Source organism: Falco peregrinus, chromosome 13 (genome assembly GCF_023634155.1).
Source record: "Falco peregrinus isolate bFalPer1 chromosome 13, bFalPer1.pri, whole genome shotgun sequence".
Classification (NCBI taxonomy): domain Eukaryota; kingdom Metazoa; phylum Chordata; class Aves; order Falconiformes; family Falconidae; genus Falco; species Falco peregrinus.
This window is the reverse complement of record NC_073733.1, coordinates 1244458-1379966: the sequence shown is the minus strand read 5'-3', so window position 1 is coordinate 1379966 and position 135509 is coordinate 1244458. Positions and strand designations below refer to the sequence as shown.

General features: G+C 57.0%; 8 protein-coding genes across 29 annotated transcripts in view; 3 read left to right on the top strand and 5 right to left on the bottom strand.

The window, feature by feature from the left end:
• The window catches only part of HDAC8 (histone deacetylase 8), a 38328-nt gene extending 866 nt beyond the window's left edge, over window positions 1–37462 (bottom strand). Inside the window, exons 1-10 of one of the 2 annotated variants that reach the window (XM_055817989.1) lie at window positions 37332–37462; window positions 36777–36829; window positions 35277–35407; window positions 33199–33340; window positions 30105–30217; window positions 28986–29063; window positions 28453–28561; window positions 22407–22579; window positions 20828–20922; window positions 6334–6439 (exon numbers count right to left, since the gene is read on the bottom strand). In XM_055817989.1, coding sequence (XP_055673964.1) covers window positions 6334–6439; window positions 20828–20922; window positions 22407–22579; window positions 28453–28561; window positions 28986–29063; window positions 30105–30217; window positions 33199–33340; window positions 35277–35407; window positions 36777–36829; window positions 37332–37412 — 1081 coding nt within the window. In that variant the 5' untranslated portion in view covers window positions 37413–37462. The remainder of the gene's footprint in view (window positions 1–6333; window positions 6440–20827; window positions 20923–22406; window positions 22580–28452; window positions 28562–28985; window positions 29064–30104; window positions 30218–33198; window positions 33341–35276; window positions 35408–36776; window positions 36830–37331) is intronic. The other variant, XM_055817990.1, reaches the window with a different exon arrangement.
• Window positions 37463–39065: 1603 nt separating this feature from the next.
• PHKA1 (phosphorylase kinase regulatory subunit alpha 1) lies at window positions 39066–62521 on the bottom strand. 11 transcript variants are annotated; one of them, XM_055817980.1, is made up of 33 exons: window positions 61516–62300; window positions 61180–61338; window positions 60639–60686; window positions 59923–60091; window positions 59466–59548; window positions 59186–59266; window positions 58653–58751; window positions 58392–58538; window positions 58019–58072; window positions 56398–56520; window positions 56187–56282; window positions 55361–55468; window positions 55079–55157; window positions 54519–54653; window positions 53352–53461; window positions 52538–52682; window positions 51527–51605; window positions 50957–51132; window positions 48862–49038; window positions 48413–48507; window positions 48079–48218; window positions 47776–47932; window positions 47532–47611; window positions 47253–47331; window positions 47037–47166; window positions 46561–46662; window positions 46035–46150; window positions 45704–45742; window positions 44569–44613; window positions 44151–44321; window positions 43575–43628; window positions 43232–43432; window positions 39066–42982 (listed from the first exon to the last, which is right to left on the bottom strand). In XM_055817980.1, exons 1-33 carry the CDS (start codon window positions 61591–61593, stop codon window positions 42809–42811), a joined length of 3729 nt encoding a protein of 1242 aa, XP_055673955.1. In that variant the 5' UTR covers window positions 61594–62300; the 3' UTR covers window positions 39066–42808. The 11 variants fall into 11 exon arrangements, with proteins under 11 accessions (XP_055673955.1, XP_055673958.1, XP_055673959.1 ...); XM_055817983.1 differs by having other exon boundaries at window positions 51053–51132; XM_055817984.1 differs by lacking the exon at window positions 45704–45742 and having other exon boundaries at window positions 44569–44775; window positions 61166–61338; window positions 61516–62521.
• A 4645-nt stretch (window positions 62522–67166) lies between these two features.
• BMP15 (bone morphogenetic protein 15) lies at window positions 67167–68774 on the bottom strand. Its single transcript, XM_005236775.1, has 2 exons — window positions 68456–68774; window positions 67167–67942 (listed from the first exon to the last, which is right to left on the bottom strand). Exons 1-2 carry the CDS (start codon window positions 68772–68774, stop codon window positions 67167–67169), a joined length of 1095 nt encoding a protein of 364 aa, XP_005236832.1.
• A 3289-nt stretch (window positions 68775–72063) lies between these two features.
• On the top strand, window positions 72064–84465 carry SHROOM4 (shroom family member 4). 8 transcript variants are annotated; one of them, XM_055818241.1, is made up of 11 exons: window positions 72064–72236; window positions 75632–75783; window positions 76975–77106; window positions 77645–79631; window positions 79839–79900; window positions 80313–80912; window positions 81154–81269; window positions 81423–81576; window positions 81661–81844; window positions 82458–82730; window positions 82809–84465. In XM_055818241.1, exons 1-11 carry the CDS (start codon window positions 72111–72113, stop codon window positions 83076–83078), a joined length of 4056 nt encoding a protein of 1351 aa, XP_055674216.1. In that variant the 5' UTR covers window positions 72064–72110; the 3' UTR covers window positions 83079–84465. The 8 variants fall into 8 exon arrangements, with proteins under 8 accessions (XP_055674216.1, XP_055674215.1, XP_055674214.1 ...); XM_055818240.1 differs by having other exon boundaries at window positions 77687–79631; window positions 81154–81576; XM_055818239.1 differs by having other exon boundaries at window positions 80346–80912; window positions 81154–81576.
• Window positions 84466–89250: 4785 nt separating this feature from the next.
• LOC101912681 (diacylglycerol kinase delta-like) lies at window positions 89251–110962 on the top strand. The gene is given in 31 exon segments (XM_055818272.1): window positions 89251–89392; window positions 89603–89847; window positions 99209–99319; window positions 99437–99517; window positions 99743–99847; window positions 100067–100199; window positions 100392–100498; window positions 100942–101067; window positions 101212–101314; window positions 103279–103441; window positions 103526–103634; window positions 103821–103960; window positions 104101–104182; window positions 104679–104770; window positions 105017–105116; window positions 105412–105652; window positions 105955–106053; window positions 106155–106254; window positions 106746–106853; window positions 107413–107509; window positions 107599–107706; window positions 107885–107998; window positions 108200–108334; window positions 108427–108593; window positions 108703–108820; window positions 108909–109030; window positions 109032–109095; window positions 109097–109222; window positions 109313–109418; window positions 109936–110066; window positions 110515–110962. Coding segments are annotated over 30 exon segments (3561 nt in total). The 5' UTR covers window positions 89251–89392; window positions 89603–89649; the 3' UTR covers window positions 110590–110962.
• Window positions 110963–111235: 273 nt separating this feature from the next.
• Window positions 111236–115856, bottom strand: CCNB3 (cyclin B3). 2 transcript variants are annotated; one of them, XM_027785768.2, is made up of 12 exons: window positions 115751–115856; window positions 115090–115238; window positions 114923–115006; window positions 114634–114752; window positions 114061–114142; window positions 113619–113717; window positions 113369–113461; window positions 112957–113094; window positions 112357–112512; window positions 111894–112043; window positions 111571–111701; window positions 111236–111411 (listed from the first exon to the last, which is right to left on the bottom strand). In XM_027785768.2, the coding sequence occupies exons 2-12, from the start codon at window positions 115177–115179 to the stop codon at window positions 111339–111341; spliced, it is 1215 nt and encodes a 404-aa protein (XP_027641569.1). In that variant the 5' UTR covers window positions 115180–115238; window positions 115751–115856; the 3' UTR covers window positions 111236–111338. The 2 variants fall into 2 exon arrangements, with proteins under 2 accessions (XP_027641569.1, XP_027641567.2); XM_027785766.2 differs by lacking the exon at window positions 115751–115856 and having other exon boundaries at window positions 115090–115723.
• Window positions 115857–119796: 3940 nt separating this feature from the next.
• Window positions 119797–130677, bottom strand: LOC101910580 (protein eva-1 homolog C-like). 2 transcript variants are annotated; one of them, XM_027785772.2, is made up of 8 exons: window positions 128548–130677; window positions 125288–125487; window positions 122986–123109; window positions 122617–122769; window positions 122307–122450; window positions 122082–122153; window positions 121648–121737; window positions 119797–120945 (listed from the first exon to the last, which is right to left on the bottom strand). In XM_027785772.2, exons 1-8 carry the CDS (start codon window positions 128627–128629, stop codon window positions 120560–120562), a joined length of 1251 nt encoding a protein of 416 aa, XP_027641573.1. In that variant the 5' UTR covers window positions 128630–130677; the 3' UTR covers window positions 119797–120559. The 2 variants fall into 2 exon arrangements, with proteins under 2 accessions (XP_027641573.1, XP_013154062.1); XM_013298608.3 differs by lacking the exon at window positions 121648–121737.
• A 224-nt stretch (window positions 130678–130901) lies between these two features.
• The window catches only part of CLIC2 (chloride intracellular channel 2), a 9349-nt gene continuing 4741 nt past the window's right edge, over window positions 130902–135509 (top strand). For both annotated transcript variants that reach the window (XM_005236773.4, XM_055817845.1), the window contains exon 1: window positions 130902–131095. In XM_005236773.4, the coding sequence (XP_005236830.1) occupies window positions 131039–131095 (57 nt within the window). In that variant the 5' untranslated portion in view covers window positions 130902–131038. The remainder of the gene's footprint in view (window positions 131096–135509) is intronic.

The following is a 135509-nucleotide window of genomic DNA, read 5'->3' as shown; positions in this document are numbered from 1 at the left end:
CCATAGATGCCTGCCTTGCAGCTCTGGAGAGATGCTGTTCCTCTCCTCCCTAGTGCCATGGGAACTGGTCCCAAGGACAGTACACATGTTCCTGCCAAAAGCAGACCAGGGTCTCACCTTAGGCTTGAAATAAAAAAATTTAAAAATTTAAAAAAATTAAAAAATTTAAAAAATTTTAAAAATAAAATTTTAAAGAAGAGTAGCTGCGGTTTTGTGGGACCCCAGGCAAAGCACTGGGCAGTCAACCCTCAATTCTGGAGCAGCTAAGTGTGCTAAAGAGAGCCTGCAGGCTGGGCTGGCGGTCCCTGTCCTCTTCCTGCTGCCTCCCACCCATAGTTTCCCTTTAAACACGGTGGTTCACATCCCAAGCAGATGATGATGACTTTTCCTGCATGCTGGGGGACTGGATGCTCTACACTTACATGAGCTGCAGCTGGGGCCACAGATGCTGGAGAATGAGGGGATGGAAAGCCCAGCAGGCAGCAAAGCAGCGCTGGGAGTCAACAGTTAAGAGCAGGAGCCACAGCTCTACTGGTGTCAGCCTGTTCAGCACCCAGCAGGCCCGTTCTCCCAGCACTGGCGGTGCCACACACCTCTGTGCAGCCTGGGGTAGGGGCTGCAATTCTGCCTTGCTCCATCTGTCACCGTTTCACTGCCAAGGAGGATGGACCCTTCTCGCCCCACTCGCTCCTGTTGCCTCCAGCATGGCCGCGGCAAGCCCAGTGGAAAACTCACTGCCGGGAAAACCAGTCCTGGAAAGCACTGGGCTCTTGGACCAGCTTCTGTGGTGGCTGTGGAGTGAGGAACAGGGTTTCTCTGCTCTCCCCTCTGCCACGGGTGTGAGTTTTCCTCTCAGCAGGTGGTGTGACAGAGGGAATCTCGCTACCCAGCCCCTGAGCTTCCTGCTCCATTTCAGCCACACGTGATGCTGGCTGGGAAGCCTTTGGGTGCTCACCCACAGGTCTGGATGTGCATGGGAGGTATCCTGGCCACTGCGCAGGAAAACGCAACATTGTCTGGGACTAGTAGAGCACTGAATGCAGGGCTGACCAAACTTGGGGTCTCAGACCCCTTCCCAAGCAGACAAGCAGCCCATCTGCACCACTGACCACGCTCAAGCCACCTGGTCTTCAAGTACACATCTGGCTTCTTTGACAAGTACTATCAGGAAAGACAAAGATGTCTGGGATCCACCTGTCTCCCTCCCTCCCCTAGAAATCCACAGCTACTAAAATCATTTCCTTCCACAAACATGGAAGGTTTCCTAGGCACAAAATATACGTCCTCATCAGATGCAGTGCTTGCAGCAGCTGTGACATTGCAGTTCCTTCAGGAATGTGCTCAGCTCCCAGGGGCAGTGGCTGTGAGCTGAGCTGGAAGTGTCACTCGAGGGTGTGGAGGTGCCATCCAGGCAGAATACAGCCTGCAGTGCCCTGCTCCCAATGCTCAGGGGCCCTGGTCCTTCTCCTAAGTCTGATGTTGAAGAAAGGACACTAAGGAGGGCATGAATTTCCAAGCCTTTTTGCTCCTGAGACAGTCTGTTGAGGTCTGACAGCAGAAGAGAGGGGTTCTAGTTAAGCTGCAGTTGGGAGATTGTAAGTCAAGCATCTGTAGGGAACAGGGTTTATAACTGCCTCATGCCCCACACAGCACTTCTAAATATGACAGTAAAGAAGACTTATCTTTTCTGACATGACAACAAAGGAAACAAAAATTATCATGTGTAGCAGAGAAAAGGAGTGGGGGAGCTATATGTAACAAAGTGCAGCAGTTGTGATCAGGTGTTGGACCAAACATTCCCAAAGTGTTTCAACAGACCCACACTGAAGTCACCTGTCTCCAAAGGATGGGCACAAATCAGTTCTGCAGGTTTGCACCTCCTAGGAGGCAGCGGTCCCTCGAACAGGCTGGGGTACAACTGCCTGAACGTGACCCAGGTGCAGCTGGTAGTGTGCCATGTTACAAGCCCATTTCAGCAAGCATGGCGTCTAACCACTTGCCTGTTGTTCATCTCTCAATAAGTCACTACAACACATTGTTGCTTCCATTGAGTTGAAGTACTCTCTTGGGAGTAAAGGATGGGAACATTGCTCCAGAGCAAAGCACCGTCTCAGAGAAAACACTTTCACTAGGGCTGACTCTGTGCCAGAGATATTTCTGCATTGCAGGGTTCACTCTAACTGACAAGCTCCAACCAAACTTGCACGTAGGAGGATGTGAGTTTATGGCATAAACATGCAGAACTTGGACTTCTGATGAAACAAGTGGCAATTTAAACCAAAGAGGCAGAGGGGGGCAAAATACTCTGTCAGGCTTTTAACAGGTGATGAGTGTACGCATGGCAAGTGATAGCTCCCCAAGCTGTGGTAATGGGATTATCAGCAACTGGGAAGCGTGCCTAGGAGTCAGCACTGGACTGGGGAAAAACACTGCTGGGGAACTGAAAAGCTGGTCATGGTGCAAGGGAAGAGGTAAGTATGTAAGCTCTCCTCTCCTGAGCTCAGACACTGTGGTACAAAAGGGAATGAAAACCATGCATCAGAAGCAGCTGGAACATATTCCCCTGAAAACATCTGCCTCTCATTCAGCCCTACACAGTCTCCAGGTCTTCCTGCACCCAAACATCAAACCCCAGCTCAGGCAGTCCACTAAGAGATTTCTCTCTTACTGACAAGGTTAAGCCATGGTACCATCGCTGTATCCAGGCTGAGACCTGGGCTCACACGCCCAGCTTTTTCGGTCTAGCTGTATGTAGTTAGCTGCCCTCCTCTGCAGGAAGCCTCTGTATGGGCATGTCTGAGGCTGATGACACTCACAACCACATCCAGAATTCATTTCATCTCATCAAATGAATCACAGAAGGGTTTGGGTTGGGATGGACCTTTGAAGACCATCTAGTTCAACTCTCCGGCCACCGGCAGGGACATCTCGCACTACATGAAGCTGCTCAAACCCCCCCAGCCCCCAGCCTGACCTTCAGCAGTCCCAGGGATGGAGCATCCACAGCTTCTCTGGGCAACCTGCTCCAGTCCCTCAGCCCCCTCATCGAAAAACGTTTCTTCCCTATGTCCAAGCTGAATTGCCCTCCTTCAGGTCAGAACTGTCGCCCTTGTCCTGTCGCTACAGGCCTGGTAAAAAGTCTCTCTCGGCCCTTCTTCAGATGTTGAAACGCCGCAGCAAGGTCTCCCCGTGGAGCCTTCTCCAGGCTGAGCAACCCCGGATCTCTCAGCCTCTCCTCCTAGCAGGGGGGTTCCAGCCCTCGGACCATTTCTGTGGCCACCTCTGGCCCCGCTCCAACAGGTCCGTGTCCTCCTTGCGCTGGGGACCCCAGAGCTGGGTGCAGTGCTCCCGGGGGTCTCACCAGAGCAGAGCAGAGAAGGAGAATCCCCTTCCTCGACCTGTTGGCCACACTGCTGGTGATGCACCCAAGACAAAGCTTTCTAGGCTGCAAGCACACATTGTTGGTTCACATCTGTTTTTTCATCCATTGTCTCCCTGAGTCCCTCTCCGCAGGGCTGCTCCCAACCCACTCATCCCCCAGCCTGTATTGATACTGCGGGTCACCCTGACCCAGGTGCAGGACCTTGCACTTGGCCTTGTTGAACTTCATGATGTTCACATGGGGCCAGTCCTCCAGCCTGTCTCAGTCTCTTGGGAAGGCATCCCTTCCCTGCAGCGTATCAACTGACCATTCAGCTCGGTGTTATCTGCAGACCTGCTGAGGGTGTAGTCAATCCCACTGTCTTGTCATTAATAAGGATACTGAACAATATCAGTCCCAGTGCAGACCCCTGAGAGAACACCACTCATTACTCATTTTTACTTGGACATTAAGCTACTGACTACAATTCTTCAGATGCGCCCATCCAGCCGATTCCTTATCCATCTAACACTCCATCCATCAAATCCCTGTCTCTCCAGTTTAGAGACAAGGATGTTGTGTGTGACCAGTCAAGGGCCTTACGGAAGTCCAGGTAGATGACATCAGTTGCTCTTCCCTTATACACCAATGCAGTCGCTCCAGGAGTCACCAAATGAGTCAGGCACGACTGGCCTTTTGTGAAATCATGTTAGCAGTCTCTAATCACCTCCCTGTCATCCAAATGCCTTGAGATAGCTTCCAGGAGGATCAGCTAAATGATCTTACAAGGTACAGAGGTGAGGCTGACTGGCTGGTAGTTCCCAGGGTCATCCTTTTTACCATTTTTAAAAATAGGCATGACGCTTCCCTTTCTCCAGTCACTGGGAACTTCACCTGATTGTCATGATTTTTCAAATATGATGATGATGATCATATTTTTCAAGTATAGCCTTAACACAAGAAGGGGTTCTTCAGACACACGAGCAGTAAGCAGAAGCCCAGGGAAGACACAGGCCCATTGGTAACATGGGCAGGGAAACCAATTACTAAGAATGCTGACAAGACAGAGGTTCTCAATACCTTCTCTACCTGTCTTTACCAGCATAGCTGGATCCCAGATCATAGGAACATCTACAATGCACGTGTCCACTCACCAGCAGTGTTGGGTGGTCCGTGACCTCTTGCAAAGGTTCAACCAACATAAATCTATGTTAAAAGAAGTGTCTGATGTTGTTTGCAAGGCCACTGTCCACAATATTTGAAAAGTTGTGGCGATCAGGGGATATCCCCGATTACAGGAAGAGGGCAACTGTCACACCCAACTTACAAGGAGGGCCCAAAACAGGACCCAGAAAACTAGAGGCACATTAGTCTTACTTCAATCCCTGGAAAAGTCACAGAACAAGTCCTCCTAGAAACTATGAGCAGCCTAAAATCAAATTAAGCAGGTGACTAGGAAAAGCGAGCATGGATTTATCAAAGGCAAAGCATGACAGGGTGATCTGGTCATCTTCTACAACAAAATAACATCTTTTGTTGCCATGGGGGAGAGCAGAGGATGTTGTTTACCTGGATTTCAGCAAAGCATTTGACACTTGTTTCCCACAGCCTCCTCCTGGAAAAACTGGCAAGATACAGATTGGACAGGTGGTCTGCAAAGTGGGTAGGGAGGGAACGGGCTCACAGGCAGCACGCAGAGGGTGGTGATCAGTAGTTTTTACTCAGGCTGGCAGCCTGTCACAAGTGGGGTCCCCCAGGGATCAATACTGAGCCCCACACTGTTCACCATCTTCATAAATGATCTGGAGGATGGGACTGAAAGCAACCTCACCAAGTTTGCTGCTGACACCAAACTGGCTGCTGAGGTGGACACGTCAGAAGGGAGAGCAATCTTACAAAGACCCAGACAAGCTGGAAGAGTGGGCTAACAAGAACAGTATGAAGTTTAACAAAGACAAGGGCAAGGTCCCACACCTGGGACAGAATAACCAAAGAGCCTAGTTCAGGCTACGATCTGCGTGCCTGGGGAGCAGTCTTGCTGAAAGAGGCCTGGGGTCCTGGTGGACAGCAAGCTGAACATGATCCAGCAGCATGCTGCTGCAGCAATGAAGGCAAGTTGGATCCTGGGCTACATTTGCAGGGACTTTACTAACAGAGACAGAGACGGGATCAACTCACACGGTGCTTGTCAGCCGCACCTAGAGCGCTGTGTCCAGTCCTGGTCCTCACAAATCAAAAGAGACATGGACAGACTGGAGAAAGTCCAAAGGAGGGCCATGAAGATGATCACAGGGCTGGAGAACCTGACCTATGAGGAAAGACTGATGGAGCTGGGCCTCTTCTGCCTGGAGAAGAAAAGGCTCAGGGGGACCTCATCACAGTATTCCAGTACTTGAAGGGCAGCTACAGAGAGGAGAGAGGTTCTCTCTTCACAAGGAGTCACATGGAGAGGTCAAGGGGCAATGGGTATGAGTCACACCAGGAGGGGTTTCACCTCATTATAGGAAAGAAATTTTTTACAGTGGGAACAATCAATCACTGGAATAACCTTCTCAGGGATGTGGTAGAGTCCCTACCGCTAGAGGTTTTCAAGATGCAACTTGACAGGGGGTTAGATAATCTCATCTAGGCTCCCTTTCCCACAAAAGGTTGGACCAAATGATCTTTAACATCCCTTACAACCTGGGCTGTTCTATGATTCTAACAAGGATGAGGCCTTGTGCTCCTCTGCCCAGCCAGAGGAAAGGCAATGGCCACTTTTGCTGACAGGGACCCACAGCTCTAGGCTGATGTGCTACTAACATTGAGAATCCCAAGTGAAGCAGGAAATGGATGATGTTGTACGCAATGAGCAGTCAAGTGAATGTGGTTCATCTTTCTAGTCAGCAAGAAGGACTCCAACAAGCTTTCCTGAAGTCTTCTCAAAAAAGACCTGTAAGCCTGAAGCAGGAGCTTTGGCTTGGACAACTCACCTTTGATAGTGTTAAGAATTTCTTGAATTCTCTGTGGTTCGTTGCGGTCTGGTCTGCAGCTCGGTGTGATCTCCAGCACATAATCAGGACCATACTCTGTGAAGAACTGCAGGAAAGAGGAGAGGAGAGTCAGCAGAGAGGTCTCTGGCTGGCTGAGGCTGGAGTGAGGGCTCCCCATGAGTACCTGTTTGTAAAAAGGCAAAAACCTTTCCTCCGTCTGACAGGTACATGTAGCTTAACTACATGAAAGAGGTGCTTCTGCAGTGTCTGTGCACACCTGAAGTTTACAGCTGCTGCCAATTCAAGAGCTTGGGAAGCAGAGCTCAGCGGTGCACATAACAGCAGTCAAATGTCTATCCCAATGTTTTATTTGGGAAAGCTGTTGACACTAATTTCACACATGGTTACCTGCAAACCGGATTTTTTAATGAACAAAATTCAAGTGCTGCCTATCAGATATCCTTCCTTTCATCTCCCTGCCCCACGTTGCAGAGCACTGCATTGATGTGACTGAAACACCTGGAAAGAGCAAAATTAGTGTGCTTCAACATTAATAATGTGTCTTTCCTGGCTGAGTGCTCCAGCAGTATGCAGCTGAGTCTGAATGAGAAAATCTGCAGCACATGGCCTCTACATGGTAACACAGAATCACAAATTATTGCCAGCAGTTTTGTTTCACAAGCACACAGTGCTGAGCAAAGCAGCAGGCACACCAGGGTTAAAAATTCAGCACTGAAGTTGCAACAGGTTCTTTTGCTGCCCCCCCGGAAAGCTTCACCCCATGGAGAGCTAGTCCAGACTTAAAAGATACTGTACCAAAGACAGGGAAATTCACAGCATTACAGTCTCCCAATTATTAATGATCCAAAGGGCTGGGGTTTTCTTTCAGGGTGAGATTGGAGGTGGCAGATATTGCATCCCAGCACTGACACCTCTGCACTAGCAGGGGCAACGAGGGCTTCTCCAAACAGACCTCAGCATGCTAGGACTGATGAGGAAATTAAATAGCTCCTGAATGCTGCAGGTTACAGTCCAGCATTTGAAAGCAAACCTGAAATCACACCGAGTTTACCACCCTGTGAATCACAGCGTTAAGGAGCTGCCCACTCTTTAAGCACATAAGCTATTTACACAGAATGGGCAAGGCAGCTGGGTCAGGACAGGCAACATGCTGTCTGCCCAACTTTTTTGTGGGCCAACACAATATTCCACTAAAAAGAGTGTAAAAGGCAGATTTTGACAGCTGCATTGTCTCATTTGTGCAGTGCTCAATTACTGTAGACCCAGCCAAGTGATTTAAAAAATGGGGAAGTATTTCCTTTTTAAGCAAGTCAGGGTTTTGATCTATGCTTTCAATGCTGTGAGAATGAGATCTCATTTGTCCCCCAAACCAATGTGGGGCAGCAGGAAGCAGGAAGTACATTGTGGCTGCTCTTAGCTCATTAAAAAACTACCATGACTATTCAGAGCAGAGATGGACCCAGGACCAGCCTGAATTAAGAGCCTTATCCAGTGGTATCATGCAGCATGGGAGCACATGTTTAGCTAATTAGCAGGCTAACCCTTTTTCTTCCAAGCTTCTCCATGGCCAGCCCAAGGACTGATGTCTGTTTTTCAAGGAGACTACTTTCACAGTTTTCTCAAGTAGTCTCCTTGATAGCTAAACATTTTCCTTTCTTCACCTCTGCCCAGAGACTGCTTTGGAAAGCCCCAGCTGAAATACAGACATGAGAGAACACTGACATCTTTCCTTCTTAGAAAGCCTGCAAATGGCTGGAGCAGAAGCAACCAACATGTTTTGGGAAGTCCTCACTGAGAGCTGATGCCTCCAGTCAACTTTTTTGCTCTTATGGTGTGACGAAGAGACAGCTACTCCCAGAGCACACAGGTTCTACTGGCAAAGCCCACTGAACTCCACAAACCAAGCAAGCGGCCTTATTTGCAGGAAAAAAGGGAAATGCACATAAAATCTGGACTGCAGCATCTGTGAAAGAGCACAAGGAAAACGCACACCTCTCAGTAACTCGTCTCAGCTGCACAACCTGCTGATTACACAAGTGGCACAGCGGATTTTGTACTGTGGGTCTAGCACATCCAGCCTAGGAAACAACGAGGCACAGTTAAATCCTATTGAAGGCATCATTTTGTACTTCCTTCACCAATACAGCTTCATGCAACTGTTTTTCAAAGTCTATGTTAAACGGCAAAAATACCTGGGTTTTTGCACTGATGTAGTTTGTAACAGTTGGGAAGCTTTAGGTATTAAATAACTAAAATCCTGTAGAGCTGCTCCATGCAGTGGGCCACCCAGTACGGGTTGCAGAGCACTGTCACGCAGAAGAGCTTGGGGCCAGCAAGGTTTTACACCATCCACCGGAAAGCAGGTCAGTAGGGCAAGCCTGGTAAACCTTGAACTGGCTTATCCAAGAGCTCTGATGCAGGTGCTCTGAAGCAAACAGCCCCAGCTGTTCAACACCTTCCTACCCCTCCACAGCAGGTTCCTGTGCAGGTGGCAGCAGAAAATACATGTCCAGCCAACCCAGGTCACAGACCAAGACACAAGGGCTGAGACGCAACCTGGCAGGGCACAGGGGCAGCGGCAGGAGCCCCTGCTCCCTATCTGCTGCCTTGTTCCAGTGGCAGGGTGGCTAGGGAGGTAAGGACAGGACCACATCTTGCAGCAGCTAGAAGTGCTTATTGTCTCTGAGGAAGCACTAACAAAAGAAATTACTTCAACCACTCATCAACTGACAAAAGCAACAAGCAGCACCTGGGAATCAGCTGAGTTTTGACCCACCACAGGGACCCAGAGAGGCAAATCCACCCAAACTAACCAATAACTTTGATTTTCACTTTGAGGTGGGAGGCCTAAGCCTCAGTATTTCTGAAGACAGTATAAACAAGTCATTTGTACAAGCACCTTGTATCCACGCTCTTGCTGCCTGGAGGGGATACAAAAGGCGGTTTTCAGTGCTCCAGGAAAGACTTTCTGTTTCTCTATCTCTCATAACAAGGAGGATGTTACAAGCAGGCAAGCTCATGCTTCAGCAACACAAAATGCCACGCTACTCATTCATCCGTTTATTTGTGGCAGGGGAAAATGTATCTTTTTCATCCCTGCAAAAACCCTGTCATTTTCAGCAATGAAAAAAACCAGCATTGAGAACCAAGACTCACAAAGAAAGCTAAAAATCCCCTCCTTATTCAGCAGCTCACCTGGAAACTTACAATTGCTCCCTTCTAAAACACAGGCCTGCCAAAACTGAGAGAATCACAAATGTCCAATGCACAATCCTGAAGCCCTGAGCAGGCCAAAAGGAGATGAAGTTTGAACCAGAGGGAGGCATACCTGGAACTGCAAATGTCTTCCCTCCCATCAGCAGGTGTCCCAGAGAAAGGAGCAGTGCACGACCACCAAGTGCTTTGGTGGTCTGAAAGAGGATGGGCGTAATGGTTCAGGAGATGAGAACATGGAACGACTGAAGGGAAAGAAGTGTTGGAGGAAGAAAAGAGTAGGCATAGAGGCCAGGAAAAAAAGGTGAGAAATGGAGAAAGGAAAAGGTAAAGAGGAGAAAGAAAAAAAAAAAAAGAAAGAAAAAAAAAAGGCTAAAACAATAATGTTCTTAAAGGGGAAGGATATTTTCTCCTGAATAATGCCAGATCTGACAAAAGTACTATGTCAACAGCAAAAAATTGGGCATCTTATATAACACTAACTTCCATCACTGATTTTAGTACAAACAGTTCATGGGTGGACACTGCTGCAGAGGGACCATGACCCACTGCACCATTAGCACTGGATGTTCAAAGAAATTCTATGTTGGTCCTTCCAGACATCCCAAGACTATTTAAACACCATTACAGTTTAGTCTCAGTCAGATGCTTTGTGAATCTCAAGACCACAGCTGTGCTGTTTTCAAGCCCTTCTCTACAAACTCATGAACAAAAAAGAATGACCAAAAGACCTCCATGCTTCTGAATCCTGACTTTCTTTCATAGTGACTTGATTCCAAGACCTGGAGCTGTAAAGAACAACCCCAAACCCCTCAATGGTGGAAGAGAAGCAAAGAGCTGAATGTAACTGGGTAGAATTTGGTCCATCATCACCAAAAAAACATGCCAAACCTGGCTGATGGAAAGAAATGCATTAAGAGCAGCACAACTCAGCCGCTTCACAGCAAGGTGCTTCAGCAATGCTCTGTCCCAGGCAACACTCTCTCACAAGTTTCCTTGTGAGGTGAGCAGAGCCCTGGGGTTGTACAGCAGGAAAGCTGTGCCTAGACTGCCTTCAAGCTGCTCACAGTCAGGAGCTTGCACTGGTCTCACCAAGCTGACTGGTCTGACAGCTCAATTTTCAGGTTTCATGTTAATCAGAATGGGAATTCCTATTTAAAGCAAAGCAAACACAAAATTATGAAGTACCAACCTTTGATTCTGTGCACAGGCACTACTAAGCTATTAAACCATTAGTGTTTTTTTGCCAAAAGCAGCAGAAGAAAACCTGGAAATCTGACAAAGAGACATCAGCCCTATGTGTGCACAAATACATACGTACACATATACAAAAAGCACATGCTGTTTCCCCTTCAGATTATCGCACAGCTGTGTAAATATTTCATACCCACTAGCTTCCAAACCAGTTGTCTTCCTTCATGACTTTTCTTCCTGCCAAATCTGCTTCTACCACTTCACCTTAAATATGCTGCCCCATCCCAATAGCACAATGCAGGCAGCCTGGAGCACCTCGTGGAGAGATTATAGAGGGTGAAGTATACTGATTAGCTGGACTCTAAAAAGACACAAAACCAGTCAGCTGTAGCTTCTTTGGGAGTTCCTGTTAAGAATCTCTGCAGGATTAATGCAAGATGACGTCATCTCATTCTTTATCACAGAAAAGGGGCTACCCCACAAAGTGCTAGTCTGAAACCTGCACCAGCGGCAAGGTGAGGAACTACGTTACCTTTGACTAGTTCCATCTAAAGGAAAAAATAAAGCCTTCTCTAAATGCAATGACTCATGGAATGAGAGAAGGGAACAGAAGAATTCCCAACAAAGTGAAGTGCCCCATACTGAATACATAGTAAAACACTCCTTCCTCTGCAAATCTGACATCTGTAAGGTTTAAACCAATTTGACAAGTCAAAAATCCAAGTGCAAAAATCACATAGGAACGTCCCTGTCCAGGCTCTGGAACAAGGCAATGGCAAAGCACTGCCTGGCATCTGACTGCTCTCTGTCACACTCTGATGCAAGAAAGCCTGCTAGAAAAGATAGATAGCACATTTTAAGTTCAACAAATAGCAAAGCAAGATGGGCTATGGCTCCCAAGGATGGTGTGCAAGTACTAATCCAAACAGTGTCCTCCAAAAACCATATTTGCCATCAACCATCTTTACTACCTTCTGTTCTGACAACTGTGACCAGCACAGACCGGTCTTCCAGATAGCTCTGTTGTAAAGCAGAGCCGTGAAGAGGAGCCAGAGAGCAAAAGGTCCTCAATGACTCTGGACGTCAACTCCAAAGTTGGCTTCTCCCTTCTACAGACAGCTTGCAAAGAGCTGTTTGACTTTAAACAGACTCGGTTCCCCTCGTAGAAAGCGCAGCAGTGCAAAAGCGGCAAGCTGCTTCCCAGAGTGCTCCGTGGGCCTGTCTGCATTCACATCTGTACCCAAGGCAGCTGATAGAGATGCTGCCCTGCACTGCACACCCTGCCTCCATCTATCAGCGAACCTGCCTGATAGCTGGGAGCCTTTTCCCTTAGCAAAGGCCAAGAACAGAAGCTTCATCCTAACTTTGTCCAAGCACCTCCACAAGGCAACAGTCATCTTATGGATGTGGAGCTGGATAAAGCTTGCTTTTGTTTACACAAGGCTTTCCTGGTTTACTCCATGACTTTTTAAACAGAGCCAAGTCTTGATGTGCCCCTCTCCGTGGTTCAGAGGAAGCCAGAGGACATGCCGCCATCCCCACATCCAAGCTGAAACACAGCCAGGCAGGAGTAGGGCCCCAGACAGACTGCACAACACACGGACACCCTTGAGGGAAGGCAGAGGACACCTGCATCCTGGGGATCAAATTGCTTGATGGAGCCTGCCTCTTCCACATAGTCACCCACCCATGGCATCTCAGAGTTAAGAGCCCCAAACCAAGTCTCCACCATTCTCTCCTGAACATTAAGTGGGGGGGGGGGGGGGGGGGCATGTGCTGCCATGCTCATGTGCAGCTCTTCATCATGAAGGGGCTGGCAAGCAGTGGCACAAGAAGCCAGGTTTTTATGCCCTTAAGCAGTACAGAGGTCTCAAGGAAGCCAGGCCTGAGATTTTTCTCCCCATCAGCATTGGCACAGGGAGCGACGTCGGCACACTCACAGCAGAGAGTGCTCTCTGCAGTGACTTCTCTCCAGACAAGTACCAGCAGTTACCTTATTATAGGGGCATCTCTCTCTGCTAAAGGCCTTTTCCGCATGTGCCATTGGACATGGGTACTTCTGACTGTGCTGTGTCCCAAAGGCAGGGGTCAGCAGCAGGCTTCCAAGAAGAGACTGGTATCTGTACATACCTCACAGCTTTCATCAGAAATCAGGCTTGTTTCAGTGTTCCTGAGAAGTGGGAGGTTCCCAGCCCTGGAGGAACACTCTTTCTTGAGGGAGAAGCACAACATGATCCAGTACAAGCTATCCCACGCTGGCATGAAGGCAGGGTTTGCACATTCACCCAAGGGTGAGTGGCTAGTAGATCTCAAACTCCTGCTCTTGTGCATGCCAAAGCCCATGCCATCCCTCACCAGAAGACACAGTGATATGCCGAAGAGCTGAACCGCAGGAAGCCCCAACATGGGGTGTACAAGGACTCTCCCACGAGTGTCATCAACAAACTGGGATTCCCACATCAAGAGGAATAGATTCACCAGGCATAGATTAATACACACAAAGGCTGGGATGTAACAGAGGCAGAGACTGCAGTTGCTAAAACAAGAGTTGGGAAGAAGTCACACACTGGCCCTCACATGCTCAGGCTACTCATGCCCCCTGCAAATGAGCAAGGTAGAGGATTTTCCCAGCTGGCCCCTCCTGGTCCCAAGCTCTAACCATCACATCCAACACAAAGACCGGCCTTTTCACAGCTTCACTGGTTTATCAGCCTTGGCTATTAATTTCCTGCTGACAAGTAAACAGATCCAGTTGGCAGTGTTTCCAGTTGACTGTTCTTCCTCCATTAGTGACAAGACCATTTTGACAAACTGTTTTAACAAAAGTTACCAGTTTGAGCAAAGCAGCCACCAGACTGTAGCCTCAGTTGAAAGCCCACAAAAGAGCAGGATTGGGCAGTTTGCTCTGTGTGGAGAGAAGCCAGCTTGGGGACAGCATCCAAATTAAAAAGGCATTAGCTGCAGCAAAGACAAGCCTACAAGTACGTGGGATCTGCCATGGCTTCTGATCTCATGGAAAACAGGACAATCTGTGTGAAATGTGTTCACTTGATTCGTGTCAATATAGAACAATGCTAGGACCGCATGATGAAATGTAACCTTCTGTCTTACATACCCTTGTATAACCACATGCTTAAGAAAAATGGAGTGATCAATGTGTATAGCTCCTGTATCTTGCAAAGAACACCTGGCTACATACCTAGTTCCTGTATCTTACAAAGGACATCTGGTTACACACCCTGACATGCAGGCTGAGCTGCTAACCGCATGGTGTTAGGTAAGAGAAGTTTACAGGGCGCATGCGTAAAATCTAGGGTCATCCTAAGGGTGAGCCGAGGAAGACTGCTGACTTCATCCACCGACCACCAGATACCCTCGGAGACAGAAAGAGCATGCGCCACGAAGTACACGCCTATTCCAAGGATCCATTTACATAAACCAACCCTTTCTTAGAAATAGCTATGAATATGTATTAGTTTAGGAAATACAAACCAAAAATAAATTTTGTACAGAGCGCGTCTTGATGGAGTGGAGACTCCCGGTGCACCCAACGCTGTTTGCTTGCCTCCATTTGCTTAATAAATTGCAAACTTTGATTGTAATCCTGTTTTGGGACTAAGTTATTTATACAATCGGTAAAAGGATGTCAGCTTCACTGTAGATCACCTGTGGCTGGCTGACTGCAGCAAGGTTCCTGCCTCCTGCATACGGCAGTGTCACTGTGTTGAAAGGAACTTGCATTTACCTAAGCACCCAAATTTAGACTGGATCAAGAGGGGATTTTGTAAGCTGAGCTTCAACAGAGCCTTCCACTCTCGGAAAACAATTTTTCTGCTCCTCAGGCCAGGGCAGTCTTTAGAAACCATGTCAAAGAAGGTGTTTATTGCTGCTGTTATGTTATTACAAAGCCATTCTGTCAGACACCCTCAGCTAAACATGGGACCAAGTAATCAGAAATTGTTGTATTTGTCTCTACCTCAGAGACATAACAGCAACCCCCAAAGCAACTTTCTTCTAAGAGACATACAGGCACTGACCCAAACCACCGTCAAGCAACTGAGTACAAATCAGCTGGAGAAATCACTCTCAAGTTTGCTGCACATCTGTACTGCTTTCCATTTTATTTCAAAGTACGAAAAAAGCATAAGCTATAAACCCCAAGACGCAGTTTCTAATGAGACTGAAAGCTGGCCAGAAAAGCTTTACCAAGGAAGAAAGGACGGGAAGAACAAAAGTTTTACACTGCAACAGGAGCTGCTGGAGTCTCCAGCTGGGAGGTCTAAGCCCTGAGAGTTGGTTAAAAACAGCCTAGATGGCACTAGGGATACTGGGACAAAACCAAACTGATGGAATCAACCAGAAAATCTGAGTGTTTCCTGCAACAGAAATATTTTTGAAAAGTGGAACTTCCTAGAGGAAGTGGTAGAAGCCTAACTGCTTCCATTATCTCAAATCAGATAAAGCCCTTGAATGTAAACAAAAAGGAACATTCCTGTATTTGGTGCCAGCTTACTTTGAAAGGGGAATTTTGACAGCCAAAAGTAATTATTTTTTTCCATATCCAGTTTTCATTAAAATCCTGGTAACTGTTACTAGCCCAGTATACCCCACCCCATAGGTATCTTTTAGTAATCCTCTCACACAGAAAAAACCCACCACATTTTCTCCACACTGTAAAGAGTCACGTGCTGTGTAATACACAAGCTAGGGGGCAACGGGCAGGAATACTTACCCATGACTCCTTGACTGTTGAAGAGTATCCAGAAGACAGAAAACTTAGACAATGCAGACAGACTGCTGCACATGTGTGAATTCAATCCATTACAGGGGTATAGACCTTTGCATCACCTGAAACTTCGGTGCTATGGACAGTGGACCCATCACCCTCGTTCAATGAGGGGGATGAACCTGCTCCAGGTAAGTCAGGCCGAGGTGGCAGAGCAGTAATGCCCCTGCCTCATTTATAGTAGGTAGGATTTTAATGAAGAACTGTGCGATTAAAGCCTTTTGTGTCACCACATGCAAGGTGCATATCAGGTCACAACTTGGCATACAACCAGGCATCTTCACCTTGCTCCAAACCAGAGGCTCAGCAAATTCAGCCCTGTCAAATACCAGATGGAGCGCAAGGAATTACAGAAACCAAAAGGACGTCCCCAAACATGCCACCCTGAAGAAGCAGCTACCTGCTCTCTTGCATGTACTCAGCAAGGCGCGTAAAGCACACCGTGAACAGCTAGTTGCTTGCCTTGTGCTCTTCTTTTTGCCCAGAATCTCACTTGACCAGGATAGGTTTGGAGAAGTGCTGAACACCCACAGCTGCCCCCAGGACCAGCATAAACACGTAAGTACCATAATAACGTTGAATCACAAACCAAGCCTGACACGTTACCAATGGGACAGAGACAGCAGGATACTTCTTGGCCACACCACAGAAAATTGGAAGAACACCCAGAGAAACTCTGTGTTTGTACTTTTCTTTATACTCTTCTCCCTGCATCTGCTATCAGCTACTGTGGCAGAGAGGAGACAGAGACTGACAGCTTCCTGGACAATACCGCTTACTTGACATGGTGAAGGAGGTACCATTCTCCAGACTGCATACTCCCATGCTACGTAAGACCATCGCAACATGCCAATCAAGGAAAGTCTGGTGTCCAGGCCAAGGGAGAAAGAGAAACACACACAGTGCACATAACCATGACACAACTGTTCCTTGCAGCACATAGGGAAGAAAGCTCTTGTGAGCTGGGAAGGGGAACTGGCTTATGCTACAGAAAGCTCAACTCCACTTCCTAATTCTCTTCAGCTCTGCAGAACAGCTGTTGCCTTTTGGCAATTGCTGTCTGCAACACCAGACACCCAGCTCCACACCATCTGAGTGGCCAGCAGACACTGGAACATGCCCAAGCAGACAGGCAAGAAACAACAAAAGAGCTTCACTTAACCATCAGGGCTTTGTGACAACTGCCGCCTATGCTCACCCCCACCCCCCCAAATGCAAGATGTCCCACTTCCTGCCCCAAGCCCCTTGCATTCCCTCGGAAAAGCCTGGCCTCCTGTTCACTCACTTCTGGGAGCAGTGATGGCAGTTGGTGGAGCTGGGGGTGGAGCTGAGGTTGTTCAGCAGGTACAAAGTGCTTCTTGTTCCCTCAACAGGGCTGAGCTGCTGCTGCTGCTGCTTTTAACCCTCCTGGAGTCCCTGGGAGAAGGGGCAGGGGCAGTTCAGGAACGTGACTGTGTTCAGTTTGCAGTTTCTTAGCAGGGCCACAGCTTGCCTCTGATGCCCAGCCATGAACAGCACATAAAAGACTGAACCCAAGAGCCAAGAGTAAAGACCTTTACAAACTGGCATAGACTGTCTGCCCCAGCACCTCCTCCCACAGTAGCAGCACCCTGTATTACCACCCCCACCCCCTGTGCTGGTCACTGGCTGGTGGTCCCTTTCCTTTAGCTGCCCACACCTCTCCCCTCAACACATTGCACTCAAAAAGTGCCCTGCGAGCACCACTCCAGGGCCCCAACACCAGACATGCCACAGGCTTGCTGCTGCCTGGATGTACACAGTATCTCACGCAAAACACTTTACTCCTGCAAAAGCAGGATCACACTGAGGCAAATCTCCCCAGCTGGGTGCTAAACAGAGCAACTTTCAACTCCTCCCCAGTAAATAATCTTCAGGAGGGCAGCGGCAGAAGCCAGAAGGCTGGGGCTGAGAGCACATTGCTCTGCCTGATGAGCTATGGCCCACCAGGCCATCTTGCTCACACCACACACAAGGATGCTGTGCTCCCTCAGCCTTCCTCATTTTGCAACCCCCACCAAAATGAAATCACACCTTATATAAAGATCTCAACATTGTTTATGAAAGTATTTCACACTAGTTTACTAATGCTTCATTCCATTTCCGTGTGCCCTATATCTGGTCACCAGAGAGATCAGCATCTCCCCCTCCACTGCTCTCCTTGATGAAGTCGTAGACCACAATAAAGTCCCCTCTCAGCCTTTTCTTCTTCAAGCTGAAGAAACCAAGCGATCCCAGCCACTCCTCCTAAGTCTTATGGACATTCAGAAGCCGGTTCAGCATTGCACGCTGCACTGTCTTTAGTGTTACGCTATGTGTAGCAGCCTGAGAGCAAGTGTGGGCCAATGTACCCCATGGCTGCTAGGCACAGCTTCCCAGGCTCAGCGCGAGCGGCCAACCTAACCCTTCAGCTAGCAAAGTTTGGACATCTCTGTTTCAATGCAAAGAGCCTCACTGCGTACAACAGGAAGACATAAGAGGGACCCTTACTCCTGTGCAAGTAAATACTATGTTCAGCATTATGAAATAATCCAGCTGAGGAGGAAGGAGGCAACAGGTAACTGCATCAGTTATGTTAAAGAAAACAAAGACAATCCTTCAATATTCTTGTCAAGACAGCTGGTTTCAGAAACTGCTGATCTTGGTTGTGGTTCAAGAGCTAAAACCACAGACCAACAATGATGGGAAGAAGTAAGAAAACATTAAAAACTGATAAAGGAAATCTCTTGCAAAACTGTAAGCATCAGTCTGTGTCTTTGCCTTTCAGCGTACTTGACATAAACTGCTTAATGCATTTCAGAACAGGATTATAAATGTAAATGGAAAATAACATCTGGTGCTACTGGCGAGGCTAGAAATGAAGCACTTGATCTCCTGCCAGAGGATATGAGCTAGTACCCATCTAGGAGAGACAAAAAGTTCACACCTGACCAGGGACACCCACCTTCCTGACTGTGAAGCAGCCTGCAGTGGCCACTTGCAGGCCAAAATACAAGTGTGGCAGCTGGCTTGCACCTTGGTCCAGCACAACCCCTACACGGCTGCAGGGCGTTCTGTGCTCCTGGGTAACACACTATAGCCCAAGATCACCCCTTCACCTGCAAGACAGTCCCAACCACCAGCAGGTTCTGTAGCAGATAATAATGGCATAAACCTGTTGACAGGGAACACCCGTCCAAATGCCTTTTAACTGGCAGTTCATCAATGCCTCAAAGCCAGGGTGCATACATCCTTGTTCTACTACTTAGGAGCAGAGCTGTAAGGAGAGAGTTTCAAGAGTTTTGTATGCCAACCTAAGGGCCATGCTTCGGGGTACTTTACCTCCTGCTATTCAAACACAATGTCACCACTCCTCAACCCTGGGGAATCTGAACCTCACTGCAGTTTGCTTACCCACTTCTTCCAGGTCCCAAAAGAGATGCAGATTCCCTGAAGGCAGGCCACTGCTCCCTGCTTACTGACATGAAAATCTTTTAGCTGGTGTCTGATCCAGAACCATTCAATTCATGTACCAAGGCTATTTCTTATTACCAAGGTCACTTTATCACCAAGGCTACTTTATTACCTTTGACAAAGACCGTGGCTACAGGCTTTAAAACAATCGGACAACTCGCATGCCATTGTCTCCAGCATTCTTTTTGGACCCGATGTATATTCTAGCAGAGCATTGTGGACTTCTGACTGTTCCCAATTCAGCTACAGCAAATTCCATTCACCTAAGAGCCTTCTAGCTATGACGAAGCATTCAGTAAGTGCTGCAGCTATTTTACTGATCTTCAGCAGCTGCTTTGCTGGCTACTGTCACCACCCCAGAGATGATTCTTACTAAATAAATCCTCTCCATGATGCAGGAGTCAAGATGCACCTGCTTATGGCAGGCACTTGGTTTTAGAAGCCTGCCATAAAAACCCTCCTATAGGTGCCCAAGCGGGAATAGCAGCGCTTGGTGATTGCTTCATCCCAGGCGGCCCACATCTCCCCTCCCTCCAGCTCATTTCTCTTCAAGTGCTGCACCAAAGCTCCAAAACCGAGGCTGGCCTGATCTCCAGGAACTTGTTCCTCCAGGGTAAACCCTGAGCAGCTCAGCTCATCTCATCTCTGGAAACAAAACCATAAGCACAGTTTCACTGCAAAGGGAACCCGAACAGGCGGCCACCAGCATCACCACAACTTGCTCTGCAGCCCAAGCGCTGGCCAGCCCAGGAGGGGATACCAATACCTTTGAGAAAGAATAGCCAGAGCAATCAGGACCCCACCGTGAACCTTGGGACATCCTGCAATCAACTCATTCCCACACTGCTCTTGTCCTTCAGGGCAGGAATCATTAACACAACAAATAAATCATTCAGGGCAACAACACATAACCAACCACCTTCAGCAATTAATTCTTACAGACAGCCTCGCCCTTTTCACTTCCCACATATAGGAAAAATCCAGTCTTGTTTAAAACCTGTTTCTGCAGGAAGTTGGTTAAAGGATCATATTTAAGCACAATACCTCTCAAGAAACACCTTGCATGTCTAATCACCAGGTTCTGTAATGACGGATCTCCAGTTTCAATCCACATAAATGCTTTACTTCCTCATGCATACTGGTCTGTGAGATCCTTAGACAAAGGCAAAACCATAATTCTCCTCTAGTCGCTGTAGGTTTGAACTGCTTTTCACATGCAGGTTTGTTTCTGCAGGGTCAGTAATAATGATCTGTAGTTTGAGACCTAATGTGAGCATCCTCCACCCCAATTCAGTCTAGATTGTGTCCCTCCAACCAGCTGTCCAGCCCCACTCAAGACTTTAAAAGCATCAGCACTAGACCTGAGACAACTCATAGGTGATCGCAAACAGCACCCGGCACCATGGCCCACTGCAAGACTGCTGGTCAGAAAATCTTCATAGTTGCACCTGGTACCTTCTGTAAGCTGATGAAAGCAGGGCTAAAATTTAAAGCCTTGAGAAAGGCCTGGCTCTTTCCTGGCAAAAGCAAGTGCAGATCCTAAAGAGCTCTTTGAGCAAACAGGTGACTTCCCCTCCCCATTCTCTCTCTAATTATCTGAGAGTGGAGTTTATTGGCACCTGAGATCCCTTGCAAAAAGATACGGCCAGCCTCAGGTTTGGGGAACAAGCATCCACTATGCTGCTAGGATACTGTGTTATTGTTACAGGACTGTCTCAACAAAACATTGAGCAGCAAGGATTCCATCTGGATTAAGGAGAACAACTCAGCTCTCACACAAGGAGTGGGAAGGGTTTCTCAAAGTTTTACCTCGTGATCAGGGATCTCAGAGGACAGCGTTCTCCCAAGGATGACCCCAGTCAAGTATGTCCAGCAGCGAGCTGTGTTGGCAAGGTTGTAGCCTCCTGTCACCAGCAAGAATTGTGATTTTGGAGGAGGAAAAGTGGGGAAGGGGAAGAGAGGAAGAGATTTTAGTGGAAGGAACAAATTGCAGGTGCAACACATACAGTTTACGTGAATTCAGTTTACTTCATCCACTCAAGCTGTGCCCAAAATCTGCATTTTGCACCTACTAGTTCAGGAGGTCAGGTCTGCAAGGGCAGACCTCCCAAACTGAACCCCAGTCATACTCAGCGTGGCACAGGCCAGGCTCTTCCAGCCACCATCTCAGACCCAGCATGAGCTGCCGGCCCCATGTGCTTGCCTCTCCCCAGGTAACAAGGAGAGAAGAGCAAGGGCAGCTGCAGAGATGGGGGATTCCTGCTTTTTAATGCCACCTTTGACCCACAAAGGATAATGCACATGCCCAGCCATTTGCTGGTGAGCTCTTCAGCACTGTCATGTTTGAGAGGACAAATGTGAAGCTCATTAGTACAACTTGCAACTGCTTTACAAGTTAATGAGGTTTCAGCCAGTGTGGTAATGGTCACCTCCATGGTAACAGTACACAAGCCCACAAGAAGAAACCTTAGCTGAAAGCAATCCTGCAAGAGATTCAGAATAAGATTTTTTTCCAGCAAGGATGACTAAAATAGTAAAGAGAGAAAGCCACATTTAAAAAGAGAGGGAAACCATATTTTTCACCATTCCCTCCCCTTCAGGTTGGGCTGGTTTGGAGGGTTTTTGTGGGGTCCCCCCGCCAAAGTATTGGCTCCTCCCCCAATTTCCACTTCAACAAACTGCAGTGGTGGGAGACTCCTTCGATGTTCTCATGAGTGACAAATAGCTGTTCCCCATTTTTTTAACAAGGGTTTTGGGGTTTCTTTTTTCCTGACAGGTGCCACCTCCAGCATACCCAGACATGCCACAGCAGGATTGAACACTCTTAACCTTTTCAAAACAAAGTGCATTAGGCACACTAAATTTTAGGCTTAACATGCTATACCTGATCTCCCCCGTCTCAAAAAGGACAACAGCTAGAGCCAACACAGCTCAGGGACAGAACTGTGGGCTCTCCCTGGCACACAGTGGCTCTTGTTGATCTGAAACGTTCTGTTGCAGAAAGTCTGTCTGTCCTGTGCTCTCCCTCCTGGACAAGCACCTGGTTATGCAACATGGCAGAGCTATGTCAACCTTAGCTTTCGCGGGATATCACAGCCCTGCTGCACTATGCAGGCAGCCATTCCTTTTCCCAAGCCTCTGCTTGAATCCAGATGAAATCATTCATTGCCTGATGCCCGAGGTAGGTTTGGGAACACAGTGCTCATTTTTAAAGAGAAATGCAGAAGGGCTGTTCAGCAGAGATGGGAATTAACATTAGGGTTAACACTGCCCAGCAGTCACTCTGCCAAACTCCAGTCAATGCCAAGCCCAAGGGTACACACTTGAGGAAGGGTCACAGGATGACAAATCCATTTCCTTGTGAACAGCAGGATGTGCATGCACTCACCTCCTCCCAGGATGAGAGTTGCTAGCTGCCACTGCAGGACATACTTCAGGCACTTGCTCACTCCCTCGGGTGTCATGTTGAAAGAGCACATGGGATCTCCAGCGATGGTGTCTGCCCCGAGCTGCAGCACAACTGCATCTGGGTTGAACGCAGCATACACCTCCTTCAGCACGCTGTGGAGGGGAGAGATAGCGCTGGTCACCGCTGGTAGCATGGTCTTAGTTCTTCAGATCCACTGATGCCTTTCAAGGTTTCCACATTCTCTGCTCCCACTACCCTCATACCACTTACGCTCCCCTCCTTGCTCCCACTTAGTCTTCTGCCTCTGCTACTCTCCTGCAGTAAGTTTCACTCTCAAAGTGCTCATCACAAGGCTGATGAAAGCAAAAGCATCACAGAGAACATGGGGGAGGGGGATCCAGTCCTGATCAGCTTAGTGGTAGAATCAAACCACACATTTACATTGGCCGCACTGAGCAGAAGGGCTACAAGCCAATACAGAGGCTTTTTTCCCCTGTAAAATTCATGGTGAAGAACACAGTCTGGAAAAAAAACAAAAACAAAACACAATCCCTAACTCTCAGACAACTCTCACCAGGACAGGACAGAACAAAGAGAGCAAGGCTGTCTAGGTTCTCATTCTCCTCTCTCCTGTATGGCTCCTGAAGCAGGAATACCTTTCCCCTGGCTCTAGCAGATGCTAGGGTGCAGCAGAGCCAGTGATCTGGAGATAATTAGAACTATTCTCCCTTGCAGAAGGCAATCAGGCATGTCAGACATTTGACTTTGCTCCAGGAGTTTTTTAATATTATAAACACCACAAAGAGAATAATCCTGTTCTCAGCACTGTGCTCCAAAGCCCCAAATACAGGGCAAATAATGGAGAAAAGCATGTTCCTTTCACAATAGTGTTTTTACTCTGCTCAAGTAGAAACAGATGTGATCCCTGAGATAAATGCTTTTGCCTTGGTTAAGAAAATCCAAGCACTGCCAGTTCTTATTTGATAGGCAGTTAGAAACCACTGCAGTGCCAAATGAGAGCTGCTTCCCTGTGACAAAGAGGTTGCATTTACCAGCAGTCACCCCAAGAAACTTAGCCAGTCACTGCACCCAGACAAAGAACCCCACTGAGCTTGGTGCAGTCTGCCAAGGCAGATGCCTGCAGGGCTGAGGCCATCAGCTCTACAAGCACCACAGATTTACTACTGAAACACTGGCGCACACTGGGGAAAAAATCAACACACCCCCACCTGAGACCAACCATGGGAGCCTGGGGGGAAACAGGATTTCCATTTCCCCTCGGGTATGGCAGCACTGCCTGAACACCCCAGGTACCCAGCAGGGCCAGGCAGCCAACAGCTACTCACATCACTCATGTTTTGACAGCTACCAGGCTGTTGTCCACACAGTCCCAACAAACTAAGCAAACTGAGGCAGATGGTGAAAATCAGAGTGCCAAGGAAAGAGCAGTCAAACTGGCCTAAGCTTCCTTCTTGAAGTGGACTTGCAGGCAGCCTCTCTTTGGCAGATGTCAAGGACAGGATGGATGACAGGGGCTTCTACCTCTGCCCAAGGCCTATGTTGTACCACCCTTCCCTGGAGCAAGGAGGACCAAACCAGCCTTCTTCAAACACTGTTTGGCTCCTTGACACTGTCTGCTGCCGGTGAGGGCTTTCACTGCCGGCACTCAGACCTCTCTGCAAGCACATCTAGCTCCTCTGTGAGCTGTCTCTGGGTCTCTCTTCCCCCACCTCCCTCAGACACACTTCTCTACTTTTGCTAGGCAGGCAGCTGACATTAGCCAGTTCCACCAGCTCACTTTTTCTCTAGGAGGCTTTACACTCCTCAGGGATCCATCATAAACAGGCAGATGCATATGAAATAACAGAGAGAGAGTAAAGTTTATCTATCATTAGCCAAGACTGGGAGTCCCCTGCCCCCTCACCAATCTCAATCTGCAAAAACGGCCACTTCACCAAAATGCAGTCACTCTCATGATTCCTTCTATTATGTCCCCTGTGAAACTCACTTCAGGCCAAGGTTTCCTACTGTTTCTTAGCAAGGTCTCCCAGCAAGCACTGAGAAAAGTCTTTTGGCTCATCCCTGCAGGTTTTTGCTTGGTTGCATGAGGAGTTTTAAACAAATTTTACTCACTCCCAGGGCTTTTCATTTTCAAAGCATGCTGCAGACATTACCCAAATGATAAACATCTCCTTGATGTGACAGCATTTGTCTGTAGCTGCTCGCATCTCCCTTCTTGCTGCACACTGTGCTCAGCACTTTTCCCTGGGTTAAAACCTGGGACCTTTCAAAAGAAAGCAGGGGTCTGGAATTTCAGCCCAAGTTTCAGAATTTCTTCCCAAATCATTAAAAACTCAGAACATGAAATTTCTGCAAAGTCTGTGGGACTATGGATGTATTGTTAACTTTTAGAGTCTGGAAGAACATTGCAGATTTGTTCTCTGCTGCACAATGAAAAGCAGCCAATGAAGTCCAGATGGTGGGCTAGGTCTCCCACACCCACTGCCCACCCCATACTGTATTCAACCCTTACAGCAACAGGATGTGAAAGACCAGTCCCTTCCAAGAAGATCCCAAATCCAGCTGTCAATCACATCCCTAATCTCCAGAGCTTCCCAACAACACAGTCTCTCTGAGGTCTGTACAGTTCAGTGCCTACACCCAAGGACCAGATTCACAACCAGCCTCACATATTGCAGGACTTCCAGGCCACAGGGTGATTTTCACGCCACGTACACCCAGCACCTAGAGGGAGCAGGCACACTCCCCAGAAGTCTCCATTTATACCTGCATGACATGAAAAAGTCCTGCTAGATGCTGACAGTCACACAGGAATAGCTTTTTATCACACACTCCATTTTTTGGATCTTATTTTCCCCCACCGTTGTCTGCTTTAGCCTGACAGTTCACTGGGAAGAGGCCGCTCACCTCTCTGCTGGCCTCCCCAACACTGAAACAGGGGAAAAGATACATCAGTAGACACCTTCAACCCATCATAGCTAGGAACAGGCAAAGCTGGATGCACTGTGAAAGCAATACTGCAGCCTCCCAGAAAATAGCAGTCTCTGTTTTTAGTCTTATTCTTGCAAGTGGGAAACTTTTGCTTAAAAAAAAATATCTCGGTTTTCTCATCTGGTGCTTGTCTAAGGGCTTCACAAGATGCACTAAAAGACAGAGAGCTGACCATCAGGAGGCTGAAATTGGACCTACAGAGCCATGCTGGGACCCTGCAGGTGCCCACATACCGACAGAGGTTGAAAACCCTCACTTAGAAGGATTTAAAAAAACCAATTAAAAAGCCACACAAAATATTCTTCATCTTGCAAAAAGCCTGCAGAATAGGAAAAAGCAGATCAGATCAGAGGAGGGGGAACTGGCCTCACTGCTCCCGTACTGTGCCCTGAGAACAGTCAGCCTCACTCTGCCTGTGCCACTATGGGGAGAGGCATGACAAGACACCAGCCTGTGGTCCCACCAGAAGGCAGTATCACACATGCTACATCACACCTATGGCGGCTGAGGCCAAAGGAATCGAAACAGCTGGCTGCTGGGATGCAACGCATCCACCACAGTCATCCTGTTTTCCTTTACTAAGACATTGTAAATAGAAAAACTATCTTTCTAAATAGCAGACAAGCCTTTGGTGCCACAAAGGTCCCACATGCTTTCCTTGTAAATGACCCATGTTACTAACTGGGTTTTCCACCAACGTTATGGACACATCACAACTTCCACCTGAGCAGATCTTCGTCACACAGTCCAGCCTCACCAGCTAAAGCACAGTTTTGCTAGATCCATGCCTACACACTAACACAGCTCCCCTGCATCACTTATAATGACAGGTCACACAGCATTCAGATTTTGGTGTGTATTTGTCTGGGGGTTTTGTTTGGTTTTTTTTAAAAAAACAAACATTCTGGACAATACTAGAGAACTAATCAGCTATTTGTCATCTCTTTCAGCTATAATTAATTGTGAGTTTATCAAGGAAAACACTACAGCCATTTAAAACAACTCAGATTTCTCTTTGTGTTTGGAGCAAAGATAACGCTTTTGAACGTCTCTGGACTATTTCTAAGTTTACTTTTCTGCACTTGCAATGTTTCTCACATATTGCTTTTTTTTTAAAAAAAAGTCTTCAAAAGGTTAATAATATTACCGACATCTTTTCATAACAAATTTCCTTCATTAATTTGGGCAGTTTTGGAAGGTGATCAAGGAAATCGGCTATTCCGGATGCTTACAATTAGCCAGACCCATCACAGCTTCCTCTTTTGATGGAGACACTATGTGAGCAGGTAGGCTCCCAGAGGGCTCTTAGTGGGAACATGCCTTGGGACACACCTCTGCACGAGCAGAGCATACCACAGAAACTCAGCATCCAGCTTTGGTGTTGTCTCTCTCATGGCATCTCAAACTTTTCATCCCTGGTTGCCTCTGTCTTCAAAATTTTAAAGATATCAGACTTCCCAGAAAATACATAATGTCACATTTTGGCCCCCCTTCCACACAGTAGCTATTAGTAACAACGTACTGCAGCAGTACATTTGGAACAATTGGAACCTACATTGTTCAGCTTCCAGAAACAACAGGCAATTATCCATGTGCCACACCACCTCAAAAGCAGGATAGTTTATCTACTAGAACAAAAGCAATCAAACATAAGTCCTGTAACTTACAGAGATGTAAGTTCAAAGTGCACATGCTCTGAGACTCCAAGTACAAACTTCCTACCCACCTATTTATATCGCTCTGCTACAGCAGAGCAGCCTCCACCGAGACAGGGGAGGCAGTTGCCCCCCAATGCCAAGGGAGGTGCGACTGTTTTGAAGTGTCTCCCGGGCTTTTTGCTTGGGAATGCTTGATCTGGCACCACCTCAACAAGGGGCAGAGAGCTGCCTGGGAGCAGGTCTCCTCTCACCATGAACATGGTGACACAACAGAAGAATTTGAGGAAATGCTCTGCACAGGGTGTAGCCTGTCTGCAGAAACCCAGGTCAGAGGCAGTCACACACTCCAATCTCACCATGGGTTTGGGAGGCTCAGGCAGTCATCCTCAGACATTAGCTGGACGAGACACCCACAGTCATGCACACGACTGTCTCCCAATCAGGACAGAACTTTCCGTCTTTGCCCATGAGATGTCAAAATTTCTTTGTAGATGCTTTGGTTATGTACAGCTTGGAACCTATGGTAGGTTTTGGAGTCCTTCACCTGGGAATACATGGAGTGGGCTCCTGACTGGGCCCCTAATCCCTACTCAGCCCCTAAGGCTGCCATGCCTTTTGGAAACACGTCCCCTGGCAGGAGGAGGGATGCTTTACCACCAGCAGTGACACGCACCAAGAAGCTAGCAGGAGGCATGGCCACAGCATGACTGCCCTAACAGGCTACAAGTCTGGAAAGGTTTCAGCACTCAAGTGTTCAAGCTGAGAGATGGATGTGCTACCATGTCGTGCAGCCCTGCGCTGAGGCTCCTCTCTTGAAAACAACAAGCCCAGCAGCCCAGTTTTGACATGGGCAATGGCTTGTGAGGTCCACCACCAATTGAGTGATAGTGGAGCCTGCCAGGAGGCAGCTCAATCACTGGCAGATGTTCAGCCTTGCATTTCTCCAGCATAGACAAAAGGTGCTTGGAAAACACTTTTACCTCAGCCTCAAAGCATATCTTCCACAGATGGTCAGGGCTCAGAGCATTTATTTGAAATAAAAGCATCTAGTCCTAAGTCCACAGCTAAAAAAATACTTGTCCCTTCTCAGTCTCTCCTTAAACACAGAAGGCTGGTCCATGGCAAAGAGACCCTCCAGCCACCCGTAAACGCCTCTGTATGTTCAGTTTGCCCACGGATTTTGACAAGACCCCTAAGACCTCTTTAAGATCCATGTTTGTTGCAATCAAAAACTGTAACAGGGGAAGGAGCAAGCCTTAAGGAAGGACTGTAATTAAAAGTAGTAAATAAACAAAATCTGCGCAGTCTCTGTTCTCTAAAAATCTCATCCAAGTAAACAGAGCAAGAGGGCTTACGTTTCACAGATCTGGTAATATTTCTCATCCTGAATGCCATCTTGAATAGGTACATTCACGCTGTAATAGCGACCTTTCCCCAGACCAACATCTGTCACATCACCTGTGCCTGAAAAACAGAAACACCCCATAGTTAATTACAAGGGAAAGGGAATCAGCAGCAAGAGAAATGTGTGGGATGTCTCAGATGACAGCAGAGCGCCAGGCACTCTGGCTTACTTATGGAGAAGTTCACTTATCACCACTGATAAAGGAGGGGTTGAACAGACCTGGTTCTTGTCCTCTGCCCAGTTCTGTCATGCAGCTTTCAAGGGCTGCAGGTGGCCACCCAGCAGTGGCTCTGTTCAGATCTTAGCCACAGCCAGAAAGGGGGAAAATGCAACCATGTTGTTCCTCCCGCTTTCCTCCTCCTGCGACAACAGGAGAGGCCCCAAGACACCTCTGGTGGAGAGATGGGATGGGATTTGCCTGGGCTGGGGCCTCGTCAGTGATGCGTGAAATCAATTAGCACAAACCTCACAAGTTCAACTTGCCTGGGAAAAATCCTGGTGAAAACTTGTGGAGCGAAACAGTCATGACTTTTGAAGTAAAACTAAAGGCATCTTCAACACCTATCACAAAAGGGAAAAGAAAAAACTTTTCATACATTGTTCACATAAATGACAAAGTCTAAACACACAAATGAGTCACTCAAACACAGGGCAGCAAGCAGAGCAGGAACAGAATGAACAAAGCAGAAAACCAGATATGGCTCAATTAATCCATCCTTAATCAACAGAGACCTGAATTCACCTGCAGCAAAGGTCACACAGAATTTGGCAGGTCTCATGCCAATCAGTACTGAATGGATCTCACTACCTCAGGTCAACACCCACATTAGCAGCCCTCGCCTGCACTGCTTGGCCTGCGAGGCTGGCTGAGGGACCTGAGCAGGGATGCCTTGGCCAGAGCTTGGCTCTGATTAGAACCAGAGTTATCGGGCTCTCTCATTTTTTCCCAGAGCTGCTGAGGTTCAACATGCCTTTTCTTTTCCTTAAAGTTGTATTAAAATAGTAGGGGTGAGGAGAGAAAAAGAAGTGACAGAAAACTTAAAAGAAACCAAATGTGAGGAGAAAACGGAGCAAAATGAAACACACCGTAAAATTTAGGAGAGCAGGAAATGTTAAATGGTGTTGAAATAATGTGCCTGAAGGAGAAAGCAGTTTCAGCAAGGCCAGCTCTGGCTTTAGTTTTATAGCATCAAGCCTTCTTTTAAAAGCACTGTTTACTACTAATTGCTTCCCTCTTGCACTAGTGGCATTAAACAATTAAAACCCTGTCAGCAGCTATTCTGCTGGGATGGGAAACAAGGGGCTAAGGGAAGTCTGTTGGAGAGCCACTGGCCAAGAGGATTACTGGAATGGGAACACACGGTTTGTTGTTTTAGGTACAAGACTGCTGTCTAGACCCTCGAGAGGTTTGATGAGCTGCACAGGGCAAACCCATAAAGCAGGACAAGGCAGAAACGGACTGAAGGAACCTGACTGCATGGAAAGGAGGCAAAGCCATGGCTGTTGCAGCAGGTAAAGCCCTACTGCCCTGACAGGCTTTGACTTCCCCCATTCCTCCAAGTCTGTACGGCTGTGCCATTTGCAGCCTGTGCTGGGCCTTACCATCCCCATGATGCAAATCCAAATCGATATAAAGGACACGGTCAAATTTCTGGCGTAGCCTCAGAATCCCCAAGACAGCATCATTCAGGTAACAGAAGCCAGAAGCTTCATCTCTGTGAAAACAACATCTGTGAGGATGAATATTGCCAACATAATTGCCACTGACCTCAGTGTTGTCATTTTTACTTTGCCAGTCTCCACCTCACAGGGGCACAGAGGAGGATGAAGAGCCTTGGCCAAAGGCCCAGCAGCAACCAGGAGATGGGGCAGGAGCAGCTCAAAGCATGGCTGGGAAGCACAGAGAACATGATTGCTTGTGCCTATTGCTTCTCAACCCTGGGCTTGCTGCAGCTGGTAAAGCATCAGCTGCCTCTGCTGCAGAGAGGCCCTGACCCACGGGGGCTTGGCAGGGTACCGCTGACCATTTCACTGCCGCACAAATAAAATGTTAGCTTTCTGCACCTGAGACATTTTAAAGAAGTTCAGAGCCACTTGACCCAAAACCACTCTCTGCTGTACCTCCTCTCCCCCTGCAGCCAGAGGACAGGCCCCAGGACAGTCCTGCTTGGCCATCTTCCTGCAAATGACAGACAGGGACAGGCAGGCAGCCACTCCACAGCTGCTGTCCAGGTCACAGCTCCCAGGAAGGTCCTGACAGTGAAAGGCAGGTCTCAAGGCAGTCACAGCATTCTGCCACTCTGTTCCAAAGTCTTGGGGTGTAAAGGTTAAGCCTCTACTCAAAGCACCACTCTCCCTTCCTCCCCATGAAAATGCAAAGAGGATGCCCCACATGCAAGCCCTCACAATACAACTCCTGGGCTCAGCCAGAAGAGAGCCCCAGCAGCTAAACAGAGGACAGATGTTGCATGGAAAGGTTGATCCCTGACATACATCAGGGGGCAGCTTCTGCACTGCTGGCATCAAAGGAACAAGAAAGTTTCTTAATCCCTGCTCCAGACTTGCTTCAATGTCAAGTTCCCATCACCACTTGGCACCAGCCCATATACACTCCTAGGTCAGCCCTGGACAGCAGATATAAACCAAAGCTTTATACTTTGCAACGGGAGCATCCAAACCCCTCTTCCCCAGGCTCAAACAACTCCAGGAACTAAGATGTGCCTCTTGGAAATGCTTCTTGACTTTCACCCACAGCACTTGGCTCTTTTTCCCCAATACTTCTCTGCTCAGCCAACAGCTGGAAACAGCAAGGAACAAGCACAGCGTGGCAGAACTGCACTTGTCTCGTTCCCTGCAAATGTCACAGAGCACAGATGCTTCCCAGTGATTCTGTTCACTTACAGTGATGCTGAGAACTGCGATGTTAGCAGGTATGTTGGGAACCTTCCTTAACTGTGACTACACACCATAGTCCTCCCCCCCTTCCCAGTTTGGAAGGAAGCAAAGTGAACTATGCCATCTCACAGATACTCTCTCCATGCTGTAACACACGATCTCTTTCAAACTCAAGGCCAAGCAGAGCAGGACACCAGCTCAGAGGCTGACCAGCATCAGAGCTGCAGCTCCGGGCCAGCACTTGGGACTTCCGCCCCCTCCAGATCCACGCAGCAGAGCTCAGACTGTCACTGCTGGAAGGCTGGGCAGGGCTGGGTCAGGAAAGGCACCAGGTCAGCATCTCTCCCTCTGTTCCAAAGGCATATCAGGGAACTGGGAGCTTCAAAAGCCCCAGGTGGCACTGGTTACCATTCTTACCTTTATGACCTTGGAAAGTAACTAAGCCACCAGACAGCAGGTCTTTTTTAACAAAACAATACATATTTTGCTAGGATGCAGGTCCTAGCACCAGGCACCTGCAGCTGGGTGTCAGTCTGGCTGGACCTTCACGCCAGACTGGCACCTACCACAGCTGCTGCCTACCCTGCAGCATCCCACGCCACCTCACTGGAGTGACTGGGAAAGCTCCTTTGGGATCAGTAAACATTAAACACATTTTTTAAACAAACTGTTTGCTTCCCAGAACAGTGCTAATAGCACAGCTCAGCAGCAGGAACACTGCTAAGATTTCTTCTGTTACAGGCATTTTGCAAACCATGTAATCAAAGACAAAAGAGAACAGAAGGTTTTTAAAAAGCCATCCCTCCTGTGAAGAGCAAGAGGGCTCAGCTCAGCCAGGCTAAACTCTCTCCTTTCTCAGCAAGCCATAGCTGAACCCACACTTGGCAAGTGCTGACAAGGAAAAGGGTCCTGATGAGACGTTTTCATTGCTGGCATTTGCACACCACTGTTACATCTCCAGAGTTTCTCTGCCAGGTCAGAAAAGTCACTGGAGCAAGAAGACAAACCTGTGCACTCAGGTACAAGTTGTGAGAGTTAGACATGTGATTCATGCTCATTTCTGGAGCTCCCCAGGGAAACAGAACAGCACTGCAAAGGCCAGTTAGCTGGGGGTGGGAGTGCTTTCCTGTCTGCAGTTGCAGGCAGGTCTCATGTTTTGGGAGATGGGAGACCCAAGTTAAAATAAAAAAATACATCCATGGAAATGGGAAAGCTATGGAAACAAATTATCTTGCCACTACAGAATCACAGGATTCAGGGGTGAAATTTTTACTACTTCTCTTGTTCTGGAAGATAGCTACTGACATTACAGTTCAGAGCAAAGAGCCACTCACAGAGCATGGAGAAAACCAGAGGTCAGTCCTGCACTGTTTCAAACAAAAAGTGCCACACAAAACACATTGGACAACATTTTACCATGTTGCCATTCTCTTCTAAGCTGGGAGCCACACCAATCACTTCCCGCTCCACAGCCCTTCTCTATGGACTTTGCAAAATCAATTCTCACTTGAACTCCCCAAGATAACCAAGTATCAATGGATGGCAGGACACCTATGAACATGTCTGCCCTAGACCTGCCTCATAATCCATGACAGCAGCAGGACTGAGCAGTAACCAGCCTACTCTCAGGCCCCTGCCCTACACTCTGCTTCTTTCCTATCTGCCTCCTGCCTTCCCTCACCCCTCACTCTCTCTTCCAGCTGGATTGCTGCACCCTGAGGGTTCACAGGGAAGCTGGGAGCTAGGAGGCAGGGTTCAGACACCAGGTGAGAAAACACAAGGGAAGAGATTGTTTTCTTACTTCTTTGCATGATGCCACCCTCCAGGCCAGTTAATTGCTACCTTGCACTTGCCGTCCAGCAGGCATTGGGCTGCGGTGATGGTGGCTCCTCCCACAGCTGCTGCATACTCAAAGATCCCTTCAGTAGCTGGACAGTCATAACCTGCAGGTAAGAGTTGGTGTGTCAGATAGAACAGACCTTTTCCTCTGGGGACAGCACATTCTCTTTGTCTTGAGCTATATCTCTTTGACCACTGCTATAACTTTCTGATTCAGGCACAATAAAAAAGCTGCAGCATAAAACCGTCAGAACAGGCACCAGATCTGGACTCGCACAGCAGATTCAGGGGGTGAAACTAGGACAAAAAGTTGTATTTGGTTTGTGTGGCAAACGAAGGGGGCACAGGGGTGGCTTCAGTGAGAAGACACCAGGAGCTGCCCCCATGTCAGACACACAGCTCTAAGACAGACTCGCCACTGGCCAAGGCTGAGCCCACCAGCAATGCCAGTGGCACCTCTGGGATAACACTGAAGAAAGGATAAAAAAACCTGCAGAGCAGAAGTGAGAATATATGAAACAACTCTGCAGACACCAATGTCAGTGCAGAAGGAGGGGGAAGAGGTGCTTTGAGCACTGAAGCAGTGATTCTCCAGCAGCCCATGGTGAAAACTATGGGGAGGCAGGCTGTACCCCCTCAGCCCATGGAGGTGAATGGTGGAGCAGATATCCACCTGCAGCCTGAGAAGGACCCTGTGCGAGAGCAGGGCAATAGTGTGAGGAGGAAGGAGCAGCAGAGACAATGTGTGATGAACTGACCACAACTCCCATTCGCAGCTCAAGGGGGAGGGAGGTAGAGGAGCTGGGAGTAAAGTTGAGTCTGGGAAGAAGGGTGGATGAGGGGGACTGTGATTTTAGTTTTGTTTTCAATTCTCACTATCCTACTCTGTTATTAATTGGCAATAAATTGAATTAATTCCCCTCAGTAGAGTCTCTTTTGCCCATGGTGAGTAATCTCACTGTCCTTATCTCGACCTCTGACCTTTTCCATTATTATTTCCTCCCCTACCCTATTGAGAAGGGGGGAGAGAGAGAGCATCTTGGTGGGCACCTGTAGGCCAGCCATGGTTTAACACACCACAAAAATCAATAATTAACACGTTACCTTGCCCTCAAATCATCCACAGATGGGTCTTGAACCACGTTCTGATCTGTGTGCCTGGTTCACCCAACCTACTGGTCCCTCATACCAGTCTTGCAAAACCACCCTCAATTCTCTGTCTGCTCTACAAGGAAAGCCCTGACACGGTCACTGGTCTATCTCCCCAGTAAAAACAGACATCCACAAAGGAGACGGGCCTAGGTACACTGCAGGTCTATAGCTAGAATATGATCTTCACCTATAGCAGCTTGCCTGGAGCCATTCTCCAGCAAGATGTGACCCCAGGGCTGCTCCTCTGCCTCCAGACAGATCAGCTTCAGAAACGTAAAGGACAGATCTAGGGGAGACTCATGAGATCAGTGCAGAACCTGCACCACTGCCTCAGTGCTGGGTCACTCCTCCTGTTCCCAAGAGTAAAGACAACACTCACAGCCACCTCGCCTGCTTTAACTACTGCATCACTCAGGCTGTTTTAAGTTCAGGCAGGCAAGAGCCCTCTGCTCAATATGTAAGCAAAGCCACCAGACAAAGAGCAGCCACTCTGGTCCCTGGCTGTAGCTTCAGGCCATTGCTCACACGTGCTGTCGGCCACCGCAGGCTTGCAGCAGCCCATCTCAGCTCTGTTCCAAGGGCCTTCTGTCCTGCCAAAGATCCTCAAAGCAGCAGCAGCTGGCTCCCAGTACACAAGGGACAGGCTGAGCTGCATGGAGCAACAGTTTGAGGCTGACAGTACCTTCTGCTGGCAACAGTGAAAATGCCAGCCTGACAGGTGATTGCTGGGTGTCGCAGTTCAGCAACACCCCATCAAAGAGTGTTTCCCTCCACAAAAAAAACCAGCAGCCCACCTGAGCTCACCCCCCTGTCTAACCTCAGCTCCAGCAAAAAAGCATCCTGGACCCAACGCTCAATTAATCTCTCACTGAAAACATGCATCCTTACCCAGTCCATACTCCACAGACTCCGGATGGTCATCATCCCCCTCCTCACTGACCTTCTGCAGGTGCTGCAGGTAGGCATCTGTGTGGAAGCTCGCCATCTCCTCCATGGAGGCCACTTTTGGCTTGACTATCCTAGGTAAAGAGCAGAAAGGCAGCATGTCAGGACAAGAGGCTCTAGAGTTTGCCTGGAACACCCAGATTTAACCTCCTCAGATTAGAAGCCTTCTTTCAGCAGTCACTGTTGAAAAAGCAAACAAAACCCCCTCCTCCTCTTGCACTGAACTATCACTTTGAGTGAGAAAGCTATTCACTGAGCTGGAGTAGGCCTTTCCCCCAGCTTGGCACTGTCTGCTGTGGCCTTCCCAACAAGGAACTGACTTTGTTCACAAGGTGCTGACTGCATTAACCTTTCCACTTTGCTTCAGTTTTTTTTCCCTTTTCTGCATCCCCAGCAGATCCAACATTCTGGTCACGCACAGAGGAAATAACAGAGTAAAAAAACCCAGAGTATGCTATCCAGGCCCAGCACAGTGCTGCGGCAAGACACCAAGTGCTGGGTCAAGAGCTGAGCAGCACTTCCACATGCATTCAAAGCAGAGACCATCTCCGTCCTCACCAACTCGCACACCACCTTTCCCAGGTTTGGGCACTTTGCAATCTGCCTAAATAAATCCTACAACATGCTCAAGCCCTCTCCAAACCTCAGACTCCAGGGGTACTGTCAGGCAACCCAGTACAGCTCCACTGCTACTGGAAGAATGCAGAAGCTCCCAGCTCTAGCTAGCCCAGGTGCTGAGCACTTCTCACCCCATGCCAAGGCAAACAGCAGCCATTTCCCAAGCTACCAAATTGACCAGAAAGAAAAAAAATCCTTTAAAAGAGGAAGAAGTGCCAACAGGACTTTGTGGCCCTGCTGAACTGCAGCATGGTCTTTTTTAAAGATTTTATGAGATGCTACGCAAGAAGTTGAACTAAGCCTTCCTCCCATCCCTCTTACCCCCTTCATATCCCCCAGCATCAAGGGCCTAATGGGGCAGGAGGGTTCTCACTCTTCCACCTCAAATTCATCTGGTCATCCCTCCTGACCGCTGCTGAGACCTCACAAAAAGTCTCCCAAACCAATCGCAACACAGCAAAACAACACAGTCCCTCTCAGCATCAGCACTGGCCAGTGGATTCAGAGCAGCACCAACGAGGACAGTTAGATCGGTTCTGCTCAGAGCCACAAGAGCACTGGGTGACAGCGTGCTCTAAGGAGAAAGCACAAGGCAATTTGTACTCCACTGGACCAGGAAGGGTAACCCTAAATTGCACCTGCCATAATACCACAATCTTGCCCATTTAGCAAAACAAGCAGATTTTCCTTAGGTCCTAGAAATATACACTGCGTGGGGTCCTATAATCACGCTGCCAGCAGGGACAGTTACTTGCAGCAACTCAGTTACTTCCAAACCTTAGCAGAGAAGAAAACATTCTCTTCACGGAAAACGAGAGCACTTACTTCATCTGGTCAAGTAAGGAATATGCTTCAATCAACGAATGTACCATACTGGCCTAAAAAAGATGAGTAAGAGCGTGAGAGCAGCTCTAGGGTAGCAGGCAGACAGACGTACAGCGACCGGGGCTTGAATGACTGGCGGGGAAGGCACAACCGTGGCTGCCCCCAGCACCGCGCCTGCACGTGCTGCGCAGGCCCTGCCCCACGGGGGGGGCGCGGGGCACCCCCGGCGAGGCGGGAAAAGGCGCGGCAGCGCGCGGCGGCGCGGGGCGACCGGGGAGCGCCACTTCCGCGCGGCAGCCGCGCGCTGCCGCCCTGCCCGAGGCGCGGCGAGGGGAGAACCGAGCCCCCTACACCGACCCCGCGCTCCTCCTGCCCGGGGCCGGGGTCGCCCCCACCGCTGCCCCTTCCCCCACGCTCCCCGCACCCTCCCGCTGTCCCGGGGCCGGCGGCCTCCCTGCGGCGCCCTCCGCCCTCACCGCCGCGCTCCCAACGCCCCGCTCCCCCCCGCCGGGGCCCGTTAGCCGCCCCTCGCCAGCCCCTCGGCGCGGCGCTGACCCGCTTGGGCACTTTGCAGAGGGAGTCGCAGAGGGCCACGTACTCCGGGCTGTACACATAGACCGGCGGCGCCGCCGCCATCGAGGCCGCCACGCCGGGACGCCCGGCACAGCCGCCCGCGCGGGGCACGCCGGGACGGCCGGCTCGAGCCCCGGGGCACGCCGGGAGCTGTAGTCCCGGCCCGCGCGGTGCGGCAGGCAGCGCTCGCCGTGCCGGTGCCCCCCGCCCCACGGAGCCCCGCCGCGGGACAACACGCCGTGCGCTCGCGGGAGAGCCGTTTCATGGGGAGCCTTCGGCCCGCGCAGCTCGAGGGGGCGGCTTTCCGTTAAAAACGCGGTAACCGGCGTGAAGAAAGGCTCGAGGCCAGCAGGCGCCCCCCCAGGGGGCCCCGTCGGCGCCCAGCGCTGCCCGCGGGGCCCCCGCGCTCGGCCGCAGCCGGCCCAGGACGGAGAGCAGCGTGCCCGGGGCCGGGGGGCGCCTGTAAGCACGGGCGTACGGCACCCGCAGGGCAGGCGCTGCCGCCGGGAAGCAGCTCCGAGGGACTACGCGGGAACCGCTGCACGGCCCAGCCCCGAGGCCAAACGCGCGGGGAAACATCAGCGGCAGGGGGGGAGCCGCTCCGGGGCCGCAGATGCGCGCGCGTGGGGCCGTGGCCACCCCGCACCCGCCAGGAACGGCCCCGGGGGCACGTGGCACCTGGCCAGCTCAGGGGGCAAGTTCAGCTGGTGGCCGTCACCCCCAGGGGGTGCTTCGCGGCGGCATCCCCCCGGCAGCGCGCGCTGTGCCCACCCGCCCGGAGGGGGCAGCCCCGTGGGAACCGCTGTGTGAGTGCGGCCCAGCGGACGGCCTGTTCAGCCGGGTGGCAGAGCTGCGGGAAGAACGAGGAAGGTTAAGGAGCATCAGGCGGTCAGTCTGAGAAAGACCTAGACTAGCGGAAACATGCTCCACTCTCCCTGAGGCAGCAACAGCCACCAGAAAGAAAAGATGACGACCAAGGGGATCCTGTAATCCCCTTGCCAGGCCAAAGGCAGTAGCTTAAAGGAAGGGAGCGAACAGAGGCAAGTCCATGCTTGGGGCAGCAGGCAAACTCCCTCCTTGCCCATCTTGCCTTCCCAGGTGCCTCTGTACAACAGGTATGAGTCTCTAGATGTGGAAGGCCAGTCAATGGATGATCGTCCATCTACACCAGAGGCGTTGTCAAGGTCAGAAAGGCCTACCCCTGCATCACAACCACCTCTCTAAGGAAGAAAAGGTCGGTTATAGTTGTGAGTCCCTTCTGAGGGGAACAGAGGGTCCAACGTGCCCAGCAGACCCTCATCTTAAGGAAGCCTGCTGCCTCCCTGGGGCCTGGGTTAAGGACATCACTAGGAAAATTCCTAGCCTGGTACAGCCCTTGGACTATTACCCATTACTGTTTTTCAATCTGGGTGGTGATGAAGCTGCAGCACATAGTCCAAGGGCTATCAAAAGAGGCTTCAGGGCCTTGGACAGCTGGTGAGGGAAGCTGGAGCACAGGTTAGTTTTCCCTCTGCCCCTTCAGTTGTGGGCAGCAACATTGGAAGAAACAAGACAGACCCAGTGTATTAATACATAGCTCTGTGGCTAGCATCACCACCACAACTTTGGGTTTTCCAATAATGGGATGGCCTGCCCCCCTGTGCCACTCGAGGGGAGAAGGTAGACAAGTTGGGAGTAAACCTAAGCCTGGGAAGAAGAGAGAAGGGAGAGAAGGTGTTCTTCAGATTTTGTTTTATTTCTCATTACCCTACTCCATATTTGATTTGTAGTACATTTTCCCCAAGTAAAGTCTTTCTGCCTGTAATGGTAACTGGTGAGCCACCTCCCTTGTCCTTATCTCGACCCACAAGCCTTTTGTTATATTTTCTCTCCCCTGCCCAGGTGAGGAGGGTGAGTGATAGAGTGGCTTTGGTGGGCACCTGGCATCCAGCCAGGGTCAACCCACCACAGCAATCCAGGAGACTCCTGGAATACATTGAGGACGACTTCTTAAAGCAGGTAATAGACAGCCCTGCCAGAGGGGATGCAACAGTGGATCTGATGGTCACCAGCGCAAGTGATCTCATCAGTGACTGCGTCGAGACTGGAGGCAGCCTGGGCTGCAATGATCGTGCACTGGTGGAGTCTTCACAGTCTTGAGGGATATGGGTCAGGCAAAGAGTAAAGTCAGGGCCCCGAATTTTAGGAAAGCAAACTTCCAGCTGTTCAGGGAGTTGGTCGATAGGACCCCCTGGGAAACTGCCCTCAGGTACAAGGGATCAGGACAGAGCTGGCAGATCTTTAAGGACGTTTTCCACAGAGTGCAAGAGCTCTCAGTCCCTGGGTATAAGAAATCAGGAAGAGAAGGCAAGAGACTGGCATGGATGAGTCAAGACCTGCTGGTCAAACTGAAGGGCAAGAAGGAAATGCGCAGGCAGTGGAAGCAAGGACAGGTATCCTGGGAAGAACATAGGGACACTGGCTGGTTGTGTAGGGATGAGGTCAGAAGGCCAAAGTGTCAGGTATCCTGGGAAGAACATAGGGACACTGGCTGGTTGTGTAGGGATGAGGTCAGAAGGCCAAAGTGTAGCTGGAGTTGACCTTGACAAGGGATGGGAAAACTAAGAAAGGCTTCTACAGGTATGTCATCCAGAAAAGAAAGGTTGAAGAAAGCATTCCCCCATGATGAACATGACTGGCAAACTGGTAACAGTGGATGAAAAGACAGGTGCTTAACAATATTTTTGCCTCAGTCTTCACTGGTGGCCTCCCTTCCCACACCTTTTAAGTAAACAGACTGCAGGACAGGGACTGGGGGAGCAAAGTCCCTCCCACTCTAAGAGATCAGATTTGTGACCAGCTGAGGAACCTGAATATAGCCAAGTCTATGGGACCTGATGACGTGCATTCCAGAGTCCTGAGGGAACTGGCCAATGTAGTTGCCAAGCCACTCTTCATGGTATCTGAAAAGTAACAGCAGTCAGGTGAAGACCCTGGAGATACTAAAAAGGGGAACATTGCACCCATTTTTAAAAAGGGTAGAAAGAAGAAGGTGGAAACTACTGGCCCATCAGCCTCACCTCTGTGCCAGGGAAGATCATGGAACAGATCCTCCTAGAAGCTATGCTAAGGCACATGGAGGACAGGGAGGCGATTCAGGACAGCCAGCACGGCTTCGCCAAGGACAAGTCCTGCCTGACCAACCTACTGGCCTTCTATGATAGAGTGACTACATCAGTGGACAAGGGAAGAGCTACTGATGTCACCTGTCTAGACTTCTGTAAGGCCTTTGAGACAGTACCCCACAATGCACTTCTCTCTAAATTGGAGATGGATTTGATGGATGGACTGTTCAGTGGATGAGGGATTTTGGCTGGGTGGTCACATTCAGAGGGTAGCAGTCAACAGCTGAATATCCAGGTGGAGACTGGTGACAAGCGGTGCCCCTTGGGGATCCGTACTGAGACCAGTATGTTTAATATCTTCACCAATGCCACAGATACCATGATCAAGCACACCCTCAGCAAGTCTGCAGATGACACCAAGCTGAGTGAAGCAGTTGGACATGCTTGAGGGAGGGGCTGCCATCCAGAGGGACCAGCACAATCTCAAGAAGTAGGCCCATGTGAACCTCAGTAGGTTTAAGAAGGCCAAGTGCAAGGCCCTGCATAGGGGTCGGGGCAAACCTTGGTATCAAGACAGGCTGGGGGATGAAGGGATTGAGAGCAGCCCTGCAGAGGAGAACTTGGGGATACTAGCGGATGAAAAGCTGGACATGAGCCGGCAATGTGTACTTGCAGTCTAGAAAGTCAACCATGTCCTGGGCTGCAAAGTGTGGCCAGCAGGTTGAGGGAGAGGATTCTGCCCCTCTACTCCACTCTCATGAGACCCCACCTGGAATACTGCATCCAGCTCTGGGTTCCTCAGCACAAGAAAGACATTGGCCTGTTGAAGCATGTCCAGAGGAGACCACAAAAAATAGTAAGAGGGATGGAACACCTCTCCTGCGAGGAAAGGCTGAGAGAGGTGGGGGGTTTCAGTCTGGGGAAGGCTCCAGGGAGACCTTATGGCAGCCTTTCAGTACTTAAAGAGGGCTTATAGGAAAGATATAAGATAGAAAGGGGACAAACATTTTAGGACCTGTTGTGATAGGACAAGGGGTAATGGCTTTAAACTAAAAGATTCACACTAGATACAAGGAAGAATTTTTTTTACAATAACGGTGGTAAAACACTGGCACAAATTGCCCAGTGTTTACAGATGCCCCATCCCTGGAAACATTCAAGGTCAGGTTGGACGGGGCTCTGAACAACCTGATCTAGTTGAAGATGACCATGCTCACTGCAGGGGGGTAGACTAGATGACCTTGAAAAGTCCCTTCCAACCCAAACTATTCCATGACTGTATAACCCTACTCCCACCATCACTTTGTGCTGTGTACACCTGATCCCCACCAGTCCAACCACACTATCCTATGTGGGGTTTGACCTGCAGGATAAGAGTGGAGCTGGGACTCACTTCTAAAGTCACCACCCTTCTCTTGTGCAAGGCTGTGGAAGCTGGGGCAGAGGCCAGAGCTGAGCATTAACAGCACATCTGTGATGGGACAGCTAATGCTGAGCCAGCCGCCAGCTAAATGGTGCTTCACAGGGCACATACAAACTCAGAAACCTGCAACTTAGCCATCAGCAACACTGCCAGGCACAGAGCAGATGGCATGGAGGTGCTGCCATCGGCATACCCCACCCAGCCAGAAGCCCTGTCCTTGTAGCTTAGTAGTAACAGGGATCTGTTACCACCTTGGGATGTTCCTGGCTCCCACAGCCTTCCCAGCTCTGCACGCAGGACCCCTGAGGGGGAGCATGATGGGCTGCCAGCTTCCAATCAGCACAGCAGTGGCTGGGTTGAACTGTTTTGATTTTGGGTCTGCTGAGAGAAAGGCTCAGGCAGCAACCCCTTTTCCTCTAATAAAGCCTTTCCATCACCAGCAGGAAGAGCAAGAGCTCCAGTCTACCCTAGTATTAACCCTGCAGATTTGGAATAAAAAGCAGCACAGAACAGGTTAAAAACCTCAAATCTGCTGGAGCCGGGGAGACTGTGAGCTGGCCGGGGAGCACTGCAGTGCTGAGCACACAAGCCTGGTGAGGGGGGCCCTTTCCATCTCCCTCAAACACAGGCCCCTCTGGAGCTGATGGCCCAGGAGAAACCATGCAGGCAGACACTTAGAACGCAAGCAGGCTTCAAAGCTCAGCCTTTCCTTGCCAGCCCTTGCTCCACAGTCTGCACACAGGCATAGGTCAGCTTTGCATGCATGCCTCCCGTGGAACTCCTGGAGAGAGCCATTCACCCACCAGAGGCCAGGACTGGGAGGAAAGATGGCCACACAGGCTGCCTGCAAACTAGCCTAATGCTCATCTTTAAAAGGTGTGTGAAACAACTATCCTGTGGCATCTGCAGCCTGGGGAAAGGAGGTGTGAGAGCTACTGCATGGAGCAGCCATCGGTGGGCAGGAAGTCATACACGTACATGGCCACCGACTTGGACAGGTAGGTCATGGTGCCAAACCGACCACTCGGTGCACTGTCGTACAGCAGGCTGCAGATGCCCGTCGTGGGATCCCTCTCCAGCATGTGGTCATCAGCACCCAGGGCTTTCTGGATTTTTGACAGGGAAAGAGAAAGGCAGCATTAAGAATAAGGGAAGCCCCCTCACCAGCTTCTACCCCAAGCATCCTCCATTGTACTCGCAGTGTGACACATCAGTGGTGAGCACCAGGAGGACACTGCATCTTTGCTGTGTCCCATGAACATGATGGGGGCAACAGGCAGGTCCCTCCAGGTGCGTGAATCCTGTGCAGCTGTGGGGAACACAGACAGCAGCCCTGGGTGAGGCCTAGCCCCTACCTGCTCCTCATAGAAGAGGTCGTTGGCTGTGTGCAAGATCTTTTCCACAGCTATGATACCGCCAATGGTGTGCACCTCCATGTCCACCAGCATGGTGAGAACTAAGATAGCCTCCACCAGCAGCTGCCTGTACTCTGGCTGGGGCACACGGTTGAGAACAGACTCAACATGCACAGCAAACTTCATTTCCCCTGGGGTCATCTGTGAGGAAGGAAAAACAAATGCACCTAGAAGGCCATATCATCAGCACAAGTCCTGAGCTATGCTGGACATTCACCCAGGGCAACCCAGCACCCACCACCAACCCACCTGCCCTGTTTCCCCTTCACATAAACCTTCCTACCTCTCTCGTTGTTGAAGAGGGAAGAATGAAGCCCTCTACGGAGAGGCCATGGCACTGCAGAACAAGGAGAGACTGTGATTACGGCCTGGAAAAGCACCACACTAAGACACATAGGCGCAGCCCACCAACCCACTTGAGCATTAGTGTATGCTGCTCACATGCTTCACCTCCACCCCGACTCTTTGCACAGCAGCACTCCTTTCTCATCAGTTCCACATCAGCTGGAGCCCTCCTGCACACAGCACAGGGCTCTGCTCCCTGGCTTACCATGCCAAGCACAAGCCGTGGCCAGAGCTGCTTCAGCTGAGACTCCAGCACTGCGCTTGCCTGGTGAATGCATAGAGAACCTGAGCAGACCTAGCCCTGCTCTGCAAGGGTCAGAACAGCATAAGGTAGGTCCCGCATGCCTACAAAGCAGCTCCAGGTCCTCCCCAGCTTTCCATGGCCAGCTGCAGGCCTTGTCCACAAAGCATGTATACACAACATTGGGGACCAGCCCCAGATGCCCCTCAGCAAGGCTAGTGCCTGAGCAGGTTTACATGCATGGAGAGGAGCCAGCCAGACATTTAAGCTCACCTTCTGTAGGACCTTCCAGACATTCTGGTAGAAGCCCACAGGGACACGGTTGAGGGCCCCATCCAGCCGCCGTCTCCGCTGCCACTGGCCCTGGCGGCTGTCCTTGCTGCCCTGGTCTTCCAGCATGCTTGAAAAGGAGCCCTTGCCCAGCAGCTCTGAGGGCCCATCAGACTGGGCAGACAAAACAAGGACCACAGAGATTGCTGAAAAGTTAAATATCCCACAAGAATGCAGCCCACTTCTGCCCAAGAGTTTATGCTCACCCAGCCTGGCTCCCAGGGCAAAGCTGTCACCCCCTGCCCCCAGCAAAGCCCCACCCTGCAGCCCTGGCTCCCTGTGGCTCCCCCTGGAGCACAGCTCCTTTCTGCAGCCACAAACAGGACAGACCCCATGCATACAGCCAACAAACGTAGGTTACCAGAGAGGACTTCAGGTCAGTGTCCCCAGACTGCAAACTTAGGGGCTGAAAGAGAAAGGGAGAGACAAAAACCATACCGTACCAGAGCAAGGCAACCATCACGGCAAGCAGAGCAGCAGCAGCAGCACAAACCAAGCTCAGGTCATGGGGCAGTAATCCCAGGGGCTGCAGTTTGCTGGAGACTGAGGGGTAGTTTTGACAGGTGAGCTGCAGAAAGTCATGTTAGCATCAGAGGGGAAGGACTGTGCTAGTGCATGGAGCAGCTGTGGGGCCCCAACACGTTACTGCTGCAACAACAGCCAGCTTGTGCTGGCTGGCACACAGCAGTAGGGCTGTTACTGCTCTGTTGGCATGGGCAGGTATTTTAGTCTCAGGCAGACTGGAGGGCCAGCAGCAAGGTGACTGCCCACAGATGACCCTCCTCACCCCATACACGGTCCCTCTGCAATGCCAGGTTTCACACTGCAGCAGGTTGGCCATAAACCTGCTCCACCACCCTGGTCCCTGCAGGCCACCTCTCTTTGAGAACAGGACCCCTCCTGGACAAATGCCAGGCACCAGAGAAAGTCCTTGTTATTTGTAGCTGGGCAGGAGCCTCTGCCCCGAGAGAAGAAATTGCTGGGGAGGCTACAGGCAGGATCCAGAGATCACCAGTGAACACCAGTGACAGGGCCACTGCTAATCAACAGCACTGGAAACATCGTGCCATCCTGCTCAGCAGTTTTTTGTGGGTATAATGGAATCTATTCAGCCATAGCAGCTATGGAGCACAGCTCCCAGCTGGTTGTAATGCCAAATACACCCACAGCTTAGAAAGGCCTTCCTCCCTGCCAGTCCAAACACAGCAGGCCCCACTCAAAGGGGAGCTCCCCGAAGGCTGGGGGCCAGTGCCAGCTCTGGGCCCCCCTCAGCACATTAAGCCATGCCAACCTCTTCCCAAGGAACCAGCCTCCCCCCCTGCACTGAACAGAGCAACCTTGGGCCTGCCAAGAGGAGAAGCCAGCTCTTTGCTGCAGCAGCTTGCTCAGTGGGTTTGTTTAGGAAAGCTCATTAACTCATGCATGCTCAGAAGCTGGCCTGGGATGTGACATGAGGGATGAAAGCAGAGGCTGCAGGAAGACCAGGATGGCTTCACCTTACTCCCGGTCAGAGACTGCCTACGTTTATCCAATTGCTGCAAGAAAAGGAGGAAATTAAAGTTTCTGCTGATGGAAGAGGCCCACCAGCCATACCTGGGACACTGCGTGTCCCCACCCCCATGCCTTCTCAAGCACCCCTGTGCTCCCCGTGTGCTGCGCTGCGAGAGCAAGCCCTGCTAACAGATTTACCCCAGTTCTCCCCCCAGGGCAGGACTGGAGCCCAAAGCAGCTCCTGGAAACAGATATAAACTCTCTGAAGCCCAGAAGCAAGCAAGCTTCTGCTCTCCCATCAATCCTGCCTGTGCTGCTTGCACTACCTGCCCTCACCTGTTTGATTTCACTTTTCAGCCTGACAATGCCAGCACGCTCAGGCTTGGTGGCCCCAACAGCCCCCACTTCACAGATGGAGATAGCAGTGGTGAATGACAAGTCGGCCGATCGCACTGGAGGGGAAGAGAGATCTAGAGTGGGTACCACGGCTCAAGAGCACAGACATCCCTCGTTGCTGCTCAAGCACTTGTACTCTGCACACCCTTGCCCTCTACCCCAACCAGCACCACAAATCCATAAGCACAGCACAGAACCACTTCAATTCAGGCCCAGCCAGGCCAAGCACCAAACTAAGCAAAGCCCCAGTAGCCACAGATCTCGGGCTCAAACCCTGGAAATAAACTCAGCACCACCCTGCCAAAGAGCATGGCTTCTTGCTGTACTACTGCAGTGCATAAACAGCTGTGCTGAACACACAGGGAGATGGGGACATCCCCCAAAGGCAGGAACCCCCAGAGCTGGCCATGCACCACACTAGGACCCAGCTTTGCCCAGAGAGTCACAGCCCTGCTGAAAGACTCACCGCTCCTTTCCACCGCAAACTCCTTGCCAGACAGAATGTGGTAGAGAAGGCTCTTCATGTCTGATGGGCTGAGATTCATCAGGTTCTCAGTGGCTTCTCCAGCTGGAGAGAACAGAGTTGTCGCACCCCACTTCACAGCCCTCCTAGGACATTCCTACCCTGCATCCCATCCTGTTAGCAGGGGAAGCAGCGGTATAGGAGCTCATCCTCGAAGGATGTACGCTAACACGATGTGTTGCCTACAATGGGGACTCTTCCTCATGCCAGCCCAACACATGCCTGAATAGAGATGGCAGTGAAGTGCCCCACCTGTGCTGCCTGAGAACAGTCCCAGCTGCAGACCCTGACACTTTCATGCAGGGTCTCACGCTGGCCCTGAGCTGCCCCTTTTTAACAGCACTTTTACTTCCTGGCTGACAGGGGCCCAGGCACTGCAGCACCCACACCAGCCCGAGTGCCATCCATGCCACACATACCTGAGCAGCGCAGAGAGTGCGCCAGCTCTGTTGCCATCACCTGGATGATGAGCCCGATGCGGATACGGAACATCTCAGCAAACAGTGTGGGCTGTGTGCGCATGTACATGGCCAAGTACACCATGATCTCCTGGAGGGAAAGAGGCAAATCATCCCACTGCTGCTCCCCAGGGCAGATACCCAGCAGTGGGGTCCCTGGCGGCCCCAGCCCCTCACCTGCGTGAGGATGGACACGCTGAGGTTCTTCTCACTGGCTTCATCAATAAGGCGAACAAGCTCCTCATAGGGGATTGGGCTGGGAAGGGAACAAACAGCAGAGCAGGTGAGAGGCAGCAGAGTGAGCCCTGCATCCCTCCTGGTCTGTACAGCTCAGAGAGGAGAGATGCAGGCCTCGTAAAGCCACCCAGAGCCGCTCCTGCCCTTGGACTCCAGAGCAGTGGTCTCACATCCAGCCCCAGCACAGCACATGTGCGGCAGGACAGGTGCCACACTCACGCAGAGATCGTCTTCTCACGTGGCTCTGGGGGCAGCCCCACCGTCAATTGCTTCTGGTGAGACAAGAGGTCAGTGCAGGCCTGGGGACAGAAAGTATCACAGGCATCACCAACAGCTCAGGGCTGGGGGTCTCAGCACAAAGCAGAGGGAGACAGAGCTGATGCAGCCACGGTTCGCCTGCTTAGTCTGCTGCCTCCTCCCTGACAGACCTCAGTCTGCTAGAGGTCAGGTACAGAGTCATTACCTCGTCCAGAGCTTCCACCTTCTTCTTGAGTATGCCAGAGATGTAGCGGATCAGGGCCCACTGGCGTGTGTCCCCCACGCGCACATACAACTCAGTGAGGAGCTCCTTGACGGTGGGGCCAGGCTGGCTATCAAGCCCGGTGTGCCACTCAGGCCCCCTGCAGTAAAGGAGATGCCAGGTTACAGCCAGCGATTTGTCCTGCAGCAGCTTCCTGGCAGCCCCCAGGTTTTGTGGGCTGGGACACGTGCACAGCTGCGCTGGCCCTCTGCTCAGCGAGCCAGCAGGACTTGGAGCTTATTGTACTTGAGAATAAGGAGCAGGTAGAGGATGTCCGCTTGCTCCTGCGGTGTAGGGCAGACACGCAGCTGGTCCACCAATGCCTTGCAGTTCACATTGCCATCCTCATCACGGGGCAGGTTCATCTCTGCATAGACTGCGTGGCTCTGGGGGGAGACCCACGCTCCTGGTTAGCATCCCAGCACCTTGCACCAAGTGCAGTCTGGTTATGGAACCATTTCACCCGTGGATATTCCCCGTTGACAAACACCAAGCCTTCCCCCTGCAGCCCTGCAAGGGCCCTCTGGCTCCAGCTGAAAGGATGGCACTGCTCAGCCAGCCCAGGAAGGACAGGGCTCACCTTGCCATCCGTGTCATGCTGGTGGGATGAGCTCAGCAGCTTGACCGACTGCTGGGACGCCTGGAAGATCTTGCTGGGGACATACATCCCAACATCTAGAAGAAAGCTAAGGTTGGCGCAGACACTTGTCAACCCCAACTACCACTGCTGTGCCCCAAACCACCTCACATCTGACACTCAGCTCCCCTGGCAGCCCCTGCTCACCCAGTTAAGAATGCCATGGGGAGCTACCATCCCTTATCATTCAGCAGTTTTCATGAGGACTGCAGACACCAACTCCAAGATACTCCATGGCCAGGACTAGCATGGTGGACATAACATGCCTTCACCCAGGCAAAGGCTAGGCTGCTCTGCAGTCCATGGGGTCACCAGCATTGCACAGCTGGGAAAGCTCTGAAAGCACCTCAGCCTCACCCCCGGGCTTGAGCAAAGGTGCTGGAGTTACTCACTCTGGACATGAAGGTCCTTGGCCTTGGACGCTAGGGACATGAGGTCACGGGTGGTATGGACAGCAGCCCGGAAGCGGGTCAGCCCTCCCCGCTGGGCAGTGGGAGGGAGGTTTGACTGAGGAGCCGTGTGCTGCAGCAGGTGGTCCAAGTACTGAGCAACCTCATCATACATGTCCGCTGGAAAGGGAGGCAGAAGAGGTGGGGACTGAGCTGCTTTGTACTGGGGCACCCCCAGAGCTCAGAGAGCTCCCCAGCTGTGCCTCAGCAAGGGCAAAGCTTTGCTGCCTGCACAAAGTGACAATGTGAGCTAGTGCTGGCAGCCAGCCAGCCAGCACCAGCAGCTGGGCTCACAAAGCATAGCAGCCACAGCACCCCTGCTCCTGCACTGCTCCACTGCCTGGGGTACTGGTTGCCAGCCAAGGCCAAACTGGGGCTCCCTCCAAGTCCCACCTGGACAAAAGAAGCAATGGGGCTGCAGCACATGTCTGTCCAAGCCTGCACAAGGACAGCAGGGTCTGCTCAAACCCTATGGTGAAATGCTTGTGCTCTTTCCCTCCACAGAAGAAGGGTAGGTGTGCCAGGGACTGCTTGTCCAAGCAGAGACCACTTAGGAGCACCCCAGCATAGCAAGGGCCTCATCCAAGCAGGACTCCAGCATGAGAGCAAGGCAGGATGGTTTTGCCACAGTTATTTCCAATTAGAAGCTACCAGTTATTCCTGATTAGGCGCTAGAGGAGTTACAGCTCCTGCCCTGTTCTTTGCCCAGCCTCCAGCAGCTCCCATTGCTCCCAATGCCACACCAGGAGCGCCTAAGCCACCACTCAGTAACTGCAGCATGGAGGGTGCTCAGAGGCCACACCTCTGCTCAGCCGGGAAATAACAGCACTGCCCAGCAGTGAGGGGGATGCCTTGGCAGAGAGATACCCCATGCCAAGGTAATGCAATACAACACAGAGCTGTTGATGCACTTCCAGCCAGTAGGGCAGGGCAAAGCCTTGCTGCTCTCCAGCTGGCAGACAAGCTCCATGGCAAGCTGCAGACTGCATCTGAGGTCGATTGCACAGCATGCTCTTTCTACGCCCAGTGGGGATGCCTCATGCCAGTGCCTTGAAGACTCGGCTGGAGTCACACAGACATCAGGCTTGAGAACATCATCCTGCCTGGCTTCAGCACCTGACCACAGGAAAAACTTAAAATTGAGCATCTTCTAGCAGCCGTGGAAAGGCCAGGCAGTCCCTGTCTCTCATTGCAGCTGTGGAGGAAGCAGATACCTTGGAGACGCCTAGGTGCAGCCTGCAAGCAGACCATAGGCAAAGCAAGAAGAGGGCAAGAGAAAAAAGTATTCAGTTACATGAGCGCAAACATTGGCTGCAGGAGCAGCAGAGGCAGAGCAGACTGATGGGAAGGCTGGGAAGATGGCCAACACTTGTCAGGCAGGAGGAGGATATAACCAGGCCTGCTTGCAAGGGGAGTAGCAAAACCTGCAGCCCACCATGGCCTCAGGACATCCATCACCCTGGGACAGGCCAAGGCCCTCTCGGGCTCCCTGTCTACAGCAGCAAGGCCTCAATTTAGCACCCACTGGAGCAGTTCTCCCCAGGCAGGGTCAAAAGCTACAGGAAAACAACACTTCAGTTGCTTGAGGACATGGTGGTTCTTTCCTGCCGTCTCGGGTACTGTACCACCACTTTCTGCACCATCACTCGTGCATCAAAGATTCTCAACCAAATCTCCTAAGCAGAGGCAGGTTTGCCAACCCTTCATCTCTTCCCCATGCAATAGCCTATGAAGGTCAAAGTGGCTTGTTCCAGAGTGTCCTCCATGCTGTCCACAACCATGTGCACCAGGTCAGTCCCATCTGGCTGGGAAATCCCTCTGGCTAGGGGGCTACAACAGCTGCATCAATCCACCCAGTCCCACCCCACTGGTGTCACCCAAAAAAGGTTAATTGATGGAGGGTCAGATGGGACTAGAAATATGGTGAAAACCCAAGTGTATGAAGAACACAGTGGTGGACGCTGGCAGGGAGTTTGGGTGTTATTGATGAGTTTGACATTCACCACACCACAGCAGCTATTGGCCTGTTCCCCCTTACCATCCTCGGCTACCTGCAAGCCATGCAGCCACTTCTCGGTGTCTAGCTCCTCAAAGCTGTCAATGCTGAGCTTGTAACTCTTGGCAAAGACCTTACCCTCTGGCCCAGGGTCCATAAAGCTGAGGTGCGTTCGGCATGATGTTGTCAGGAACTCCGACAACTTACCCGTCTGGGTCCTGGGCAAGAGGAGGGGAGGTCACACAGTAAGGAAGGGAGAGGCAATACCCTTGGTTTTGCCACCTGGATCCAAGGCAGGTCCTTCAGCAGGAAGGGACGCAATTGCCCAGGACCATACACATGCCCCAGTGCCTGCAACTCCTCCAGCCACAAATGGGCATGGCAGGGCTGCCCAAAAGCTATCAGAGGGATCCTGCAGCCATGGTTTAATGACGTGAAGAGATACATCCTCTTTCACATCTCCTCTGTTGGGACTGTAGCCCCAAGGCGCACTTACAGCCTAACACACCCCAGTGTATCCTCCCCAACAGCCAATGCTCAGGACCCAGTATAACCAGGCTCTCCGAGGCCACGAGCCCTCTCCCCTCCTGCACCCCAGGAAGCTGCACTCACCTTGCACCACCGAAATACCCATCCTGCAGCTTCCGCAGTGTTGCCAGTACTGTGGGGTGCACACTGCTGCCAGTTTCATCTGTTGGTTACAGACACAGGTAGTCAGGCTCACCCACTCAAACAGGCACCCAGAAGGTAACACAGGGCCAGGTGGGCATTCACACACACAAAGCACCATGGCATTGGCCAGACCCTTGCTTTGGGGTGCACAGCCAGGCTGTGGCACAAAATGCCCCATCCAAAAAAGGAAATTCAGGACTGTCCAGGTGGATTCCAGGAAAGCCAGGCCAAAGACGCCCTCCAGGCTTCAGGGATTTCACCTCTGACTGAAGCTGACAGTACCAGACAGCAGCACCCGAACAGCCCCCTGCTCTGTCCTTGGCTCTCACACAAGGCAGTGGAAGGGGGTGCCATCAGGGGCAGAAGACACCACATCTAAGGGCACACCCAAGACACTAAGGGGATTTCAAGTACACAAGGAGAGCCAAAAAGGCCTGAAAGCAGAACAGAGTCCCTTCCCTGCACCAGGCTCATGGGAAAGCTCAGAGCTGCTCCAGAGAAGCCAGTTTTTCTCTGCAGCATCACACAGCTATTTGCTCCTTCTGGCTTGCTGTTTTCCCCTCCCTGTTGTTGAGGAAAGCCTTTAGCAGGTAATTAGTGAAGAGTCAAGGAGCAGGAAGAGCCCCAAGAACACTGTAACAGGGGGATTTCTTTTTTGTCTTGCTTCCAAAAGACCTCCCAGCAAGCCTAGCTGCCTAGTGACTGAATGCCTTCGTGCCAGCAAACATCCCTTGAGCTGCAGGCACTAGTACTTGGCAGGCAGCCCTGCTAGCTGCCAGGGTGGCTGCCAACTCAGTGTGGCTGCTTTTTTACAGGATGTTACTGGCTGTTCAAGCCCCACCATATCCTCATCACCAAGATGGTCCCACATCTGCCCACCCCCTTCCTCCCACAGAGACAGCTCCCTGGGCTGCTCTAGCCAAATGCCTTGCAAGGCCAGAGGATCTATACCGAGCATAGTGCGGGAGATGGGAAAGGTGACAGTCGGACGCCCAGTCATCCTCCAGCGGCTGCAGAGGTAAGAGAGGTCCGTCCTCAGCATCTCCACAATCATCTTGTTGTCAAGAGCCAGGTAAAACTGCTGCTGGTCTATGAACTGCAAGGACAGTAGGAGACATGAGCAGCCCTTCCCACAGCCACCAGGTCCCTTTGATGCCACTCATATTCTCCCACAGGCGCTCAGCCAGGCCCACCACACAGTGCACCCAGGGGACATTGATCCTTTGCACCAACAGCTCATCCCACCTTACCTACTAGGTGCCACCACAGTCTAGCAAGGGACCCTCAACCCCTAGGGCAGCTACAGGCTGGTAACAACTATAAGGAGGTTAACGCCACAGCTCAGCAGCAGCGTCATCCAGGCCCCACACAAATGGTCTGTGCTGTGCCTATCCCAAGTGAATACAGACTTCTCACAGTGCCAGGCTTGTGACCCTGCTCGACACAGCATGTTAGACACAGGGGACAGAACAATCCCAGTCCTGCCATCAGCCTCCTCCTGGTGTCCTTGTCAGGGTAAGCAGAGATTTTCACCCAACACTGATCATCAGAAGGCTGAAACCATCTCCTTCCAGCAAGCGCAAAGCCAGGACCACCAACTCTGCTGCTTCACACCAAGGAGCTGGGGCTGCTCCAGCCTCTTAGGCTTTTCAGAGGGTGTTGGGCCACCCCTGAGAATAACTCAAGCACTCAGCCAGTGGAGAAACCTCCAGCCCAATTCCAGGTCACATGACGGCTGGGAATGAGCCTGTGCAAAGCCACCCACCTGTGGGGTAAAGGTAAAGATGTTCTTCCTGATTTTGTAGAGCTTGGAGGTCCCAAGAACACCCATGTGCCGGTAGGGCCGTCCAGTCAGGCACATCTGCTTGTTACAACCTGGGGGGGTCGGGGCACAAGGAGGAGTTTTTAGTACAAGCCTCCTCACAAAAACAGGATGCAGCAGCAGACAGAGACAGGCTTCTCTGCTACTAGCCAGCAGGAGCAGGCTAGTTTGTGGTTGGGGTACCCCAGGACCCTGCATCGAGCTGGCACAGCTCTAGGGGACAGTAATACTCTGTCCTGCAGCCCTGCTCAGGGGGCTAGGTAGACCCAGGCCATCCCCACAGACTGTTACTGGAACAGGGAGGGACATACAGCCTCTCCTGACCTCCACAACATGCTGCACCTCCAGGTCTTTGGGGATGTCAGAAGCTGGGGCAGGGCCAGGGACTCCCCAAAAGCTGACAGCATCCCCATTGCTCCTGGATTGCTCCCAGAGCCCAGGATGGTGCAGTAGCAGCATTGCCCCTTGGTCACGTCAGTGCTGGCAGCTGCTAGTCTACTCCCCGCCCTCTTTGCCCATGTCACACTTGACCTTTTAGTAGCTTAAATTAGCCAGCATGTGCAGCTTACAGTGGATCAAGTTTCTCCTTTGGCCCAGGCTGGGTCTCCAGTTCCTGCACAACAAGCTCCATACCAGAGGGGTTGCAGCATCAGGAAAGGAGCACACAGAGCAGAGCACACCCAAACGCTCCCCTCGCACTCAGCCCTGCTGACCATCCAGCAACAGCTATTCCAGGTTCTGTCAGCCAAGGGGACCCTTCTCTGGGGTCTGGCTTGCCTCCTCCATCGAGATCTGAGTACAGGAACAAAAGGTGGCTCCTGCCTACACCAGGTCCATTCCTATATGGATCAGAGCCTCTGTTTGTCCCTGGAGAAACCATACAACTGCAATGCCAAAGGTTTATCCCTTTCAGAATCACCCTGAAGAGCACTGCCTGCCCACCCCAGCTCCTCTTGGGCAGAAGTAGCCTCACTGGGCCCAGGAATGGGTGTCAGAGCCCTCATCAGCCAGGCAGACAGCAGCAGGGCAGAACATCAGTATCCATGAGCAGGAGTGCCAGGGGATGGGACAGACCCTCCTGTAACACTTTCACTGTGGAGCCCAGCTCACCCAGCCGGGCGTAGATGTGGCTAAGGATGCGAGCAGGCTGCACTCTGATGGGGTAGACGTCCGCCACGGTCTCCACGTCAATGTCTTCCTTCCTCAGGACAGCCTTGATGTCCTCTGTCTCTGCGAGGATGCACACTGGAAAGGGAGGATGACATGCTCAGTGCGGCAGGGGCACAAGCATCCCTGGCCTTTGGGGACACATACAAGGTGTCACACCAAATAGAAGCAGCTGCCTGGGGTCCCTTTGGGAACAACTTCCCATTGCAGAGGTCTGCCTTGCTCCTCCTAACACTCTTTACACCCAGCCTTCCCTGCTGAGCGGCAGGAGGGCAGGACAGTTTGCAGAGCTGCAGAGGAGGCTGTAGCAGGTGATATTTCCCTGGGGCAATGCAGGATGGGTGGAAGGACTTGCACCTCATCCTATAACCATCTTGCCACGGTTGAGATCTGGCTGCACCAGCAGCCACCCAGCAAGCAGAGCCACCCCTGCGAATTCCGCAAGGGTAGAGTCCCCAGACCTGCCAGGCCACAGGGGTTTGGGACCAGTCCCTTTCCCTCACCTTGGACCACCACATCAGGCTTGGGGACGGTTGCAAACCGGCGGTTGAGGGGATCTATTTCACCAGGAGCTAGAAACCCCTGAGGAAAAAGAGGTATGAAGAGATGAACATTTCATGGGCAGGACAGAAAAGGTGATGCCTATAGACAACCCACATTTAGGAGTCTGTGGGGGATGGAGGTCACAGCTTCCTCATGGTAGGTGTCTCAGGGTGGCAGCATTTGCTCTTTCAGAGCTCAAAGCCTGACCCCACAGCCCTCCCCAGCACCAGGGGTGACCATACCTCAGCCATCAGGCAGCCCAGGATGTAGAGGGACTGCCCCCACATGAGCGGAAGCTTGCCCATAGGTATCCTGTCCACAGTGTGGGGGTTCCTGTACTCCTCATCTACCTGGAGGATAAACCAGGAGTTTAGGGAGGGATCCAGACACAGGATGCTGAAGGAAACATCACCACTGCATTTTGAAGCCCAGCAGTTTAAGGCTTAAAACAAGAGCCTATGAAAGGATTTGCCACAGAAGGTCCAAACCATGCTGGCTACATTCCTCCCATCTTCTTTCACTCTTCTGCACGATTGCCCCAGGCATCTGCGTCAGACAACAGATCAGCTGCTCAGACTTTGTTTGGGTTCCCAACATGGGTCATCTCACTGGAACAACTGATGTGCTGACTGACATCCCCTAGGAGCACTAGAAGCACCAGGGTGATGTTCTTGGATGCTGACAAGAAGAGCATCTCTCCTGTACCACCTGGGCACCAGGAGGCCATTGCTCTCAGCCCAGGCCCACACAAACACTCTCAGCGCTGAATAGGAGCTCAGCACAACCTCCTTAGTCTAGGTCCATGTGTTTTGAGCTATCAGAGGACTCCAGGCTAGCAGACTGTCAGCAAAGCACCCTTGTGTATGGGACAAGAAATGCTTTGGGGAAAAAAAACCACTTTATTTATTCAATATGGTTTTATAACAGCTCCAAGCCACGCTTTTTTTACATGGGGTTTCCACACACTACATGTGCTGTTTTACCAACGATTTGGATAAATAAGCAGTTAAAGCCTAATTATCTGGCAATAAGGCACTCCCACTCCCACCATAGCTCAGGACTACTTACTTTATCTGGCGGGACGCTGTACAGCTCTGGCATCAGGCACACCCCATTCTTCCCCTTGATGAGAACCCCCTCAAGGGCTTCCCGGTACTCCTGCGCCTGAGGAAAGAGGAGAGGGGATCTTCCCCAGTCATGGCTGCCTGCATCCTTCCTCCACATGCCTCCCTTGCCAGGGACTTCTTTCCACCAGCCTGTCAAGTCCTACCTCCCTTACCTGCTCCATGTTTCCACTGAAAATTCCATCAATGATCAAATATGCCCAGAAGAGAGGCCACTCACACTCGATGTTCTCAAACAGCTTCAGCTCAGCAGGTTCATAGTAGAGGCGGTTGGGGTCCTGCAGGGAAGGAACAACAGCCAGGGAGGTGAGGAGTGGCAGAATCCCCTCAAACTGACAGGACTCCTGCTCCCCCTGAAACCACAGCCTCAAATGCCCTCCCAGTCCTTCTCTGCAGATGATGGCTGAGTCGAAAAGCAGTTTCACTTCCAGGCTGTGTCCTTGCCATCAGACATCCCCTCCCAAGCCCCCTGCACTGACACCAAGGGGACTCGCCCTTCCTGCGCAAAGAAAGCCTACCCAAGCCCAGAAGAGCACCCCAGACCCTTGTACAACAGCACATCATCCCCCTTGCACTGGGGACATCTGCATCACTGTTGCCTCGCCTGCTCTGCCCCAGCATCACCAGGCTGGGCCAGCTGGGTGTGAGGGCTTGGGCTGGTCACACGGGGCCAGACAGCAGGGTCCCTCTTGCCATTTGGTGTGGCTGCAAGCCTGACACAAAGGAAGTGGTCAGGACAGAGAGCCACCTTCCCTGAATCCTCCCACCCCAGATGTGCAGTGTTGTGCCCTAAAGGACCTATGCTCGAACTCCCTGCTAACAGCTTTTAACTCTGTTTGCTACACAAAATGGGGAACACTGGCCTTAGTGCAAAGAGGAGAGCAAGGACAGAGGGAGCAGATGTTTTCTGTAGTGCCTGCACATGGGCCACAAGCTCCCAAACTGACTCCAGCCAATTGCAGTGCAGTGCCTCTGCAGGCAATGCTGCCCTTCCTGTGCCTCACAGCTCCCTGGAAGTAATCCACAGCTTTGCAAGCTGGCAAAGCTCACGAGTGATGGGAGTCAGACTGGAGATGCTGCTCTGGCTCTGGAGAGACGCAGCCACAGATGCTGCCTACTATGGTCAGGTCTGAAGAGGCACAGGAAAGCAGCATTTAGAGGCACCAGATTATTCTACCAACAGCCGCTGATGATTTAAGAGTCTCCAAGTACCATTTCATGGTTCTGTGGTTATCAAATGGAACAGTTGCTTACAAAATGTTCCTGTTTTCCCTCCCCAGAGCAGCAGAAGAAAGTCTCCGCTCACTCCAATGAAAGCCAAGTGTGGCAGCACACAAGCTGCATGCTGGTTCCAGGAGAGGCAGAAGCAGCTTTGTGGCCTCCAGTGCTGCCACAAAGCCAAGACCATCAGGGAGAAGCACTGCAGTCACCTCCACAGGCTTCCACCCTTTGCTCAGGGCTTGTGCAGCCCCGGGAGAGCCAGGGAAAGAGCCCACTTTGGCAGGACTCCCATACAGGGCAGTGGTCCATCTTCCCACGGCCTAATTACTACAGGCATGGGTGGGATTGTACCACCTCTGCAAGGGGCTCTGGCATTTTGGGAAACCTTGCCCAGACCCATGACACTGCCTGGGACTACTCAGGGCTCTCGTTTTCCCAGTCCTCCCCACCACAGCCTTTGTGCTGCAACCTGGGGGTGCTCGCTGCAAATGCTAGTCAGGTCAGCTGCTGCTTGGCACTCAAGTTCTGTCAAGTGGCCAGGCTGGGGACACTGACCTCTTTGGGGGTCCTGTATCCATCCCGGAGAAAGCGGCAGCAGCCATAGCGCCCCTGGAAGGGAGGGGAAGAGGTGATGAGCAGGAGGCACATGGTGAGATACCTTGTACCCTCAATGCAGAAGCAGGGCAGGGGTCTCCTCCAGCCAAATATCCCCTCACTTGCTCACCTAGTGCTCAGACACCATGACCACTGTCTAGGGCCACAGCACACAGGACAGTTTCTTTGCTCACCCCCTGCCACAGGTCATGAAGACTGGGAAAGGACATGCCTCAGCAACGCCCTCCCCAAGCATGTTTTTGGGGAGAAAAGAGCGACAGTTTGGACTGCAACTGGCTCCTGGGCAGGACAAGACAAAGGCAGAGCCACTCACCTGCAGCTTCGTGATGATCTCTTGCTTGGTGATTTCCACCAGCTCACCATCCTCCACAGCAAACGCCGGGTAGGAGATGACAGAGAGCACACTGGCATCCACCTCCTTGGATGTGGAGGCTCTGGGCAGCATCGAGTGGAGGATGGACTGGGTAAAGGGGAAGGAGGGCTGGTTAGGTTGCCAGACCAGGCATCATTCACAGTGCAACCCCAGTGGATCACAGTTCATCCTGCAATGGCGTAAAGCCTGCGCAGGCCTCACCTGGCAGTGCTGCACCTCATCTGACAGCACCCGTATCACTGACTGCGGGCCTCCCTTTGCTCCAAAGAGATCCAGCTCATCCAGTGCCTCCAGGGCAGCCTGCAAGCAGGGCAAGACCCAAAGCAGCAAGCACTTCACCACGCTGCTCATCTGTAAGAGCTCTCGCCCCATGCCAGCCCCTCTGTGTAACACACTGCCCAAATTTAAGCAAAATTTAATCCCTGCTGTGGCTGCAGAGCACCCCTGGTCAGAATGAGACATCTCCAAAGCCACAGGTAGCCAGACATCAAGAAGGCCCTGAACATTTCTGCCACACACCCCAATTAATTTCTCACTCTGAGTTCAGACAAAACTTAGGCAAGAGGGGCACAGTTTTATCCCCGCACACAAGAAAGGTCTTCCCCCTGCAGGAACCTGTCACTGCATGGGGCATTGAGCCTCAGTACCTCAACATGCCCAGCCTTCCCCATAAAAAAGCAGCATGGGGCCAGCAGTGCTCTCCGGCACTTGCCCAGCACTCCTCCCTGGCTCACCTTGGCCATGCCGACAGAGCTAGCATTCAACTCTGTGATACCCTGGTTCGTCTTGTCCCCGCGCTCCCATATCCCGAAGTCCTGTGCAGAGACAGCAGCACATTGCAGCAGGCAGCATTTCAAAGCATGCCCAGAAAGGCTTTGAACCCCACACCCATCGGTGGTGCTCCCAGCAGGTGCCATGGGCCTCTGGGATCCACTGGGGCTTCAGAAGGGGCCAACCAGCCCACTCGCCTACACCCCTGGGGCATGCTCCCCTTCCCCAGCATGGGATACCCACCGCAGTTTTGTAGGCTGCTTCAATGTAGAACACGAGGTTCTGGATAAAGTTGACTTCATCCAGGCTGTGAATTATGTGGAGGCCTGAAGCAGGGGAAGGAATTCATATTAGTCGCTCCAAGCCCACAGGCTTCCCTAGGAATGGGCTGCAGTAACCCAGGCCAGACACCTCTCCTCATCTCATGCCTGCCCCACAGGAGCCATGTCCTGGATGGCTCCCATCCCTGCTCCCATCCCACTATGGCAGCTCTGGGGCTTCAAGCAAATGGGGGCTTTTAGAGAGACAGACATCAAGGGGCCCACATCCACCTTGGGTGCTGTGAGTGTAAGAAAACAGCAAGGTCAGGGAGGTCATCGCAGCGGCTGGGCACCCAGGAAGCTGCACCCAAACTGAGAACATGGAGAGCCCTGCAGACTACCACACTCAAAGCTGAAATGGCATCCCCCAGCAGCATCACCTGAGGCCGTCATCTGTGCCAGCATAAGCAGGTAGAGTGAGGTGGCATCCATCTGTAGGTGACCCCACTCATGGTCCCCCACCACGGTGGCACAGGTGCGGGTGTTGTACTTGGCATGCAGGCAGTCCTTGGTGCTCTGGTTGTACTTGAATGCCTCCACCTTGTCTACCTTGAGAACAGCAAGGAGATGCAAGGGTTTATCAAACCCTGTCTCCAGAGAGGTCTGGCAGCACCAGAGCCAAAGGCTGCCCCATGCCATCAGCCCAGAATATGGAACCATGCCCAGCAGGGCAGGAATCCTATAGTCCCCAGGCTGAACCCCTCCACAAACCAAGGTGGTGAGCACAGGCTCATGTGCCACCCTAGTGCAGGGCTGCAGCTGTGGGGGGCCCATAGCCACAGCTGCGCTGCATGGAGAGAAAAAGGTCACTCCAAATGCCCTCAGGGAGATCTGCAGAGTCCCAGCACCAGCCAGGCCACAAGACAGAGAGCACCTGGAAAAGGCTCCACTGGCCACCAGTCTGCAGCACTGGGACTTCCATCACACCAGGGACCAATGCCAAACTGGAGCATATTTCAGACTTACTGGAAGGAGGCTTCCCTTGCTCTCAAGGAAGGCTAGCAAGAGCTGGCACAGCTGGGACCGACACTGTTTGTGGCAGAGCTAGGCCCTGAGGAGACCGCTCGACTCTCAAGAGGCGCTCCCCAGCCCCTACCTGTCTCATCATGCACTGAAGCAGCCCCCGCATCAGCTTCACCACACTCTGCAGGAACAAGGAAAACAACCTCGTTAATCCCCACGATGCCAGGAGAATTCCTGACTCAGGATCAGCTGGCCACTGACCTTTGCAGAGCCCCAGCTCACATTTCCATGGCCCTGGCCCCAAGGCAACAGCAGAGGGAAGTGAGATTTCTCAGCCTGCCAGCATGGCCAAGCTGCTGTGCCACGCAGGGGGAGGGAGAGCACAGCTGCAAGGATGCAGCTCCCCAGCCCTTGGGGTCTCCCTGCATCCTCTGACCACCCCAGACCCAGAGGGCTGGACCCTCGGCTGGGCTCCTGCGTGCTCCAGGAAGAGTGGACTCCGACATCCCTTCCAGTGCCTCCCACGCCTGGGGACAGCCCTGTCCCCGTACCCACCACGTGGCCTCCCGCTGCCTTTTGGCTCCAGGGCTGGCTCATGCCAAAAGCAGACCAGCCAGGTGGCTGCCGGCGGCACGACAGCCACGGCGGGCTCCCTCTCACCGGCTCCCCGCTACCTGCTCCAGTTCGTAGGCTTTGGCCTTGTCCTCGTCGCGGTCGGCATTCTTGCGGTAGGCCAGGCCCAGCCCCCAGACAGCCAGGATGCTGTACACGTTATCCCGGACCCAGGCGTCCCGGTGATCAGCGCTGGCCGGGAGCAGGCCAGTCACCGCGTCCTGAGGAGGGGACACAGCGGCGGGGGGCGCGGCCCCCCTTCCCAGTTAATTCCGTCTGATCCGGCCTGCGGGGCCGCGCGGCCCGCCAGGCCCAGGGGCCACCGGGGCGCATCGAGACCCCGAGGCCCGCGGCCAGGCGGACCCCGTCCCTCCTCCCCTCACTGGGGCGGCCCCCACCTGGTGCCGGAGGATCGTCTGCTGCACCAGGCGCGCGTAGCCGTCCAGCCGCACACCCGAGTTGCTCCGGCTGCGCATGGCGGCGGCAGCAGCGGCAACGGCGGGACCGGACGAGAGCGGCCAGCACCGGCGCTGAGGCGACCAGCGAGCCCCGCCCCGGATCCTGCCAGCGCCCCGCCCGCGGCACCGCCCACTCGCTGCCGCCCGCAGCGCTGCCCCAGGCGCCGCGCCGCCTCCCGAGCGGCCTCTCCTCCCGCGCTGCCCCGCGGCTCCCCGCCGCCGCCGGCGGTCCCGGTCCGCGGAGCGCTCACTACCGAGAGGCCAGGAGCAGCCGCCGCGGCGGCCCGGCCAGGGGGAGGCGGCGCGCGGCGCCCCCTGCCGGGCGGAGGCCACACAGCGCTGCGGGCAGTCACACGACCACGCGTGCGCGGGTACGGAGCCGCGCGGGCAGCGGGGTGCTGCCGAGGGCCGCGGGCCGTGCGGGCAGCTGGGCGGGGGGACGCGCTGCACGGGCGGACGCGCACGCACACTCGACTCGCGTGGGCAGGCGGCACGGGCAGACCCCGGCGCGCACCGCCCGGCTCCTGACGCGGCCGGTGCTCCCGGCAGCTGGTGCCGTGCCGCGCGTGGGGCTCGGTGCGAGGCACCGCCGGCCGCGCGCTGTCGCCCCGTGGCCGGTAGCAGCCGCTTGCTCTGAGCCCTCCCGATCCCGCGTGTGCTGCCAGCGAGCAGGGCCACAAGGGGAGGACACAGCCAGCGCAGCTGACCTGAACTGGCCGAAGGGCTATTCCATCCCACAGAACGTCATGCTCGGTACCTAAACTGGGGGGAGCTGCCCGGGAGCCACCGACCGCTGCTCGGGAACGGGCTGGGCATCACTCAGCGGGGGTGAGTAACTGTGTTGGGCATCCCTTGGGGGTTTCCCCGTGGGTTTCATTCTTTTCTCTCCCTGTCCTCTTCATTCCAATTACTATTGTCGTTGTTGTTTTACTTTATTTCAATTATTAAACTGTTCTTACCTCAACCCCCAGGCTTCACCTTTTTTTTGATTCACCTCCCCATCTCACTAGGTGGGGCAGGGAGTGAGCAGACGGCTTCGTGGTAGTTGCTGGCTGAAAGTTAAATCACGGCACACACGCGTCCATGCACGTGCATGTGTACACACGATGCATACATACTTTTGCATTTCTATGTATACACAGCACATGCGCAGCACATACAGGCACACACGCATATGCACAGGAATCCATATACACATCTACACATGCATAGACATACATACACACAGGCACACACATATTTCCTGTGCACATACATAATCTATGCATGTATGTATACACATAGGCACAGGCATATATATCCACACACATGTATAGGTGCAGGCAGACATTCATGCATATGCACATTCACACACACACAGAGGTACACCAGCAGTGAGTGGATGTGGTGGGCTCCTGGGGACCCCAACATCCCTTGCCCTGGGGACACATATGGGCAGGTGGGGGCCAAGCAGGTGCTGCGACAGACTCAGCACCCATCGGGTGATAGGCAGGAGCCCACGGGTGCCACGTACCCCCCTGTGCCACCTTCAGGCACATGTGGCCCTGGCACCTGTGTAACCTATCCTCACACAGGTGGGCAAGGGCAAGAAGCTGCTGGATGCGGGCAGGGAGGCAGTGGGTTTATTGCCTGCACAAAGCATCCAAAGAGGCTGAGCTGCACCATTGCCCTGGGGCCATGGGGGCACAGTCCTTCCCCCACGCAGCCCCATGGGGTGCATGTCTGCCAAGGAGTCCTGTTCAGGCAGTGAGCACACAGTAAACCCTAGTTTCTGGTGGTCCCAGTGCAGGGGGTGCTTTCCTGGGATTGCCAGTGTCTGTCAGCACTCATCCTGTGGTGGGGCACGGCGCCCAGCCCTGTGGGACAGAGCAGCCATGAGCATTGTGCCAGGGTCCCTGGAGCAGGGGCATCCCTGGGTCGGGGGGGGTAAAGCTGGGCTCTGCTGGGACTCAGCCATAGGGCGTACCTAGGCTAGGGACAACGGGACTGGAGGACACGGGGATTGAGGTGCATGGGAGGTCCCTGCGCTGAGGGCAGCGGGGAGTGGTGTAGGGGTGGGAGGTCAGAGGATGCAGAACTCCCAAAGCTTAAGAGGCTGGTGGGGTTGGGGTACTTGTGGGGCCCCACAGCTGGGGATTTTGGGGTACATGGGGGGATCCCAGGGCTGGAGACACTGTGGGAATGGAGATAGGTGTGGGGTCCCATGGACATAGACTAGGCTGGGCAGGGGGTGATGCAGGTGGGACGAGCAGGGGTCCTTGCTCACCTGCAGGCCCTGGTGACGCACTTGAGGCTGTGCCAGCAGTGGGCACCCAGGGGTCTGCTGCCCACCATCCTCCAGAAGGGTGTCAGGCGTGGCAGCCAGGTGGCCACATGCCCTCCCACCTCCCGGGGCTCCCACAGCACCCAGAGGGGTGGATGGGGCAGGGAGGGGGGGGGTGAGCCCCTTGGCCCCCAGCGCCCACCCCCCATGCCCAAACCCACCCGGAGGGTGCTGGGGAGAAGCAAGAGGAGGGAGAGAAGCAGCACCAGGCCGGTGGCAGTGCATGGGTGGGCAGGGGAGGCCCTGCCACCTTGGCCAGTGCTCAGTGCAATAGCAGCTGAGGCTGCCATGGTACTGGCAACTCTGGCCGTCCCATGCCTCCACTGGGCACTGCTCCTGCCCGGTCATGGCCTTACACAAATATGGCCCCCACCCCCACCCCATCTAGGGGCTGCCAGCATCTCTGCAGGGCACCTGTGAGGGAGGCATCTGGAGCCTGGGCATCACGGTCTGCCTTCTGCTACAGCTCCCAGCAGGGTGCCTAGGGCAGGGGGCAGCTGCGCTCCGCAGCTGGGTAAGCTCCACACCCTGTGCCCCTGCACCTTGCCCGGCCCAGATTTTCCCCAGCACTGCTAGGGCATGTGGGGCAGGTCACCTGCTCCCTGCCAGGTGTCATCCCAGAAGATGGGGCATATGAGGTGGCAGTGCCCACTTGGGATGGGTAGCAAGAAGGGTAGTGACTGGGGACCTGGTGGAGACAGAGCAAAGCCCCAGTGTGGGTTGGGGGCAGGAGAAGGGGCTTGGAGCAGGGCAAGAAGGGCCAGGGATATGCTGGCTGGCCTAGGGGAGAGCAGGGGGCCAGTGCAGCCCCAAGTACAGGCGGCAGCCCCACAGGCAAGACTCCTGCCAGAGCATGGGGTGGAGGCATGTCCTCAAAGGCAGGGCTCCTGGTGCTCTCTACAGGGCTGACGCCAATGGGGTGCCAGGCTGTGCTTGGGGGATTCACACAGCTGTGGGATCCACGGGAAGAGCCACCCCCCAGGGTGCACCAGGACACTGGGCTGGGGGCTCCGCACCCTTCACCCAGCTCTGCCCTGGCAGCCCTGGTGCTGGCACAGTGCCAGGGTCAGCCGAGGGACAGCAGCTTTTTCCCTGAACTGCTGCTCCTCTGTCCCTTTGGCAGTGTCTGCCCCACCACCAGTGCAGAGATCACACTGCTGGGGCAAACCCTTGGTCCCTGAGGGTATCCTAGGAAGGGGTCCAGCCCAACAGGCACAAGATCCCACCAGCACAGTGCATACGAGAGCACAGGGCTGGGACAGACAAACCCAAGTGCCCATCTGTCTCTGGGCTCCTGGCAGATCCGAGGGGGGCCACAGCAGTCTGGGGTGCAGGTCCCTGACAGGGCCAGCACTGAGCACTGGCACCCAGCAGTGCCCAGAGCTGGGACAGTGCCCAGCGCCTGCATCTTTCATCATCACTTGCCTGGATGAGTCAACACTACGTGCTTAATGATTGACAAGGGAAAAATCTTTCCCCTGGGGTCAGGTCCTCGAGATTCCAAAGAAGCTGAAGACATTCCCTTCCCCACAGTCTCCTGGCTAGAGATGGCCAGGATGTGGCCAGATAGGGACAAGGGATAGGAGAGGAGACTGGGGCTCTGCAGCTCCTCACACTGCCAGGACACAAGAGAAACTTTGGGGCTGGCAGCCCCCTGCCCCACAGCAAACACCCACAGGAGGGAGTAAGTGCTGAAACATGCCCACAGAGCTTGGACCAGCAATATTACATGGGACTGGAGGCCAAGCAAGGGATGAGACCCTGGAGAGAGCCATGAGATAAGGATGCAGAGGCAGTACCCAGCTGGTAATGCCACCAAGCACTGGGAACAAGGATTTCTGCTGCCACCTATGCCTGCCTCGCTGCTCAAAGAAGGGTAACTTTGCCCCAGCTTTACAAACACAGGGCATCATGCCCAGGAACCAGGTTTGCCTCAGACACCTTCCTAAAATAGCCCTGGAAGCCAAATGCCCTGATACAGTAACAGATAGCCTGGGGAGACCCAGCTTATTGGCCCCCTGTGGTCCCCCAGGAGCTGCCCAATACAGAGGGATGTGAGGCATCTGATCCCCAGCCCCACTGAGGCAGCTGCCTGCAGCCACATCTGGTCCCCCCCGCCCCAGGGCAGGTCTACACTGCAGGGGAGGCTCTTCTCACAGCTCCTGCTTGAACAAGCTGGGATTTACCTGCTTTCGCACAGCAGGAAGCAGCACCCACCCCTGCAGTGCAAGCACAAGGAGTGCTGCACAATGACACAGTCTGTACCAGCCTGTCCCAGGGGAGCAGGGGGAGCCTGCCGTACCCCAGAGACAGAGCAAGAGCAGGCCAAAATGGTCTTTAGCAAAATCCATCAATTTATTTATTTACAGTCAGCAATAAATAGAGGGAAGCCAGGTGGCAGGGGTGCTGGGAGTGGGACTGACCCCTCCAGGAACAGGCCAGGACACCAGCAGATCCCAAGGCCCATGGGACAGCAAGGGTACCAGAAAGCAGAGGGACACCATGACAAGGGTCTAGCCCCGGGATAGGGTGAGACCCGAGCCCTGCTATAGGGCAAGCCCAGGAGTGGCAGCAGCAGCAGTGAACGGAGCCCAGCATAGGCAGCTGCCTGGCCTCTGGCACTGGGAGAGGAGCTGACAGCTCAGGTCCCTCCAGTTTTCACAGCCCCCCTAGAGCAAAACTGCAGGGGAGGAAAGGGTTTTCCCCCCTGCCAGCCCAATTCCCAGCCCAGTGAGATGCCACTGCAGCTAGGACTAGACAGGATGGGGTGCACGTGAGCTGGGAAGGAATCCCGCAGGCAGGGTTACACCAGATACAGACAGCACCAGCTTGGTGCCAAGCATGGGGACACCTGGACCCCTTGTCCTTCCAGCCCCAGCTCCACCAAGAGACACCCAGCCACCTAAGAACTTTGTGCTCCAGTCCAGGGACCCAGCTTATCTCTGGGAGCATTGGGCCAAGCCCTGCCTCCTGCCTGCCCACCCCCCCCCCCCCAAAAAAAAAAAATCCAACAGGCAGTGGCCATGGGGCTGCAGGAAGGACAGATGCCATGGGTCAACTGCCCCAGCACAGACTCCTGCCTTTAAAAACCTACAATTCACATAAAATTGCCATCGTAAAACCTTCCTGCAGAGCAGTGCCACACAGGGCTGGGGTGGCGGGGGGTGGGGGCAGTGAGCCTGCCCCAAGTGGAGCAAGACAAAACTCTGAAGTCCGGATCCAGCAGGCATAGGCAAAACCTGGGTGTGATATGCCCCGGCAGTGGGTGTTACCGGCAGGTGCAGGCCTCTGCAATCATGTTCTCATACTCCTTGTAGAGGATGCCACCGTCACGCTCAATCATGAGGACGCTGATGGGGCTGTAGCGGTAGGGGACACAGGAGGGCCAGGGCACGCTGGCATCCACCAGCTGATGGATGAAGCTCTGCACCACTGCATGGTTGGGCACGTGGTAGTCATAACGGAGCAGACGGGGACAGGCACCCTTACAGTAGCGTGGATTGTAGCGGTGGGGAGCAATGATCCAGTGGTCCCAGCCCAGCTGGGCAAAGCTGACGGGGAACGGGCGCAGGGAGCAGTCACTCTTCTTCTCTCCCTGCTCCCGCAGGTAGCCAGGCAGGTCATGGGCCAGTGTCCCCATGTCACGCCGGTGCCGACGGTTCTCCACTGCTGGAGGTGCCAGTCCAGCCTGTGTGTCATTGAGGTAGAGGAGGAGGAAGGGGTGGCTAGGTGCCACTGGGGCATCACGATCCCCCGCCCGGCCAGCACGCACACAGACATGCCGCAGCTCCAGGTTCCCCATGCTACCATTCCCTGGCACCAGGTAAGGGGTGACATCTGCTTCAGCCCAACCACGGCGAGGGTGGGCAGCAGGGCTGAGCAGCACCCCGGGTGCCTTGCTAGTGGCTGCCAGCTCCAAGGTGCAGAGCAGGTGACCATGGGCCAGCGGTAGGCTGGGCAGGTAGACTACAGTGGCTCGGAGGAGGTGCTCGGCTTCAGGTTGGCCCTCCAGGCGGTAGGTGAGGGGCTGCACATACCAGCGACCTGCAGGGAAGCAACAGCCAGTGCACCTTTAGGTTGACACAGGAAGCACTGTGCCAGCACAGCCCTCTCTCAGGGTGCTGCGGTGGCCCCACACAGGGCAGCTGAGCCCATGACAGCCAGGTGCCCCAACGGAAGGCAGGAGCCTTAGCAAACAGCAGCTGTGTGCCATGGCTCACTGCTGGGGTGGAGGGCAAAGAGTGGTTGGCGCAACTCCCATCCTCTGCACCATCACCACTGGCCTGACATAGCATCAGGCAGGATGGGATGGGGTGAGTGGCACACAGGGCCAGCGATGCACTTGCCCATCTCACCCCAGGGGCAGGGCAAGCCTGGCCCACCCACCAAGGGGGACCCCACAGCCAAGGGCAGCCCCGCAGTTCACAGGATGTGCCAGTCCTGGCCAGGACACTGAAGAGGGGAAGGAGGCAGGCAGAGACTCCCCTCAGGGCTCAAGTCCACCCCACTGGCTCTGCTAGGCCCCCACACTGCCCTTGCTGCCCAGCTGCTCCTTACCTGCCCAGGGCTGACGCTCACGGGAGTTGGCCTGGACCAGGCGGATGGTGTTAGTACCCAGGCTGCGGCCATGGCGCGGTCGCCCTTCACGATCAGCAGCACGCCAGTACAGGTTCAGCATGTAGCGCAGGGGCTGCCTGTTTGCTGGCCCAGCTCGCCAGCCCTGGCTGCCTGGTGCCCGCACTTGCAGGGCCTGCAGGAGGGGCAGGGGGGGGATGGCAGGCAGGGAGCCAAGGGGCAGTGGGGGCTGGTTTGCAGCCTGGGAAAGGGGCACAGCAAGGAGGAGGAGGAGGCTGGTGAAAGGATGGAGCAAAGCCATGATAAGTGTGAGGGTGGGTGGATGAGCACTACAAGGTGAGGCTGGCTGGCAACAAGATTAGGGGGAGCCTGGAGTCATACTTCTTTCCCCTGGAGAGGCAGACCTGGTTGTAGCCACTGCAGGATGCTGCCAGCTGCTATCAAGCCAGGACAGCCATGCCAGCTGCTTCAGCTCAGCACATGAACAGAAAAGTGGGGGGGCTCTGTATTCAAAAAGGAGCGCAAATTACGGACTAAAACCCAGACCAGGGGCCAAGCCAGCCAGACTGAAGCCTGGCTATGGGGGCTGTAGAAGTGCCAGGGTAGGGGGGTAGGGGAGAGGGGGGTGAAGTGGGGTGCGTGGGGAGGACCAGCTCACTCAGCCCACCTGCTCCTGACCAGCCTCCTCCTGCAGAGTAAGAGGCCCTAGCTCTCAGGGCCCTTTTAAAGGCATGGCCCCAATCGGGGTTTAAAGGGCCAGGAGCTCCCTTCATCCCAGGGGAGAATGGCTGGAGCCCAGCACTGCGCTCCGCGATGGTGAGAACCCCTCCAGCTCCCCCCACCCCATGCAGACTCTCTGGCAGTGGGCTTGGCACCTTTGTGCCCATTGCTGCGAGCTGGCATGCATTGGCCAGAGCAGGCACAAAGCCTGAGGGTCTGCTCCCAGGCCAGCCCAGCAGCACAGCCAGGCTGCCCAGTAGCTTACTTAGCCCAGCTGAGGGATGGGCATCAAGCCTAGGGACCATGGCACTGAGGCCCACAGGTGGGCAGAGTGACCCAGACTCCAGTGTTGTGGAGCACAGGCGGGTCAGCCAGTGGTACCCATGCTGTGGGCACCACCATGCCTGCAGCTTTACTGGGCTTGGCTGTCCCAGCTCTGAGGTCTCTGCTCGCACTTGCCAAAGGTCAAGAATTTGCAAGGGTGATGCCCACCCTGTTGCTGGCATGGGTCATTTGAGGCATTGCCCTTACAGGGGACATTGCCCCCCAGCCCTGGTGCTGCTTCATGGTGCTTATTTGAGGCAGGCTCTATGGGCACACCACAGGGCAAGGTGTGGGCAGCTACAGTCCATGCCCCTGGCAGGGCACCTGGTACACTGCCCAGCCCCACAGGACAGTGCTGCTCTCCTGCTGGGCTGGAGAGGGTCAGGGGAGTTGATGCTCTGGTTGGGAACCACCGGTGTGGGCACAAGGACATGGGGGCAGCTGTGGCATGTATTGATGCCTGCCTTGCCCTGGGAGCTGCCCACCCTCCCCAGTGCCAGCTGGACACAGCAATAAGGTCTGGAAGGGCCGTAGCGGGGGAGGCCAGGGCAGGGAGGGATGTGGTGCTTAATGGGGTGTGGGGCCACACGTGAGCCAGGGTGCAGAGCCCTCACGCCTGGCCAGGCAGCCCTGGTTACTTATTTGAGAAAGGGCACAGCAGCAGCCAAGCCCACTGGAGTCTGGGAAAAGTCCCAGGCATGGCAGGCACTGGCAGTGAGTGGGGGGCACAACAAGGGGGGGGGGGGGTTGGCAAGGCCAGTGGTGGACATGCTGAGGACATGCAAAGGGGGGCCGTGTGTCACTGCTGGATGGGCTTCAGTGCCACAGTCTGAGGACCGCCCCACCCTGGTGCCCTGGGACCCTCCAGCCTGTGCAAGGACCGGGCTCATGGCCTGGCTGCCTGCCCCCAGGCTGGGCTGGGGTTTGAGGCAGGCACCGGTGGACAGGGCTGCCAAGAAAAACTCGAGGGACTCTTCCCGCGCCAGGGCTGGGCATACCCGGGGGTAGCTCGCCTGCCCCGTACAGCAAGCCCACCCTCCCGGGCCACAGCGCTGTGCCCGCCCAGCCTGCCGGCATCCGGGGGCCGCGGGCGTTGCTGGCAGGGCTGAGCTTTCCCGGCCGGCTGGGCTGTCTGCGAAGGAGATGAGTAAGAGCCGGGCCCCGGGCGGGAAGGGGAGGAGCGGGACTCCAGGGCTCCCCGGGGAACCAGCGCCGATCCACTTCCACCACTCCCAGCTGCTGCCCACTGCTGCTTTGCCCTGCCTCAGTTTCCCCAAAGGGGCACAGCAGCCCCTCCTGGACCTCGTGGGGGAAAGGCAGAGGTGAAGCACAGCCATGCTGCCACGCCTGCCTTGGGGCACCTGGCAGGCCAGGGTGGGGGGCCGGAGTGGGCAGGCCAGACAGGAGCTGGCATCGCGTGCTCATCTGCAGGCAGCAGGGCTCAAGGCGCCAGCGTGATTGCTGGGGTGGGGTGCCACGGGGAGCCTTCTGCCCCAGGGAGCTGTGGTGGGTGCTGCATCACTTCGCTGCCACTCAAACAGGCACCTCTTGCACCTGTATGAGCACTGCCAGACTGCTGGCCACACCATGCTGCTGGGCTGGGCTAGGCTGTGCCAAGCCATGCTGTGCCATGCCATGCCAGGCTGAGCTGTGCTGAGCTGGCCCTAATGGTGCTGGTCCCTGGAAGTACCATACTGTGCTGGGCGTAACTGGGTCACGCTGTGCTGAACCATCCCAGGCCAAGCTAAACCAGGCTGGGACATGCTGTGCCAAGCTGGACCATGCTTGTCTGTGTCAACCTGAGCTGAACTGCACTGAGCAAAATCAGACCAGGCTGAGTGGAGCCAAACCAGGTCAGGGCCCTGGCCGTGCCACGCTGTACTGATTTGAACCATACCAGCCCTGTGCTGGGCCACACTGAGCTGAGCCAAGCCGGAACATACCAGCCTAGCAGAGCTGCACAGCACAATGCCAGGGCTGAGCCATGCTGGGCCAGCCAGCCCATGCTGGCCCCCTTGCTATCCCATGCTGAACCAAATTGTACCGGGCTGAGCTGCGCTGTGCCAGTCCTCCATGTCACACCATGCTGGGCTAAGCTGGACTGAGTTGAACCATGCTGGCTGGGCTCTGCCAAGCTGAGCCAAGCAGCTCAGTGCAGGTCGCTGGGTCCAGCTGTGCAAGGCCAAGCTGAGCTGAACTAAGTAGCACAGTTCTGTGCTGTGCCATTGTGTGCTGAGCTGTGCCAAGCTGTGCCATGCGCTGTGCTGAGCTGTGCTATGGCTGTGCTGAAATGGGCTGAGCCAAGCCGTGCCAAGCGAGGCTGTGCCGTGCCATGCCATGCTGAGAAGTGCCATGCCGTGCCTTGCTGAGCCAAGCTGACCAGCGCTAAGCCGTGCCGTGCCTATCCGAGCCCAGCCGTTCCAGCTCAGCCGATCGCAGCCGTCCCCCCGCGCCTCATTGGCGGCGGCGGCGGAGCAGCCCCGGTGCCGGGCCGGCCCCGCCCCGTGCTCGGCCCCGCGCCGCTCAGCCCGGGCGGCGGGGGTGTCATTTCCTCCGCGGTGCGGGGCCGGGCCGCGATGGGGCAGTAGCTGCCATGGAGCGGGCCGAGGGCCGGCCCGGCGCCCCCCAGTACGTGCATGTGCAGCTGCAGGGGGGCGCGCCCTGGGGCTTCACGCTCCGCGGCGGGCTGGAGCATGGCGAGCCTCTCATCGTCTCCAAGGTAGGCGCCGCCGGACGCGGTCCCGCGTGGGCTCCGCGGCATCCCCCCCGCGAGGGGCCTCCGACCCGGGGCGGGGCGGGGCGGGGGAACACGACACCCGGTGCGCGGTGGCGATGGGGACACGGGGAGTCTCGGCCGTGGGTTCGCATGTCCCGGCGCGGCGGGGCCGTGGCAGTCTCCCGCACCCACGTCCCCCCGCGACCCGCCACGCCGAGCCGCGGGGGAGAGTGGGAGCGGGGACCGTGGGGGCCGAGGAGGCGGAGGGACAGCCCAGGCCCGGCGGCAGGAAGAAATTCCTCCGGCACATCCGTTGGGCTGGCGACGGGGGGGCCCCCCCCGGTCCCGTTCCACGGGGCGCGGCCCCTCCCTTCACGTGCTCACCCGTGGGTGCCGCGCCCCCGGGCACCCCCGGGACCGGGCTCTGCGGGGACGTTGGAGGTCACGGTGGAGGGGACCGGAGTCCGTCCCGTTCCGGCACCCCCTAAGCGCTTGGGCAGGGCCGTGCCCGGGAGAGAGGGCTGGTGTCGGGGTGCGGTGCCGCGCCGGGGGGAGGCGCGGGGGTCCATCCCGCCCCCGCGAGCGGGGAGGGCGAGGGTGGGGCCCTTACGGCCGCAGCGTCCCGCCGCGCGGGGGTCACCGATGCCCGTGGCCCCGCCGGGGCATCGACCTCCTGGGACACCCGCTGGGACCCGAGCGGCAGCCGGGAGTGCGTCCCCCGCGCCGCGGAGCTCGGCCGAGACCTTGTCACCGGGCGGTTTGGCCGCCTCCCCGCCCGGTGCCACCGTCCTGCCGGGGCCAGGGTGCTGCCGGGCCGGGCTGTGCCGCGGCCCCGGGGCTGCCTCCCTGCCCCGAGCCGGGCTGGCTGCCCCCTCGGGCCCTCCACGCCCTGCGCCGGGACGCGGGGCAGCGCGGTCTGGCTGGGGGAGCTGGAAAAGTGACTCCGGTCCCTGCCCTGCGCCCTGGGGTGGCACCGGCGGCGGGCGGGAGCCAGAGCCCTGCCGGGGGCTGGGGGCTGGGGGCACTGCCCGCCCCCCCGACTCGCTACCGGGCCTCGGGGTGGGGGGTCCCGGTGGGTCCGCCGGCTGCTGGCGGAGGGGATAGGGGGGGCAGGGGATGCTCCCGACTGCCGCTGAGAATGGGGGGTGGATCCTTGCGGAACGGGGGTGCCGGCTCCCGCGCTCCCCCCCCGGTCGGGCCGCCGCCACCGCGTGTGCTCTGCAAACAAAGGGGGCTTGTTCCAGCGCTCTGTGCTTTCAAGGGAGGGTCCCCCGGGGCGCCCACTCCGCCGCCGCGGCCAGCCGAGGTGTGTGCGTGCTGGCCCGTGTGGGGAGGGCGCAGCCCCCACCGGCAGCACAGGGGCCCCCGCGCCGAAAAGGGGAAAGGGGGTCCCGGCGCTAAGTGGGACAGTTTGGCCCCTGAGCCCGCTGCGGGCGGGATCCCTTCCTGCGGCAAGTCCCATGGCACGCTGGATTCTCTGTGGAGCTGCCAAGTGTCCCCCAGCACAGGCCCCCTCAGGCACGTTGGGAGCAAGGAGGGAGTTCTGTGTGGGGCAGGGTGGGCACAGCTCAGGAGCTGCCACGGCTGCTGTGCTTTCTAGGACAAGTCTCTCCTGGGGCAGGCAGATAATCCTGTGAGCCAGCCAGTGGCCACCATTAGGGCCCAGAGTGAACACCGGGGGTGATGTCAGGGAAGCACTCAGGGCTGGCCCAGCCAGGCAGGGCAGCAGGCAGCAGGGTTTGGCTGCCAGCGCTGAGTTTACTGGTGGTGAATGCAGAACAAGAGGCTGTTTGTGCCAGTTTTAGCTCCTGGTGAGCAATGCCAGGGCTGAGCTGTGTCTGTCCGTCCTGGCGTGTGTGGTGACCCAGACATGGGTGCAGACCCAGTGGTGTCCTGCACTGGAGGGGGACCTGTCACAGCTAACTCAGCCCTGTGGCCATGGCAGGTGGGACTGGGTGGGCGCTTGGCTGGGCAAAGGGCTGGGGTGAAGGTACAGCCTGCCCTGCCAGCCCGCACTGCTGGAGCAGCCCAGTGGTGGGCAGCAGCATGGCAGAGGTTAAGCCCAGGTGCTCCAGCCAGTGCCCTTGCAGGCAGCTGTGGACGCCGTGCCCAGGAAGGCATCCCCACAGCTGATTCTGGGGTGGGAGGGCAGCCTACTGGCACAGGTAGGCGTGTCAGGCTGTGCCCAGCCTGGGCAATGCATTGCAGTCCCCAGGTCCCTGAAAAAATGGGGAGTTGTGGGGTGCTGGGCACAGCTGTGCCAGGCAGAGCCATGGGGCAGTGCTACACTGGGCAGGCCCGGGTGCCATGTTGCCCGTGGGCAGCAGGTTGCTCCTTGAGCCCCTGTCCAGCACCATGGCTGCGAAGGGGTGCCCAGGGCTGTGTGCCTGGTGGCCAGCCCACTGGGAAGGTGCAGGTGCCACCCTGCAGCAGGGCCTGGCTGCCGAGATGGCACCGCAGGCATTGTAGGCAGAACATGTTTCTCTGCTGGACTGGACGTGGCAGGGCAGGGTGAGGAGCTCTGTCACAGGGCAGGCCAGCTTTGCCCGTCACCTTGTGGGCAGCTGTAGGGTCTGGCCAGGTCAAGCTCCACATCCACACTGGGCATGGGGACTTGCACCCCAGGTCCTGCCCCATGCACCTGCATACCCCATGCCACTGTCACCATGCAGCCCAGCAGCTGGGCTCGTTTGTCCTCCTTGCAGTGTGAGGGGCTAGGCACGGTGGTACCAGGCCATTGAGAGTGGCAGGATGGACAGAAATTTGTGTCAGCCCCAGACGCTCTGCCTGTCCCAGCTGGGCACTGCTCACCCCAGGACTGCCCACACTGCACCTACCTGCTGGGGCAGAGGGGACTTGTTGGGACCCCCCAGTTCTGGCAGCGCTGTGTCGTCCACGCCATGGCAGTATGGGGTACCAGGCTTATTTTGGCTGTGGGTGGCAGGATGGGGTAGGCATGTGCCAGGGCCAGGCACAGCTCGGCACTTCCCCTGCTGTTGGCTTCACTGCGTGCACACAGCATGATGGCATCCTTCAGGCACTGAAATAACTGCGGGTGCCCAAGCAGGGCTGACGTGGGGCTGGGAGCAGCAGTGGGGGGCTGGCACCCGTGCTGGACAAAGAACCCTTGTGCTACCCCCGCCTGCGGGGGAATCTGCTGGGACAGGACATTTTTCTTCTCCCCCCGCTCCCTGATGCCCTTTCCTTGCTCAGAAATTCATGTGACTGGGGCAGGGGGGGAGCCTGGCGCTGCAGATCCCTCTGCAGTGCCTGGGGTGCAGGCACCCCTTTCTGAAGCCTTTTTCTCCCCTGGCACCTGGTGGCAGTGTCACCACCACCCCCAGGGTGTTCTGGGGGCTGTATCCCCCCCCAACACCCCACCCCTCTTTGTTGCCCAGGTGGAGGATGGGGGCAAGGCTGCTCTGTCCCACCGGCTGCAGCCAGGCGATGAGCTGGTGAACATCAGCGGGACGCCACTGTACGGGTCCCGCCAGGAGGCCCTGATCCTCATCAAGGGCTCCTACCGCACCCTGAAGATGATTGTCCGCAGGTTGGCTGCGCTGCGTGTTGGGGGGCGGGGGGGGTGGAGGGTGGTGCCAAGGCCTGGGAGGCATCACCTGCCTGGGGCGCTGGTAGGAATCTGGCAGTGCCCCCGTCCCCAGCCTGGAGGTGCTCCGTGCTTTGGCGTAGGACTGAGTAGGGTAGTAACTGGGTAGGGGGCAGCCCCACCATGGCTGCCAGCACCCCTTGGTGGGCGGGACACCAGCCCAGGGTGCTGCCAGCAGAGCCAGGGCAGTGCGGCAGGCTCGCCACCCCCTTGCTAGGCGGTATCCTCAGAGTGTGGCCGCTCCTCTCCCTTCCTGCCTGCCTGCCTGCTGCCTGCCTGGGAAAGGAAGGAGAGGCAGGGCTGGGCTGTGCAGTTGTCCGTCCACCCCCCTGCCGACCCGCATCCACTCCCTTGGCTGCATCCCGACCGGGCTCCTGTTCCAGCGGTCCCTAGGGGTTGGGGCAGCGCAGGGCGCTGCCCACGGGACAAGGGGTGCCATGGGGCTGTGCTGGGGCTCAGCATCATCCATGGTGAGTCTGGGGGCTCTGGGCAGGGGGTGGGACCACTGTGCTAACCCCACTGCTCACCCCTGTCACCCAGCAGGTGTTGGGGCAGCGCTGGGCACTTGGCGGGTACAGGAGGTGGCATCTGCCCGTGTGTCTGTGCAGTGGCACTGGACGTCGCTGCTTGTGTGCGCTAGGGTGGCTGGAGACCCCCACAGCTGCTTGACACAGGGGGTGGGACAGGGCTTGGCACCTGGGGACCCCTCCCTGGGCACACAATGTGGCCAGATTGCTGCAGATGCTGAGGGACTGAGGAACAAGGGGGAAGGTCAGGCTTGTGCTGGGGACACAGATGTGGCCCCAGGGTCCTTGGCATGGCTGCCACGGATGGACCTTCACCCTGCCGTGGCATTGCCTCTGGGCTGTGCTGGGGCCATGTCCTCGGTCCGCTGCTGATGCTGGCAGTGGGGCTGCTGCAGGCAGGGGAGCCCCATCAGCGGTGGGGGGCAACCGTGGGATCCCACTGCCCAGCACTGGGTGCTGGCAGGGCTGGACGCTCCTCCCTGCCGTCCTCATCGAGCGGGTGCTGGCCTGGGGGGGACAGGAAGCCCCGTAGGAAGTGACTTCAGCCCTGGTTCCTCGGCCCAGCTTCCTCCCCATTCTTGTCCTCTCCTGCTGTTGCTCTTGGCAGGAGGAGCGTGCCCGTCCTCCGGCCCCATTCCTGGCATGTAGCCAAGCTCACCGAGAGCCGCCCCAACGCCCCTGCCATGCACTGCCTTACTGATGCCTTCAGCCTCTCCTGGCCCTCGGGGTGTGATGTCAGGTGAGACCCCCTGACCAGCCCCCAGGGGCACCCATGGGACCGTACAAGGGGAGGGAGCTGGCAGGGCACCTACTTGGGTTGGGGCGGGAGGGGTGTGGGGTGTGCGCGTGCTTGCTTGCCCCGCACTGCTGTCAGGCATCACCCCGTGTCCTGTGCCTGTGCTGCCCTTTCCCCTGCCTGATGACTTGCTGGCTCCGGGCAGGAAGGGGCGGTGGCTCCATCGGAGTTGGCCAGGAGCTGCCGAGTCCCTGTGCCCCTGCTGCCGGTGTGGGCAGGGCCTGAGTGGCTGGAGCCACGCACACCCTGCGCCCCTGAGCCCATTCCCCCTGCCAGCACTGGGGCAGTCTTGGTGCTGCCCCCAAGCCCGGGGATGAAGGGCGGGCGAGGGCTGCACTGGCCTGTGCCCTCCCCATCCTGGGGGGTGTATGTGGTGGGAGGGCATTGGCTCCCTGGGATCTCTTGCCCACCAGAGGGGCTGGCAGGGATCAAGATGGGGGGTGGCGGGCACCCCTAACACCGGCATGGGGCCGGGTGGCAGCGAGCTGTCCCTGCAGTGGAACCCACTGTCCCGGCACTGCAGCACCGACCGGAGCAGCTCCATCGGGAGCATGGAGAGCCTGGACCAGCCTGGCCAGGCCTGCTATGAAGGCGACCCCTCACCCATTGACCAGGGCATCTACCACAGCAAGCGGGACTCAGCCTACAGCTCATTCTCCACCAGCTCCCTCACCTCTGACTGCACTCTCTCCCTCCGCCCTGAGGAGACCACCTCTGTCGACTCCAGCCTCCAAGGCTCCTGCAAGCCCCCCAACGGGCGCTACCTGACCACAGGGGCTGAGCCACCCACCAGCCAGCACCCCGAGGCCTGGAGGGTGCCTATGCCCCCCCAGCCCCCTGTCAGGAGGGACAGTCTGCGGGCAGCCCCAGCCGGCAGAGGGGACAGGCGCTGGGTGTCAGTGTCGGTGGACATGCTGCATGCCAAGGGTCGATGGATCTCTGACACCTTCCTCTGCCAGAGGGATAGGGAGGCAGAGGCAGCAGGTGGGAGGATGCCAGTGCCATACCCCATGAAGGACCGCCTCTCTGCCAATCAGTATTACACGCTGAGCTCCCACCCCAACCGATGCCCAGCCGAGCCACACCGGGGGGAGGGCACAGAGCCTGGTGACCAGCTGTACCTGGATGGCAGCATGCACCAGGTGCCGGATGCCATGGCAGCAGGTGACAACCTGCTGCTGTCCCCCCTCAAGGGCCATGCGCCACACCGGCACAGTGCTCCTGAGCAGCTGCTGGCCTCCCAGCTCCGCTCCCTCCAGGTGGGCTCCAGCAGTGGGCGAGCCTCACCGGCCCCCGATGGGCACCACTGGACCCTCTCCCCGCTGCACCCTGAGGGCAGCCGGCCAGGGACTGCGGTGGCTGCCCAGGACCCCCAGCTCTGCCCAGAGCCATGCTGCTGCCTGCCGCCCTGCCGCTGCTGCCCTGAGCTGCAGCGAGCCTGTGGGCAGGATGGGCAGGGGGCCAGCCCAGTGCGTGGTAGTGAGGGGCCGGCAGAGGAGGAGAGCCGGGCAGGGGGCCGGCGGGCTGGGGGCCCACCCCACCGCTCTGCTCAGATGCGCCGCCGCAGCGACCGCTTTGCCACCAGCCTGCGCAACGAGATCCAGCGGCGCAAGGCCCAGCTGCAGAAGAGCCGGGGTCCCGGTGCCCCGCCACCTGGTGAGGAGCCGGTGGAGGAGGCAGAGGAGCCCCCCGAGGGCAGCGTGCTGGTGGAGGGACCCCGTGCCCCAGCCAAGCGTCTCAGCCCTGCGCCAAGCGAGGATGGCAGGAACCCCAGCTGCTCGGAGGACCGGGGCATCCCCACCCCTGACCCACTGCCGGTTCCCAAAGGACCCTCATCCCCGGAGCGGGTGGTGCGGACGGGCGGGGGCCACTGGCGCTGGTCCTCAGAGCACAAGCTGCAGTTGCAGCGCTCGCCCAGTCCTGGTGAGCTGGAGGGCTACAGCCAGGGGCCTGCGGCCCCCAGCTCCCCGCCACGGGGCACCGATGAGGCCGTCCTCCTGCCCTTTGCCGACCGCCGCCGGTTCTTTGAGGAGAGTAGCCGGCCGGTGCCACCCCGGCACAGCAAGCCCTCGGCGTGTGATCCTGGTGCCTTCCAGCCCCACGGCCCCGAGCGCCGGGACATCCGCCACCTCTCCATGGACCAGACCTATGGCCCCCCATCACCCAGCCAGCCGGCCTCCACCGGCCTCTATGCTGAGTGCTGCCGGGAGCAGCCCCCCTGCTACAAGCCGCAGGGGAGGCCGGGCGAGCTGGAGTACCTGCGGGGCTTCTACCCCTGCGGGGTTCCCCTGTGCCCTGAGCCCTGCCGCTACTGTGGCAGGGACCTGTGCACCCCACCACTGCCGCGCAGCCACACCTGTCGCTGTCACCCCCAGCCCTGGGCACGCTGCCCCGACTGCTACTGTCCAGGCCCCCGCCCTGGGCGGGAGGAGAGTGACGCCTGGCCCCCCCGGAGAGCTTTTGCCACGGTGAGTGAGCCCCCCAGTACTGTGCTGGGGAGCAGCACCGGCACCACCCTGCACTCCCAGAGCATGACTGTGGGTTGGGGTGGGGGTGCTGTGACCACAGGGTGCCCTGCAGACCCCATGCATGCCTACTGTGCCTGGGGGTCAGGGGTTGCTGGAGAGGGGAATGCTGACCCCGCTTTCACACTCCCTCTCCTTCCAACCATGCAGGAGTTTCCTCCAGATGAGTGGGAACCACCGGCAATAACCAGGAAAGCCAGCCAATCCGTCAGGTGAGCCCATGCCAGCTGCCAGGACGTGCATGCCACTCGGTGGGGACCTCTGCTAGTGAGGCACAGGGACCACTGTGATTTGGGTGATGATGTACAAAGTGCCTCCCTTAATGCCCTGGCCGCAGCTGTGCTGTACCCTGAAAAGTGGGGGGCGCGTGCCACCACGGGCAAGCAGGGCCTGGGGGTGTGAGGAGGTGCCCGTGGCAGGGGAGTCCCTCCATACCTGTCGCCAGGGGGCTAGGAGTGTCTCTGGGGGGCTGTATCCAGCACAGGGGCACTGGGAGAACCCAGGCTTTCCCCACTAGTGGGACTGGGTGACTCCAGCTGGTGAAACTGCGGCAGGGGTGGGCATGAGCTGCTGGGGGTGGGGGGTGACTATCCAGGGGGGATGGGTGCCCCTTTCTCTCCCCAGTGAGCTCTCCCACCACCAACTGGGCTTCCCAAGGCTTGGCCCCTTCCACCCGTGCTTTGAGAGCACCGAGCCGGAGTGGACACCCTGCTACCGGGCCACATCCACGCACGACCTCTCATGGGATGGTGACCGCCTGGCCTGCTCCCCCGAGAGTCCCCCGGACCCCCTGCACCGCCCACTGCGGGGCAGAGCCTTCTCTGAAAGCCACCTCAACTTGGAGCCTGCTAGCCCCCGGGGCCGCGACCAAAGGAACCTTCTCCGTGACAAGCTGGACCCCTCTGGCATCCCCAAAAAGAAGGGCCCCCCACCTCCCCGCCCACCTCCCCCCAACTGGGAGAAGTACAGGCAACGCCGGATGTCCCAGCGCCTGCTGGATGGTCCTGGGCATGGCTCTGCCTTCACCACTGCCCCTGTGCCAACCTACAGCATTGCTGAGGCTGTATGCGAGCGGACCCAGAGCCTCAGTGGGGAGCAGGGGGGCTGGTCCTGGGGGCATGCCGCTCGCTCCCCTGCCCCACCGGGTGCCTGGCCCCGACCTGAGCCCCCCAGGTCACTCCACAGGATGCCTGAGCCCGATGCTGGCAGTGCCGAGATTTGCAGGCAAGTGCCGCCATGACGTGGGGGTGGGAGCGGGGCTGTGGGCACAGCCTGGGCACGGGGTAGCTTTGGGGACATGTGGCCCTTTGAACCCTGTGTTGGAGCATCCTAATCCACCCCTTGGGGCAAGCTATGGGATTTTTTGGGGGTGGGGGTGTCCTTCCCTGGGGTGGGCATGGCCCTACATGTCCCCCATGGGTGGGCAGGGGAGCTGATGTGGGTGCCTCCACATGGGTGTTGGCAGGGTGGCAGGGGCTGGGGAGGAGCGGCCGAAGGTGAAGCGCCCTTGGGAGACGGAGGAGCAGCCCCAAAGTCTCAGCCGGAACCAGGAGCGGGGCTGGGCTGGCCCCCATGGTGTGGGTGAGTGCTCCCTGCCCCTGCATGGAGGCCCCAGCCCTGCCACCCCAGAGGCACCCAAGCCTGTCCCTGGCAAAGCAGAGGGGGTGAGCTGCCAGGGGGGCCGGCCCCAGCCCCACCATGTGGACTCGAAGGAACTGCTGTGGGATGTGGCAGGCAGGGACCGCTCCCTGGCTGGTATCCTGGCCCCCTCGGCCCCCCTCAGCACTGCCACCGAGGTGATGGGCGAGCTGCTGGTGGCGGGGGAGTGGCAGCCCCGGCGGGAGCATTTCCGGCGGGACTGGCGCCTGGAGGCCCTGGCGCAGGACAGGTAGGGCTGGCGTGGGTGTACCGGGCACTGTGCTGAGGACAGGCGGTACCCCACTGCCACGGCGCTGAGCCCGTGTCCCTGCAGGCAGGGCTTCGAGCCCATCTCGCCGCCCCCTGGGAGCACTGCCAGCTCTGCATCCTACCCAGCATATTATGGCATGGCATCGGGCAAAGCTGAGCCGCTCAGCAAGGTAAAGGAGCTGCCGGAGGTGGAGAGAAGTTCAGAGGATGAGGAGGAAGAGGTGGACCATGAGCTGGTAGAAAAGAAGGTAAAGTGGGCACTGCTGGGGACGATGCCCTCGGGGTTTCCCACTGCAATCGCTGGGTGTTCTGGAGACCAGACACATTGCTGGATGCTCACAAGGAGTGGGGCATCGTTACTTCCTTGCGGGAACTAGAGGCATCACCAGATCCTCAGGGGAACCAGGGACATTGCTGGGTGCTTGCAGGGACCAGAAGCACTGCTGGATGCTCACAGGGGCTGGGACATTGCCAGGTGCTTGTGAAGACCGGGGGTGTTGGGTGCTTCTGGGACCTGGGAGCGTCACCAGCTGCTGCTGAGAACCAGGAGCATCCGCTCAGAGGAACTGGGGGCATTGCCAGATGCTCGCAGGGACAAAGGGCATTGCTCAAGTGTTTGCAGGGACTGGGACATTCCCGAGTGCTCACAGGGACCAGGAGTGGCGCTGGGTGCTTGCAGGGACTGGGGACATTGCTGTATGTTCACGGGGTCTGAGACACTGCCAGGTGCTTGCAGAGATCGGGGACATTGCCAGATGCTTGCGGGGCACAGTGCAGCATGGCACCCCTGCACCCAAGTGCCGGTCCCCAGGTCCCAACAGGGGGTGGCCCCAGTTGCCCCTGACCCCTTCCCTCTGGCAGCTGCAGCTGATTGAGAGCCTGAGCCGCAAGCTGGCCGTGCTGCAGGAGGCGCAGCGGGGGCTGCAGGAGGACATCAGCGCCAATGGGGCACTGGGTGAAGATGTGGCTGCCCGCCTGCAAGCCCTCTGCACCCCAGGGGAGTTTGACAAGTACCGCCTCTTCGTGGGCGACCTGGATAAGGTGGTCAATCTCCTGCTCTCCCTCTCGGGTCGCTTGGCCCGGGTGGAGGCTGCCCTGGGCAGCCTAGGGCCGCATGCCCCCACTGAGGACAAGGTGAGCACGGGGCAGGGGGGCACCTGTGGGGTGTCGGGGTGCGGGACCCTGTGCCATTGCTGCCCATCTTGCCCACAGGTGGCCCTGCGAGAGAAGCAGAGGCTGCTGGTGGCACAGCTGGAGGATGCCAAGGAGCTGAAGGAGCATGTGGGGCGGCGGGAGGAAGTGGTGGGTGCCATGGTGGCGCGATACCTGCCTGCTGAGCACCTCCAGGACTACCAGCACTTCGTCAAGATGAAGTCAGCCCTCATCACCGAGCAGCGGGAGCTGGAGGAGAAGATCAAGCTGGGCCAGGAGCAGCTCCGGTGCCTGCGTGAAAGCCTCGGCCAGGCCCCCAAGGGCTGCTAGCCCCCTGACCAGCCTCCCCCCAGGACCCTGACCATGGCCCCAGCTTGCTGGCCCCTCAAGGGCTCTCCTTGCACCTGTCTGTCTGTCCAGCCCCTGCCTTTTATTTATTTTTCCAGTTTACTGAGCAGGGGAGGGGGTGGTGCCCGCCAGGCACAGGCCAGGGTGGGTCGTGCCACAGAGCTGCCCTGGGCTCTAACAGCCACCCAGCTCCCCGTGGCCCATGACGACCAGGGGGATGGATCTTGTCCCCCCCTCCCCGGGTCTTTCTGTGCCTGCAGGGGACCCTCTACCTTGCCCTGGACACCAGTGGCTATCCCGCAGCTGGTGCTGCACCGAGTGCCTTAAACACCCCCTGGCTGCCTCAGAGCATCCCCATGCAGCAGTGCCTGGAAGGGTTAAACCATTCTTGCACTCCATCATGTCTTATTTGTCTGTCATGTCTGTTTGTCCAGTTCTGTCTGTCTGTCCGATGGGAGCTGAAAGAATTTCGGCCCCGGGCATCCTTTTCCTCTCCATTGTGTCTGAAACAATGGCCCTGGTTAGCAGTTCTTTAACCCACTCCCGGCCGGCTGAGGAACTGCAGGGGGCCAGCGCCGGTGCTGGTGAGTGCTGTGCACCCCTCTACCGGGGGACACTGCGGTGCCCTGGCATGGTGCCCTGCCAGAGGAGGAGGTTCTGGGAGCAGTAGACCAGGGGCTGTGAGTGCCCCCTGCCACCAGTGCTGTGGGCACAGGGACCACCCAGCCTCATCTAGCCCTTGCCTCCAGCCTTTGCCCCAGCACTGGGAAGGATTAATAGAGGAAAAACCACCCTAAGGATGAAATGGGGTACCTGTCCCCTTCTTCTGTGCTGCAGCAGCCCCAAATAGCACTTAGACCTCACGCTGGGTCATCCCATCTGCCCTGCCGCTGCCTGTATGCCCCCATGGGCCGGGCAGGTGCCTTGCTGATTTTGCACAGGGGTTTCATGGAAGCGGCAGCAGCTGGGGGTGGGCCCCAGCCCCTTTAGGGGTGGCCATAGCTGGGCAGCCCAGCCCCAGGGTGCAGGCGGCACCCGTGCCTACCCACTTGGCACTGCAGCACACACACCCCGGTGTGGCTGCCCACGCCCCTGAGCCCGTTGAACACTATGCCCCACACCTACCTGGCCCTGCCCTGGGACAGTGCCTGGCAGGAATGGGGTCCCCCGCATGCCCCCCATCTCAGCCATGCCCTGTGCCTGCCCAGGAACACTGCTAGGACCAAAGACTGCACCCAGTGGTGGATATGCTGCTCTTGGGGGGACTGGCATCCCTTACTTAGTAGGTCACTGTGCTGGTGTCCGTGCCTTGCCGCGTGCCATTGTGCCTCTCTCACACTAAATGAGCAGCAGCAGCTGCACAACTGTTCCAACTTGTGTCTCGTGTGGTTTGTCCCTGCAGCCCCAGCCAGTGGCACTGGGGCTGGCCAGTGACTGCCAGAGGGGCAGATGCCCCAGCTAGACTGAGCCAGGTCCTGTCAAATGCTTGGGACCCAAATGCTCCCGTGGCACCACAGGCACCAGGGATTCAGCCATGGGCAGGGAGTCCTCTGCACTCAGTGCCACCAGGCTGGGTCAAGGCAGGGGACAGGGCCTGGACCCCTCCCCAGGGGCACATGGAGGCGGCACAGTGCTTGGGTGACAGTTGTAGCATTGTCCCTGGCACTCACAGTGACAGCATCACCTCCAGAGTTTTTGGGGTGGAATCAGGGCCGGGGGGGTGTCTAGTGGGGGTGGCAGTGCTCAGCGGGGTGGCACGATGCTGCTGCTGCTGAGCTGGCTCCAGGGTGCCCCAGTTCACCCCAGCACACCAGGGCAGCATGGATGGGCATGGCTGCCGTCCCCTTGCTGGCAAAGCACCTTTCTCGGGGCCTCTGTGTGCCAGCCGGGCACCAGGGAGCAGGGCCTGGTGCCTCAATCCCAAGCCAGGGCAGCGCTGGCCCCTGCCCACGCGTGGCAGCCCCACGATCCCCGGCAAAAAGGGGGGAGCCGCAGTGCAGGGCCAGTGTCGGCCGCTGGGTGGCACCAGCACACGTGTGTGAGCAAGCGCGCGCGGGGTGGGCACGTGTGCGCGCACACACAAGCGGATGCATGAGAGCAGGTGTGTGAGCACACGTGCGTGTGGGTGGGCATGGGCATGCATCAGCGGGTGACATGTTGGAGCACATGCACATGCGTGTTGGTGCAGAAACACAGGAATGTGCTTGTGTGTGAGCCCATGCATGTGCTGGTGAGCACATGTGCACAGGGGTGAGTGTGTGAGCACACACCAGGGTAACGCAGGAGCATGTAGGTGCATGGCTGAAAGCATGCTGATTGTGAGCACGTGGCTGCGTGAGGGAATACAGGCACATGCGTGTCAGTGCACACAGGTGAACACATGCGTGAGCACAGGTGAATGCATGCGCACACATGAGAACACAGCTGAACGCGCACACACACAGGTGAATGCAGGAACACGCACCTGAACACACATGCACAGACAGATGAGTACACACCATACATGTGAGCACACGTGCTGGGAGGAGCACAGCCCCATGCCAGGGAGCACAAGCACCAGTGGCGAGTGACTGCACATGTGGGTGAACACACAAGGCTGAATGTGTCCATGTATGTGTGTTGTGCACATATGAATGCATGCACATGTGTGTGTGCACACAGGTGAGCAAATACACAGGCAGGTAAGTGCACATGGGTGAATGCATGCATGTGTAGGTGTGTAGGTGTGTGTGGGCACGGCCACACGTGCAAGCCCATGCATATGGGTAACTGCAGGCATATGGGGAGGGGGATGCATGTATTTGTGCCCCATAGTCTCCATTCGAGACTTGCTTGCCCCTCCATGCAGCTCCTACTGCTGCCAGGCAGGACCATGGACCCAGAGCATGGGATGCAGCCAGGCTGCGGGGTACCAAGACCCTCAGTGCCTGCGCTGGATGCAGCCATGGGGTGGGGGTCCTGGGGTTCCCTGTGTGGGACCCCAGGGGAGCTGCAGGCCAGCAGGCTCACTGTAGCATGCAGGGCTACTGGGTCTCCCAGAGGTGCAGAGAGAACCCAGACACACTGGGGTAGCCCCTGATTATGCTGTCTGGCTCACCATCACTGTAACCGCTCCATTTTACAGTTCCCTAGTCCATATCCCTGTATCCCACGCCCTCGGTCCTGAGGGACCAGGAGGTGGGGGAGGATGAGGACATGGGGGGGTAGCGATGCTCCAGTGAGAGCCAAGCCCCCTGCCCCCCCCCTCCCCCCGTGTGAACCAGGGAGTCCCAAAATGTGGAGGTCCAAATCCCGCAGCAGGTCCCCCTGCCCCCTTGCTTATTACAGCCCAAAGAGCAAAGCCACACACAAGGTGGGGGATGAGGGAGACCCAGGCCCTCTGCCCCTGGGTGTGGCCCATGGCGGGGTGGGGGGATGTGGGACTCTTGTCCAGGCCTGGTCATTTGCCAGCATGGAGGTCACAGGGCAGCAGTGGTTGAGGGCTGGGCACCAGGGGCTATGGGTCCCCATACTACGAGGCCAGGGCCATGTGCATGCTGTGGGGTGGAAAGAGGAGGGCCAGGCCCTCTCTCCCTCCCCATGGTATTTTTGGGGGCACTCCCATATGTGTGCACACATGCATGTGAGCTCCATATACACACCCTGGAGCGTGTTCCTATACAAATACACCTTTGCAAGGTGTCTGCATGCATGTGCACCATAGAATCGCAGAAGGGTCTGGGTTGGGATGGATCTTTGACCATCTAGTCCAACCCTCCGGACAGGGACATCTCGCACTAGATGAAGTTGCTCAAACCCTGCCCCCCACCCCCAGCCTGGCCTTCACCAGTCCCAGGGATGGAGCATCCACAGCTTCTCTGGGCAACCTGCTCCAGTCCCTCAGCCCCCTCATCGAAAAACGTTTCTTCCCTATGTCCAAGCTGAATTGCCCTCCTTCAGGTCAGAACTGTCGCCCTTGTCCTGTCGCTACAGGCCTGGTAAAAAGTCTCTCTCGGCCCTTCTTCAGATGTTGAAACGCCGCAGCAAGGTCTCCCCGTGGAGCCTTCTCCAGGCTGAGCAACCCCGGATCTCTCAGCGTCTCCTCCTAGCAGGGGGGTTCCAGACCTCGGACCATTTCTGTGGCCACCTCTGGCCCCGCTCCAACAGGTCCGTGTCCTCCTTGCGCTGGGGACCCCAGAGCTGGGTGCAGTGCTCCCGGGGGTCTCACCAGAGCGGAGCAGAGAGGGAGAATCCCCTCGCTTGACCTGCTGGCCATGCTGCTGGTGATGCACCCTGGCTGTAAGTGCACATTGCCGGCTCATATAGTTTGTGTGCGTGTGTGTGTGTGTGTGTGCACACAAGTAAGTGTGTGGAGGCATCAGTGCATGTGCTCATCCATGCCTGTGCATGCCCATGCATGTGTGGCCATATGCATATGTAGTTGCATAGAGGCAGTGCGCGTGCTTGCCTATGCCTGGGATGCGTATGCCTGTGCATGTATGGATGTGTGCAAACATGTGCATGGCAGCAGTATTTGTGCTCACCCATGCCTGTACATGTGCATGCATGTGCCTGCATGGGTGTGGGCACATGCACATACATGACATCAGTGCATTTGCTCGCTCATGTCTGAGCACTGCATGCTGATGCATGCATGGGTGTGTGCACATGTATGTGCATAGCCACAGTCTGCATACCTGCCTGTGCCAGCCATGTGCATGCCCTTGCATGTGTGGGTGGCGTACATGTATGTGCATGGTGGTGCCATGTGTGCTCACCCATGCTCATGCACATGTACGTGCACGGATGTGGTACAGGTGCCGTCCCATGCCTGGGATGTGCATGCTTGCTCATGGGTGCCTGCATTCACACATATGGGCATGGCAGCTATGTGTGTACTTGCTGATGCCCACGCACGCGCCTGTCCATGCCTGCGGGGACAGTGCACATATATGTGCGTGGCCATGGTGGCTGTGCTCTCCCCTGCCTGCACATGTGCTGGCCCTTGCCTGTGTGGGCGGCACACGCATGTGTGCATGGTGGCAGTGCGTGTGATCGCCCATGCCTGTGCATGCGCCTGCAAGAGCGGTGCACCTGTGTGTGCCCAGCGGCAGTGCATGTGCGTGCCCATGCCCAGGCTGAGCATGCCTCACACATGTGGGAGCACGCACATGCATGTGCCCGGCGGTGGTGCATGTGCGTGCCTGTGCCAGGGGTGTGTGTGGGCGGTGCACACGTATGTGCGCGGCGGCGGTGCGAATGCCCGCCCGTGCCCGCGTGCTTGGGGCCGTGCGTGGGCCGCCCGTGCCGCGATGCGCAGCAGCGCCCGCCGCGCCGGAGCAGGCCGGGGCTTGCGGCGGAGGGGCAGGGCCGGGGCTGCCTGCAGAGGCACATCCCGGCGGGGACGCGCTGCGGGGCCGGGGAGCGCTGCGGGGCGGCGGGCGGGGGCCGGAGAAAGAACGACCTTGCACAAGCAGCAGCGGCGGCTCGGGGTGTGCAAGGTGTGTGCGCGGGGGGTGGGGGCAGCCGCTCCGCCTCCCCCTCCCGGGCGTGCTGCGGGATGCTCGGCGGAGACCCGGCAGCCCCGAGCTTGGTGGGGTGTGTGTGTGCGAGGCCCGCAGCGAGGGGGGGCTGCACCCAGGAAGGGGGGGGGGGGGGGGGGGCGGCAGCGCTGCGGTGCCCTCGCTTCCCCCCCCCCCCTCCGAAACGCTTGTTGCTGCGCGGGGATACGGCACCACGTTTGCCGGCAGCCGCGGCGGGGGGCGGCGGAGCTGGCCCGCGGGAGCTGCGTGGGGCCGGGCACAGCGCCGCGGCCACCCCGGGCCCGGGCCCGGCAGCCCTGCAGCCGGCCAGGTTCGTTCGCCCAGGTAGGTGCCCTCCAAGCCCGCCTGCAGCCCCCGGGCGGGCGGGGATGCCGTGGGGAGATAGCTTCCCCCGCATGCGGGGACTCCCGCACCGCACCGCCCCCCCTCCCACCCCAGCCCCTTACCCAGCCCAGCCCACCCGCAGCCACCTGCTTCGGACTGGCGACCCTCGCGCGGGGCCGGGAGATGCTCCCAACCCTTTCCGGCTGCCGGAGCAAGGCGGGCGGCGGGAGGCAACTGCTGCTTTTCATGGAGACCCCCCTTCTCCCCTTCTCCACCCCCCCACCCCCGCCGCCCCCGCCGGCCACGAAGGGCAGCCCACCGCCCTGGGGACGGGCACCAGAGGAGGAGCTGGCGCAGGCTGGAGCAAGGGAGGTGCACTCCAACGTCGGGCACAGGGTGGCTGCAGTCTCCCACGGCGGAGCAAGGGACGGTGTTGGGATGCCAGGCAGGGTGAGGAAGAGTTGGAACACCGAAAAAAGGCGAGGAAGGAAAACTTTGCCTGCAAGCAAGCCACCCTGAGAGGCATTCCTGGACGAGGAAGCGCCATCTCCCCTGATTTCCAGGATTGCACCTCCCAGCTGGCTGAGCCGTAGAGTGTGAGGGGCTGTGCAGCCCCTTTCAGGGATCTTCCTCCACTCCTGTGTGTCCTTGTCCTCCCAGGGCTCTCACAGGAGGTGGCAGAGACCTGAGCCAAGCCAGGTGGGAAGATGGCCGAGAAGCTGGTGCCTGGGGACCTGTTCCTGAGGAAGATCCGGGAATCAGTGTCATCCTTGGACTCGGACAAGCTGGCACCCATCTCACCTGAGGCGGGTGGTGAGGAGTCGTCCGACAGTGAGGGCGAGCAGGAGGACAGTTCCCACAAGCTCATCCGGAAGGTGTCCACCTCAGGGCAGATGAGGAGCAAGGTCAGGGGTGCGGGGGGCTGGGGCGAGGGGCTGGCTGGCATGCAGGGTCCCTGCTGACAATGGGGGTGCGGGGATGGGGGTTGCCCACTCTGGGGTGTACATCAGTGCCAGGCACTTGATGTTTGCAGATCCAACCTAGCCAGGCCTGGGGCAGTGCCAGGAGGGATCTGGCCCCCTGTGGAAGGGCACATGGAAAAGGTGCAGACCCCATGGTGGCAGGGTTAACATTGGTCCCATGGGGCCGTGGAGCATGGATTTTACCCCACTGTTTTGGAGACAGTTTCTCTCATACCCAGACCATGGACACACACACACCCCCCCTAGCCTTCATCCCATGTTGGTATCCCCTGGGTTCCCCCCACCTGCCCCTGGAGAAAGGGGGCTCTTTCGGGAAGGCTCTGCCTCATGGATGCTCTGGGAGTGAGATTTAGAGTTCTTGTGGGGCCATGGGCTCCTGGGATCCCACACCCTCCTGCTGGCATTGTGCATGCCAGGCCTTGTGGGTGGTAAAATGGAGCCAGCAGCTCTCCTGGTGCCCCAGATTAATTCAGCAGTGCCAGCTCCCCTGTGATCCCCATTCCTGCAGCCTCCAGTCACCTGTAGTGGTTTGCTGGGTAGATGGGGACACCTCTGAAGTCAGATGTGACACTCTTTTGCCTCCCAGCTGCTGGCATGAGGGCAGCTTGTGTGTGTGTGTGCAGCTTGCTCAGGGGAAGCTATTTTGGTAGGACCTACAAAAATATGGTGTGTGGGGTGCCTTCTGACCAAACAGAGTGGGTGGCCATAGGTGTCCTAGGTGGGGATGGTGAAATGGCCAGGCACCTCCTGCCTAAAAGTTCAGGGGAGAAGTAGCCTGGGCTGAATGGCCAGGTGGGAAGGGTTTGTTCGAGGGGAGGAGGTTTGGGGATGGCGTTCTGGGGAGAGGGGATGTGGGCACGACTCATGGAGGGAGCAGAGGTGGATGCTGTGGGTGACATGCTAAGTGAGTGGTCCCCTTGCATCCACCTCTTGGCTCCAGGAAGGAGGCAGTGGTGTGAGTCAAGGCAGTGCCTGCAGTGCCAGCGGGCACACAAGGGCTGCCGTGCTGGTGCTGCCATGCTGAGAGGGGTACCCTTGCCCTGGGCTGTGCCAGAAATCCAGCTCCCATCCACGCTTCGTTGTGCCAAGCTTGGCACACTGGCATCAGAGGGGCAAAGGGCATTTGCCCCAGGGTGCGGAAGTTGCAGGCTCCCAACCCAGCACCATGGGGTTGTCCGGCTTGGTAGGAGACATTTCCAGGGCGGGTGGTGCTGAAGGAGGCTTTTGGCGAGTCCCTCTTACTGCTCAAGGAATGTGCCTCAGTTTCCCCTTCTTTGGAGCAGAGTATCTCCTCTGCCTGCTCTGACCTGGCTGCCAGGTAGGTGCCATGGGCTGTGCCAGAGTGCAGGGTGCTGTGCGGTGTACATGGTGGGAAGCCCCACTGGTGGGCAGGGTCCTGGGGATGCTGGGTGTTGTGTGCGAGCCCTTAGGACCCTCCTGGAGGGGCGGCAGCAGCCACTGGGGTTTACCAAGTGGCATTTGCTGTGCCATAGGGTTTTACCATTCCGTGGAGCACGGGGAATGTCACAGGGAGTCATCAATGCCAGGAAGCTCAAGAGAAAAGGGCAGATGGCCAGGCCTGTGCCGGTGTCCTGCAGCAGCAGCACGGGGACATGAGTGCGCTGTGAGCCCCCAGCCCAGGCATCAAAGCGCCTCTGTTGCCATCAGCAGGTCTGGCCTCGCCAGCTGACAGGCTGCGCATGAGGAAAGGCTGAGCTGCCAGCTCCCTGCCTGCCACGTCCGTTGCCTGCATCCTGCCTGGAGTTGGCAATTAGCCATGCAGGAGGTGATGCCATGCAGTGTGCCGGGGGAGGCAGGCATTGTGATGGATGGGCAGGCGGAAAGGACGCAGTTGGGTTAATGGTCCGTGGAGCTGGGAGAGAGGAGGAGAGAGGGGTGAGAGCTGGGCAGGGCTGGAGCTGGAGGGGGCTGAGTGCAAGCTGTGTGTGCACACACCCCCCTCCCCAATTTAGGTGTTTTCAGTGTTGGGGTTCAGGGGTTTCCCTGAGGATCCCTTTGCCTTGGTCTGGATGGACAGGACCATGCTTACTAGCCTGGCTCCTCACCGAATGGGCTCCTTCCTTCCCTATGGAGATAAGGATTTTGGGAAGCAATTGCTACTGCCACCCAGGTCAGTCTGTCCCTGTCTCATAGCTGTGCCATGGCACACACGCTGCACATCTCTCTGGCCATGACCATGCTGCAGCCGGAGGGGTAGGCAGCACATGTGTTGCAGCAGGCAAATTTCCAAGCTTCTTCAACATCCCTGTGCATCTGTGTGGGGTTGGGATGGTGGGGGAGGCATTGCCAGCACCCCAGAGACTGGAGCAGGTACCTAATTAGCACACAATTAATGAGGGCTGCAGTTCCTAAGAGATAACTGGATTAGCAGTGGGGGGCGGGAGGGGCAGGCTGGCCTATTTTTTGGCCATCGGTGGTGGCTGGGGTGCTGGATGGGATCTATAGGAGCCTGCCATGTTGCAGGGCTGGGAAGAGTTGGGACTCCCACTCCACTGCCCACCCACACTGACCAGGGGGACCCTGGTCCCTGGTGATGTGAGCAAGCAGCTTCCCCCACTCCTGTGTGTTGTCCAGCCCCATGGGGACAGGAACAGGTGAGGATCATTTTGGGATCTGCTGAATCCATCCTGACTGCTGGTCCCTATTCCCAGCACCACCCTCCTCCCAAAATGCCTGTTCCCCCATCCCTCCACAGACGTCCCCATCAATCATGCCTCCCCACTCCACACCCCCAGCCTGGCTTTCTCCAGACTGTAATTGCCAGGGTGCCCCATGGGGTGCTTTGTGCCAACCCCATGGGGTGCTTTGTGCCAGCTTCGGTGTGGAGGCGGTGAGGCCATTGTGCTCAGTGACAATGACAGCAGCCAGGCACAGGTGCCCCTGCTGGGCTGAATGGCCCCAGGATGGATGGGGTCTTGCTGCCACCCCCTCCTCCTCCTCCTCGCTGTGGCTGGGAGCTGCCGGTTGCCTGTGCCAGGTTTTGGGAGTACAAGGGCAGAGCGGGAGGGGGATGCTGAGCTGCACCCCGGCACTGTTCCCGTTAGGGCTGAGCATGGAGGGAAGGGGTGATGGGGAAGGAGGGGCACTGGCGCTGAGGTACACCAAGACATTTCAGGTGCTGGCAAGTGTGTGCGTGGGTGTGGGGGACACATCCTGCCCACGTGGGCTCAGCTCCCGGGGGCGCTGCCCCGGGACGGGCTCTCCTGGCAGCTGAGTGGAGGCGGGGAGTGATCCGCCAGCCCTGCTTAGTTTGGCTCTGGCTGCAAAGACCTGCAGTGAGCAACTGGTCCTGGGGTGCTTGTAACAGAGCTGGGGGGCTGCAGGCCCCAAGGTGGGGTGCATGCCAGGTATAGGAGCATTGCCTACAGGTTGAGCACAGCGTGCATGGCTGTGATGGGCAGGGGCATGGCTTGTCTGCCGTTTAGAAAGGGGCATTGTGTACCCAAATTCCTGATGCTGGGGGACCCAACAAGCATCTTCCTGGGGGCTGGGGGAGGTCAGTGGGATTATTGCTACCCTGAGGAACAAGTGCTTCTGGTCCTTGCTGGAGGCACTGGGCACCCTGCAGGCTCTGGGTGCCCTGGGGGTGGGGCGAGCAGTGTCTGTGGCTATAGGCGTGCTGGCACAGCTGCAGGGGCCCTGGTGGAGTGGTGCTGCAGAGCCAGGCTGTGGGGGGTGCTGCCTGCCGAGGGCTGGATCCGGGCTAAAAGACAAGGAAAGCAAGGTAGGGCTCCTGGGGCCAGGCCTGGAAACCTGCATCCTGCAGTGGAGGGGTGGGGGGTGTCATGTGGCTCCCAAGCAGTGCACCCTCCTGGCTTGACACTGGTGAGGGGCTGGAGCGTCTCAGATGGGGAGGGGCTGGGAGAACTGGGACTCTTCAGCCTGGAGCAGAGGCTAGAGCCAGAGGGGCCTCAGCAATGTGGATAAATATTTGAATGGGAGGGTGCAGCAAAGAGGGAACGGGGCTCTTTTCAGTGGTGTCCACCCATGGGACAGCAGGCCCAGACGAAAAAATTGGAAATTTCAACTGAACACAGGAAAGCACTTCTGCTGTGAGATTGGGCAAAATGCTGGCGTGGGCTCCCAGAGCAGCTGTGTGGTCTCCGTCCATGGAGATATTCAGAACCCACAGGCTGAGTATCTCCATGATCCTGGGCAGCTCCAGCTGACCCCTCGCCAAGCTCCATCCCCAGAGCTCCCTGCCAGCTGGCACCCCAGCTGTGCCCCACATTGCTCCCAGCCTGGTGGCGCATGGCCTGCCAGGGGCTAGCAAGGGGACTAGCTGGTCACTGGGTCACCCCCGGCAGTGGAATCATACTGCAGGGCACAGTCATGCTGCCTGGTACCTTCCCTGCTGAGGAGGCTGCAGCAGGGCAGGGGAGGTTGGGCTTGCTTTCGTTAATCAGGGCTTGCTGGGCTGGTGCCTGGGGTATAAAGATAACCCCAGTGTTGTCAGCCGGATGTTTGTGAGGTTTCTCAGATGCACTGCCCTCTCCCTGCTCGCCTTTTCCATTATGCAAGCACTACTCTCACCGTCAGTGGCTGGGCAGGGTGGGAGAGCTGTGTCGGTGCCCACCGCTAGCTGGGCATGAGGGGCAGGGGGGACTGGCACGGGGCGGGCTGGTGTGGGATGCCTGTTGGCAGGATGTTTGGGGATTGATGTGGTTGTAGCTAGGGAAGCACGAGCTAATTGCTAAAAAACAGCTGAAGGTCATGACTGCTAAAGAATGAGGTATAGAGGGGATCGCCCTTCTGGGGGTTCCCTCCCTCATTCGTTCCTCTCCTCCCTGTTAATCCTCTGATCCCTTTTGATGGCTTGAGCAGCGCATCCTGGCACCATTGTAATGGCATGTCAGGACCAGTGCTGGAATCTCCTTTCAAGGATCCCCCCAGCACTGGGAAGGGAGATTTGGGGTCCTGCAGTAGCAGAAGACTACATTCTCAGGGAGCACAGTTGCAGTTGAGCCTGTGGGGCTGTGATACCCTGCAGGCACTGAGTCCCCCAGCTACCCAGTTCCGGAAGAGCTCTGCCGTGTCGCAAAGCCTGATAACGTTTCCAACCGACTCCAGCCCACAGGGTGCCCAGCAGATGCTGGCGGCCCTGCAGCTGGGCTCTTTCATACCGCCGGCTCTCCCCTGCTGTCCTGGCACCCGCCAGCTCGGGGTGGGGGATGAGCTCTGACCTGACTGGACCATGGCACATGCCCAGTGGGCTGCTGCGTTTGGAGGAGGGCAGCTGCACGAGATGATGCTGGTGCAATGCAGGTCAGTGTACTGGTGGGTGTTTGGTCCCCTCTCTTCCTCCCCTGATGAGACATTGTGCTGCCATGGGGCCAAGCAGATCCCATGGCTGCCACCCACCCAAGCTGGGTGGCAGCTAGTGCGGTGCTCACCAGCCTATGTGCCAGCATTCCTGAGTAACAGCCTTTCTGGCTCTTCTCTGGCAGCTCCTTCGCTGTCCCAGCTGATTCCAGCAGGAAGGCTCTTCCGCTTCAGCTGTGGTCAAACCTGGCTGCGCTACGGGTTCTTCCTGGGGATGGTGGTGGCAGAGCTGGGAGAGCAGGGTGGGGGTTCAAAGCAGCATCCTGGGGTTCTGCCTTAGGGCTGAGGGAAGAGCTGGCCTTTTGGGGTGCACCCTGGCCTGGAAGAAGGCCTGCTGGGGTGTGGTACCGGAGGGAGGCGAGCTGCCCTGGGCTGCACTTTAAGCCCCCTTGCTTGTGTCAAGCAATCAAGGCATGATGGCGCCTGGGGACCAGCCCAGTCCTGATGGGGCACATGGCCAGTGGCCAGCCATCCTCCCAGGGCTGTTTTGAGCTGTGTCCCCTCCAAGGCCCTGGCGCTGGCTTGCACTCCACCAGCTGTGGCTGAGCTGGAGGTGGCAGCTTCTCCACAGACCCTGGGTGGTTTTGTTCTTGGCTTCACCTCCCCACCCTACGTCTCTGGGACCCTGCCAGTGCTGGGCACATCCCAGGTGGTGCTGAGCTCCCTGGGTTGGAGAGAGCACGGGGGGTCCCTGAGATGGGGCCAGGGAGGGCTGAGGAAGAGCCCTTGCAGAGGGGAGCTGGCCTCAGACTGTGGCCAGGCAGGTAGCGCATCGCTCTGGGCATCAGCATTCCAGGTTGCCATCTCTGTTGCTGGGATGGAGTCAGTGCTGGCTTCACCATGGCTCCCTGCAATGCTGGATGGGGCTCACCAGCCAGAAGAGCTGTGGATGGGGTGAGTGGATGGGCCAGGGCTCAGTTCGGGGTGCAGGTGGTGCGCTGCCCATGGGACTGTGCAGTGGCCAGCACAGAGTTCCTACTCTAGTGGCTGGGGGCTATCAGTGTCCCCAGAAGTTTTCTGGGAGGAAGGGGCAGCACCTACTTTTTGCTGTGGGTGCATGGCTCCTGCTCCTGGGGGCTATAGGGTACCTAACCCACTGCTGGCTCCTCTGCAGACCAAACCAGAGCTCCAGGGTCACCACAGCAGGGGCCATGCCACCCTGGCACATTCCACTTGCTGCTCACCCTGGGTGCTGGCCTTTGCCTTCCCCACCCCTTTCCTGATTGTGAAAGGGAAACAGCAGGCTCACTCAGTGCTGCAGTGTGGCTTCCCACCATATGGCTGGGTCTGCTGGTGGCCTCAGCTGCTGGTGACCTCGTCTGCCAGGTGCCTCCCAGGTCTCCTCTTGTCCCTAGTGCCAAAAGCAGGGGTCCAAAACTGCTGAGCCACCTGGGGAGATGCTCCCAGCACATGACAGCACTGGGTGCTCCTGGCAGAGACCCATGAGCAAAAGATCAGGTTTGTGGGGGTGGCTCACCCCAGCAAGACACTGAAACAACACTGTGTCACCCCAGGTAGGGTGACTCGTGCCTGCCCAGGCAGCGTGGCATGGCCAGGCTCCATGGCTTGTTTTGGAGAGGAGACATGCCTCATTTTCGCCAGGGAGTGAGCTGGCTGGCTGGCCCCATGCTGGCAACACTGGTACTGTGCCCCATCATGTCAGTGCTGGGGGTGATGGAGCCTGGACAGGCAGCTGCAGACCTAAGGGGTTGTGTGGCAAGATGCTGTGCATGGCAGGGCAGAGGTCTTGGGCTTTGCTGCCATGCCTGGGGTGCGCCAGACATGTTTTGGGAAACACCCAAGGGTAGGCATAGGGAGAGGTGCCCACCAAGCTTCTCTGCACTAGCTTTGCCACCCCATGCTGGGATGCTGGTGATTAGTTAGTCTGCACTAGGGGGAAACTGAGGCATGCCCCCCCCCGCCCTGCCCCAGCAACATCCGCAGCACTGCGGGTGTTGTAAAACTCTAATGGGTGTTGTGGTGGAGGTGGTGGTAGCTCTGCCTTAACCTGGGGCTGGGGCAGTGGTGGCAGCTGTGTCGCTTTCCCTGGAACGGCTGGACTGACATCCTGGGGCTGGGCAATGCCTTGTTGCCTGTGGCTGCCAGAAGAAATTGCTGCAGTGGTGCAGCTGGGGGCATTTCAGTTCTGGCCCCCTTGCAGGAGGGGATGCTGTTCCCCTGGGCAGCCTTCCTGTCTGCATCCTGCCACCTGCATGGCCCTGGAACCGGGTAGAACTGAGTGCCCATGCCTTGCTGCAGCCACCTGCTGTGACAGCACCAAGCCACCATCACAGACCTGTCTCTTCTTCCTTCTTCTTGTGATGTTCTGCTCCTCACCACCATGGGCTCCCCTACAGCACTCCTTGCCATTACATGCTGCCTGTCCTTTGCAGCAAAAGCAATGATTGCAGCAAACCCAGAGCCTGTGGCTGCATCTGCTGCATGCAAACATGTACGGTGGAATTGGCACTTGTGGCTGGATCCCACCTGGCCATGGCAGGACCCTGCCCTGTCTCCTCCTCATGTTGGGCAGGGACTGCTAGGGTGCATGGCTTGTATGTGCATTTGTGGGTGGCAGCTGGACCCCCCTGACAGGCCTAGCTTCCCTTACTGGCTGTGTTGCAGCCTGGGCTCAGGGCACCTCTGGATTCACCATCTCCTCTGTGTGCTCTCACAGCCAAGAGGCTGGGGAGGGGACTCAGTGGGTCCTTGGGTGCTGGCACTGGGGACACCAGAGATGTTTGAACCTGCACCGACACTCACAGTCAGTATGGGGACCATCCATCCACAGTCAAACCCTGCAAGTCCCAGGGGGCCAAAGCGTTGACAGGGAGCGATAAAGGGGTAAAACATCCCTTTCTGAACTTGGGGCTGCAAGCTGAAAGACAGCTGGGGACATCCCAGTGTGTGCCCCTGGTGGGCTCGGGGAGGGGTCAGGTATATGGGGGAATTGAGGCTTGGGGAGCATCCCAGGTGGTGTTTTGGCTGCTTTGTAATCTTGGGGGCTCCTGCTACTCCTGGTGCTCTGGCCATTTTGTTTGGAGTGGTGGGGCAGTGGGTTAATGCCGAGGCCAGGGGCTGGTGTGTTTGCAGGCTGGTGGGTGCCTAGGTGCTCTCTTGCAGCACGTGCGCTGGGCATGGGAGCACGGACCCCGGGGCTGCAGTTGTCTCGCGATGCCCTCAGTGCCCAGTGCTAATTTGCTATTAAATGTGCCTTGTTGTCATGTGCTGGGATCTGATACAACCTCTGTTGCAGCTAATTGCAGAGGAGCAGCTGAATGGGGCTGCCGGCAGTGTTTAAAGAAGATACAATCAAAGATTAGGCAGTGCCAGAGCATCTCTGCCACCCCACTTGGCACAGGCTCATAGCCACATTGCAAACACTAATTAATTGAGCCTTGTAAACACCGCTGTGAGGAGGGTAAATATTGGCAGGTGCTGAGGATCAGGGAGAGCAGAGGACTGGCAGCCAGGCTGCAGGGATGTGCTGCGCTGCAAGGGGATGCTCTGCCTGTCATGGGCTGTCCTCAGACCCAGATTGTGCCCTCTGCATTCCGGCCATCTGCTCCCCAGACCAGAAAAGCAGCTGGGGCCACAGTGCCTGGGTAATGCCACCTCCAGGACACAGTCCTGGTGGCTCTGGAGCATTGGTGTCCCCTCCAAGGGAGCTCTCTTAGCCTCAGCTCGGCCCTTGGCTTCCAGGGAGCTGCAGCACTTCAAGCAGCTGCACCCAGCAGCGTCCTCCTGAATCACATAAAGTGCCAGTGCCCAGGGTGTGGTGGATGATGGGCATCATCTACTCTGCTACATCCAGCACAGTGTGAACCCCAGAATGTCCCATCTGTGCTCTGGGCACTGCTTAGCTCCTGGGGACCTAGGGGCTGGCATCACGGGGGGGTCCTGGGGGCTGCGGGAGCTCACAACCCTGTGGTCTCTGCAGAAGAGCGTGAAGGAGGGGCTGTTGCTGAAGCAGACGAGCTCCTTCCAAAGGTGGAAGAGGCGATACTTCAAGCTGCGGGGCAGAACGCTCTATTATGCCAAGGATGCCAAGGTGGGCTGGGGTGGGGAGGCTTCTAGCATGCTCAGCCAGGGGGGCTCGAGCCTGCAAGCCCGGGGAGGAGCCTGAAATCCCTGTGTGGTGACTGGGGCTCTGGTTTCTTCCCTGCAGTCCCTGATCTTTGATGAGGTGGACCTGTCTGATGCCAGCGTGGCTGAGACCAGCACCAAGAACATCAACAACAGTTTCACGGTGAGGGAGATGCAGGGCTTACTGCTGTGCCCCCAACCTTGGCACCTTGTGTGGAGGCACTGCAGACCCCCCCCTCCCCACGGATCCATGGGACACCTGCAGCCTGGCCTCGTGCTGCTGGGGGTGGCCCTGGTGGCAGTGCACTGGGTTTGCTGGGGGCTGCTCTCCCAGGGGCTGGCTGCAGCGTGGCCTCGCAAGGGGACACGGGGCTGGTGGCTGTTGCAGGTGATCACACCGTTCCGGAAGCTCATCCTGTGCGCAGAGAACCGGAAGGAGATGGAGGACTGGATTGGTGCCCTGAAATCTGTCCAGAAGTGGGAGATCCACGAGGTGACATGGGCTGGGGGCTGCTTGTCTGCAATTGGGTACTGCTCAGGAGCAGAGGGTGCCTTGGGCTGCTGGATAGGAGCTGCTGCCCTTGGCACAGCCGCGTGGGGAGGACAGGAGCTGGGAGTGGGGCTGGGTAGACTGAAAGGTCTGGGAGGGAGGGAGAGAGTGCCAGCTGTGGGTCCCAGGGGACTGATGGGGCAGGGCTGTGCCTCCCAGCAGGCCACGCAGTTCAACATGGAGCACTTCTCGGGCATGCACAACTGGTACGCCTGCTCCCATGCCCGCCCCACTTTCTGCAACGTGTGCCGCGAAGCCCTCCCAGGGGTCACCTCTCATGGCCTCTCCTGCGAAGGTCAGCACTGGGGTCCTGCTGGGCAGTGGGCTGGGGCCAGGACCAGGGCAGGGAACTCTCTCCAAGGCTGACCTGGAGTGTGTGGGGTGATGCCCACCAGCTGCTGTCACCAGCTGCGGAGGGGTTGGGGACTAGGGCTGCACATCCCATGGGGACCATCCCTGCTCTTCACTTGCTCCCTCCCCCATGCAGTCTGCAAGTTCAAGGCACACAAGCGCTGTGCTGTCAGAGCCAACAACAACTGCAAGTGGACAACCCTGGCCTCCATTGGCACTGAAATCATCGAGGATGAGGATGGGGTAAGCGAGGGAGTTCCTGTGGGTGACCCTGGTGGGGCAGAGCCACCAGCAGAGCTGGCCTTGCTGTGCCTGCATCGGGAGCAGGGGGGACCCTGGCACCTTGCTGTCCTCTGCACTCTGTGGCTTCTGGGCTTGGCTCTGCAGCGACATGCCCTGGGGACATCTCCTGCACCACCCAGCATCGGGATCCCTTATTGCTCTCCAAGTCCGGCCGCACCCAGATGTTTTCTGGGGACACCCCTGCCCTGCCCCACATGCTGGCAGGCAGGCAGGGACAAGAGGGTACGGGAGGGGTCCCAGGGCTGCCTTGCCTCGATGTGGGGCATCATCCCCTGTCCACCTCTTCCATGGTGCCTGGGGAAGGGGGTGGCCCGTGTCACTGTCTCTCAAGTGTGCAGGGGCAGCAGGGGTGGTGTGCCGTAGGCGACTGCCCCTCTTTGCAGGTGGCCATGCCCCACCAGTGGCTGGAGGGGAACCTACCCGTCAGTGCGCGCTGTGCCGTCTGTGACCGGACCTGCGGAAGTGTCCGGAGGCTGCAGGACTGGCGGTGTCTCTGGTGCAAGGCCATCGTAAGAACGTGTCTGTCCCTGTCATCCCCCCACATGGCACAGACAATGCTGCCCCTCCTGGGTGCATCGCTGGGGAAACGGAGGCTGGGGGCTTGGGTGCTGCATCCCCGAGCTTTGCTTATGCATGTGTCCCTGTGTCCCCAGGTTCACAGTGCCTGCAAGGAGCTCTTTGGCAAGAGGTGCCCCCTGGGCCAGTACAAAGTGTCCATCATCCCGCCAACTGCCTTGAACAGCATCGATTCGGATGGTGAGTCATGGAAAGGACAGGGCTGAACTGCGGGTGGGTGGGACAGGCTGTTTGTGGACAGGGCTCTGAGCTCCTCTGCAGGCTTTGACTTGTGGCACTGTGTGTGCTTTTCTGTGGGGTACCAGAAACACCACCATCAGAAGGCTCCAGAGTCAACACCCCTCCCTGCCACAGGCTTGGCTGAAGGCTGCTTGTTGCCTTGTGCTCTGCCCCAGGGTTGCAGTGGTGCCATGCTTTGGGGTGGCACTTCTTCCCCACATGTGGCTTCAGTTGCTCCTGCCAGGCTGCCCCTTGTGGTGGCCCTGGTCATGGTCCCTCTGTGCTAGGGTCGGCAGTGCCATCCCTGAGCCCCTGACATGGGGTGCCTCCCGTTGCAATGGTTCAGCACCTTGCAGGGAAGGATGAGGCCCTTGTCTGGGTTATTGCTCAGCGTCTGAAACTCAGCTGGTTTTTGGTAGTGCAAAGCACAGCTTCCCCCCTGATGTGGGTGGCTGCAGGATGCTGGGGGGAGAAGCAATACATGGCCTGAGGGGACACCACCCCCATCCCCCACCCCCCCTCCTTGCTACCATCTCCCTCGCCCTCTCCGGAGGTGCCCAGATGGCCTCCGCTGAACAAAATATGTTCTTCTCCTCCGGATATTTCTTTCCTCTTTAATGATTTTCACCACTCGGCTCAGTCAGTGGCTCATCTGCTTCATGTTACTCATCAGGATGCTGTCAGGGTAACCATCACGCAGCTTCTCCTCTGGCTTCAGAGCTGTGGCTGCTTGCGGCTGGCTTCCCCCATAGCGGCTCTGCCCTGTCAACTGGTGTCAGCACGGCTATGGGGCTGGTAGCTGTGACTGACGCCAAGCCCGACTGTGCTCTGCTACTGTGGGAAGCAGCCTGGCAAGGCCTCAGCCCTGCTCCTCTTGTGGTGCTGTCCCCTCCCTGGCATATGGGTGCTGTTGGCAGTGGGCTCTTCTGCACACCCACGCTCTGACTCAGTGGCTCCCAGTGTTTTGCTTTGCCGCTCTGCTCAGCCGGGTGGGGAGTGGGGATGGAGTGATGCCTGCGCTGGGTGGCGGCAGGCTGCGGGGATGCTGCTCCTCATGCAGTGGAGGCGCTGGGGCTCCTGGTTGCACTCTGCAGGGCTCTGGGCGCAATGGCTGTGGGGCTGATGCTTTCCCTGCCGCAGCGTTGCTGATCTGCCAAGGGAAGGAGCCAGCAGCGGGCACCAGCCTAGGCCCATGGCCCATGATGGCCAAGATGTGCTTGAGGCGGGTGCAGGCTGTGGGCCAGCTATTGATTCTCCTCTGCCTCGGGGACATTTCATTCCTCATCTCATTTCTTTAAAAGCATGGTGCTGGCTGCCAAGCCTCCCAAGGCTTCTTCTTCATTTGCACCCACCCCACCAGAGCTCTGGTATGAGCAGGTGGTGGAGCTGAGGGTGACAGTACAACACCTCAGGTCTGCGGCTGGTCCCTGTGGTCATGCTGGCTGCCAGTGCCACCCCTGGGGAGCACCCCTAGGTGGGAGTGTGCCCTGTTCCGATCTGGTTTTTCTGGGTCAGTCCTGGCTGGGCTGTTGGCACAGTGAGGAACTGATCCTCTGTGTGCCCACCACCACTGTCCCTTTTGGAGTGGGAGGCCAGGGACATGAGTCAGCTCAATGACACACTCTGTGCCTGCACGGACAATGATGGAGCAGGAACCTAGTTTGGATCTGCCCTAGTGCTAGCCTTGCCCACCCCTATCCCACCACACTATATTCCCATACCTGTTGCCATCTCTTACTCTTCCTCCCACCCCTCACCATCCCTGGGAACCCTGATCGCTGTCCCTCCTGCCTGGCCCCAGCACCCTGTGGGCTGGGCACAACACAGCGTGTCCGCATGGCCTCTGCTCTCCTAAGATGTCTCTGTCAGTGGCCTTGTGGGGTGGGACCCAGGGCTAGGGGCTCACATGCTTGTGCTCGCTGCAGGTTTCTGGAAGGCCACCTGCCCCTCGACCTGCTCCAGCCCTCTCCTGGCCTTCATCAACTCCAAGAGCGGGGACAACCAGGGCGTCAAGTTTCTGCGCAAGTTCAAGCAGTTCCTCAACCCGGCCCAAGTCTTCGACCTCATGAATGGGGGTCCACACCTGGGGTAAGCACTGGCCTGGGTGCCCTGGGGTTGGCCCCAATGGGTGCCCAGCACAGCCCTCAGCCCATCCCTCCTCTCCCCGCCCAGGCTGCGCCTCTTCCAGAAGTTCTCCACCTTCCGGATCCTGGTGTGTGGGGGAGATGGCAGTGTGGGCTGGGTGCTCTCTGAGATTGACGCCCTTGGCCTCCACAAGCAAGTGAGCAAGAATGCCTGGTGTTGCTGGTGCAGGCTGGCACCATCCCATGCTGGCACCCGCTGTGGCTGGGAGCCCCACATCTGTGTGTCCCTGTGTGCTGCAAGTGATGGGCACAGTGGGGCTGGGGGTATCATGGGTGCCCTTGGGAGCTGCTCTGAGCCCCCCAACCCTGTCCGTATCCTGTAGTGCCAGCTGGGTGTCCTGCCCCTGGGGACTGGCAATGACCTGGCACGGGTGCTGGGCTGGGGCAGCCTGTGTGATGATGAAACTCAGCTGCTGCAGATCCTGGAGAAGCTGGAAAGAGCCACTACCAAAATGCTGGACCGGTGAGCATGGCGTGGGGCATGCCTCTCTGCTTCCCCTCGTCCTCAGCACCTCTTGGGCAGCCTGTCCTTGTCCCTTGCCCATGTGTCCCTGTGCCGGGGTGCCAGGAGGTGGCAGGCAGCCTGTGGGCTCTGCTTGGCAGGTGGAGTGTGCTGACCTATGAGGCCCCCAAGCAGACCCCCCTGGCCCTGAAGGAGGAGGAGAACGGGGACTCCAACATCCAGGTGGGCACCATTGGGGATCGGGGGCTTAAGATGGGGGAGCACAGGCTAGGGGGCAGGTTCCCGTTCACCCCATCAGCTGGCTGGGGAGCACACAGAGTGGGATTGCACAGGGAAAGGACAGGCTGGAGGTCCCTCGGGACTGGGGCTGAGAGGGGGCTGGCAGCCAGCTGCATGTGATGAAATGAGTCTGGCAGGTCTCAGCCTGGCATGTGCACTTGGAACAGGCAGCAGGGTGAGGCAGAGCTGGCCTGCTACAAGCAGGCTATTTTGGACTCTTCTGTGTGCTCCCCCTCAACCTCTTGTCTCAGTTTCCCTCCTGCTGTGGCTGAGCATCCCCTCTGCCTGGCAATGTGGGCATGGCTGCCCTCGGGGCTCAGGGAGTGGGCCAAGGGGGGCTGTTCACCCCTGCTCCAGGGCTGACTGGGCAAGACTCCATCCTGGAGCGGGGCATCTGGCAGGGTGTCATGGCTCCAGATGTCACCCCCTGTGCCCCCAGGCCCAGATCTCCCACTACGCTGACTCTGTTGCATTCCACCTGGCCAAGATCCTGGAGTCGGACAAGCACTCGGTGGTGATCTCCTCTGCAAAGTAAGGGAGGGGGCAGTGATGGGGTCCAGGAGCCCCCCATGCCAGGCTGGGGGCATGTTCTCAGGGATGCTGAGCCCTGCCCAGGCCAGGCTGTCCCCTGTCTGGCCACCAGTGGCTGCTGTCTGTGCTGGTACACAGTGAATAGTGCTGCCCCTCTGGAGCCGCAGCAGTCCCCTTCCAGCTGGCATCTGTGCCCAGCTCACCGTGCTGTGCCCCCCTCCACCCACCTGTTGCTTCCTTCGGCAGGTTCCTCTGTGGCACCGTCAACGACTTCGTGGCCGAAGTTGGCCGGGCTTACAAGAGGGCAACGGAGAACAAGCAGGAGGCAGAACTGATGGCACGGAAGGTGGGTTGTTGGGGAGCTGGAGGTCTGGGGTGTGCTAGATGGCACAGACACAGCGGAGGGGCTGGCAGGGTCTGCTTCAGTGGCCTGTGCCCTTGCTGTACATGCATCAGGGTGCCCAGGCAAGCATGAGGAGCCAGGCACTCAGGGTCCCCAGCCAAGCACAGAGTGTCCAGGCAAAGATGAGATGCCCTCGTGCTTGGGATGCCCAGGTGCTATGGGTGCCCAGGGAAGCACCCAGCACTGGTGGGGGGCAGTGGTTTGTGCCAGCATGCTGAGTGTGGTGGGTGTCCTGCAGTGCGCCATGCTGAACGAGAAGCTGGACTCACTGGTGCGGGAACTGAATGAGGAGGCTCAGGCCATTGTCGTCCCAGAGGGAATGGTGCAGACCACCCCTGCCAACACCAAGGACCAGGAGAAAGGTGGCAGCTTCAACCCCAACCCCATGCCTCGCATCTTCAAATCGAAGGAACAGCTCATGCTGCGGGCAAACAGCCTGAAGAAAGCCCTACGGCAAATCATTGAGCAGGCGGAGAAAGGTGAGGGGGTGGTGGGGGCTGGCAGCTCACATGGCACTGCAGCAGCCTGGCACGGGCTGCGCAGCCACCGCAGTTTGGTGCTGGACCCGTGCCTTGGTTTCCCCATCTGGATCCTTGGGGTAGCAGCAGTGCTGTGCAGTCCAAGGGCATCAGCCCTCTCTGATGCTTGGCACAGCTGGGGGAGGCCCCCAGAGTAGGGCAGAGGTGCCACCCTGGGCCCTGCCTAGCATGAGCCCACCGGGCTGACACAGGGATGGAGCACAGGGCCATGCTCAGACTGTTATGCCCCTCTTTGCATCCAGCTGTGGATGAGCAGAACAAGCAGACCCAAGCCTACCGGGGCAGTGTGGGCCCCAGCAAGGACAGCTCGGAGGAGCTCAACAAGGAGGAGGAGAAGCTCAGTAAGATGCCAATGGGGCATGTGGGGTTTTGGGAGGGCATGGGGGTGAGCTACAGCTCAGAGTAAGAGCCAGTTCAGCAGCTGCCTCTCCCCACCGGCCAGGCTCTCAGCAGGAGGTGGTGACCTCCGTGTCTTCCTCCATCATCCTAGACCGGCCGGACACCTTCAGCAGTTTGCAGTTCCCTGAAGACTCCAGCACCCTGTGAGTCTGGGTTCCTGCTCACCCCAGGGACCCTGGCTCACCTTTGCTGCCCATCACAGAGTGGGAGAAGGGCTAGGACCATGCTGCCTCTTGGACACAGCTGCTGGGGCATCCTCTGCTCACCAGTGTGGCAGCCCTGGTGCCCAGGCCTGCCTGGCCTGGCGGTGCCTGTGCTGGAGAAGCCAGCATGTGCCCAGTGCAGGATCCCTTGCTGCCACCCCCTTGGCCAGCATGGTGCTCATGGTGGGAGCTTGGGACATCATCCACCTGCCCAGTGTAGGCAGGTCCTGGGTGTGCCACGGGTGTACCACCACAGGGACTGAGAGGGTCCAGCTGTCCCTGCTGGCTTAGGTCAGGCTTCCCAGTGCCAACCCCTCCAGGAGCTCACACTACAGCTCTAATGGGTTTTATACCCTGTCCCCCAGTGCCAGTCCAGTGATTGCCTGTGGGCAGCATCCTACCAACCCACTTGCCCCGTTTGCTGCTTTCAGCCACTTCTCGGAGAAATGCGTCATGAATAACTACTTTGGCATTGGCCTGGATGCGAAAATCTCTCTGGAGTTCAACAACAAACGGGATGAGCACCCCAAGAAGTGCAGGTTAGCTGAAATCCCCCCGATTCCCCCAAGAAAAACGTGTACATCTCCCTCCACCACAGCGCTCTGGTGCCTGCAATACGAGGGACCATCAGGATGCTGAGAGCCGTGGGTTTGGCTCGGGGCTGCCATGCCTGGCTGGGGATCCCTTCCTGTGGCAGGTTTTCCACCTGCCCCCAGTGCCACGGTGCTGGGGTGAGCATCCCTGGGTGGGCAGCAGACTGCAAACACCCTCGGGAAAGGGGAGGAAGGCTGCTGCAAAGTTGTAGCTGCTGATGCCTCCTGGGTGCGTGAACAGGCACAGGAGGACTTGGTGGGGTTTACCCCCCCTGCACCCAGCTAGAGGAGACACTGCCGTGCTGGTGTCTGTGCGTCTGGGTGCCATGTGCTACAGCCTGCGTCTCATGGGAGGCAGCAGGCAGCCCCCCTGTTCTGGGAGTGTGGAAACCCAGACAGATGCAGGGCAAGCAGTGCAGGCCCAGTGCCTCGGGGAAGGTGCAGAGCCTGCGGCAGGCAGGGGAGAGCCCACAACCCCTTTCACCTGTCCTGCTTTGCCCTGCAGCAGCCGCACCAAAAACATGATGTGGTATGGGGTGCTGGGTACGAAGGAGCTCCTGCAGCGCACCTATAAGAACCTGGAACAGCGAGTGCAGCTGGAGGTAGGGGGCCAGGGGGAACGGGGAATGGGGGGGGGGGGGGGGCGGGGAGCAGCGCAGTGGCGCCCCCCAGGCTTAGTCTTCTCTTGCAGTGTGACGGGGTGCCCATCTCACTGCCCAGCCTGCAAGGCATCGCTGTCCTCAACATCCCCAGCTATGCTGGGGGCATCAACTTCTGGGGAGGCACCAAGGAGGACAATGTAAGCACCAGAGCATTGGGGTGGGGAGGGGGGCACAACGACTTCCCAAAGTCCCAGTGAATCTGGAAGCCCTCAGGCAGGGGCCTGGGGTGTCCCTGCCTTGGGCGCACACAGGGGAAAAATCTGGGTCCCAAAACAAGCCCAGTTTCAGGGTCTCACTTGTACTGGTCCTCTACAGAACTTTGGAGCTCCATCCTTTGATGACAAGAAGCTGGAGGTGGTGGCTGTCTTTGGCAGCATCCAGATGGCTGTGTCACGGGTCATCAATCTCCAGCACCATCGCATTGCACAGGTAGGGGCAAGGGACTCTGCGGGACCCCGTGAGGTGCTAGAAAGCTTTTGCTGCACTAGCAGAACCTGGAGCGATGCGTCTCAGCTTCACTCCTAGCTGGCACTGACATGGTGCTGGGAGGCTTTTCAGCCCCAGCAGAGTGGCTGAAGCCAGTGGCGCAGTGCCAGCTGTGATGCCAACACTAGGCTGGCTGCCCCACAGTGCCGAGTGGTGAAGATCACCATCCGGGGGGACGAGGGTGTCCCTGTGCAGGTGGATGGAGAAGCCTGGATCCAGCCACCTGGCATCATCAAGATCCAGCACAAGAACCGAGCCCAGATGCTCACAAGGGACCGGGTGAGCTCGGGGTTGCACAGGCTGTGCGGTGGGGCCATGCCAGGGCATGGGGAGGTGTGACAGGCTGAGGGGGCCACCTCTGTCCTTCACAGGCATTTGAAAGCACCCTCAAGTCCTGGGAGGACAAGCAGAAGGGGGAGAGCTACCGAGCAGCTTCCCGGCCGCGGCTCAGCTCCCAGCAGTCCATGGAGTACCTGACCGAGGAGGAGAGCAGCCTCTTGCAGCAGGTCTTGCAGGTTGCCGAGACCCTCATTGCCAGGTCAGGTTGCAGGATGGGGAGGTGGTGGGCATGGTGTGGAGGGAGCTTCACTGTGGCCACCCAGTTACATGGGTCTCCTAGTCCCAGCTCCAGCTGCTCTCACCGACAGGATCCACGAGGCAGCCAAGGCTCATAAAGCCATGGAGCAGGAGCTAGCGCATGCTGTCAACACCAGCTCCCTAGCGCTAAGTGAAGCCCTCTCCAACAAAGCCACAGGCACCTCAGAGGTGAGCTGGGGCTGGGGGTGCAAGGCAGCCTTCACCCAGCTGCCCCAGGGTCCTGCCACTCAAGGCATCACCCCTCCATGCCCCCCAGTTTCTCAGCAGGAATGCGGCTGTGGAGGTGGTGCTGAGCATCAAGGAGCTGTATGCTGAGACCAGGGCATTCCTGGAAGGGAAGGTGGTGAGTAGGGGGCTCAGGGTGCTCTCCAGCCTCCCAACAGGTGTCCGTGCCCTTGGCCAGCTCCTTTTGGGGTGGCAGCAGGGCTGGGGATGGTCCCTGTCCCCCCACAGCTGGACTCACCCCAGGAGGAGGAGGCACTGCACAGCCCCCTGAGCATGCTGGGCCAGGAGCTGCAGAGGCTGCTGGACATCCACTGGCTGGGGCCCATTGCTCACCCTGCTGAGGAGGTGGGTGCACAGGGACTGGGGCGAGGGCCATAGTTTACTGGGTGGACCCCAGTGAGGCTGTAGCACCCTGCTCAGCCTGGCTTCTTGCAGGAAAGCACTGGTAGCACCAACAAGGGAAGCTTCAAGCTTCGCCTCAACATCCCCAAGCCCAGGAAGGACAAGGTGCAAAAGCAGAAGACCAACAGTGCACTCCCAGGTAAAGCAGGTGGCACACTGGGGAGGGGGCAGGCACAGCCCACACTGGAAGGGACCCCCACATGCTGACCTATCCATTGGCCTCACGTACTGGGCATGCTGTGGAGGGACAGGGGAACAGAGTATGTCCTGGCTGCCTGGGGATGTCACCAACAGCCCCTTAGAGCTTAATCTTTCTGCTAACGGACATGCAGAGCCCCCTGCCCCTGTAACTCCACCACCCCTGCAAGGGGGACAAGGGGGCTATGGTACAGCTCAGCCCTTCAGGTAAGTCCCTGCCCCAGGGCTGCGTGGCTTGTTGTGGGGTAGAAGCTTGGATGCTCCATAAGTAAGCTAAGGAGAGGAGAAACCTCTCCAGCCTGAGCCTGTGGTGTCCTCTGGCCCTGCCAGAGCTGGGGGTGGGAGCAGGGATGCTGGCCGCAGCCTGCCACCACCACTGCCCTCAGCTGCCTGCTCTGCTGCATCCAGCTGCCTCTATGGGGGCCCAGTCCACCTCTGTGGTTTTTCCTCCCTGCTAGCGGACAAGTGGGGCTCCGAGGAGGTGGCAGCTTGGCTGGAAGCACTTGGTTTAGGGGAGTACAGAGACATTTTTGTCCGGCATGACATCCAGGGCTCTGAGTTGATACTGCTGGAGAGGAGAGACCTGAAGGTACAACTCCCTGCTTGTGCCCACTGAGGGATCCCCAGCCCTGGGGAGGACAGTGTCCTCCATCCCTCCTCTCCCCATCCCTCATGCAAAGAGGGGAAGGCAGGTGCTGACCCTGTCCCCATCCCTGCAGGGATGCCCTGCACCACTTGCTTGGCTTGCACACAGAGGCTGGAAGCAGGGGAGGGGGTTGGTCCTAGCCCTCCAGCTTGCACTATTAACATCTGCCCAAAGTGGGATCAACAACACCATGTCCCCTCCTGCACCCAGGCAGGGGGACATGCTTGCAAGAGGACGGAGGGCTCCTAGCAAGGACCATGTTCTGGCAGGGAGAGTGAGCATGGGGAGCTGGGCTTTGCATCCTCATCCTCCACCCTGCGCCTTTACTGCCAGCAGGAACCAAGGGCTGACCCCCTACAAGCATGTCAGCTCCCTTCTCTCCTTCCTGCAGGACCTGGGGATCACCAAAGTGGGCCACATGAAGAGAATCCTCCAGGCCATTAAGGAGCTCAGCAACCCACCCTAGGCCAGTAGCAGGGCAGCAGCCTAGCCCAGGTGCTGCCCCCCTAAGGACTGGGGTTGGGCAGGGTGGCTCCAGGTCCCCGCCATGCCCCATGTGTGTGGAGCCCACCTGCTTGCCTCGCTTTGTCTGTTCATCCCCTGGTATCCCTGGAGCCGCTGCTTCTCCCCAAGCCCATGGGGCTGGAAACACTAAAGTGGAGGTCTAGCCCTGCAGGCAATGCGGCATGACCCCCTAGTCCAGCCCATGGCAGGGTCACTACAGTAGCCTGGGCTGCCATATGTGTGCCCAAGCTGGGGCCAAAGCAAAGATCCCCCTTCCCCACGTGGGTATTTAAGCTGTGTAAATATTTGGAGAAAAGATACTCATTGCTGCTGTTTGTGCAGTGTCATTACTTGGGGGAAGGTGAGGGGTGTGGGGAGGGTGATGGGGACGTGACCCCTTCTGGCTTTCACCCCTCAGCTTCCAGCTCTCACCCCTTCCTGCTCCCCACCATGTAACACCCCCTACTTGCTCTCTCCCCCAATACAGCAAGGGGAACTTGGACTCAGGCAGGGGTTCAGCTTAGTCTCCTGTCCTAGCAGCCACCACCAGCACATTAGACAAACAGCATTTTATTGACAGCTCAACATAACTTTTTTCTCCCCCCTCCCTCCCCCCTACTCCTCTTCAGTTAAAACTGCTATCATTTATGTACATAGTGCTCCCCTGCCAGAGAGCACATCGCTATTTACAGGCCATTTACAGAGACAGGGCTAGCAGCTCTTCAGTACCTCCTCCAGCTTGAGCATGTCCATGGGGGTGACTTTGGCAACCTCAAAGAAGACCCTGGAAGGAATTGCATTGGCCTGGAGCTCAGCCACAGCCCTCACACCCATGCACCAGGGCCCCCCCTCCCTTGGTTCTCTGCAGCACCCAAGGGTGTGTGCTGGTGGTGTGACCCTCAGCAGAGGGGGCAGACACAAGGCAGAACCCCATGATACTCACCTGTGCGAGTACTTTGTGCGCACAGCCTTCAGATTGTCTTGGGGCTGGTACGTGAGCAGGAAATTCAGCCTCTTCACCAGGGGATGCAGATCCTGGGAGCGGTACCCACTGTAGTACTCCAGCGTGGGAGTCTGCAATGGGACAGTGGGGCTGAACTGGGTTGTCTCAGTGGCAGTAGTCATCATCTTTCCTCTCCAGCCCCCCAAATCTGAGCATAGCTCCAAGACCACCATCCCTGCACAGCAGCCCCATCCACCCCCACACCCCCGTGGTGCCTCCCAGGGTGCTGCAGCAGGGACACGACAAGTTGGGCAGGTGGTTACCCAGCCACCAAGGTTCTTCATGGTGAGCGCCAGCAGCAGGCAGCTGGCAGCCAGCTTTGAGGGGCTCTCCTGGGCATAGTCATACTCCTGGAGGGTCATCTCGCAGAGGAAGCGGGCCAGCGTCAGAGTCTCCATGGTGGCATGGGCACACTACAGCGGGACAGGCAGGGAAAAGCTCAGCCTTTTGTACAATGCTGCTCCACTCCCACCCCCACAACCTCCTTGGGATCTAGAGTACTGCCCCTGGAGCACAGGATGCAGATCCCACACCCCCAGCCTGCCACAGACCACACAGAGCAGCATCCCCACCCCTCAACTCTGTTGGGGGGGGCGCTGGCCAAACCCTGCTTGGCTGCCAGCTGGGAGCCCAGGGCCCCAGGGGTGTGCTCCCCCAGCCCAGGGAGCCAACGTAAGGGGTGCCTGGAGGCACCTCAACACCAGCCTGCCCTCCTGCTGCACCCACCTTGGCAAAGCGTCGCAGGAACCGGTATGGGATGGGGATGTTTATGTCAAACTTGAGGGTGCTGAGGATGCTCATCTCCATAGCAATGAGCTCTTCCCGATTGTAGGCATCATCGCAGATGTAGAGGAAGTCATCCACACATGGTGGGCACCGCTCCTGCTGGGGCACAACTGCTCAGCACCCTGATGGGGGCTCATCCTGGCAACACTCAGGAAATCCTACCAGTCTGCAGACCCTGTAAGGGCTTGTGCCCTGCCAGATCCTGCAAGGACTGTTAAAACATCTAGTGGAGCTTTGTGTTGTCATGTTGTCTGCCCCAGCCCTGGGCTCTAAGCCTTGCTTGCATGAGGTGAACTCAGATAGCCTGGTGGTCTCTGCAGAGCAGAGAGGAACCAGGTCTCCTGTGACCACCAGCATCCAGCCTATCAGGACTGCATTCACAGCCTTTGGGATAGGAAGGGTTAACCTGAGGACAGATATGGCACCTCAGCCAGCTCTTGGGGCAGTGGCCAGGCACCTGGCCTTCTCCAGTAACCCACGGGAACAAGATGGCACAGCCCTCTCTGCCCCATCACGCCAAGACAGTGCACAAGGAGTCACCTCAAATTTGGAGGCAATGAGGATGGCGGTGGAGCCAATGAGCTGCAGCTTGTCCCTCATGCTCACCACCTCCACCAGGTAGTGGTCCACCAGCTTCACAGCCAGGTATAGCGTCTCATGGTTCAGCTCAAAGTTCTCCTGCAAGGACATGGGCGGGGGGGACAGAAAGGGGTGTCAGGCAGAAGCTAGGCCCTCCTCCCCCCACCCCAGGTTCTCTCACAGGGGCCAGAAGTGCCCCCAGGGCCATGCTCAGATGGAAGGGATGTGGGCTTGTCCTCAGCCTGGGAAGGGGAAGGATCAGGTCTACACTGGAGACGCTTGCCGGAGCCTCTGCAGTATGCTTACTGAGGTCCCACATGCAGGGTGGGGGCTGCTCCGCAGAAGGCCATGCCCCCTCCCCATGCCCATATACCTGCACCTCCACCATCCAGTCCACCAGGATGGCACGCATGTCCCTGCTGATGTCTGGCTGCTTCTCCATGTAGTCGGGGAGCATGAATTTCTCCTGCCAAGGCACCAGCTGTCAGGGACTTACCAGACATCACTGTCCTCAAATGAGGCCCCTCCCACCACATGCAGGTCCCCACCAGGTGCTCAGAGCCTCTGGGCAGTGGGTAGCCCTGCCTGCACAGTCACACATTCCCTGGCCAGACATCACCCACCTCTCTTCCCCGCATGTATTCAAAGATATCCTTGGCATACTCTGCATTGGCATAGGGGTCACCCAGCTGCTCCTTGTCTATGTCCTCCACTGCTGGTACCTGGTGGGATGGAGGCAGTGGTAAGGGGGAGGCCCTGAGCTCTGTGGGTGCTGGTCACCCCTTCAGAGCAAGGCTGCTGCACCTCAACTCCCTATCTGCCCCCATCACCCTGTAGCCCCCACCCCACTCTTTCCCACAGGAGATCTTTTGAAGGAAGAAGATAGGGTGGTTTACACCACTCCCCAGCTTCCCATTACGCTGGCCCAAGTATCTCCAAGGACCAAAGAACTGCCTGGTGCCCTGGTATCACCAGCAGCAGCCATAGACCAGCATCATCAGGATGAGACAGGGAGGCCAGACTACAGCCCAGGTTCCCCACCCTCTCCTCAGAGGGCTTTGGTACCTGCACAGGCACTGTCTCTGCTGGCACATGGTCCGTCTTGGGCTCTGTGGGGGCCTCTCTTGGGGGAGTTTTCTTCAGTGACCTGGACAGGACAAGAGCATAAATCATTGCTGCCAGGAAGCCACATCTCCTGGCTGAAAGGGGTTCTCTAGAGCCCTTGCTGCTTCAGAAAGGGACTAAACCACCCCTAAAATATCCCAATAGAGACCCTTAGAATCATTTAGTCCAACCCTTAACCCAGCATTGCCATGCCCACCATTAAACCATGTCCCTGAGTGTCACATCTATGTCTTTTAAATCCCGCCAGGGATGGTGACTCCACCACTTCCCTGAGCAGCCTGTTCCAGTGCTTGACAACCCTTTTGATGAAGAAGCTTTTCCTAATACCCAATCTAAGCTTCCCTGATGCATCTGGAGGCCATTTTATCTACTGTCTGCCCTCCCCACCTGGCTCATGGTCTCCATCACCCAAAGGAAGCCTCTACCACTGCTTGTTCTTCCCCATGGGACAGGTTTGCAGGTGCTGGCCCTGAAGTATCCTCTCTGCCCCAGTATCTGTCCCCATACACTCACTTTTTCAGGTTGATCTCATTGTTCTTGGCCACCCCCAGGGCAGCATGGGCCCTCTGTGCCTTGTGCGGTGCCACTTTCACAGCCTCCTTCTTCCCTGCCACCCCATGGTTCTTGTGAGCCTGTTTGGGACAGAACAGGGGTACACAAATAGGTGCACAGAGGGAAGCGAGGTATACCCCACAGGGAGACCTTTCTTCCAGTGGACAGGGCATGGGACACCCCCTGCTCTGCATTCCCATGGTGGGTTCGCAGGGAGCACCCAAACCCCCACCCCACCAGAAGCACTCACATTGGTGATGTCCCCAAATGCCGACCTCTTCTTGGGCCCGCCCTGGGGCGATGATGGAGACCTCTTGGCTTGACAGTTCTCCTCCTGCAATAAAGGTTGTTAGAAGATGGGGGCACAGCTCCCCGACAGGAACCTCAACCATGCCCCTTGCCTGGCTTGGGACTCACCTTCTCAGGGTTGGCATTCTCTGCAGCAGAGCCCACCTTGCCTGTGCAGAGCTGCCTGGTGGTCAGCATCTTGGCATTGCGTGACGACATCCTCTCCCTCGGCCTGTCAGCAAACTGGGAGCAGAGCAGGGCTTGATGCAGGCAGCTACCTGCCCCCAGGGACAGCCTGAGGGGCTGGGGGAGGACAGGGCAGTTGTCCCTCCTAGGACGGGGAGCGCAGCAGGGACAGACCCCCAGCCCCTCCCTGAGGCAGCCCCGGGGAGGGTGCAAGGAAGGGCCGGTGCGCTCCTCCTCCGGGAGGGGGGAACACGGAGCCCCACCACCCTCACCAGAAGCACCCTGCTGAGAGGCTGAGGAGGCAGCTCCCTGCCCCCTGGAGAAGGATGTAAGGGCTCCCACTCCCTTACGCTCCCAACACCGGGGGGAAACTAGGCCGAGGGACACCTCTGCACCCCAGAGGAGCAGGGGCTCCCAGCGCAGGGGTCTCCACATCACCCCCCGCCAGGACCCCGTGAAACGAGCCGAGGTGGGGGGGGAAGGGGTACACGAACGACAACAAGCCTATAGGGGGCAACGGCACGATACCGAGCTTGGGCAGGTGGTAGAGGGTGATATGATCCCTCCCGGGAGAGACCCCAGCCCCCCACAGCGCTCCACTCACCTGCACTGCCACCCGCAGCCGGCTCCGGCTCTTTTGAAAGTAGCAGGACGGCAGCGGCCGGCCAGCACTGGCCGAGCGTTGCCCAATCAGAGAACGAGGCGGTGCCGAATACGGCCAATCGGCGAGAGGGTAAGATACAGTTGCTAAGGTGAGGGCGGCAAGATTTAAAATTCGGCCCCGGCCACCAATAGAAGGGCGGGCTTGCGAAGGGGCGGGGCGGGGCGGGCGGCCGGCGCGGGCGGTGATTGGTGCGGCAGGTTGCCGTTTAAATCTGTCTCGTGGGGTGCGTGCGGGACGGGTGCGGTGGCGGCCGGTGTGGCGGGCGGGGACGGGCGCTGGTGCGGGGTGGCAGCTCCCGCGCCACCCCTGCCGTGCCCTGGTGGGGCCGGGTGCGCTCGGGGGCTAGCCCAGGCTCTCCCGCCCGACTGGGTAGGGACGGAGCGGCCTCCGCGGGGCCTCCACGCCGTTCTGCTGCCTGCGGCCTGAAGCCGGCGCCGGGGTCACCCCCTTTTCCCCCGGGGCACCGGGGCTGCCCTCTCACTGGGGCTGGGGGTCGTGGTTCGAGGGGCACGGTGTGCCCTGGCCTAGCCATGCTGCTCTTGTGACCCGGTGTCACAAGCGGGCGATTTAGATCATTTAAAGAATGCTGCCTGAGGTATCAGCAAAAGTGGTTTTAACGTGATGTTGTAAAAGTGCGATTTAACAAAGTTCAGTGTTTGCTCTGTGTGGTCATTTTAACCGTGATTCAAAACTACCAAGGCAGTGTCCAAGTTAGCAAGGCAAAAAGTTACCAAGGCACGAACCGGAGTTAATGTAATATACTATGACTTCCTGCATGGTACCAGCTGCTAACGAAAGGTCTGCTGTTGGGGAAAGGTCTCTGCCCCGAGGAGCAGCCTTGAGGGCATCCCAGCTCCGGGGGAAGATCGCTGCCCCGCAGCCAGCCTGCTTAGCACAAGGGGCTCAAAGAAGGCTCACTCAGGCCGTCATGGGATAAAGTGGTTGGCTGGTAGTCAAATTGCATGCAACAGGAAAGGTGAGTGTGAGACTCCTTGTACCCGCGACTGTCTTTGTTCCTTGATAAATTAATCTTGGAAAAGCCACACACTTTTCATGTGTTAATCACATGATCCATGTTCTGGGCTCATGTGCGTTGATGCTCGCTCTGTCACTGGGTTTTCAGAGAACAGACTGGATCTAGAGAAGTTCTTGGCTCGGGTGCAGCTTCAGCCTTTACCTCTTTTAGAGCCTGAACCAAACAACCGCAAGTTTGGTTACGGGGTCAAGTGCATCTGGCACACCTGGCCAGCCAGGAATGGCACCAGCAGCCACCACTTGATCCCTGTTGGTTGAACTCCGAGGGCTACAACCTTCTGCTGCAGACACAGCCTCCAATGGGGCATGAGTGGGTGTTGTTTAATATGTTGGCCAGGGAGAAAGCCCCTTGCCCCAAAAAACCCTTGCAGCATGGCTGAGGAAACGGATTCATCCCTCTTGCCTCCTTCCCTGCCCTCTGCCCCTGCCTGCTGGGCTTGGGGGACCCAGGAGGGTCCATCTTGGGCACTTCCACCAGCTCAGTTGCTCTCAGATGGTCTGTCTGCTTCTCATCCCGTCAAGGTCCAAAAAAGGGGGGTTGACCTCCCCAGTAAGGAGCCCCCAGCCAGTCACCCCCTCCCTCCCCAGTGTCCTGTTTTCTGAAAGGAGGATGGAGGCGTTGGGTAACATCCGTTTACAGCTGTCCAGACCTGGGGGAGCAGGAGTGGCAGCAGCTGCCAGGAGGGCAGAGGTAAGCCCTGCCTGCAACTCCGTGGTGGGAGGCATCCACCCCATGCCCATTGCCTGAGCTCAACAGGGGGACGCTGAGCTGGGCCGGTGGCAGCAAAAGGTGGCTCCGAGGGCAGGAGCTGGCCTGCTTGTGCGGGGTGGTTGTCACTCGGCAGCCCCTGACCCACCTCCACATTGGCTGAGCTGCTCCTGTGGTCCCAAAGGCTTTGGGAAATGCTCTGAGCTGATCCCCATTCCCTCAGGGATTGGGATGTGGCTGGCACATGTGCCACCCCTCATGCAGAGGTCCCTTCCCCTCTCCAGTTCTTGGGGGCTTTTAGCATTGCACCAATCTTTAGGCTCAAAGGAAACCCCCCAGTCGAGGTAAGCTCAGCAGGGCTCAGCGCTGCAGCAAAGGAGAGCTTCCCTCAGCTGGCAGTTTCCCAGCAAAACCTTTCAGATTCCTAAGCTTAACCCAATAAAATCCTTTTAGATAACCCCCCACGCATGTGCTGCTGTTGCCAGTGGGTGAACCCCTTGCTAGGGAAACATCCCAGTGCCAGCATCTGAGGGGACTTAACTGATGCTGCCCAGGGACCATGTGGGCAGGATCAGTCCTTTCTCCTTGCTGACGGACAGGGTGGCTCAGGCTGCATACAGGCAGCTCTGCCATGGCTCGAGCAGAAAGACCTGGGGACATCAACAGCGAGGAGCAGTGGAATGGCTTTAGGGTGTGGCATGGATGAGGGGTGCTTGCAGGGGTGGGAGTTTAAACTTGGGTCCCACAGATCTTGTGTACCTTCAATCCCCAAAATGGGTCGGGGCTGCTGTGGCTTCAGCCCATCTTGTTTCCTCTTTGGCCACTTGTCCTCCTCAGTTCAAACTCCCCTTGTGCCACCACTGCTGGCCCCAACTTGGGGGCTTCCCCAGGTTTGCTCACCGTCAGTCTGGGATCCTTGTGGGATCCAGGTGCCTGCCTCTCCTTATGCATGTTGGAGCAGTGCGTACTCCAGCCAAAAATATGAGTCAGGTGCACTCTTGCGAGGCAGAGCTGGGATGCATCCCATTGCCAATGGAAACACAGTGCATCAGCCTGTGGGATAAGATCCTCAGCCAAAAAATCCCATCCAAGTCTGCCTGCAGCTCTGTGGGGGCTTGGGCAAACTGCCCACTTTGGGATGGGTTTGCGTCTGCCCCTCCTGCCCAGGCTTGGTAGGGGGAAGCTGGCTTTTCCAGTCCCGATGGCACTGCTGTGCTGGTGCTCCTCGGGAGGCTCTTGGGAAGCGCGGCCCTGCTGCAGGGCCTGCAGCTCGCACCATGCATGCTGAAATCCCATCCAGTCACCGCGTGGGGGGGGGGGGGGGCTGGAGGAAAGATGGGGGAGCAAGAAGCAGACCCTGCAAGGTGAACACCGTGGGTCTGCAGCAGGGGCTGTGCCAGCTGCCCAAGCATGAAGGCAAGTCTGTGGTCTCAGTCCTGCCCATCATCTAAGGATGCTCAGGGACAGTTTGAGGAGAGAGCCCCCCAAAATCTCCTTGGGCTCTAGCATCCGTCAGCAGACCCCTAACTCAGGGAGGATGGCAGCCACCTCATTGGAGCAGGAGCACAAGGCTGCTGCGTTGCCACAGCACTTGGCTCTGCACCACGAGAGCATTCACTGCAGAGCACAGCACGGCTTTATCTGGCCCCCAGCAGACCACCAACGCCAGCTGGGTTAAGTGGTGCACTGATGTCCTCCACAGCCCTCTCTTGCTGCAGCCAGCCCAGGCACGTCATGTGTGGTGGAGGATGGATAAACAGACACCACTCTGTGCTAGCTCAAGAGCATCGGTGCCTGGAGCATCCCTATCATGAGAAGAGCTGGGTCGCTACTTCCATCCAGCCCCTTCCCACAGCACTATAGAGCCTGCACTGCCTTTCAGAGCTGGAGCAGCCCCTAGAGCTGGCCCGGCTCCCTGCTACGGTGGGGCTGCTGAGAAGCCCCTCTGCATGGCATCTGGGAATCACTCCAGGATTGCTTACCAGACAGCCTTAGGCTCAAGAGAAGCAAGGGCAGGGAAGGATTGTTCATGGGATCCACATGGACTGCTTTTCCCCCCTTTCCCTTCCTCAGGCTAAAACCTTACCCTTTCCCATGCTAAAACAGGCCCAACTTGTTTCTCCCCGTGGCCCAGTGCCAGAAGCACCAGTGGGAGTCAAGGCACTGATCCACACGGGGAAGGCTGAGCTTTGCTGCTTCCATTTTCCTCCCTTTTCACTATTAATGACAGTGGTCAGGTAAGGACATTGTGTATATGAGCTGTTGCATTTATTTACTGGAAAAGCCCCAGCAAGTTAACCCCAGGGCTCTTGGGTCAGTGAGGGAAGCATGAAGGAAAGCACAGAGCAACTCAGAGTGACAGAGCTCCTGAATGCCCGCAGGGAGGTGAGAGCCAGCGCTGTGCCAAGATGCTGGCTGCCCCAGCCCTGGGGTGCAGCTCCCGTGGGGGTACCAGGGCTGCAAGGCATGTGGTGTGGTAGGGCTGTGCTGGGTGATGCTCACAGCACTTTCCCACCCGCTCCGCCTGCAGCCTCCCCACATCCTGGCCATTTCTGCATCTCCACTGCTGGCACACTGCAGTGTACTGGGGGGTGTTTGCAGCACCAGGGTGGAAGCCTGAGAAGAAACAGGAGCAAGCAGCCTGGAAAGGCTCAGGGCGGGCTCAGTGGGGCCGAGCAGAGTTAAGTACTAGAGCCAGTCGATGCCAGCTGAGAATGGGGAGGTTAGCTCAGGGTTAGCGGCGTGACTATGGCAAAGGAGCCAGTGGCTCCACAAACCATCCCATATCCCCTCAACACACCCAGGGGCTGTGCCTTACCCTAGGGTTAGAGGTTTCCAAGCTGGTGGAGCCAGCTGGTGGGTTGATGGCCACACTGGGGTTGTTGTGGCCCTGCTGCCACTCAGGATGCTCGCTCACCCCGAGGAGCCCAAACTCTTGTGTCTCTGCTGTTGGATGCTACTTAGCCTCCACGTCCTGCTGCTCTCCAGCCATTTTCTTCCAGTTCTTATTTGGTGGCTGATTTGATCTTGTGGATGGCATATGGGCTTGACTCCTTGGGCATCCAGATCTCCTCCCCGGCACAGCCCTGGTGCTCCACTGCTCCCTCCATGGCCGCTGTCAGCTCTGGGCTGAAGATGCTGTCAGTGGCCCGGTAGGTGCGGGTGAGGTGGCGAAAGGAGGAGTCTGAGGAGCTGTCATCAGGAAGGTCTTCGTCCTGCTCATCCCGCAGCTTGGTTCTGCTCAGCTCCAAGCTGCTCTCCAGCTCTGGGTCTTTGAGAGCCTCCCCCACCTCCTGGAGGAAGGTTGTTTTGGGGCTGATGATGCACAGCAGGACCATGAGGCCTCCTGAGACCCCGCAAAGAAAGTAGAGGCCAACTTTCTCTGGGATGCCTGGGGGGCAAAGAGCAAAGAGAGACATCAGGGTACAAACCACCTCTGTGCAGTACCAGTGCCTGGAAAACCCCCTCTGCCCAGCACGTAGGAGGAAGAGGAGGGGAGCAAGGGCGCCCTCAGCATCCAGGCTGCAGAGGCAGGACAGACCCTGCCCCAGGGATGATGGAAGCATCACCCAGAGCCTCATCAGTACCCACCAGTGTCCTGAAATGCCCCTTTCCCCCTAGGAAATCATCCCTTTGGGATGTGAGGTAGGCAGGGCAGGGGGAGGAATCATCTATCCAGAGAGTAATTTCCCCTATCATGGGAAGTTTTTGCCCACAGAGTGGTGCTCTCCATTCGTGCCCCTGCAGGCAGGGCAGGAAAGAAGAAGACCCAGTGGGTGACTCAGCCCCTTGGAGAAGGAAGGTCCGGTCCATAGGCAGGACTCCAGCAACATTGGGACCACTGATGCTACGGCGTCTCAGGGCTCATTCAACCACTGAGCTCCCACCCTACATGTCTTGTCCCTCAAACCCAGCACGGGTGCTTGGTGCCCTTCTCCCTTACATGCCGGCCGACCCTGCTGGAGGCGTCTGGGGTCTGGCTGCCTCTGAGCCAAGCCCTGGGCTGAGCAGGAGGCATCACAGGACCCAAGCCACCCTCCCAAGCCTGTTTTGCTTCCCTGGGTGCTGCGTGAGAGCTGGTGAGGGCACATACCCCAAAGGTGGGCAAAAGCTGCCAGAGAGCTAGTAAAAATCATCCGGTCTTCCCGGAGCCTGGAGAACCTGGGCCCTTTGTACCAGCCACCTGCAGCAAACAAGGGGATGCGGGCTGAGGCGTGAGGTGCTCCCCAGCACCCCGCTGCCTGCCTGCCTGCCCCTGTCTGCCTCCTTCCCTGTGCCACACTCCCTCCTTCCTGCGCAAGCACTCCTCTGCCTTCGGGGATGCTCCCCTGTGGGTCCTCCTCTCCCCTGCTCCCTGCAGACCACATCTCTCCAGCCCCTCAGACACGGGCACCGACCAATGGGTGGCTTCAGCCACAGGACAGCAATGCTGGGATGGAGCTGCAGGGCTTGTGCCAGCAGTGGGTATCACAGATGCAGACAGGCCATGGAAGGGGTGGTTTTGGCATAGCCTGCCCCCAGTATTACCATGCATGTAGTCCGAAAGCAGGAAGGGGTCTGAGGTGTCAGGGCCCACCTCCTCCAGCAGCTGCTTGGGCACTGCAAGGAGAGCACACACTGAGCATCACCACCCCACTCCTCCCCAGCAGCCTCCCCAGGGAGCCCCGCGCCCCTGCCTGCATGGCACAGAGTGGGCAGAGCGGGGGCTCAGCCAGTGGCCCTCGTGTCCTCAGCTCTGCGGGTGGCTCTCACCACATGTGTAGGAGACTCGCAGCTGTTTCTTCATGCCAGGGAGGCACGGATCCCCAAAGGTAGCCTGGTCAGCAGCCACAGTGCAGTTCCCCTTGCGGTGGCACTTCTTGGAGACCCTCCTCAGGGCGTCTGGAGCCAAGCACTCTGCAAAGACATGTGGCATGGACCTGCAGGCAGACCTGTCTGCCCCTGCCTGCTGGGCACCAGCTAGCTAGGGCCAAAGGGCACAGGTGCAGCTCGATGGCATACTTGTTCCACACTCTCTGCATGGTTTCTGGCCCCATTTCTGGCCCAAACTATTCTGGCATACCTATATGGGGTCCCCCAGTGTTCAGGGAATCACACTCTGGTTTGCCCCTGAGGAATCGTCCATAATTTGCAGAATAAATCGCCAGGATGGATTTTGGTCGGCACTGCAGCCTCAGCTTGTCATTCTCGCACACAGTCTTGACCCGATGGTTCCCTGGGGAGTGACACTGCAGAGCGTCCCAATGCATCCAGAATCACCTGCAGCCCCCTCCTCCCTTAGCCCAGCCAAGGGTCTGAGATCTGCCAAGGGCAGGGCTGGAGGAGGGCTGCAAGATACAGGAGCAGCTTGGTTCCCCTCTCTGTCCTTTTCTGAGCAGCTGAGGCAGGGAAAGAGCCCACACAGCGCTGCCCAGACCCCACACCACCTCACCTGGCCGGCACTTGTAGGAAGCGATGAGGTACTTGTGTGTCCCAGGGCACGGGTCCGGGCCAAAGACTTGGCTGTGCACCAAGAACTGGCACCACTGCTGGTCCTGGCACTCAGCCAGCAGCTTCTGGAGAGGAAAGCACGGCAGATGTGAAGATGTGTGAGGAGTCCTGAGTGTGTTCTCACCTTCTCTTCCGCGGTACCATCACCAGACTGAGGGAGATGTACTCTAACCCCGCAGAGGTGCTGCTCATGCCCTGCGCCTCTCCGCAGTCACCCTGCTTCACGTGTCAGTTCCTGAATCGGTTCCTCCCCTGCACCCACACGGAGCTGTGGCAGGTCTGCCAGTACCTGTGCTGGCACTCAGCCACGCCACACGTCTGCAGCACCCGTGCAGGCGTGCACACTGACACGGCTCCGCGCAGCACCCGTGCGGGCGTGCACACTGACACGGCTCCGCGCAACACCCGTGCGGGCGTGCACACTGACACGGCTCCGCGCAGCACCCGTGCGGCCGTGCACACTGACACGGCTCCGCGCAGCACCCGTGCGGCCGTGCACACTGACACGGCTCCGTGCAGCACCCGTGCGGGCGCAGCCGCAGCGCGGCTCGGTGCGCTCAGGCCCCCGCCAGCCGGCTCCGTGCAGTGCCCACGCGCGGCCACAAGGTGGGGACGAGGGCTCACACCACCGGGCCGCCCGGGCAGCGTCCCCGCGGGGACCGGGGCGGCCTCTGCCGCTGCCGCCGCCCGCCACCCAGCCAAGCCTGCGGCTCCGGCCGGGCCCCCCGCGCAGCCTGGGCCGGAGCCGGCCCTGGGGCTGGGGCTGCCGGCCGCCAGCGCGCCCCGGGGTGCTGGGCACGCTGCAAGCCCCATCAGCAGGCAGCCTGCGTCCGAGCAGCGGCTGCCGGCGGCTCGGCGGGGGGGGGGCGGGGCGGGGCCGTGGCTTGTTCCCGAACCCCGCTGCTACCGCTCTGGGAAACTGCCCTGCGACTTGGGCCCTGGGATCCCACCACCTGAGATGATGGAGCCCCTTTTCATCTCTCCTTCCTCTCCTCTGTCCCTGTCCCCCCCAGCCCGGGACTTAGCCTCCTCTTGGTCTTCACTGGCTGCCAGAAGTTCAATTTAAGGAGGAAATGTAATTAATTCCTCTCTCTGGGGTTTGCCTAAGCAGAGCTGACCTGCAGCAGCAGCCTTGCTTTCTGCTCTCCAGACGTCCCTTCTCCAACGGCAGCCTCCAGGCAGTGGGGAACCCAGTCCTATTCGACCACAGTCCCACAGCAGGAGTGGCTCCATCTCGCTGCAAACCTGAGCCACACAAATCCTCCTCACAGACCCATCCTTCAGTCTCTGCATCTGTGCTGGACCATATTCTCCGTCCTGTGCTTGACACACAAGCTCTGGGAACCCTGACTGTGTTTGCAGGGTGGTTTGTGGGGCTGGCTTGGCGCCATGCCAGCAGTCTGGCTCAATGCTTGCAGAGCTCTGGGGATGTGTGGGATGCTGGGAGGGGATATGCAGCTGGACCAGGACCAAACAGCAAAGCCTCATGAGCTTCCAGAGCAAGGAACTGCCCCTCAGCTCTTGTTCCTCTTCTCCGGCTCCATGTTCCCCTTCCCTACAGCCGGCTACAAGCAGCTGGGTTTGCTGTGGTTTTGCCCCAACCCTAGCAAGGAGCTGGAATAGAAAAGTAGCACAGGAAAATATGCGCCCATCGAGGGACCCTCCTGCCAGCCCCCACTACATGTTCTGGCTGCCCTGGGTTTTTCAGAGCCCTGTGACTCCTTTCATTAATCTGCTGCTTGGGAGCTACCAGCATGGATGGGTGCTTCTGGCTGGGGAAGAGCCAAGCTCTGTGCTAAGCCCAGGGGATGCATCTGCAGAGCTGAGTGCAGCACCCCAGCATCCCTTGTAGGACCCTGTGCCACTTCCCAAGCCTGGCACCCTGGCTGCTGCAACAACCGTCTCCTGGCACCCAGCCCCAGCTGCAAGGGCTTCCTGCGAGCCTGCTGCATCCTGCAGGATTACTCAAAAAAACAGCTCAAGATGCAGCAGTGCCTCCTTCCAGGCTCCTCTAGCAGGGCTGCCCCACCCTGGGACCCACGCCAGAAGGTCTCATCCTCCCTCGTCTAGCAAATACGCTCCAGAAAAAAGACCCCAAGGGTGAATCTCAATGCTGATGGCTGCAGCCTCCCCCAGGGCACAGGAAGGCTGCAGTGTCTGCAGCCACCCAGGCCAAGCAGGCAGCCCGGTGACCTGGGGAAGGAGGGGTGTGCCTCCTGGTCGCTTGGGACCCCTGCCCTTACCAGGTGGGCCGTGGTGGACGTGCACTCCGTGCTCTCCTGGGAGGCATTGCCAGGACTGGGGCAGAGGTTGGGGCTGGGCACACGACGCCCATAGAAAGCACCAAGGATGCTGATGGTGGTCTTGTGAGGGCAGACGATGAGGAGCTGCTCCCCGTCACAGGTGTGGGCAGTATGGTTCCTCAGCACCTTGCGCAGGTACCCTGGAAGGGGACAGCATGGCAGGCATTGGCCAGAGGAGACACTGGGACCATGGTGGTGGTGGTTCTTGGGCTCCCAACAGCTGGTAGCAGTGAGGATGTCCTGGGCTGGGCACTTATGGGGTGAACAGGATCAGAATGGGGCTGCGGCAGAGAAGGTGGGCTTGCAGTAAATCTTATACCCAGTGTTGCAGCCAAGAGGCTGGAAAGCAGCATGGAGTAGCTGAGCTGGTTAGCAAATGGAACTGAAAGCTGGAGGTAGGATGACAGGTCAGAAGAAACACATACAGAAGAATCCCATGAGGGGTTTAGAGAAAATGAGGCTTGTTATGGAGACATGGGGAAAAGAGAGCAAGGGTGAGCCAGAGATGATCACTGGCTTTGGAGGAGGATGTAGTCTGTCACATGGTTCCGAGCCATGAGCTGGAGGAGAGAAGGGTCCAGTGACTGCTGCAAGCTCCCATGGTTGGCTGGGTCAGTGGGAGAGCCAATGGATGAGCATGAACCACCAAGTCATCATCTGAGCCCAGCTGACCCTGGGTCTCTCTGTGGGAGAAGCCCAGTGCATCAGTGTGAGCCATTCCCAGCCCATGGCCTTTCTGATGGGCACTGGCCCTTCTCTCCCTGATTTCCTGGCACAGGGTAATTCTCTTTTAATCCTGCTGAGTTTGTGTCCCAAACTACTTACCCTGTTGTTTTCCCTACAAGGAACAGTCAGGTGGGGCTGTCCTGCCCAGCCTTTAAGAGGGTTTATCATAGAGCTATCATCTCTGGCTGGTATTAGCTGTGCTGGATGCTGGGTGAGTGAGGAAGCCGTTTTAATAAAATCTCTGCAAGCTTCCAGGGGTGCTCTGAGCAGGCACTGGCTGCTGGAGGAGGCTGAGGAAGCAGGAAAAGCTGACAAAAAATGAAGCGTAGGGCCCTGGACAGAGGAGTTTCCCTCAGGCCTTTGAATTAAACAAAAGCAAAGGGGAAGCAAGATTTTGAGGCTGGGAGGTGGGGACAGGCAGGACCCTGGGCTGCTGGGTGGCTCACAGACCTCAATCCCCAGCTGTGGCATCCCTGGAGGGACTGGCACCCCAGCCCCAGGCCAGTGCTGGGGTTTGAGGCAGGACACACCCCCTGTACCCCAGCCCCCAGTGTGTCAAACTCCCCCAAAACAATACAAGAAGATGGGAGTGCCAGCTCTGAGCCCCGTGCTTGTCCCTCCGTGCCTCTGCAAACTGGTGCCAGGCTCAGCTGCACAAAGGGCGCCTTTCACCTTCCCTGCTGCCACTAACCCTTTGGCATCTGTGGCTAGCATCCCTTCCTGGGAGAAGTCAGAGGATATGGCAGGGAGCTGCCCCTGCTCAGAGTTAATCCTTACCTTGAACATGGGCAGCTGTTAGTATTTCTCTTTTTGAAAATGGGATGAGCTAGTGGGAGGGCCACAGCCCTTTGCAAGCAAGCCCTTGCTTGCTCTTCAGTGCACTGGATGAGAGAGGGAAGGAGAGGCAGAGGAGGGTGGATGGAAGCAGGCAAGCTGTTTTAGTCAGGTCAAAGCTCCAGCGAAATGCAAAGATGCTCCTTGGAGGTCACAGAGATGGATCAGCCCCCTGGGGTGCAGTGCCTGCAAAGAGGGGGGCAGAACAAGCCCCATCCTGCCCCTCTCCTCTGGTTGCCCCATATCACTGGATGCTGGGGGCCGTGAGGGGCACAGGACCCTGCCCAGGCTGCTGGCCCTCACCTCCTTCCTCTCCAGGCCTGTGGCAGCAGCTAGGCTCTTGTGCAGGCTCCAGAGCTGCCCAGGGTTGACTGCTGGCGTTGACTCCAAACCCACCTGCCCATCCCTAAGAGGGCTGGCAGTGGGGCTGCCCAAACCCCCTGCTGCTGGGCCAGCCCTGGGCACAGTGAGCTGAGCCAGATCCTGGGGGTGGTGGGGGATGTGGGGAAGAAATAGGGGAAAAAATATTTTTCCCCAAATCCAGCCTGCCTTGCAGCAGACACCCTCCTCTGCTGCCATGCTGGCTGCAGCACTGGCAGTTTTTATTTTATAACTGAGGCTCAAGCAGCGCCACAGGGACAGAGGTTTCTCCATCACTCCATTTTGGGGCAGGGAGCAGTTGTGAAGATTTTTTTTGGGGGGTGAAACCATAGCAAGGAGGCTGCAGGCAGATTTTGCAAGTGGTTTTCGTCGCCTGCTGGTGCTGCTGACTCAGTCCCTGATGTTGTGGTTGTGCTGTTAGCTCTGCCCAGATGAAATCACATCCTTTCCACCACAGCCCGCCCTGCTGCGCTTGGCAGCATCATGCCAGGCTCTCACACTGCCCAAGCCCAGCAAAAGCAGAGAGGAAGGTGTGCATGGCTGTTTCTAGACAATCCCTCAGGGGAGGGAATGGCAGCCCCCAGGCACTCAGCCTGCCTGCACTCATTCTGGGTGTCCCAGGCACTGGGGCACAAGGGATTGTGAATTTCTGCCTTGGCTACATCTATAAGACTCACTGGTGCTGCCTGCAGAGAGAGGATCTGGCCCTTACTGTGCCTTGGGGCAGTGTGGCCTGCAGCCCCCTCTACTCACACACAGGTGGCTCTGGCTGGGGACCACAGCTGCCGGCTCTGGCCAGGGACTCAGTACAGCTTCAGCTCATCTCTTCCCTCACCTTCTCAGAGCAGCAAAGGCTTGCAGGGGAGCCCTGGGTGTGCCAGGAGCCTTCAGCTCCACACATGCCCCAGCACTGAGGACATGAGCATCATGGCCGGGGGGTCTCAGGAAAGCTCGGAGGCTGTCTTAAGATTCGTTTTTTTGCATTTCTGCCTCCAAACTGCCCAAGGGAGCCCAGCAGCAGCACAGGGAGCTGCTCCCTTGCTCACACTGGGGCTGTGGGACATGCACAGGGTGTTTTCAGATAACAGCCCTGCCATGGGGATAAAAAATATCCCAGTTTTTTTGGCAACCTCCCTCTGGCCTGCACTGCTTTGTCCATATACATGCAAATACCCCACCAACCAGCTGTCACTTTGCCCTTCCCTCACACCGGCACTGTCCCCAGCATCCCTTTCCACCCTGACTGCGCCCCGACTCACCAGAGAGCTCCGGGCTGGCCTCCAGTCCCACAGCTAGGCAGAGGAGGACCAGAGCTGCTGCTGGCCCTACCAGAGTGACCATGGTGCATCTGCTGCTGGCTCTGCTGTGTCCTACCAGGCAGCCTCTGCTGGCCCAGTCCTCGGCAGTGGCTGGCGCTGGGGCTGGCAGCGTGCGGGGACAATGGCTCACTTCTCTGCTCTGCCAAAGCACCGGGGCTGGGCAGGCGCCTGTGTACCCGCTCTTTGTCTGCTGCCCAGGGCTAGGGGCTGCTCTGGACAGCTGGGACACTCTCAGCACAGGGACACCTCCCACGGGGAGGGAGGGGCGTGTTTCCAAAGGCGCTCTGTGGTGGGTGAGTGGGTGCCATGCCTTGGCATCACTGTTGCCGGTGGAGAAACCGGCAGCTGTTCCTCCCGAGCAAAGGGTCTTGGCAAGCTTTCCAGTGTGCTCCCTGCTTTCTCACAGACGTGGTGAGGCAGACATCCAGATACACATGTACCATAATCTCCATCTCAGCAAATGTCCGGCCATTCACCATTTGAAGAGGAAGGGAAGGGCTGCCTGTGTGGCCTCCCAAGGTGCCTGTTCCTGCAGAAAAGGCAAACGCCCTCCCCACATGGAACACTGCAGGCAGGGACCTCATTGCTGCTGCTATTCTTCCCCTGCAGCCTCCACAAGACCAGATACTGGGGACTCTGACATCTGGCAAGGAGAGCACTGTGCCATTCTTGTCCCCCCCACCCCGCAGGAGTTAAAACCCTGCCCACTATTTCAGCTGGCAGCTGGGAGGGAAATGCAATGGGCAGGAGCTGCTCAATCTGGCAGTGCTAGGAGCCGGCCCGGCTCCCTGCAGGCTCCTGCATCACCCTGGCAGCACACATCACCCAGGGGTCTGCAGTGGGAGCTGGGGGGAGGGAGCAAGATGGGCACCAAGCTGAGGGTGCTGCTGTGGCCCTGCTTGGCACTTGCAATGCTATTAATTCATCCCTCTTGCTTAGGAGAACATCAGGCAGAGTTTCCTGTCCCACCAGGTGGAGTTTTAAGTTCTCCAAAAGCTTTGATGGGGCAGAAATAAAAATGCTCTCCAGCCCCTCCTGTGCAGTCACCAGTGTAAGCACCACTCCAGGCTGTGCAGCAGGACGCAGGAAAAACATCTCCCTTGGGGAGACTCCTCTGGGAGCTTGCAAAATCATTTCCCAGCCTTAGGGTGGATGCTTTCTTATCAGGGTTTGATTATTTTCAGGAAAGTCTGGGCCTACCTGAGCTGGTGTGGGGGTGTGTGTGGGGGGATAGCTGGGTAGGGTGGGGGTGTGTGTGTGCACGCGTACTGAGTCAAACAATCAGGATCCCCATTTTGTGAAAAGCTCTGTACCAGCTACAGGGTCCCAAGGTGCAAGACGGGACTTGCCCAAGAGAAAAGTTAAGACTGTTAGGTGCTGGGAAGCCATCTCTGCTTGGACAGCAGCCAGGATGATCTGACAGCGACTGTTTCCCTCCCATCCTGGGGAGAAAAGCAAGCTGGTCGTCCTTCCTGTGAAACGACCCAAATTCCAGGAATGGGGCCCTGCCAGGGATCAGCCCTGCAGACATCCCTTCCCATCATGGTGCCATGCATGACCCCAGCTGGGCTGCTGCCAGCAGCACTCTGGGGTTCCCCTGCTGTACTCCAACACGCTCCAGCCTCTTTGCTTTCCTTGCTTGGCCATTTCACAATCCTTCATGCCCAAGGTCTGCACCCTGGCAGTGCATGGCTGGCTGCAAAGAGCCAGTGGCAGGTGGCCAGGCTGCCTCGCTTGGCTTCCCTGAACCCTCGCCCTGCTCAGCCCTGGCTCCTGCAGCGAGGGGTGTTCAGGGGAGCCCACCTGGGGGGACCCCTGGGGGTGGTGGGCAGGGAGAGGAGCTGTATCCTCCCTGCTGCCAGCTGCCCATCCTGATGCAGCAGTAGGAGGTGGGAAGGCAGTGCGAAGGTCAGCTCGGTTCACCCCAAAGGGTGACACAAGAAGTGGTGAGCCCTGGGGCACCAGCGCCTGGGTGTAAGTGTGGGAGGGTAGCGAAGGGGCCAGAAGACCAGACCCGAGCAGCACAAGGAGTGGCAGGCCAGATGCTTCCCCTGCAAAACCCCCCGGCTCCCAGCTGTGAGGTGACAGCAGGAGGCCACCAGCCCAGTGCTCAGAGGCACCAGTGCCGTGCCTGGGCTGGTGCGATAGACTGACTTGAAGGGGACCCGTAAACACGTCCAGATAGACCCGTGCTGAGTCACGGCTGGGAGGCCCCGCAGCTTCCCCCTCCCCTCCGGGAGGTCCTGGCGCGCACCCCATTGCTCCTCCCTGCTTCAAAAGGAAGGAAAGGGCAAGCCCCAGCCCTCCGAAAACGCAGCCGAGGTGCCTGAGCTGCCAGCCGTCTCAAAGCGCCCCCCATTCAAGCTCCGCAAAGGACTCACCAACTCACCACAGCAGTGGGTGGCCAGCGGTTCCTCCCCACACCGCCGGGATGGAGAGTCGGCAGCACAGCACCACCAAGGAGCCTGAGATTGAGCTGTTTGTGAAGGTGGGTCTCGGCAAGGGGGCAGTTGTTCTTCGGCAGTTCCCTGCAGGCTCATCCTCACCAGGCTCCAGCTGGGCACAGATGGTGGAAATTCATGGGTGTCTTCATGTTTCGGGAGGCTGGAGATGGATGGGTACTGACTTTGGGATCGCTTGCCATAACGGGTGGCTAAGTGCGTGTCCAGAGGAGGGGACCAGGTGCGGGGTGGCGCGGGGACTGATGGGGTGTCACACCATGGGACGTCTAGGATGCTGGTGTCCTAGAAGATGCCCTGGTCTCATGGTGGTTGTGTACCCCGGGCGAATGGTGCTGCTGGAAGCTGGTGTAACAAAGGACCAGGCACACACGCGTCTCTTGAAACTCAGATAAGACAAGCCCCAGCCTGGGCGCAGCAAGCAGGAAGGCTGAAAGCAGCCACTTCAGCTTCTCCTGCAAGCCAGGGTTGCGAAACAGAGTGCGAATGGCTTGGGGAGCCGGCGTGGGTGCCCACATGTGGGTGGGATGGGGTGACTTCACAGAGCACCCCGGGGGGATTATTCACTAGAAATGGTGGGGTTTCCCCTCTCCCCTGTTAAGCAATTTTCTTAACACTTCCTCTGGAACATTTTACCACTAGAGTTCAAAATACCTGCAGCAGACATGCGGGTTGACATGAGGAGCCAGAGCTGGTGGCTGATAATTGTGTGTGCCAGCAGGGCACTGGGACATGCTGTCAAGTGACAGTGGCTGGGGTGAGTGATGCCTCCCTGTGCCACCACATCAGGGTTTTAAGGGTGGTTTCCCTGTAGCTGCTCAGTTCTATGGGCTTCGCTCCTCTTCTCCTCGGGCAGCTCAGTGCCCAAAAGGACTGCAGTGCCTGGCCAGAGGCACCAGCTTCCCTGGCACAAGCAGCGGGCAGTGCTGGGCGCTGCTTTGCTTGGGTTGTGGTTGGATATACATGTTAGAAAGGATTAGCTGAGCCTTCATGGAAGGAACCTCCCCCATTTCACTTGCCAAAACTGTGGCCATGGTGGTGCCTGGCAGGCACTGAGCTCAGCTGAGACAAATCCAGAGTGTCTTTTCTTGGTGAAAGTAATTCAGATCTTGAATTCCCTTCTTATCACCGCTTTTTCCCCAGAATGGCTGAGGAGAAGAGGAAAACGATACATGAGGCGACTGCAAAGGTGGTAGCATGTTCAAGGGGATTTTCAGAGGGAAGGGAAACAGAAACCAAAGCAGCAGTGTCGTCATGACTTCCCCTATACCTTAATTTAGCGCGAAAAAACCCTTCTGGCTTGTCTTTTAACAGACAAATTGATGCTATACCTCCTCCTCCTCCTGCCATTGAGGACCCAGTTTTACCAAAGTCACAGCAGCTGCTGGCTGCAGACAGGCACCCTCCCACGCCATTGGCATCTCCCAGCTCTCCTGGGCCGGGGTCTGCCCTAAGATGTGGATGCCAGTGCAGCCCACAACAACTGTAAATCACAGGGAAGCAAGTGTGCCTGCAAATGCCTACTGGCATGCTGCCCCTGCCCAGCTTCCACTTTGGCAAACGCTGAACTTAACTCGGTGAGGATGGGGAGGGTACGAAGCAGCTCCTGCATTGCTTTGAATTTGGGGCAGGTGGTCCTGCCATGGTCTCACCCTGCCATGGTCCCACTGAGACTGTCATCTCACCGTCTGGGAGGCCCTCCCTGTCCAAGAGGAGCCTCTGCCCCTCAGCCTCACAAGACATTTAGCCACCCCCAAAGCTGCTTCCCAGCTTTTTGGGTGGCTATAGGAACCATGGGCAGGTCCTGGTGGGTGCTGAACACTTAGGAGTGCCCTAAGCATGCAGAGCTGCTTCCTCCTCTTGCCACATTTCATGCTGTTTCACTGAGGGGGAAACCACAGGAGCTGCTAAGTAACTTTGGGGTTTTAATGCCTTGTGAGGCCTCAGAGGACTGAGGCTAAAAACCTGCACCTCCCTGGAGATGCTGTGCTAGCCCACACTGGGTTTATCCATTATCTGGAGGGAAGAAGAGTGAGGAAAGTCAGTCTAGGGGGGCTGTCAGCTCTGCACCCCCTGCCCTGGTCCCTGCTGCAGCGTGGGGAGACGCTCTTTCCACAGAAGGAAGAGAAAGGCTTCCCTGCTGTGCTGCTTGGCTTTTGCTGGGGAGGGTGGATATGTGGCTACAAGTCTCCGCTGCACTCCCCCAGCTCCCGAAGGGCTCTCCCCACAGCTAGGTGGGTGCCAGCAGGGCACTCCCCTGGCAGCGCCGGAGTGCTGGTAGAGCTTCCCTCCACTTCCTCCAGATAATTTGGCTCTGAGCATCCTAGGATGGGCCTGGTTTAATTTTTTTCCCCCTTGCAGAGGCCACCCTGATTTTCCTTTCACTCTGGCCCAAAATTCCCCACCTCTCCACTTCTAAAAGACAAGGGGGAAAACCAGCCTGAGCTGCTTAGAGGCTGGAGCTACAAGACACGCACAGAGAAGCCTGAAGCAGACAAGCGCAGCCTGAGCCCAGCACAGCCCCAGTGAAGGACATCCACCCGACTGTCCCCTCCAACACCACCACTGCCCCTCATGAGACTCCGCCAGAGCCACTCACTGCCTTGGCTCAACACCACAGCTCCTGTGGGGCCAACAAGATAAATTGCAATTAATCTCCCTTGATCCTTGCGCTAAGTGAGGAAAGCAAAGGGGAGTGCAGTCGGCTGGCTGCCCTCTGCTGCCACCAGTGAGGGCCATCTCAGGAGAGCAGAGAGGAAAGCATGGGTCTTTATGCTGGGCAGCCACAAAAACACATTTTGAGCTGTTGCTGTTGGAGATGCTCCAAAGGATGACATTAAGTTTAGCTTGTAGGTGCCAGCAACAATGGGTAAGGGAAGGGGAGCAGAGATGCCCTGCTCTCCTGCCAACGGGTAGCCCTTGCCGCTGATCTGTGACTCACTCCTGCAGCTCCCTCGCAGGATGTCCGATACACACAGAGAAGCCTTATTTGTTATAAGCTGACATGGGACACTCCTGAGCAGCAGCTACCCAGGAGCATTTCTTATTAATAGCCAGCAAAAAACCTCATGTGTGAATTCAGCTTCACTTCTGAGTATATCTCACAGAATCAATACGTTTCTCAGTTCCCATTTCCTTTCTCAGGAGCATCATCTCATGACAGCTGAGAACAGGAAATAATTGTTAAAAGTAATTTTATTCCTCTGGCAGGACTAAAAGGTGTTGGCAAGGGGAAAAGCAGACCATCACCTCCAGCTGACCACTCAGAGCATCGGGGTTTTGTTTTAATCAATTTACCATCTCCCTTAGGGTGAGTTTGAGGCTGATGTATCTCTCCTGGAGAAGCTGAGCACTCCAGAGCCCACAGGTTCCTGGGCACCTGTAGATACAGACAGGTGGCTTGTAGCACTTACCTCCAGCCCAGGAGAGCCAGGCACAGGTCTCTGCATCTTCTGCTAATGAAGCATCCTCAGCCATCCTGTCTTTAGGGCCCCAGCAAGGTGTGATCTCTGGAGACAGCTCCACCTGCCCACCCTGGATGTTACTGCCACTACTTAACTACTGCACCACCAGACTCTCCCAAATCTCATCCTCCTCCTCCTTAGCCTCTGGACTTCAGCTTGCCAGCTGGCATCAAAGCTTAGCACAAAGCCAGGGGGCACGAGCCATCCCACCAGGGCTCATGTGCTGACACAAGCTGCCCTGTGGAAGCAGCACCCCTCTGTGAAGGAGCTGGTGTGAGCCATGCTGCTCCTCCCTGCAGTGGCAGGATTGCCTCGTGCACCAGAGGACCATAGTTCACGCGCAGCTGAGGAACCAGTTAATTGTCTTAAATAAGTTGAGTTTCCTGTGAGCCATTTTACCTCTCATACCAGGGTGCAACTTCCCCCTTTGAGCCACATCTGTGCCAGTCCTCATGCACTGGGGCAAACCTGTCCTGTTCCTCTTGACCAGACTCCTTTAAAGGAGTTTCAGTCCTTTTTGCAAAGGCTATTTTCAGCTGCTGCATAGCAAGGAAAATCACTCCACTTGCTGCTGCTTTCCCTTGGGATTGCTGCATGGGCATCATCTGGGTGAGACCCTGATGTGGGAGCCCTGGTGGGCCTGAGGCAGGTTGTCCAAGCTCCTTGCTTTCCCATGTCCCTACTGCTGTTTGACCCCATCCTGGTGACAGAACCTCCCCTTAGTGTTGACATGCTGCGGCTGTGTCCATGCAGAGAGGTTGAAAGGGACTGTCGGCACATGATTGAAACTTTAGGAGCTGACACGTGGCTTTGTGCCCCACTGATGCTGGGTGGGATGCCACCACGAATCCACATCTGCACAGCCCTCCCACCCCCAGCCCCTGCTCCCTGAGGCTGAGGAGGCTGCTTGGGTGGTTCTTGGCCATTATCAGCCCCGGGAAGTCATGCTTGGGTTCATTAAATGCAGGCAGATACTAAC

Excerpts from the sequence above, each read along its gene's own strand:
- PHKA1 (XM_055817979.1), bottom strand. The coding sequence starts at position 61,593 with ATGCGCAGCCGGAGCAACTCGGGTGTGCGGCTGGACGGCTACGCGCGC. Across the intron at positions 44,322-44,568 it reads CTGACCTGAAGTCCTCTCTG|TCTGATGGGCCCTCAGAGCT; the intron begins GTAACCTACGTT and ends TTGTCTGCCCAG. Across the intron at positions 43,629-44,150 it reads TCTGGAAGGTCCTACAGAAG|TGCCATGGCCTCTCCGTAGA; the intron begins GTGAGCTTAAAT and ends CTTGTTCTGCAG.
- BMP15 (XM_005236775.1), bottom strand. The coding sequence starts at position 68,774 with ATGGCTTTGCTCCATCCTTTCACCAGCCTCCTCCTCCTCCTTGCTGTG. Across the intron at positions 67,943-68,455 it reads TGAGCGTCAGCCCTGGGCAG|GTCGCTGGTATGTGCAGCCC; the intron begins GTAAGGAGCAGC and ends GCTTCCCTGCAG.
- SHROOM4 (XM_055818238.1), top strand. The coding sequence starts at position 72,111 with ATGGAGCGGGCCGAGGGCCGGCCCGGCGCCCCCCAGTACGTGCATGTG. Across the intron at positions 72,237-75,631 it reads AGCCTCTCATCGTCTCCAAG|GTGGAGGATGGGGGCAAGGC; the intron begins GTAGGCGCCGCC and ends TTTGTTGCCCAG. Across the intron at positions 77,107-77,644 it reads CCCTCGGGGTGTGATGTCAG|CGAGCTGTCCCTGCAGTGGA; the intron begins GTGAGACCCCCT and ends GCCGGGTGGCAG.
- CCNB3 (XM_027785766.2), bottom strand. The coding sequence starts at position 115,581 with ATGTGGAGACCCCTGCGCTGGGAGCCCCTGCTCCTCTGGGGTGCAGAG. Across the intron at positions 113,462-113,618 it reads AATACATGCGGGGAAGAGAG|GAGAAATTCATGCTCCCCGA; the intron begins GTGGGTGATGTC and ends GTGCCTTGGCAG. Across the intron at positions 112,513-112,956 it reads TCATTGCCTCCAAATTTGAG|GAGCGGTGCCCACCATGTGT; the intron begins GTGACTCCTTGT and ends GTGCCCCAGCAG.
- LOC101910580 (XM_027785772.2), bottom strand. The coding sequence starts at position 128,629 with ATGGTCACTCTGGTAGGGCCAGCAGCAGCTCTGGTCCTCCTCTGCCTA. Across the intron at positions 125,488-128,547 it reads GGCCAGCCCGGAGCTCTCTG|GGTACCTGCGCAAGGTGCTG; the intron begins GTGAGTCGGGGC and ends GTCCCCTTCCAG. Across the intron at positions 120,946-121,647 it reads AGCTTTTGCCCACCTTTGGG|GCATCCCAGAGAAAGTTGGC; the intron begins GTATGTGCCCTC and ends TTTGCCCCCCAG.